Raw genomic sequence first — 144179 nt, forward strand, 5'->3', positions numbered from 1 at the left:
AAAGTGGCTCAGTCAAGCCAGGAACCTCTGTCTTGAGCTTCTACCCCTCTACTAGGTCCCTACCCTCCACTGGGCACCTCTGGGACCTTGCCCTGGAATTCAGAATCAGCGAGGACTGGCGTGCTGCCTGAGTATGCCCACATGTCCCAAAGCTCAGACCTGTGAGTGTTCGTTCTTGTATCTTCCCATAGAGCCCGTAAACCAGTCTCCCAACCAACAGGGTTTCTAAATAATTTATTGGATCATATTTCTTAACACTGTTATTTCAATCTCCTATATTCTTTCCATTATTTTGTCTACTCAATCTAGCAGTTTCTAAAAGAGGCAGGTAACGTTTTACAACATGATTGCAGATTTGTCGATTTCTCCTTGTGAATGTGCAAGTTTTTATTTTGTATATTTAAAGGTTTTGTGGTTAGATAATCAAAATTAATATATAGTCTTGTTAGATTGTTACTTTTATCATTATGTGGTATATTCCTATATGGGACTTATACCTTAAATTTTATTTTGTTTCATATCATTACTGCTGTCCTCACATTCTTTTGGATAGTATTCACATGGTATACTTTTTCCGTCCTTTTATTAACTTTTCTGTATGGACTGTTTAGGTGTATCTTATAAACAACATATAGATTTTTTTTAATATTACTTATTTATTTGACAGATGGAGATCACAAGCAGGCAGAGAGGCAAGCAGAGAAAGAGAAAAGTGGGGGTTCGAGAAGCAGGCTTCCGCTGAGCAGAGAGCCTGATGCGGCACTCGATCCCAGGACCCTGAGATCATGACCTGAGCCGAAGGCAGAGGCTTTAACCCACTGAGCCACCCAGGCACCCCTATAGATAGATTTTTAATCCAATCTGATTATCTCTGCCTTTTAATATGCAAATTTAATCCTTTTCTATATATTAAAATTATTGATACATTTGAACTTGCTTCTACTATCTTAATTTGTGCTTTCCATTTGCCATATTCTTCTTCACTTTCTGTTTGCATTCCTTACTTCTGTATATAGATAAAAATAGAAATATTTTTAAATCCCCATTTTAGGAAGCTCTGGGTATTATTTTTATTCTTTAAAGCAGTTTTCTAAATGTTTAATTTGTAAATATTTAACTAATTAGCTCATATGTCTATCCCTCTTTAAAGATGGTACAAACATGAATACATTTTACCTATTAATATTTTACCCCAATCTTCCTATTATTGTTTAGAATATCAATTTACTCTCCCTTTGTAAACATATATCATCAGTTATTTTTATTTTTATTACAGCCAGGTTCTATATTAAATTTATAAAAGTATATCTTCTCATTCTGTGCTCACAACTTTTTTCTTATATTCCAGGTTTTGCTTTTGTTTCTTTCATTTTTTTCTTCCTCTTCTTCATTTCTTACTTCCTTAAATTAAGAAGTGCAATTATTCCCTTTTAGTGAGGATTTCTGGGTGGTAAATTCTCATATTATGGGTATGTGTCTATATTTTGCTAGCTCTTAAACTGCAGGTTAGCTGGGTATAAAATTCTAGCTTGCCAAATACATTTTTTCACATCCTGAGGTCATTATTCTATTGGTTTTTGGTGTGTATTGTTGCCAATAAGAAGCTGCTCTTAATCTAATTGTCATTTATTTTTAGATGATCTATCTTTTTCTCTAATAATTCTTAAAGACTTTTCCCTTGTTTTTGATGTTCTGCAGTCTTGCTATTAAGTATCTAAGAGTGCATTTAGTTTCATTTTTCTTACTTGGTACTTGGTGCTTTCAAATGAAGGGCATGTAACAACCCTTAATTCTGGTAAATTTTCAGCTACTCCCTCTTCAATTATTGTTTCTTCTTCATTTCCTTTATTCTGTTTATCTGGAACCCTTTTTGGATTTATTGCATAGCTTCTCAATTTATTCTCCATATCTCTAAACTAGCATTTAAAACTTTGTGTTCTGGGTGAATTTTGTGATAACATCATCTAACATACTAAGTTGCTCTTTAAAGTGCCCAGTGGCCTAGTAAGTTTTTAATTACATAATCTACTTTTCTTTCAAAATTTCTGATCAATTTCATTATATAAATCTGTTCTTATTTCTGCCTGTTTGCTTTTTTTTGTCTTTATTTTTATATACCTGGTTTTAGCATACTAAACACACTTACATTTAAGTCTTTTCTTAGAATACCTCTAAAATTTGTATCTAATGGAACAAATTTGTATTTTTAATTTCTGACCATGATGACAGTCTTTCTTAACCTTAGATTTCTTCAAATGCAGTAATTTTAGTTCGTAAATTTATTTGGAGAGGGAGACTTGTTTCTCTCTCTCTGCTCTATTTAGTTCATTTGTGAGAGCTTCTTACTAGTTTTTCTCACCTTTGCCCAGGTATCTAACTCTAGAAGCAGATCTCATATATAGACGGATGGAGGTTCCTGCTCTATGATGATACAGGATGTTTCAGATGCAGTCACCAGGCCAGTCAGCAGCTTGTTCTGGTTTCTGCTTGTGCGACTGTGTTTCTGTCTCCTACCTCCCCAGAATTCCTTTCTGCCTTCATAAAGGCTATAAGCTCACACATTAGCCAACAACAGTTTTCTTTTCCAGGCTTTCTTCACAGACAGGTAGGTATTTCTGGCTTCAATACTTCATCTCATGTGGAGCACACTTGGGCCCCATTATTCTACAGGAACTGAACTCCTAGCCATGGCTATGCCCCTAGACCAGAAGCCCAGGAAGCCATGGCTTCAGCCCTGTTTACTTTTTGATGTTTTCATTTTGTTTCTGGGTCATGGATATTTTTTGTTTTTGTTTTTGAGCCCAGATGCGTTATTTTAGTTTTGTTTTTTACAGTCATCTGTTATGGCTGCATTTTAGAATAAGGGGATATTTCAGATTTGCCATCTCCACTGGAAATTTTAACTCCATCATTTGATAGTGAAGAAGCAAAGGGGTATTTCTCAGGTTGAATACTAGTATGTGTGCTTATTTATGTATACTTTGCTTTATTCCCTAAACGACTTCAGGAATTTTTATATAACATTTGTCATAAAATAATAAAATATAATTAAGTCATAAGGAAAGTACAAGTTAGAATAGAAATTAAGATTAGTAGGATAACATAAAATTCATGTATTCACATAGGCAGATTATATTATACATCATGTGTACAGTCTTTCTGTATTCTTGACTCTGAGCTTCCCGGGGACCAAATAAATACAATTGATTACTTAGTTCTTTCTCTCCAAAAAGAAAACCCTTGCCAGTTCTTTGAGAAAAGTCAAGATTTCTGGCCAAAAACTCTAAAGTAAATTTCTCCTGTGTGCATCATAGCAAAGACACTGAGAGGTGAAGTAGAGATAATGTCTTCAACAACTTGGCTACAACATATATGAGGAAGGTTTACTCTTATGGAGTGTCCCAGTGAAATGCCAAGGCATAATGCCCATTCAGCAAGCAAATGGCTGAGTTAGACAGACTCAAGTACATGTCTTCTTGAGATATTTTTTAAACCTCACAATATTTCCTTCTCTCTAGGCTTGAAAAGATCTCCTTGTGTGAACTTTCTAGTAGATCCCTTTGGCCAGCATGAGGCAAGAGGGGAATTCTCTTATCAGTTATTTTATGGTTTTTACTGTTGTAGCCAGGGGTAGGAACTCAAGTCAAACTAGTGAAATTAAAGATTTTACAAAAATCCTATTGAAATGAAGTGGATAATTATAGAGAAGGCAAGGTAGATCTGACTGTAGAGACAACAGTCTCTAGGGAATCAAACACTGCCAGGATCTTCTCTCCATCTTCTCTCTCCTCTGCTTTTATGTTGCCCTAAGTCCTTCGTCCTCTCCATGGGACTGCTGTGGCCTTCCAACCTTACACCCAAAGAGGAAAGAGAATGCTTCTCTTATGGATTGAGTTCTAACGATCCTCAGAAGGGATTGCTGGTGTGGTTTGGATGATATGCCCACTGCGGACTTCTACTAACATTTATTAAGCACTTACTATGTGCCCAGCTCTGTACGAGCACCTTTGGGTAGATTGCATCATTAAATTTTTGGAATAATGCTCTAGGAGAGGGAGAAGACAAATAAAAAGCAATCATTCTTCTATAGGGGATTTTGCCCTTTCAGGTCCTGATCTCTCACCTGCAATGATCTTACCCTCCACTTCTATAGTCATACACTCCTGTGATCCTACACTAAATGCACCCCCTGGCTGCTGGACCCCTCTTTTCTGGACCCTCTGAGCTACCTTGCTTGTATATGAAGGCAGAATCACTCTGCTCCCAGCTGTCCTCCCCCTCATCCTCCCCGTTCTTCAAGTCCCCTGAACCCCATGATGCAGCCCATGCTGGGGACTCACACAGGCTTCATTGGCAGGGAGGAGCCTAGGCATGCACAGTGGCAGCACACCTTCCCCTGTGCTCCTCCCAGGCACAGAAGGAGAACCAAGGCCTTGCAGAAACACACCCTTATTTCCCTGGTGAGCTTTTGGCCAAGCCTCAGGTTTTTTCATCACTTTCCCCAGAGCTAAAGAGTAGAGATGCAAAGGACCCCCAGAAGGTCAGTTACGAGAGAGCTCAGCCACATCCCTACCAGCTGAACTAGGAGGTTGTCCGCATGTCTGCACTTGGTGTGGATTTCCTGGTTTTTACCTGAATTGGAAATGTCCACTGTACCTTACTAATTTCAGGCAGGTTGTTTCACCTGTCTGGAGACTGTTGTTTATAAGAAAAATTCCTTTTTTCGGGAGTCATTTGAAGATGAAGTGAGATACCATGAGCTTCAGATCCCTTGCACAGTGCTGACACTAACAATGAAGTCTCACTCCCCACTCCCCTGACCTTCACACCACCGTCCACATTCTCAGGTGAAGTTCACTGAGAGAAGGAACCACACCTGCCATTTCTTATGTTCTCACAGCCCACAGAATAGTACTTTGGCTGTAACGTTTAATAGATGCTTAGTTATGATACCCCCAGTGTTCCATCCTGAATTGGATCAGAGGATACAAAGGTTTCCAAAGCAAAAATATTTAAGAGACTCTTAGTTGAAGGTCTCTTGGTACAGAAAAAATTTTATGAATTATAATTGTGCTAAGGAGAAAGATTAGTGCTGATACTTTTTGAATTATAGTGTATTGCTTATTCCTCTAAATAAATTATTCCTTAAATATATATAATCTGTAAAATCTCTTTGTGGGTATTTTTCTTTTCTTTGTGTCTCACTTGGCTGATCACATCACGCCTAGAAGTTAAGAAGCCAGCATTATGAACCATTTTATAGCCTCAGAGATCACAGTGACCTCTTGTACACAGGAGGGTCTAAACACATTTCTTAGAGAATAAAATAAAATAATTTTAAACATCACTATTATTACGCATAGATACCAAACCTGAAAAATCTGATTAAAAGAGAAACCAGTTTGCATCTAATAAGATTAAAAAGTAGTGATCCACGAGTCCTTTTTCACATTGTACGTATTTCAATAAGCTCTTGTGTTTGTTTTTTTAGAGGGCCAAACACTCAGTGAATGTTTAATTTTGCCTAATTTTGAACCCCTCCCCTTCAGGCTGTGGATTTTCTCTTTACTTGGCATTCAAAGCCTTGAATGGGGTTGTTCCTCTGGCCTTGCTCAATTTCATTCCCTGCCACCCCGCCTCCCTGCCGCTGCAGGCCCTCCCTCTCCCATCCACACATACTCCTCTGGTAATTACGTTTTCCTTTGCTTTCTGTTTTCTTCACCTGCCTAACTCCTAGCTGTCCCATCTCAGCTATAGTTGCTTCTTCTTCTGGGACGCCTACCCTGATTACCATGACCAGGTGAGTGCCCCCCGCTCCCGACCCAAGGCTCTCTGACTTCTAACACAATAGAAGATTTTGCAGGGCAAGGATTTCTCTTCCCACGCAGTGCACATTCCCTGACAGACAGTAGACAGATTTTCCAGAACACATAACTCTGTTGAACGAAGGGGAAAGCCTGGCTGCCTGGCCTCTTTGAATAGAAGTCAGAAAATGTCACTGGAGAGATCATCGTTTTATTATTTCATTAAAATATTTTACATATTGGCAGCCAATTCCAACAGCAGCAAAGTTTTGTGTTTGCCAGCCCTTTAATATTCACTAAGAACCCTTTGTGGAAAAGTCTGGCAGAATCTTGTAAGCTGATATAGGCAGCATGCTTAGAGATGGACATCCGCAGAGGGGAGGAAGTTCTAGAATACAGCTGTTATGATCTAGAAGGTCGTAGAGAAACATGCATGTGAATGTTCATGGCAGCATTACTTGTAAGACCCAAAAGCAGAAACAACTCAAATGCCCATCATGACGAGTAGATGAACAGAGAGATAAACAGAGTAGGTAAACATAGCCACACATGGAATATTATTTGGCCATGAAAAGGAATGGAATCTTGAGACATGCTACCACATGGTGGAACCTTGACGACAACCAAAGGGAAAGAAGACAGTCATGCAAGGCCACATGCTGTATGAGTCCATTTACATGAGACGCCCAGAATAGGCAAGTCTATGAAGGCAAAAAAGTAGATGGGTAGTTGTCTAGGGCTGGAGTAAGGGGAAGAATGGGGAGTGAAAACTAACGGTATAGGGTCTACTTCTGGGATGATGAGAGCATTCTAAAGTTAGATTGTGATGATGGTTCTGTAGCCCTATGAATATACTAAAAAACATTGAATTGTAGAGCTTAAATGAGTGAATTATACGACTTATGAATTAATATCTTAATAAAGCTGTTCGTAAAAAATAGTAGGGAACATATGTGGCAAAGTTATACCTCGGGAGGCTGTAAAAAATTATGTCTCTAATCTTTATCTCTAAATAATCTTTATCTGTTCTACCTGATGCATCTTGTTAAGTGGAAAACCAGATCTCTGCAACTTGGGCCTTTGAAACCCTGTGCACAGAGGCCAGGAAGCTGCACTCACTGTTGGCTACGAAATTGGTAAGAAGTCACAATTAAAAGATGCTAAAGGGGACACCTGGGTGGCTCAGTTGGTTAAGCAGCTGCCTTCGGCTCAGGTCATGATCCCAGCGTCCTGGGATCAAGTCCCACATCGGGCTCCTTGCTCGTCAGGGAACCTGCTTCTCCCTCTGCCTCTGCCTGCCATTCTGTCTGCCTGTGCTCGCTCTCTCTCCTCTCTCTCTCTGACAAATAAATAAAATCTTAAAAATATATATATATAAAAAAAATATATATATATAAAAGATGCTAAAGAGGCCAGGGAAGCTGATGCTGCATAATGCACTCAAGGGAGAGGTCTGTGCGGGAAGCAAGTGGAAAGATTATTCAAGGGGTGTGTGTGGAGCTCAGCAGGTTCAGCATCAGACTCGGTTTCAGCTCAGATCATGATCTCAGGGTTGTGAGATCGAGAACCCCCCCAACTTGGGCTCTGTGTGGGGTGCGGAGCCTGCTTGAGATTCTTCCCCCTTCCCTAGCCTTCTGTTCTTCCCAACCAGCTCATGCTTTCTCTTTCTCGCAAAAAAAAAAAAAAAAAAAAAAAAAATTACTCAAAGGACACAGCATAATTAGGAAGGAAACAGCAAAATTATGTTTACAATGTAAAGCATCAACACATACCTGGAAAATGACAGTTCATAGAAAACGTGATTGCTTTTGTGTGGCCTTCTTCCTGGCTAGCTGTCACATTTGGCGGCGGGGGTGGCAGGTGGTTCTTCATCTCAGACACTGATGTGCTTGGTCTATTTGGAAGCAGTGCTGATCTGGGACTCAGGACAGCCACATTCTAGTCCTGGCTCTGTCATTTATTCATCATTCAACAAACAACTATTGTCAGCCTACTGTATGCCAGGCATTGCACTTTAGTCCTGTTGACCTGAAGTTCAAAGTCACAGAATCTCCACCTCAAGCATTTCACTTTTCAGAGAAAGACGATTCAAAAGTATAGTAAGTGCTGTAACAGGAAGGAAAGGACCTATCCCCTCTTGAGGAATGAAGAAGGAAGAGGTAGGGGTGAAGAAGAGGCTTGTCATTAATTGAAGTTGTGTTGTTTCTTCGTTCTTGTTTGCTGTCCAATGAGCTAGTCAGCTCCTTGAGGAAAAGGGAGACTCTTCTATCTTATTTGTTTCTCAAAGCCAGCTTTATTGAGACATAATTCACATACTGCACAAGGCATCCATTTAAAGTATACAATTCAATAACTTTTGGCATATTTACAGATTTATATAATCATCACTCAATCTAATTTGAGAACATTTTTACTACTCCCGGAAAGAAACCCCATACCCATTAACAGTCATTCCCCATCCTGCCCCCCTCCACTCCCGGACCTAGCTAACCCCGAAGCTACTTTTTATAGATTTGCCTATTCTGGGTGTTTCACGTAAATGGGATAATGCAGTACGTGGCCCTTTGTGACTGGGACCCCGAAGCTACTTTTTATAGATTTGCCTATTCTGGGTGTTTCACGTAAATGGGATAATGCAGTACGTGGCCCTTTGTGACTGGCTCCTTTCGCTTTGTCTGACGTTTTCAAATCATCTCTGTGGTAGCTTGTCGGAGAACTTCATTTTCTTTTTGAAGATTTTACCTCTTTAAGTTATCTCTACACCCAACGTGGGGCTCAAACTCACAACCCTGAGATTAAGAACTCCATGCTCTACCAACTGAGCCAGGCAGGTGTCCCCTAGAACTTCGTTCCTTTTCATGGCTGAATAATATTCCCTCACATGGACATGCCACAGTTTGTCTATTTATCATTTAATGGACATTTGAGTTGTTTTCACTTCTAGGCCTTATGGATAATGCTGCTGTGAACATTTGTGTACAAGTGTGACATATGTTGTCATCTCTCCCCTATGTTGTATATCTAGGAATGGAATTGCTGGGTCATATGCTTACTCTATTTAATCTTTTGAAGAACTACTGGACTGTTCTCTGCTGTGACTGCCTATTTTATATTGCTCTCATCAGTTTCTCTAGAGCTTTGCCAATGCTTGTTTTTTTGTCTTTTGGACCACAGGCGTCCTTATGGGTGTGAGGTGGTCACCTGATTCATTTTTGCATGCCTAGTGCCTCCAGAAGAACCTGGCACAGGCAGATGCATGATTTATTTGTTGAGTGAACTTGAGAACATGATGAACATATGCCATTTGGGGGCTCCCTGGCATCTGACCTACTTTTCTTTGTTTGGGATAATCTAATGATTACTGGAGAGAAGCAGATCCCAATTACAATAGAGAAGTTTAAAAAAAAAAAAAAAAAAAGGCAGCTCCTTGCTTGCCCAGCCCTGCCTGTAACTAGAGCAAGAAACATATGCTAATCTTAGTAAACCTAATGGATCTGCCCCAGGCTTCAAAGAGGGAGCTCTCGTAATGCAAAGTAGGGCTGGTGCAGAATCCATTCTGATGGCAAAGAACAGGCAAGGCAGCCAGTGACATCTGACTGAATGGTGGCGGCATCAAGGGTCACCTCCCTCAACACGAGGTGCTGTAATCTTGGCTGTGACCCTAGCTGCTGCCCAGACTTCCTTGTTCTTGCTTATCGCCTGGCCTGCTTCTGCAGCCTTCTCAGCTACTGTGTCAGTTGGCCAATATCCTTTCACCAGTGCCCTTTCTCTTAAGTCTGTTACGACGAATCCCGGGTGGGTGAGTCAAGGGGTGGCTGGAAGCAGCAATGGCTGAACGGCACTTCAGGGAAACAGTGTTGAAGTGTGAGTAGAGGCTCATTGGGCACAGATGTATTCCAGGCAGAACCAAGAGCACAGCATAGGCACTGAGGGGGTGAGACAGCTTGGTGTCCTACTGAGAATTCAGCCTGGTTGAGGTGTAAGGAGCAAGGTAGGGACTGGTGAGATGTCAAGCCAAAGGGACTAGCCTGCCACAGATCATGAGGAATCTTTTAGGATATGCTAAAGTGTCTTGATTCTATCCTGGGGGGGGGGGGGAAGGAAAACTATCAATTTAATCAAGATAGAGACATTATCAGATTTGCATGTGGAAAGTATGCTATAAAGAAAGCAGATTTGGGCATCAGGGGCAATGAACTGAAAGGGAGCGAGACTAGAGACAGGAAGACCAGTTAAGGAGCTATAGCAATAATTCCAACGGAAGATGATGAAGTCTGAATCAGGGCAGTGAGTGTGGAGAGGGGGCATTGATCTGATATATATTAAGGAAGTAGAACCAAGAGGAATTTTGTCCCCATTTTGATGTATGAGAATTAAGCAAGAAGGACAATCACAATTACTCCAAAGTTTCCGTTTAAATAAATCAACAGATGGCGATGCCGTGTATACCTGCATCCATGCCTTCAACCAAAATCTGATTAGCAGTGATTGTGGGAGGTGCTGAGTACGCTGCAGTGAATAAAACAAACCTGGTCCTACCTTTGCTCTTTATCAGGTTCTGTTTATGTGTCTTCACAGATTTTCTGGGCTTCTTCTCTGTCTCAGTTGCCACCATGAGTGACTTAGTTAAGTCCCTGGTGGTTTGACTGAGACCAACCAGCCACATCCCCACAGTCTCCTCATGTCACTCCTGGATTCCAGGGCAGAGGACCTGGCTTTCCGAGTGGCTGTCAAAGCATATGGATAACACAGTGGGAAGTTGGGAAGTATGAGAAAGAGAGTTCTCTGTGGGACAAGCTTTGACCAACAGGAGACAGGAGACATGAAGATAAAATTCCTCCCTTTCTCAGGTTGCTCCAAGACATGACTTTTCCTTATTGTCTGTTTGGAGATGTCCTATATGGGCCAAGTGGCTGCACCTGTGAAGAGACTGGCTGGTATCTTTTCAAGGCTTAGCATGAAGCAGTGTTTAGCATAGTAATGCTTCATGAAGCATGGTTCCCATTTCCTGGTCACTGCCCTGGGATAATATCTCCTAAATAAAACATCAGCACCCTTGCCTCAAGCTCTATTTTCCAGGAAACTGGACTAAAACACTCTCAGAGAGGAAAACAGAAGGAGATGATGACTTTCATTTTCACATGCTGAGTTTGAGTGAACTTGAGTGAAAATTACCCATCTGTTCAAAAATATTTATTGAGTGCCTCCATGTATGCTTATGTTAGGGATAATATGGTGAACAAAATACACGTTTCCTCCTCTTGTAGAGCTTACATTTAGAGGGAAGAAGTGACAAATGATAGATCAGTATAGAAATAAATGGGTATAATTCCAGATAGTGACAAGAGTTTTGAAGAGAAATTTAATAAGGTGATATGACAGTGTGACAGGTGTTGTGTGTTTGGGGTGATGGTGTGCTAACCTAGAGTAGGTGGTCAAGGGAACAGAGGTAGGAAGGGAAAACCTTTTCCAGAAAGAGGAACAGGAATTGGCGGGAAGCATAAATCTGGAGACAGACATATTTTCTAGTGCTAGGGGTTTAGGTGTGGACAGGAAATTTGTCCCTATTTTCACTGTGAAAATGTTGGTCAGGACATGTACACAGAAGGTAATGGGAATAGGGAGATTGAAGAGGGTAGCAAAGGCATGGGTGAGTGTGCAGACCAGGGACAGGGAGAAAAATGAGTGGTGTATCACAGCAGGAAACGTAGATGCCATGTTTAATTTCTGGCACTTAGTGGCCATAGGATTTTGAAGAAGCTTGGGCCTTCGTTTTCTAAGCGTAAGATCAGGCTCCATGACTATATGAAGGCAAGAAGGAGCTGATATGAAACTTCTACGTATCTAAATAATTTACTCCTTGAAATCCACCACTGACGTCTTTAGGACCCAATAGTAGTTGGTTCTTTCCCATCATTCATGATATTCTGGCCACTCATCAGCTAACACAATGGTCAGACTCCTTTAGCAAAATGTCTTTTTCATAGCTGAGGACTGTTTACAGTAAAGACAAACAACTGGGGCTCATTAATTCAATCATTAGGACACTGACTATGCATCTATTGTCTACTCTAGTCAGTTATGTTAAATAAGCTCTTCATTCTTCATCAGAGCAATTATTCTAACATGCTTGAAATTTTCCAAGAGCATTATACCTCCATACACTAATCCTGCCTAGCAGCAGGTCAGTCAATATTGTCACACACAGACAATTATAATCAAGGCATAAGGCCCTATTGTTGACATATGACTACCAAATTATCCCTCTTTACAACTGAACTTTAAATAATTTGTACATTGTTCTTTCAGCATTTAGACATGGGCCTTTGTCTAGTTTTTTCCCAAATGTGTGGATCTCAAATAATATTTAAATCCTTTATGGTTGTGCTCATTGCATTAAAATAGTACTACAATTTACCAAGTAATATCTCAGCAATCATTGGATTAGCTATCCCAAAAATCAATTGATCCAATGATTATTTATGCTTTTAAGTGTACAGATAAGAAATATAATATTAATTATCAGATGCCTGGAGGATGATGATATATATAACTTTAGTTTTCACTACAAATGTTTTTCTCAACCAGAGCCAACTTCTCAATTCCTCTCCCTCTCTTCAAATCTCAAAAATCCTACATGTATGTCTTTTTCTCTTGAGAGATATTGGCCATGAAATGAGAATTTTTCCAGCATACTTTTATGATAGGCACATCACAGATACTAGCTAAATGTCAAATTTAATTCTTTGTTCTTGTACATACTTTATTCTTGTCTCCAGCATTTCCCATCAGATGTTAAATATGTTATCTTTTTATTTTTAGTAAAAACTCGCATGTCAATACGGACCGTGTGTATGCATAGATACAGGTATACACATCTTCAACCTAAGTTCATTTAAAACATGACTTTTCATTATATTGGGATAAAAATGTAGCTGGTGTTGGATTTCATTATCTTCATCATTTGCAACAAAAATAACCCCAAACACCTATTCTTTACAATTTTTACTCAGGTTATCTCATTTAATCAGTCTCCTTTTAGATGCAAATAACCGAATCTTTCTTTAAGATGCTGTAATGCTCCCTGCAATGTGGGTCCATCAGGATGGGCGAATAGAGAGATGGGGTGCTGACAAGATACTTAACAGAGTATCACTGAATGGATGGGGCAAAGCTGTGTAGAACACCCACAGACCCCTGACCCACACAGAGTGTGTTTCTGCTATCCAAATGCTGTATTTCACCTTTCTTCAATTATGAAGAATTTTTTTATCTTAGAGTGTGGGAAGACAGCTGGGAACAAGATGCTGTCCTTGTCCTTCAGGAATTTACAATCTAAACGGGGAGACAAAACATACACATGAGAAGTTAAAAAACGACTCAAGACTAAACTAACAGATCAAGACATTAATCAAAGCGAAGTCATGGTATGTAAGTCATTGCGACCATGAGAGAAAATTCAATCGTAGGTGAGTGATAGATCCTCTGGGCGGGAGGGAACCATGGAGAGCTTTAGAGATTTATCAGAGAGGAGATGGAATAGGATTTATCTTTTGAAAAATCAGTACAACAAGGATATATTTTCTACAGATTCAAACTGCAGAGAAATGAATGATGAAATTTTAAGTTTTTCACTCATGACTCCATGGATCTCTTTCCAGAAGCAACCACCATTACTGTTTTTCCTTTAAGTCTTTCCTGTGAGTTTAACTACTTTTAAATTGATTCTGAATTGATTTTTTAATTGATTTTGAAAGGTCCTGCATAATGGTTAAACTTGTCTATTTACATAAAAATAAGATCCACTCAATATAATTTATGCAATAGGGGCCTGTCTAGGTCTGTCTTGAGGTACCCCAGTGGATTTTCACATAGATTGCCGCCACAGTAATCTCTGCTCCATCTGCCTTTAGTTTCTGTCTTGACCCACTTTGGTTTAGATGCATTTCTAACAGAGGGGGGCAGTAGACATGCTCCCGTTTCTAAGCCCTTTGGGGATATCATTGTAGTCAGGTTGTCCCTCCTCTCCTTTCCTTAATCCAAGATCCTGGAAAGCTTTCTAAATGAAGGGTTAGGAACCCAAATTCTGACACTTTGGAGAGATGCCCTAATGTAGACCTCAAGCATATTGTCCATTGAATTAATCTTCCCCAAAGCACCTAACTCCCATATTGGGAGCAGATCCTTCTGGAATTTGAGCAAGTCCTGCTTTTGTTTCTACTCCTACTCACCCACGCGGACACGAAATGCACATCCTGGTCACAAAGGAGAAAATATTTATGTGATCCAGGGTAGCTTTTTATAAGCTATTTCATATTAAAACTGTTGGCTTGTGTCTGCCGGAAGAAAGACTAAAACCAAAAACAGCCTTCCTACTTCTAAATTGAACAGGCTTTGCCCTAGACTATCCTCCCTGCCGTCTCTGGGAAGTGGAAACAGAAATCTTAGGAGGTGGAACAGCTCCACCAATTGGCTTCCTGGGTCTCCTTCAGAAGCTATTTTTTGGAAGGTGTGAATATATAGCTGACTGCAACCTGACAATGGAAGAAACTACCGCAGAGGTAAACTTCAGAAGGGAGGATTTCAGCTGAATAGGTTCATCTTAGCACAAACCCATGAAAACAACAGAAGGGAAGAAATGATAATGATTATTGACTTTCTTTTAATTTCAAAGCCCTAATGCTATTTATGTTCATTGTTTTATTTAATCACTGTAGAACTATACTTAAACAGCTCGCATTGTAGGTGAGTTCCACCTGTCAAAGTTCACAGATTTGGAACACAGTAGCATCTGAAACTACAATCTGCCTAACCCCAGGGCTTCCATTATTTGAGGACAGAGATAGAAATGAAGATTCTGAAATTAAGTCTGGAAAAGCTGTGAGACACTGAGATTGACCAAATATCTCTCTGGGTCCATCTGAAGGTTCTCTCTTCAGGGAAGTGTTCTTTTCTGAAAAGAAAGAGTATGCTTCAAGAACTCCTGCTGTTTGAAATGATCATCCGATATTACCCGTTAGTAAACAGATTTGTACTGCTGGGTCCACCTTCCTCGTTTATCTTGAGTTCCCAAATGAAACCAGGAAAGATTGATGAGGACGAGTGCTGGCCAGGGAGCCAAGAAAACTGTGTTCTGGTCTTGTCTCTGGCACCAACTACCTGTGTTAAGACCTCGGTTTCTTTTCAACTGTAGTTCTACAGTGCTGGCTGCGGAACATAGTATATGCTTAATAAATACTTGATGGGATTAGCTGGGTCAGCGTTTCTGGCAGAGGCTTGGGTGTCCGTAGGGTAAAAGCCTCAAGATTACTGGAGTGTGTATACCCATCCACCAGCTTTGGGCAGCCAGCAGCTTAGGGCCCTGTATCGCAGACGTGCGAGATTGGAGCCTACGAATATCGACCGAACCCCGCAGAAACTTCGGAGGGGAAAACCAGGCTAGGCGCTTATCTTTTAGACTTCGCAAGGACCTTTCAGAGCACGCATTATTATCACCATTTTTAAAAGAAAACAAAACCAAGATTCTGGTTCTTCAAAAATACCTGGTATCCCCTACCCTGCTCCTAATAATATCCACGAAAGATCCCCGCTTGGGCTTATTTACATCTCGGACCCCGCCCCGTTTACCACCACGAGGGCCCCGCCCACCCATTCGCCTCTGGGCGGGCCCAGGGTGGGTCGGGTCCTCGGGCTTCTGCGGTCCCCTCTTCTGCCCCCGCTCGTCGTGTCGTCGAGGCGCCCCTTGCCCCCCACCCAGGGACGAGCACATGTCCACTCCCAGCTCGAGTACGGAAGGTGGACTAGGCGGCGGCCCCTACAGGCCCCACCCAATGGCGCTGGCAGGAGACCGGGGAGGGGGCCCCGGGCCGAGCCGATGAGAGACGGGTGGTCGGCAGCGCGGCAGGTTACGTGCCTTCCCCTCGCCTGCCACCATCCCTTCCCTTCCCAGAATCTCTCATGGGAGCGCGCCCGAGACGTAGTCAACCGAAACCGTGGGCGTCCCACCCCTCCTCGTCCTCGGCCGCCCCGCCGCCCGGCCGCGCCTCGCCTCACGCTCTACGGGGGAGGCGGGACCAATCAGCGAGCGTCGTCTCCCTTCCGATTCGAGGCCCCCGACGCGCGGCTCACACCCCGAGCACCGCGCGCGCTCATTGGCTGCGCGCGCCGCCGGTCCGGCCGGGAGGGCGGGGCGGCCGAAGGGAAAGGAGGTGGGGAGGTATTGGCCCGCGACTCTCCGAGCCCCGCTTGCGCCCCGGCCCTTCCCGGGCGCTCGGCCTCCTTCCTTCCCTCCTCCGCTCGCCTCGTCTTCCGTGCGCGCCGAGCGCTGCGCTCGGCCGGCGTGCCTCGCGCCGTAACGGGCGGCCGGGGGCGCCAATCAGCGGGCGGCAGGGTGCCAGCCCCGGGGCTGCGCCGGCGAATCGGCGGGGCTCGCGGCCCGGGGTGGGAGGCGGGTCTACTGCGCGGCCGCGGCGGCGGCGGAGCAGCTCCCAGCCAGCAGCCAGCGAGCGCCGAGCGAGCCGCCCGGAGGTGGGTGCGCCGCGCCGCTGCGGCCGGCGGCGGAGGGCGCAGGGCGGAAGCGGAGGTGGGCCGGCGGGCGCGGCGGGGGAGGGCTCGGCCGTCCGGGCGGCCCGGGGGAGGGGGGTGGGATGCGGGCGGGCGCGCGCCTGAGGGGAGGAGGAGGGGCGGTGGCGGCGGCGGGACGCGCGTCCCCACCCCCTCCCTCCCGCGGGCGGTGGCCGAGCTCGTGCCCCCTCCCCGCGCGCGCCGGGCCGCGGGCCGGGCAGTGGCTGGGGGGCGGGGCGGGGCGGGCCGGGCGGCCGCGAGAGTGTTTTCAGTTCCGCCTCCAATCGCCCCTTCCCCTCTCCCCTCCCAGCCCCTCATCCCATTCGGAAGAGGAAGGAACAAAAGGTCCCGGACCCCCGGCTCTGACGGGGCGGGACCCGGAGCCTCTGTGCAGGTAAAGCGGCGGCGCCCGGCGGGCCCTCGGGGCTAGGGGTGTGTTTGCGTCGGGCTCGGGTCGGCGAGGCTCGCCGCGTCACATGGCCACGGGGGCCGGGGGCCGGGGTGTGGCGGGGTCGGGGCTCGGGTGCCGGGCGGGCGGGCGGGCGGGAGGGGAAGGGGCCGGAGCTGCCCGACGCTGAGCGGGGGCCAGCCGTGGCCGGTCCTCTCCCGGGCGAGCACGCTGAGTAGTTTGTGGTTCTGATTTTCAAAAAGCCGGAGGGACCGAGCTCTTGTTTCGGGAGTTGTTGGCAAGCCGTGTTAGGAGCGTGCGATACTTAGCTTCCACTTTTTTTTTTTTTTGTCCTGTAACCTTTGTTAACCATTCTGGTCCCGGGGTCTGAATTGCTCGTGTGTACTCTCACGCAGGCACGCACACGGCTGATAAACTCTGTCGAGAGCCTTCTGCACTCACTTGTGAAAGTTGCTCTGGGAGTGGAGTCTGTTAGTTTTTGTCACACGCCTTTAGAAAGCACGCTAATTGATTTCACGTATTCCAGACTTGGTTTACACATTTGCAACTTTAATTGTTTTGTTCTCTCTTGGGGGATGCCGTCCTTGGGGTTGGGTACTTTGGCCTTTTACTTACTTAACCTTTCTGTGGTTATGGTTTCCTTTTGATCCTAAACAAAAGAAAAACAATATCTAGGTTGGTTTTGTTGTTCCTTCCTCTTGACCCCTTAAAAGCTAAGTACTACCGGTTTGTTGTCAATGAAACCTTTATTTAAAAAAGCATCTCCCAGGTAAGACGAGTTTGAACGCAGCATTTCCCATCAGAATCGTGTCTTGTTTGTTACAGTTGGGAGTGTAGTAAATTTTGTTTTAGGCTTCTAAGGTGCACACGTAAAGTAACTGTTCATGAATAAATAAATGGTCAGGCAAAGCTACTTGGAGTAATTCCATCTTTAAGAAGTGCTCCCAGAAATTTGAATTAATTTCAGAATTCTTAATAATTCTGTAATCTCAGTTTCTTTTCGTTTGTTCTCCTCTGATTTTATATGAATTGAACTGTACTGTACTTGTGATGTAAGGATGTTTTTCCTTGAGCCGAATAAGATAATAAATTTGCTCTTACTCTGAAAGTGCATTTGCTATTCTAGTTTTGACCCCCTTTAAAAAGTTTTCCTTAGAAGTTTAAGTTAAATAGTTAAATGAAGTTTGAGGAGTTTTAATGTGAATAAGGAGATAAGTGAAGCAAATGTAACACAGATGGGTGAAATAATGTAAAATAAAGTTCATAAATGTATTTTAGTTTGAGAATTTTTTCATCTGCCTTAAAAAAAAACCACACAGGATATTGTGGAATTTTTCTCAATCAGAAGGTCATTTAGCAAACATTTATATTAAACTCAGAAAGTAAAACTGATTTTTTATTTTTTATTTTTATTTTTATTTTATATTTTTATTTTATTTAGTAACACTGATTTTATTATTTATTTTTAAAGTTCCTTGATTTTCGCCATAAAGTTAGTTGTGGTAGTAAATAAGGATATTTTGAATCCAAGTGCACACTTAGTATTCTTAAATGTTAAATTGAGTTTAAAGTAGTTTATTGGCAAATTTTTATTAATGTGATTTGAAACATCCATTTCTGGGCTTGTTGAGGGAGAAATGGCTCTTAGAGCTTCGGTTTTGTACTTTGTAGTTATACCTTCTAAAGTGATATCACGTTGTAGGTGTTGAGCAAAAGTTTGGTTTTTCATGGTTGGAACTTACCTGTGCCTAGTCCTAAGTGATCAAATCTCTACACAGTCTGTAAGGTTCATGTAATAATAGTCTTGTAAGAAACCATGCAGGGTAATTTCCTGTTGTTTGTGGCTTGTCAGGCCTGGTATGTGTGTTTTAACTAAGTAGGAATTTGGGGATGGTTTGTGTATTTCGGCAGTCACTCTTTTTAATAGGAACAAAGGTGGTTTCTACTTCAGGATGGCAAAAGGTCCTCTTCTTATTTTCATATCATAAATATTATAATTCTATTGCTGTGATCTTGTTACTTCACGTTTAGGGGAGATACGTGAGTGAAAAAACAGTTGAGCTGCATCATCTGCTGATCAAAGACACATTATATTTTTACATTTAGCAAATATTTTCTGTTTGGGCTTTTATAAATGAAAGATCTCTTTATTCTTATTTGGTTTTTATTCTGTTGGCTTTGTGCTTTAGGACTCCAAAGACCTTGTTTTGTAGCAGCTTTTTATACAGGTGTTTTTGTAATGCATATAAAAGCTGTATTTAGTGCAGTCTGGCAGATGGGGGCTTATTCATGTTCTTGGGACAAGAGTCATTTTTAGAGGATGGAGAGGGGCATGTCTTAGATACTTTGTCTTCTGATGGGAGGAGAAGAATGGTTTTTAAGCTTTTAATTTTTTAAGATGAAAGCTGTTTTCCATCAGGTATTGCAAGGGTATGTCAGAAATGAGAAATCCAAAGATTTCAAAAGCAGTTCAGGAGAGGTTATACATTTATTCAACAAAATAACATGTATTTATTGAACAAGTAGCATTTATTCATTTACTCAACAAATTAAATAGTCTTTGCTGTGTCAGGCCCTGGACTCAGCAATAAAGGATCTAACAAGAAACAAGTATGCCCCTGTTCCTTAATGGAAGTAGAGAAGTGGAAACTCCTCCTATCTCCTGCCTGTCCTCCAGTCTTTCAAGTAAGAAAAATCGTGTTATTGTACAAATTGAGGGAGCTTGTTGTGTATTACTGAGCCAGTTCCTAAAGTATGCTTACATTGCTTTCTGTCAAATGTAGAGGACATCACCAGGGAAGATGTCAAGTGTTAACTCATAGTGTCACTGTATTTGGGGGGGGTGTGAGGGGAACTTGTCACCATCTTTGCACAATCTACAAACTGAGGATATGGCCAGTGTTACAGAAACATACTTGTTGCTGAACAGATGAACACATGTAGAGCTCTAAGCTTAACTTGCCTCAGTTTGATTATCCTTTGCCTTTTACTTCTAGAAACTGGCTGGAGAAGGCAAGCAAATCTGCATCAGACAGGTTCCATTGAAAGGATTGGAAATAAAGTGCAAAGACACTGAGCTACATCGAGGAAAAGGATTGGGCTACAATCTCATATAGTGGAACCGCCTTAGGTTGTGGAGTCAGAACAACCTAGGCTGGTGGTTGGTTTCTCAGTTACAGTGTTGGGCAAATTGCTTAACTCATGAGCCTTGGTTTTCTGACTGAAAACAGAGGTGATGACAACTGCCTCTTCCATTATTATAAGGATTAAATGATTGTGATTGAAATACCTTGAACATTTCCTCAGACCTAGGGTCCTCCCAGATGATCTCTTGCTCTCTTCTCTTTGTAGCTTTCAGTCGTTTTCTTTCTAATCCAGATGATTTGCCTACACTCTTATTCTTGACCTATTATAAGATGCATTTGAGAACCAGACACTAAGCAAAAAGGACTGGGATAGCTGTCAATGGTCCTAAGTCCACACCTGAAGTTCTAGTCACAGGAGACCCATTGAGACCCATCAGTAGAACCTGTTGGTATATATTTCACATGTTTCTAACGAAGTTATCTAGCTTCTAAGCCCACAGTAGATTAAAAAGAAGTAGATTGTGGGTAATGTGGGAGGTTTAGGGGAGTGTAGTGGGGGGTGGGGTAGGAGGATGGGGAACTGTTAGCCTACTGTTGTAAGAAAAAACAGATAACAGCCTGGTGAGGATAATAGAGATAACAAGACACAAAACAAATATTCAGAGCCTAACTAGCATGTCTGGGACCATTCAGTGCAGGACCAGACCTGAAAGCGGAGTAATGAATGTTCATGAATTAACTTAAACCGTGTTTGGGAAAATCTTTTTAAGAGTGCAGTAATCTACATAATATACTTTAGATTGTCATTCAGGATGATTAGCAAATGTTCCTAGAGGGGTAGAACGTTATGCGCTATCAAATGACTTATTTCGTGAAAGATCCACAGTACCTACTATGACCAACATGGTTTTCATTTGTTTTGCCGTTTAGAGCAGCACCATGATTCCAGACTGAGAAGGCCTTCCTTTTAGGCCAGTGGTAAAGAAAGGTGATCTAATGGTATAGCACTCTATGCCCCCCCCTTTTCTTCAGAGTAAGTCATTCTTTGTCAATCTGCAGGGGTGTCCTGTAAAATGTTTTACTCTGGCTTTAAGACAGAGTGTGCTAGAGATTTCAAGGACAGAACACGTGTGGATGGTTGGCTAGTCTGTCTGCTGAGGGCTTCTTGAAGCCTCTTGTGTGACTTTGATCCAGTATTAGCCTTAATAATTTTTTTTGGATTATTCTCCCTCCTACCTCTGAGTTACTTTCTAAATCATCTACTCTATTAAATACTCATTGATGACCTATACATAGTCTTTGCTATTTTTTAAAGTTGGTTTTTTTTTCACGAGTAGTACAAAAGTAATTCAGTCTCACTCATTTAAAATGCAGTTTGAGGCTTATTGCTTGTTTCTGATCAATTTTGATCATTATTCCAGACCGTTAAAATTGTAATATATTCAATTAGGACGTATTTCGGTGCTGATTCTAGATAGACATATATCAAGGATAGCTCTTAGCTTCAATTTCAGTAATTTCATGTGAGGAGAATATAATTTTGCGAAGCTAGTTGAGTTTAGACACTGCCTCTGATTTGGCCACATAGCCAGAGACATTAGGGTAATTCTCTGATTTACATAGTTGTCTTACATTCTAGAGTGGACGGGTTCCTCTTAATGCATCTGAGCCAGCGGTGGAACCCGTGCCTGGTAATTAAGATCTGTCTTGAGTTGGTGCTCACAAGAAAACAGAAATCCTAAAGTCAGTGATTTTAATCATATTAAAATTTGTGTGTTTATTATGAAAAGGTCACTAATTCTCCTGGGTAGTTCTGTACTGTTTCAAAATTTGGAATTACTTTGGCCTCAAGACGAAAGCAATGGAAAGTGAGTGTAGACCTTAGTTGTTATCTCTTCAGTCCACAGGTCCAGTTTGCAGCTGAAGACCTGCAGTTCCTTTAATCTGGTGTCCCTGCTCCTGACTTTTTAGGGGGAGGGCATAGTTTCAGGCTTAATGTATTCAGTTTGTAAGGAAGAATAATCAAGGGCAGGGAGCCACTGGAAGTCCCTCAAGTTCATTATCTTGAGTCTTTTAATTCAAAGAAGACTGGATCTGAGGAAGTAACATGGGAAATTTGTGATCTTGTAATTTGCCCATGTTTAAGGTAAAGTACATTTTCATATGCTGCTTCAGCTCTTCCAACAATTCAATAGAGAGATAATGGCTAAGCTTTTGTAAATATGAGGGAAATGTTCTATCTTAATCCCATCCTTCATAACAAAATGTGAGGCAGTGAATCTTATTTGCAAAGTTCACAGAATAAACTCCTGATAAATGCTACAATGGGAGCTGGGCCCATGAGCTTTCTCCCTTGATTTGAATGAACTATGGAAACTTTTTTGTTGAGTAGAGTTGTTCTATCTGTGGCAGTGAATGCAAATTTTCCGTGTTTAGACCAACCTTTTACTTCCTAGACAGGTGGTTAGGGTGTAGTTCATGTAAACTGGCCAATTAAACTTTTATTTATAAAATGTTTTAAGTATCACGAGGGTCCAAATTTGGCCTGAGGTTTGTACGCTGGTGATTTCTGCTAACCCCGTAGTTTTCAGACTGAAAGCACACAAACACCTATGTACACAACAACCAGAAGGCTTTTGCAAAAAAATCTAAACGACAAAAAAATAAAACATTCTGCAGAATCTCAAAATGTAAGGGGAATGGGCAGTTGCTGAAGCCCTGCCCCCTTTGTTTTCTTCTTCCTGGGGAAGCCTTTGGAACTCCACTGAAGAATAATAGATTGTGAAGAAAAACCTTGGCTGCAGACCCAAACTAACAGGGTAGACACTAGCCACATGTGGCCATTTAGCACATGAATTGGGACTACAGTAACTGAGGAAATAAATGTTAAGCTTAATTTAATAGAAAGTTCTGTGGAACAGCCCTGCTCCAGACTTGGCTTTGACTGCACTTTCACAGCCTGAGGACTGTACCCACTTGATGCGGCTGTGAGTGGCTGCTTCAGCAGAAGGTCAAGACAGACTTTGGGAGTTTGAAGGGCAATTTGAGTACTGAATATTCTTGCTGAGTTAAGTCTGGGCCTGGGCCTTGTGTGGTCTCCTAATAATTGGATGCCCCCCATCTTTTTTTTAAATCTGGGAATGATAAATCAGCATGTAATTTTATGTTTATAAACTGATTATAGACGTACAGATTCCATACAACTCGTTCAAGGTGAAAGGAATAGAACTCCAAGAACAGGTAGTCTCTACACAGCAGTCCCTATGTAATGTGGGCTTTCACTAAACTGATGACCCACTTTCAGGGTTAAATTCAAGCTGTCACGTTGGGTTTTGAAAGTCCATAAAACTGAATATGTGAATGTTTTCTCTTTGCTTTAGTTTAAAGGCACCCATCGTTCTCCATCCTGTGGGGCCACCTTAGGTTTCCAATGGCAATGTCCTTCCTTACTAGCTTGCAACTTTGGAAAAAAGCATAGTAACAGTGAGAATTGAGAAATCTGTTTTTCAGTGTCTTTATTTTTTTTTAATGCTTTCTGTGATCCTCATTTCTTTGACTAAAACCATTGTAAAAATCCACATCATTAGTATTTGCTTTTTTCTCTACCCTTGTGGTATTCGTTTGAACATAGATTGCCAAAAATCTTAAAGTGATTTTATACTACTACTAGAAGGATCTTTATGTGATCTTTGAGATAGTACCATCACATTTCAAGTGTTTTATGTTGAAATATGTAACTTGGTTTTCATTTGAAATAAAAATTGGTATAGGTATTTGGGGAATATTTTGTATTTTCAATTTGAAGACATTTGAAACCTACATTTGCTTTCTATATTTAATCACTTCCTTTGTTCTACACTTGAACCATAGGAAATGTTTTTTTGCCACTCTTTTCATATTCCATTTCCTACCTCCCTTTCAGAAGTCACCAGTGAATTCTGAATAGCCAAGTTTAGCAGTGTTTTCCAGTTATACTGTTTTCAGTGTTTACCATTATTGACTATACTCTTTACCTAGGTTTCTTAAAATCTCAAAAGACCTGCTGAAACAGACCCAGATTAGGTCCATTCCACCTGCTACAAATATTGGATAAAATGAAGGACTTAATTTCTCTTATGTATATAGTTGATCTAGAGAGGGAGGGGGAGAGGAAAGGAAAAGAGGAAAGAGAGAGAAATGTTCCCAGGTACCAGAAACCTGGAAATCAGTCTGTGTTAAGGAAAAACTGGCTTTGGGGGAATTTACTAGATAAGAAACTAGTAGCTAGGGTTGGAGTTGTAATGCTAGAACGCAGGGAACTATATGTTAAGAGAGAGAGAGAGAGAGAGAGAGAGAGAGTGTGTGTGTGTGTGTGTGTGTGTGTGTGTGTAGGTGTAGGAACTATTCCAGTATTGAAACATCTGTGGCCTCTGGGAAAAATAAGACTCAATCAAACCTCTCCATGAAGGAACTAGAAAAACACTAGTCTTTGTAGATGGACCTAAGTATCCCATGAAGGCCAAGCATGATCGGATAAAAAGCAGATACTGGCTACATGTAGAATGATGGGCTTTTAAAATAGGTAATACACAATTGTCAAAATTAAAAAGGTACAAAAGGACATATGGTGAAAATTCTTTGCCAGCCTGTCCCTTGCCCCACCCAGTTGCCTGTCCAAAGGCTAGTAGCATTACTGGGTTTTTGTGTAATACTCCAGAAGCTCTGTGGATATATGAGCAACTTTGTGCATATAGTACCTTTTAGTACAAATGGTCGTATATTTTACGTAACAGTGCATCTTGTAGATTAGTCCACATCAGTACATAATAAGTACCTTTTTACTTTGGTTTATTCTCTGTGTGGGTGCCTGTAATATATTTGACCAGTTGTCCATTGATGGACATTTAGGTTATTTCCAGTCTTGTGGTATTAAAAAGTGTCGCAACAAGTAAACTTTGTTTATTCATCATTCTGTACTTGCATGAGGTAGATTTCTAGAAGTAGGTTAATAAACATATTTATTTTATTTATGTTTTGTTTGTACATTTATTAGTAAATACATGTCTATTTTAGGGAATGTGCTTTTTTTTTTTTTTTTTTTTAGGGAGGTAGTGCATGCACCTGGTGCAAAATTCAAAAGTAACAAAATAGTAAATAATGAAAAGTAAGTCTCCCTTAGGTCTACCTCCTGCTTCCCCATTCCACTTTCCAGAAGTGGAACCACCACTAGTGAGCCTCTTTCCTGTGTCTCTTTCTAGAGCTGCTCTGTGTAATGTGGCCCGTAGCCGCGTGTGGCCATTGAGTACCTGAAATGCAGCCAGTCAGAGCGGAGCTGCCTGTGAGCATGAAATACACAGGCGATTTATAACCGTCCAAAAAATAGAATGTATTTTAATTCTTAACGCTGATTGCACATTGAAAGACTATTTTGGGCATACTGGCATAAATTAAATTATTTAACTGATTAATACTTTTACTTTAGTTTTTTAATGTGGCTAGTAGAAGATTCACAGTTGAGTGTGTGGATGGCATCCTATTTCTGTTGCGCAGCTCTGGCCTAAAGAAATTCCATATGGATGCAAACATGTAGGAATATATGAGGAGTTCTCTTCTCAGGCAGGTGTTTTTTTCTTTTGCATTATAGTCTGTGGAAGCAGAAGTCTCTCGCGAAGATGATAGTTAAGAGAGACATATCAGGCAGCTAGTTCTTCACGGTCTCATTTATTCTTACCCGTTCACCATGATCACTCGTGGGTCTCATCAATGAAACACACGCTTCCATTGACTTTTATGATGTTTGTGCACTTTGGAGAGAAGCCAGACATTATTCTTGGCTCTGTGGTTTTGAACCTACTCTAATTTGCAGTGATTGCCTCTACACCTAGGACACAGCTGTCATCCTGGGATTCTCCTTCATGGTCCTCTTACGGCGTTCTTCACTTTCTTCTTTGTTGGATACCTTATTCTTTTGGCTCTCCCTCCTTTGATAGAACATATCCTTCAAGACCTTTTTTGGGAGGGAATGTGATGGGTAGATATCTGGAGATTTAATTTGACTGAAAATACTTTTATTTTGCCCTGGTTGGTTAATAGAATTCTAGGTTGGAAATATTTTTTTTTTCCTTCAGAATTATGAAGGCATTGGTCTCTTGACCTCGCTTACAGTATTACTCTTAAGAAAACCAAAGCTCTTCTGATTCTTCTCTAAGTAACCAGCTCTTTCTCCCAGAAGACTTTAGGCTTTTCCTTTGTCTTTGGCATTCTGAAGTTTCACCCTCACCAGCCTGGATGTGGGTATGTTTTCTTCTCTTGTCCTGAGATCTTGATCCTTGATTGGCCCTTTAGATCTGGAAACTCCCATCTTTTAGTTCAGGGGTTATTTCTAGATTTCTTTGACTACCCCCCCCCCCCCCCCCCCCCGGCCTCTCAAATCTTTTTGAAGTACTGTTTGGATATTGGATCTTCTGAATTGGTCCTCCAGTTTTCTTCACTTTATCGGCTATTTTCCCTCCTACTGGTTTTTTTTTTTCCCCTGCTATTTTTCCATCCTACTGGAAATTTCCTCTACCTTACTTTCCAACCCTTCTATTGATGCCCCCCACTTCTGCTATCAAAAATCAAAAACTGTCAACCTCTCCAAGAACTCTTCTTTTATTCTGTGAATGTGTCTTTTGTAAAGCAGGTTGTTCTTGCTTCAGGAGTGCTCCCTCGTCTTTCTATAGCTGTGTTGATGATTTTACAGTGTTTTCTTTTTCTGTATGGTCTCAGATTTCTTGAGTTGCGTTTTTCTGTTTTTAGCTATTTTTCCCTTAGGTAATGAGAGTCATCTTTGATTACAAGGGTAGGGGTCCAAAAAGCTGCTTGGAAACTGAGCAGGTGGGTGAGTCTTGTCTCCTTTCAGTTTCATCATAGAGTGGTCTGTGTGGGCTGTTTGTTGGTAAACTCTCAGTATCTGTACGTCTTCCTTCCTGGGTTTGGTCAGGTACCCTGAAAGAGTCTTGATCTGACTAAATGGGTAAAGGTCTGGCTGCTAGTATTTTGGGAGCCAGAACCCAGTGGAGGAAGGGGTTAGGAGTCTGCATTTAGCATACAGTGTACTCCTGTTCCTTTACTCCCCCTCTTTTCCTAGTGGTCCCCGGGCATTCTCCTAGTCCAGTGAGCCTGTTTTCCTCTCTGCTGAGAATAAACATCTAATCTTCCATAGAGGGAGAGGAACAAGTACCCAGTGACCGAGTGGGGGAGCAGGTCTGAGGATGTCATTGCTTCTCAGATATTTCTCACCGAATCCTGTCTATTTCATCTCCTCTTCCCTCAGCCCTCAGTGACTGGTGCTGTCTTTTACTGAACCCTTTGAGAGTTCTGCTGTGAAAATCAGGATGTTTCCCCACACCTCGTATAGAGTTAGTAGTTCTCTGATCTGTTCAACAGTGATGACTCATCCATTCATTTTCCAGTTATCAAAATTTTGCTTATTTTCTTTTTTTACTCTTCTATGATGAGATTGTCTTTTTTCTAATTCTTTTATTATGATTTTAATAGGCTGCTGTTTTCACCTGCAACCTACTGATTAAAGTTTTCCATTAAAAATATTTTTAAGGATAATCTCTGAAAGAATAAGAATTAGAACGTATAACTTCAAATCAGGATGAGGTAGTGGAAATAAATTTGATCATTCCAACAGAACGTAGAGGTCGGGGGGGAAGCAAAGAAGATGCTTAGGAATTAGAAAATACAAAGTAAGATAATAGAAAATTAGCTGAAGTATTTTCATGAATCCAATACTAATTTCAGGAAAAGCTTACTGATTAGAAGAGAATGAAACATTAAAAAAACAAAAAACCTCAACTAAATGCTTTTTATTAGTAGACATACCTAAAACTATGATGACATAGTTTCAAGGTAAAGGAATAAAAAAAATAGACACTGGGTGTAATCTATGTCTTAATCCATCTTGGGCTGCTGTAACAGGATTCCATAGACTCAGGGCACTTAATGGAAAACAGAAATTTATTTCTCATAGTTCTGGAGGCTGGGAAGTCCAAGTTCAGGGCACCAGCAGAGTTGGTATCTGGTGAGGACCTGCTTCCTCCTTCATAGATAGCTGTCTTTTTGCTATCACTGTGTATGTTGGAAGGAGGCAAGGGAATTCCCTAGGGTCTCTTTTATAAGGACACTAATCCCACTCATGAGGAGATATTTGTTAGTAAAGAACTAAAAATTAATGAGCTAACTATACAATGTAATGAATTAGAAAAAGGAGGGAAATAAAGTTGAGGAACGTTAATGAAAAAAGTAATCAGATCAATTAAAATAGAAGGTGCTAAGTTGAAAAGACTACGTTTGCTAAGTTTGATAGAGGAAGAAAAAAGGGCACAAATGTATTAGAAATCAAAAAAGATATGACTACAAATTGAGATTTAAAAAAAACTGAGAACACTGTGAAGAGCTTTTTGCCTTTAATTGGAAAACAGATAGCATGCACAGTTGCTTGTAAAGTACATGACCAAAATTGGTTTAAGAATAAGAAACTTGGGGCGCCTGGGTGGCTCAGTGGGTTAAAGCCTCTGCCTTCGGTTCAGGTCATGATCCCGGGGTTCTGGGATCGAGCCCCGTGTCAGGCTCTCTGCTCAGCGGGGAACCTGCTTCCTCCTCTCTCTCTGCTGGTCTCTCTGCCTACTTGTGATCTCTATCTCTCTGTCAAATAAATAAATAAAATCTTAAAAAAAAAAAAAAGAAAGAATAAGAAACTTGACAGGATTACTTATTTATTTACTTATTTATTTTTAAAAGATTTTATTTCTGAGAGAGAGAGAGAGCGTGCACAAACAGGGGGAGCAGCAGGCAGAGGTGATGAGCAAAGAGCCTGATGCGGAGCTCGATCTCAGGACCCTGGGATCATGACCTGAGCAGAAGGTAGATGTGTAACCGACTAAGCCACCCAGGGGTACTGACAAGATTTATAATTTAAAGAAAATTTAAAGACTTAAGCTAGACATCTACCTGCAGCAAAATAAGATTAAATAAAAACCCAAAGCCCGAGTGAAAACCCCAGATGGACGAATTGTATAAAACATACGAAGAGGGGCACGTGGGTGGCTCAGTTGTTAAGCATCTGCCTTTGGCTTAGGTTGTGAGATTCCAGGGTTCTGGGATTAAGCTCCACTTTGGCCTTCCTGCTCAGCTGGGAGTCTGTTTCTCCCTCTTCCTCTGCCCCTCTGCCTGCTTGTGTGTGCTTTCTCTCTCTCTTTCAAATAAATAAAATAAAAAAAAAAATGAAGAATCAGTAATTCCAGTTTTATACAAAATGTTACAGAATATAACACAAAATTATTTTGTTAGGCTACTGTAATCTTGATACTCTGGGTAGTACAAGTGTAGTATGCAAAGGAGATGGCTAGACCACATCTCAATAATAAATGTGGCAATAGAAATTTTAGGTAAAATGTTAATATTTACTTAAAAAAATACCATGACTGGGACGCCTGGGTGACTCAGTTGGTTGAGCAGCAGCCTTCAGCTCAGGTCATGATCCTGGTGTCCTGGGATCGAGTCCCACATCGGGCTCCTTGCTTGGCAGGGAGCCTGCTTCTCCCTCTGCCTCTGCCTGCCACTCTGTCTGCCTGTGCTCGCTCTAGCTCCTCTCTCTCTGACAAATAAATAAAATCTTAAAAAAAAAAAAATACCATGACTAATAAACGAGTGTGTCTCAGGAACATACAGATCATTAAACATTAGAAAACCCGTAAATGAAATCAACACATCAAAGGGGAAAAGCTATATGATCTTCATGGTTGAAGGGGAAAACGGCGTATGACTAAATTCTGTACTCATTCTTAGAAAACTTAGGAGTATAAGAGAACTTGCTTAATTTGAATGGTGTTGGTTAAAAAAAACAGACCCAGAAGTGTACAGAAGGCATGATTCCAATTATATGAGTTTCTAGAACAGGTAAAATTACTTTGATAGAAATCAGATCAGTAAACTGCCTGGGGTGAGGAAGGTAGATTGAAAAGGGACACAAGGAAGCTTTCTGGGATGATGGTTATGTGGGTGTATGCATTTTTTCGGAACTCATCAAACTATACATTTAACATCTCAGCATTTTATTGTATGTAAACTGTGCCTCAATAAAGTTGATTTTAAAACAGTATGTAAAAACCGTGTATTTCTATATACCAGCAAGACACAAAATTTTCAAAAGCCACTATTTAAAATGACAACACAAACTATCAAGTACCCAGGAAAAAATAAAACAGAAATGTGTGAGACCTTAATGGAGAAAATTTTAACACCCCTGTAATTCAAATTATAAGCAGATATACTGTGTTTATAAATGGAAAAATATATCATTAATGTGTCAGTTTTCCTCCACTTGTTTATATATTTGGTGTCATTCCAGTTAAAATTCCAGGACATGAAAGAGGAGCCCCTCATCAGATGCCAGGACACATTCTTTTACTTTAGTAGTTACAGTGTGGTCATACTCACCTCAGATACAGATTAATGGGAGGAAAAAAGTAGATCCTGGAAAAGCAAGTAGCTTTGTAATTGCTAGGGAAGATTCAGTATATGGTGCTGGTATACTTGGTTATGTTTGTTGGGGAGAAGATCCCTACCTCACAACATACACAAAAGTAAGTTACAAAGATGAAAAGCAAAACTTTAGACTTTATGACTTTTCAAAGATGACAACAGATGGAAGGATTTTTGAAAAGATCCCAATGTATACATAATACAGTATTTAAAATATTGATGAAATATGAGCACATTAAAGTGAAATCTTCAGTATAAAAAACCATCAGAAGTCACTTGCTGGGTAAAGATAATGTGGCATGTGTGATTAACAAAAGATTATCATCCAGAATATGTAAATAAACCATGTGAATTAAGGAAAAGATGGTGAATATGAGCAGATGAGTCAAAGAAGAGGAATCCTGAAAAGTCAATAAACATGAAAATATTCTCAAACTCCTAAGTGAGGCAAGTGCAAAACATCAGCACCCCTCCATGTCACACCCATTCCTTTGACAATGAGGTACCACATAGTGTCAGATGTTGGGCAAAGTAGGAGCTCCTACTTCCGTGGTGGGAATGACTGTTGCTATCACCAGGTTGACCAGATTTGGTAAAGGATATGTGCATGTCCTCCTATGCAGCCTTTCTCCTCCTCCGCGTATGTCCTAAGGCAGTGGCTTTCATCTGTTCTTTATAGACCCAGGTAGAAAATAATATTTTACATGTGACAAAAACAATTAAAAATTTTAAAATAAGTGTACTCTTGCTTTCTACTGTGTTCTGGCTAATTTTCTCTATGAGTTTTATAATTTTTTTGTATGTTTTTTCTTTTGCTTTTTGAAAGATATTTTTCAGAATTAACTAAATTGATTTCATGTTCACCAGTGGTTCACGACCCTGAATTTAGAGAAATAACAGAGAATAACATGGTAAAATGTCTGTCTTAACTGGGAGAGACCAAAAAATTAGGTTGCAGTGTACAATGTATTTCTTATGGTGGCTCTTCTTTTTTGATCAAGTTTGAAAGTTTCTCCCTTGAACCTGTCTCACAACACCTGTAAGAAGATATACATCAGGCCACTCATGGCAGCTTGTAAGAGTGGAGAATTGGAAACAACCTGAACAGGAATCAGAAGGAGAAAGGACAGTGAGCTCTCATGGTCAGACAGTGCAGTGCTATATGACCTGAAATAAATGAGCTAGAGTTCAAGATTACATGTATTATCAGCATGGATAGTAATAGTGAAAAAAACAATGTGACATGAACAGTATTAAAGTTTCATATAGAAATTTATAAAATGCAAAGATTTATGAATACAATATGTAGCAAAACCATTAAGTGACGATGGGGGAAAATCAGGGTGGTGGTGATCTGAGAATCGAGGAGGAGGGGAATGGAAATCGAAACGTATTTATAGGGGCTTGAGCTGTATCCGTCTATCATGTCTTATTTCTTACAAGTACCACAGAATGTTAAGAATTGACAGAGCTAGGTGTGAGGCCCAAGGGTGTTTCCATTTTCTCTTTTTTCTTTTTGGTATGACTGAAATATTTAACTTTGTAGGATAAACACTGTAAGTAAAACCCAAGGTATTTGGAAGAATAAATAAGTTCAACAAGATGTGTGAGACCTTTCCAGAGAAAATTATACAACTTATTGCTGGATAGTAAATCCAAAATAAAAAGAAACATATCATTTTTATAAACGGGGATACTCAGTATTATAAATACGTTGGTTCTTCACAAATTAATGTAAGTTCATTGCACTTGTAATCAAAGTCCTATGGAGTTTTGGTGGAACTTAGACTAAACTTAATATCCCTAACATCGATTTGAAGAATAAGAGAGGGGCTCACCCTGCAGATAATCAGCTTACTAGAAAGCAGGGGTAAGTAAAATCCTGTGATACTGGTGTAGGTTTGAACAGTTACAATGAACAAAGTACAAAGCCCACAATCAGATGTTGGTTTATAGGGATTCGGTATGTGACAGGAGTGGCTTGAATTACCAGAGAAAAGATAACTATGTAGTACAGTGCCCTGACAAAGTGGCTATCCTGCCAGTAGGTGTTTAGGTCACTATCTCAGCCCTTAACCAAAACCACATTCCTCGTATGTTAGAAAAATGTGAAAATGTGAAAAGCAAAACTAAACTGACCCCCAGAATATCTAGGGAGGAGTATCTTTGTACCATCTGGCTCCTTCACGCTTCAGATTCCTCATTTGTAAATAAGGGTATCTACCCCACTGGATGCTTGGGAGAGATGAGTTAATGCTTACCCAGTGGCTGAGCCCAACCTGTTGTGTCATAGCGTTGGCTCACAAGCAGCGTTGCTTACTGTGTTTGCCGGCAGAAAGGGATTTTGTTAGAAGCATAGTGGACCATAAGACTCTAACATGAAATCTGTGTACTCTAAAGGTATAAGAAGATGAGAAGATGTTCTGAGGCTTTTTTTTTTTTTTTAAATACCTAGGCAGTGATAGGGTTTATATCAAAATAAGAACAAGAAGCAAAGAACAGAGTTGAAGACAACAAAAAACATGAGATGTAGTTTAAGGAAATATGTAGAGAATCTAATTTGTAAAACTGTTATACAGTGATTAATAACTTGCAGGCTTTATTTGTGAGTTTAGGATAATCAGACCTCTTACTTAACTGAAACTTTCCAGTGAGTAATCTTTGAATCCCAATTTTACTGATTTATCACTTGATAAGCTTTCTTACTGAGCTGTACAGATAAAGTCTTCCTACTCTAATGAATCCTGCCTTGTATGTCTCATTTATTGCTGAAATTAGTACATAGTTAGTATCTGAGCTTGCTTTCCAGTTCTTGCAGATGTTGAAAAAAAAATCTGACTTCACTGAAGTGCTTGCTGCCACACTGTGGAAGGAAATCCGTATATTCTGCAAGTGACTCATTCATATTTCGTTACTTGATCATAAGTCTAGTTTTTCTTATTTCAATTTGTCTTCAGCTTAGAGCATATTGACATGGATTCCTTGTAAAAACCTAAATTCAGTCTATTAACATTTTAAGACTGTTGGCTAAATATATCTTAGCTATTTAAAATGCTCAACTGGTTGAAATGTATTACCAGCATTACTGAAAAATATTTTACCGAATAACATAATTCTCCAGAGATAATTAGCCAGGTGTCAGCCAGCCATGGCTACAGAGACATGACAAGTTGATGCTGGTAACCTCCAGTGATTACATCGTTCCAGAGTAGTCAGAAGTGCTCTTCTAGGACGTGGGACACTGAGATCATTTGGTTGTACTAGGCCGTGAGGTCACTCAGATGACCCAGAACAGACTTAAACTTTTCATGTGTTCATTTCCATGAAGCAAAAAAAAAAAAAAAAAAACTAAAAAGTTTTCATAGAAAACTTTTAGATCCCCAAGAATACATCTGAACTCCTAGGAAACATTTCTTCTCTAACAAAAGTGTCAGAGAACCTGTTACTCAGATTCTTCCTACTGCTTAGAATCCTTTCAGTGTTGCAAATTTATACAGAAATTTAATTTTTATTCATTTTCTTAAGTTGAGTTCTCATACATGGACTAATTGAACCAAAGGTGTAGATAGATGCATTTGGACAAATTCTCGTTATATTTTGCTTGTTCTGTCAGTGTTTCACGAGGAGCTCAGATCCCGCACGGAGCTCACGCAGAGCTTTGTTCTAAGGCTGAAGTTGGGGCGGGCCCGGAGCTGGACCCGGGGAGTCCTTAGAAGCCAAGCCGGAGACTGGCTGCCTCTGCTCTTCGGCAGGACTGGGTGTCACTGCTGTGCTTGGGCGCACTCTCGCTTGTGGGCTGACTACCCTCTCCCGAGCCTCTGCGGTCTTCTGGTCCAGTGATGAGCACGGGGACTTACATACAGGCCTGTAAAGGCTGACCCTGGGGCAGCCTTCCGATTTGCTTCCGGGTAGTGGTTTGTCCACCACTCCACGCCTTCACTTGTGTGCCTTCGTGGTACTTGTCTCAGCGACTCCTTTTCCCTACCGTGTCCACATCCACTCGGCCAGTGACGCGTGAATCCTCTCAAAAGTAGCTGAAGGAATGCTGCTGGCCTTAGCTCGAACTTCTGGCTTCGGCTCTGTGCTCCCGGCACGCCTTCCCCTCCCCGGGGGCTACCGCGGTGCTTCCTTGGGCGCACACTGTAGCAGTGGAGTTTTTGGTAACTCCTAAAGTGTTGTCGGCCTCTAGAAAACCCGTGCTGAACGTCCTGCCTGATGTTCTGTCCTCTTTTCAGGCTTCTGCTCCGGGGTCCCTTTTGGGGTACCTCTCCCTTCTAAAGGTTGAGTCGTCAGCGTGCTGTGTGTGCTCGGATAGGACTGTCACGCGGCACTGAGGTGTATGCGCTGGCTCCGTTCGGCACACGTGGCGGCAGCGTAGGCATTCCCCAGAAGCCCAAGGGCGCCCGCGCTGCCTTCTGCTGCCCCGTCGTCCCGATCAGCGGCTCCGGTGGATTACTACATGTGTTTGATGGAATTCGGTGTGTTTGCGTTACTTGTCAAGTTGTAGTTTATGGAGTGGAGTGCTTACTTGTGTGTGTTACGGCAGAGTCCACCACCGTAGACAGCTGGACAGTGCTGCTCTCCAGCTCTCTCTGTTCTTTACCTACCCTGCAGATGTCTAGCTCTGCGCGAACTTTTGTATTGCTCTTAGCCTGAGTCACGTAATCCTGCTTATGGACTCCTTTCACATTTGTAGTATCTAAACCACAGCTGGGCTCTCCAGAGTGCCAGGGCGGCATTGTGTTGTGGAGCTCCAGGAGATGTCCCTTAAGAAGTGTATCCGTGGCCAAATACACGAAATTTGGCTGGCTATAGTGCCTCTTCTGGGAGCTCCTCGGGACAGTCTCCTGAATTGAGGCTGGGAACCTTAATCTCATTACTCGTTCTTCCCTTTTGAGGAAATGGATAGGATTGTTTATTAGGTTGTGACCATTTTTTTCCTAGCAAAGTATACCAAGGCCTAAGTATCTTTACCGGGGAGACCATTTTGAGAATGGTCTTTTGAGAATCCAAAGTCTTTTTTTGAGAATTACACTTTGTTTGTTTGTTTGTTTGTTTGTTTCTTTCTTTCTTCTCCTTCTCACCTTACTGTGCTGGCTAGAACATCCAGTGCGTTATTAAATAGAAGGGGCAATAGTGGACATCCTTGGCTTATTTCCAGTTACAAGGAAAGGGGATTTAATGTTTCACCCATTACATAATGTTTCTAGCTCTAGGTTTTTCATAGATGTTCTTTTTCAGAATAAAGAACTTATTCCTCTTTTCTGTTTTTCTATTTCTAGTTTGCTGAGATTTTTAAATCTTATATGGATATCAAATTAACATTGTCAAATGCTTTCTTTTTTTATGCATCAGTTAAGAAAATCATAAAGATTTTTCTCTTCATACTATACATGAGTTGCTTGGGTTTTTTGGCTTTTTTGTTTTGTTTTGTTTTGTTTTTCCCTATGTCAAGACAGTTTTGCTCCCTGGGATAAACCCCCACTGGGTAAGGATACTACCTTTTCTATATACATTACTGAATGTGACTTGCTAATATTTGTTAAGGATTTTTCCATCTAGGAGTAGCAGACCTTTGCTTTGTGTTAGTGCAGGATCTTGGGTCCAAGCCAGTTTCTTGCTCCTGTGCCAGGGTCAGATAGCTTTTTCTTCTACTCGTTCCTCAGCATCAGTGTGTCTTTGTCTGGAACTGGTGGTGGCTGTGTCTCCTCCCCTCCGCTAGCAGAGTAGACTGTGGTTATTGTTACGTGGTGAAAGGCTTGTTGGTGTGTGGTAGGTGGGCAAGTAGGTTTGCCCCACCTCTCTCCACCTCCCCCAACAGTACCATAGCTTTTCCTCTGCTCTTGCCCTTGGGCTTTCCGTGTGGGAGGCTTTCCTATTCTCCCTCCTAGCTAAAGGTTTTTATTTTATAGGACCTGCCTCTAAGGGGGAAGAGTTGTCTCCCATTTCTTGCCCCATGCCAGTCTTTCAAGAGATCTCAGCTGAAGCCCATGGAGAAGAGTTTGTGATGAGTGCAGGTTTCTTCTGTCCGGATCTTACACAAATTCTTAACTGTCATCCTAGCGGACACTCAGCCTTTATCTTTACATCTGTCTTCAACATTGAGCCCATTGACTATGACTGTGCTTCCTTTGTATCTGTGGGTTGATATCTGTCATCATTTTTGATAAGTTCTTGGCTGGTATCTTTTCATGTATTTTTTTTCTGCCAGGTCTCTTTCCTCTCCTTTTGGGACTCCAGTTAAACTCCAGTTAAACCCAGTAGACATTTGCTCTTAGGTATTCAGGGGTCCAGAGTATCTGGGTGGAAGTTTTTCTCATAGCTCTCCTGTCCCACCTCAGCCCTTGATAGCTGAATGTCTGAGGTCTCTAAGGTTGACCTCTTTCACTTGTCCTGCCCATTCTTTCCCTTCCTTGTCAGAGGACAGATTACTTGCATTTGAGGGTCTGAGACCATAAGCTTCTTAGGGCATCCCTCAGCCTTCTAGGCCTGTCTCCCAATCTTTGGCATACTTTGACAAACATGCAGTGGAGCCCTATGCGAATGAGTGGTTGGATAGTATAGGTTTGCTCTGTGAAATCCTCAGAATTAGTATGTTTTGTCAGCAGACATGTTGCTTTTAAAATTTACTAAAGAGTAGGGTGCTTTCTCCTTACCCTCCTCTAGGTTAGGATTCTTCCCCCTTAGCTACTCCACCAGGTAAGAAACCGTTCATGGGCCTCGATTTCCTGTCTCAGCACTGTCTGGAATTTAGTTCCGTTTTGGTTACTTTGCATCCTGAACTCTGATGGGTTCAGAAAACACTTGATTTTGTAGCCTTATCTGTCTTTGTAGCCTTAACTGTCTCTATGTGACTGTGAGGGTGAAATGATGGTCTGTTGTCATTTCTACATCCCAGTTAGAATTGGGAGCTCTTCTACACCTTTTACTTCATAGCCTGGAAATACCTGCTTCATTCTAGTTGATTTTTTAATAGATTTTTTTGTCTTTAAGATTTTATTTATTTGAAAGAAAGTGAGAGAAAGAACAGGAGCAGAGTGGGAGGGGTGAAGGCAGAGGGAGAAGCAGACTCCCCGCTGAGCAGGTAGCCCATCGCAGGGCTTGATCCCAGGAACCTAGGATTATGACCTGAGCCAAAGGCAGACACTTAACTGACTGGGCCACCCAGGCGCCCCTGTAGCTATTTCTTAGAGCTGCATTTCTAAATCTTCACTCTTCTCAAGTCTCAGCTCTCCAGTTCCGTCCTCAAGTGGTAAATGATCTTATCTCTTATTTTGAGATTAAAGTCATCCACATTAAAATTTAATTATGGGGCTTGTGAAGAGTGTGGGGAGAATTTATGGTAGGCACATAGAAAAGTAAGCACATGACAAACTGAGATCATTAACTTGGGAAAAGAAAGAGTTGTACAAAAAGGGAAACATGATTATATAGTACTTTACTAACGATCTCATCAGACACAAAACTACCTTTGGGAGATAATTATTAAGGTTGGAGGAAAGTGAATGGTTGTGGTATAAATCCTCACTTTCCAGAAACAGTAGATGATACCTAAACTTGATGTTTCAAGGGGTACCATCATGAGCTTTTTCCTTGAAGTATAAATAGCCAGAAACTATTAAAAATTTTAAGGAATTGTACCTTGGTGTGAAAAGAGGAAATATATTTGACTTTAGTTATGATGCATACATACTGTTTGTTACTTAGATAAAAATGAAAAAGTTTTTGGAAAGAGGCCTAACTTGAAGCCTTCTCAGGGAATCATAAAAGTGAAGCACACCTTTTCTTCACACACTGTTTTACCTTTATTTTTTAAAATTTTTGTTGTTTACTTCACACATGATGCCTTTTCCTTTCTTACAGCTTTAGATTTTACTTTATGATACTTCGTTATGAAAATTTAAAACTTCAGGGAGAGTAGACTTAATACATTTAAAAAATACTTTCCTTAAGTGTCCTAAAACATTTGGTGAATTGAGAAAAACATTTGGTGAATTGGTTTTCACTATTCAGTGAAAATATCTTCATTATTGACACTATTAAAAGTTAAAAGTGAAGTAGTATTGGTAGTGATAAATTTCACCAGTGCTGGTACAGATCTTACTTGCAAAATTGTTGTATTTTTCCACTTATAACATGGTTTTGTTTTTTAGAATTTGTTTCCACAATTGCTTTAAAGTAGTAAAGACGTTGTTGGAGAAGAAGATGACTTCTGAAAGTCTGCGGTGATCTGAATTTCTGTCTCATTTTCAGATTTGCTTTAGAGACAACGTTGAAGTTATGACTAGATTTTAAAGTTAGCCTCTGAACGATCCCTTCCGTATCTTTTCTAGGTCAGATAGAGGAGTGTCTTCTCTCAGCGCGGGTTGCGGCCTTTGGTGAGAGCATGTCGTCCATCTTGCCATTCACTCCACCAGTTGTGAAAAGGCTGCTGGGATGGAAGAAATCAGCTGGTGGATCTGGAGGAGCAGGCGGAGGAGAGCAGAATGGACAAGAAGAAAAGTGGTGTGAGAAAGCAGTTAAAAGTTTGGTGAAGAAGCTAAAGAAAACAGGACGATTAGATGAGCTTGAGAAAGCCATCACCACTCAAAATTGTAATACTAAATGTGTCACCATACCAAGGTAAGTGTCGTTAGAGCAGAACTTCTGTGGTCATACTGTTGAAAATTGCTTAAAGGAAGCCAAAGGAAGGTCACTGAAATTTTGTTACTGTCAAGTCACCTGTAAATAGTGATTATTAAAACATATACCCACTCTTTTTAACTTGGCGTTTCAATTTTATTTGACCAGTTAAGACTTGTTTTACAAGTCATTTTCTTGACCAATGAAGTTTAATCAAGCAAAATAAAATACTTAGTTGTATTGTTATATCTTCACTGCGTTCATTTACCTTCATTGCCTAAATGCTGCATTGTAGCTTATCCTCATTTCTGTGACTGAATGACATTTGAATAAAGAGTCAAGGCTTTTCCTCTCCTAGTGCAGCCTGACAGTTTGTTCCCGCCTTGGTCAAAAGTCCAGTCAGTAAAAGAGTTAACAGAGGCAGCTGATACTGTGGTGAATTTTATTTATATAATTTTTGGTTTGAGTTGCAGCATTACTTCTTAGAACAGTTTAGGGGGCAGCTTCTTAGATGTCCAGGGAGTCAGAACCTGGCACAGAGGCCTACCTACCTCTTGTCTTGGAAGGACCTGTTACTTAAGAGGTTGAAGTTTTATTAGTATAAATTTAATTATTTGTGGATAAGTACCACTATCAGAAATGCTGTTTTTTTTAACACTTTCTTTAAGTAGCAAGTGGCTTTTCAGTGTTTGACTACTATTGATAGACATTATCGGGGTTTGGGGAGTGGCAGCGTATAGAATTTTCTAAAATGACTTCTGGTGGTGTCAGACGTGGGCTAGCATATAGCACATGAAACCATGCTCCTTGATTGACAGGTTTCCAGTGAGCTTTGGGAAATCCAGTCTGGATGCTGGATTGTTGAACTAGATCCCAGTAACACCAGCCTATCTACTCGCAAATACTAACAGTAGAATGTTTCCTGCCTTATTTGGTGGGTTAATTATCCATTTTTTTTTATTTTACTTGTTTTCACATATATCTTAGAGTCACTTTTTTGGTTTATGCTTTTGTTTTACAAATGCTTATGAGGGCCTGCTGAATGCAGGGCACTATTTCCAGGCCCTTGCGGTATGGTCTGACCAAAACAAAGATCCTCCTCTTCTGAGGCCTAGATCTACACAGTAAGCAAGTGGACAGATTGATAATTTGAGATGGCAATGAGTGCAGAGAAGACCATGACTGAGGGATTAAAAAAGCTGCTTTGGATTGGATTGTGAAACTTAAACTGAGCTTTGAGAAATAGCAGCTAGCTGAAGGGAGAGTCTTCTAGGAGAGGAAGGAGCCAGTATAAAGACACCAGGTGAGAAATAGCTTATCATGTTGGAGGATTTTAAAAGAAGCCTAGTAGAGATGAAGGAATGCAATACAAGTATAAAACTGGGAAGGAGTCAGATAATACAGCATTGTAAGGCACAGTGGGAGTTTGAATTTTAGTCTAAATATAATAGAAAGCAAATAAGGCTTTTTAAACAGATTAAAAAAAATTTAAGTAGTGGTGTGTTTGTGGGTATGTGTGTGTAGCAGACTGGATAGTAGGTCTGGAAGGAGGGCGATCAGGAGGCTAGTCAAGTCATCTAACTGGGAGATGCTGGAGGGTGGACAGGCAGTGGCGGCTGTGTGGACATGTGAGGTGGACAGAGCTGGATGAAGTAGGACTGAAAGGACTTGGTAATGAATTGGCCAAGAATAAGTCAAGCTACATTTGCTGATTTTTCATCGTGTAGTGCCTGGAATTTGAGTTCAGCAAACACTTATTAAACACCCACTACGTGTGGGTGATACGCTCTTCCTCATTGGAGTTAAAGTACGGTCTTTGCTCTTGAGTTGCTTTTTATTTTTTTTTATTTTATTTTTTTTTTTTTAAAGATTTTATTTATTTATTTGACAGAGAGAGATCACAAGTAGACGGAGAGGCAGGCAGAGAGAGAGAGAGAGAGGGAAGCAGGCTCCCCGCTGAGCAGAGAGCCCGATGTGGGGCTCGATTCCAGGACCCTGAGATCATGACCTGAGCTGAAGGCAGCGGCTTAACCCACTGAGCCACCCAGGCGCCCCATTGAGTTGCTTTTTAATAAGGGAGATAAACTTCACAAAATAAAGATCATCTCATAAGTAGTGTAGGTGTTAAGAAAGATGCGTGCTCCCGGAGCTGTGTCTGGAGGAGAAGAATTCTGTTTACCCTGCAGCTTGTGGAGAGTTTCCTTCTTTCCACAAGGATTGGATTGGTGCCAGAGCTGAATCTTGATGGGTGTGAAGGAGGGATTTAGTCAGGAGAGGCTGGGTTCTCCCAGAGTGGCCTTGTGTTGAGAGTGACTCCAGAGGGGCACTGGTGAAGGGCACTGAGCCGGCTGGTGTCCTGGAAGGCTGTGTAGGTGGTTAAGGAACTGCAAGGTGAACCTGAACCTGAGCGGTGATGAAGGTTGAGTCTCTGAAGAGTCTGAGCGCGGCTTCTGGCTGCAGGGAGGAGAATGATTGTGAGACTGGCGAGAGTGGATGCAGGGAGACTGGTTGGTGGGTTCTCTTCCTCCTCAGAAGAACTGTGTGTGCCGGAGACGGGGCGCCACGGCTCTGCGCCTCAAGTTCACGGCTGAGATGGCCTTGCAGGGCGGTTCTGGCCAAGCTGAGAGGGGAGCTGTGCGGGCCCTTCCTTTAGGGAGACCCAGGGACGGTAGGAAGTAGCCAATGAGGAAAATGTGTGCAGGTCATAGTGGTCATCATGCTTTTCCTATTTTCCATTTTTCTACCTATAGCCGATTTTAAAGACTTTTCTGTATTCTAGGGCTTTTCGATTGTTAAAACAAATTTTTTTTGCTCTTTTACCTAACAGTGAAAGTGAAGTGGTGGTTGAGCATTACCATGTTTTACAGTCAGAAGTTCTTTAAAGCTTAGAAACTTGGTGTGTCTAATTTAGTGGGTGGTTTTTTTGGTAAGAAATGCAGATTTCTTAAGACTGGTTGTTGTCGATCAAGAAGTTTAGGCTTCTTTCGCTACGGTTTGTTCACATACGTTTATAGAGTTTGCTTTGTTTTTAGTACAGAGCAGTTACTGTTATGTTAGATTATTAGTTATTTCTTAACTACTAAATGGTCTTAAACGTTCAGTCAACTGTTTAAATATGTCGACTATAATGGTTGGGGAATGGGGGCAGGAAAGGTCCATTATGGATAAATCCGAAACATAGTTTAGGCAAAATTATTTAATATATGATCCAAAATGGATTTACTGTATGAGTTTATGTACTTAAATTTGCAAGAAAGTTGTTTATAAAAAATCTTAAGGTTTTACAAACCTAAAAATACAAATAAGTTCATCGGTTGAAAAACATGAAACGTAAATTACCTAGTATTTAAAAATGGCAAATATTTTCTGTTAAAATATCTGTTGTATCGACTGTTAACTATTTCTCCCCCCCATAACCCCCTTTCTTTTCATCTTAAAGTGGGATTAAATTTAGGGCAGAAATAGTCCTGGCTCCATGCCCCTCATATAATTACTCAGGCTTCATAGTTTTGTCTTTGAAGGGATAGAAGCTATAGTTACACACGTATGTCACTGCTGCTTCTTTGTTGTTGAATGTGGTGACGCAAAGTGGTTCATTGGTAGAACTTCACCTGTCAAGCTGCAGTGAGCTGACTAGTATAGTATAAATAAAGCTTCATGAGGCTTTTATATCTCAAACATTTTTGAGACCAAGGAATGGAACACAACTCAGTCATAAATGAGAATGACATTGATATTTGGGTAATGAATCAATCAGAAGAAGAAAAATGCTTTTAGTGCGTATTATCTACAATAAACCAAAATCCAAATTGCTGTAGGGTTGGAGACTCTAAAGTTAAAAGCGAGGTCTAATATGGCAGTTTTATAATATCCATTATATGTGAATGTGTAGGGATAATGAATTCATTTTCATAAACATAAACATGGGTGGTGCTTTGATCATGAAATCAGATTTTTGATGTTTCATCCTAAGGAAATGGTCAGGAATATGGTCAAAGATTGCTGGTGTTCATTTCTGTTGTTTGTAATAGCGAAGAATTAGAAAAATCCCAATCCTGATCTTTAATTTTCTTAACTCTAATAATAAAGGAAACTTACCAACTCATTTTTTTTTTTTACCAGAATTGAACATGAATAGTAAAAGGAAATGTTTATACTAGTGTTACTTATAAAAATAGATGCAAAGGGGCGCCTGGGTGGCTCAGTGGGTTAAGCCGCTGCCTTCGGCTCAGGTCATGATCTCAGAGTCCTGGGATCGAGCCCCGCATTGGGCTCTCTGCTCAGCGGGGAGCCTGCTTCCTCCCCTCTCTCTGCCTGCCTCTCTGCCTGCTTGTGATCTCTCTGTCAAATAAATAAATAAAATCTTTAAAAAAAAAAAAAAAAGATGCAAAAATTATAAACAGATACCAGAAACTAGAGTTACTAAAAACGAAGTGACAGAACCATGACTAGGAAAAGTTTATTGCAGAAATGCAAGTGTAATTCAACTACAGACATCTATTAATACGAGATACTTCATAGTCCTATTTAAGAAGAACACTGATCATCTTGATGGATCTAGAAAGAGGTTTTTTAAAAAAATTTTAAGATTGTATTTATTTGAGCAAGAGAGAGAGTGCTTGCACATAGGTGGGGTGGGGGAGGGACAGAGGGAGAGACAATCTCCAGCGGACTTTGTGCTGAGCAGGACCCTGAGATCTTGACCTGAGACGAAACCAGGAGTCCAAAGCTTAAATGACAGAGCCATCCACGTGCCCTCTAGAAGATTTTTATAAAATTCCATATTTATTCATGTTAACAAATTAGAAATAGGAATTTTCTTAACTTGATAAAACATACTTCTAAAAATGTTAACACTTAACCATGAATCATGAATCTTTAGAGAGAATACACCAAATTGTTAATAGTTGTTATTTATGGATAATCAGGAATGTCCTATAGGTTTTCTTAAATATATATATATATATATATATATATATATATATATACACACACATGTTTTTTACTTTTATAGCTAGCACATTTAATTTAAATGTTTAAATAGGACTTTTGGGCAATACTTAAACTTCTTTCTTTCGTACTTAAACTATTCTTATTTTACTTTTTTTACCCTTTGAAGTCAATTTTTCTGTTAAAGGACAGTTATATTTTCATTCTGTTAACATTCTTTTAGAAACATATACATTTATATCTGTATATTCCTTCAAAAAGTATGTTCCTTAAAGACAAAAAGTAGTATGTATACATGTTCAGAATTCACCCACATGTGATACAGTGGGAAATGTCTCCCCTACCGTAGGGTGCCCCATTTCCTTGCCCAGTTTCTTTCGTTAGAAATCATTGTGTTATCTGCTTCTTATGTGTCCTTTCAGGATAATATGTTTCTTTTTAATGCTGTTACTGATTTTTGGTTTTGTTCTCCATCTTCTAAAGTTTTAAACATCAGAGTACTTAAAGTAAATGTGGATTGTTAACTTTTATTTCTAAGTTCATATTCTTACCCTTTTACTTTTCTGTATAATGCAGGAAGAATTAAAGAGAAGTCTTTTTAAACTCAAGCAGTGGTATCCTTCAATTCTTCTTAAACTAGTTCCTTTTAATTTTTCAGAAGGTAGTAAGAATAATCCTCTGTCCTCATTCATAGATGGATACATACAATTTACCAGTATCTCTGTGTGTGTGTGTGTGTGTGTGTGTGTGTGTGTGTGTGTGTGTGTGTATGTGTGTGTGTGAGAGAGAGAGAGAGAGAAGAGAGAGAGAGCGCGCTCGCACGAGAGAGAGAATGTGAGAGAGCTCTGAATTTGCAGTTTGGTCACCTGTTTTTAAGTCTGCTTCAGTCCTGGGTGAATGTGGATCCTGAGACATGTGACTGCATTTTATTATTTCTTCATCTGTGAAAAAGGGGTGGTAGGTACCGCCTCAGGATTTCCTCAGTACTACTTTTGGTTCCTTTGAAATAATGTAAATTTGGTGTGTGAATTGTGAAGCACTGTAATCGAGAATGTGATTTATTTGAAATATTCACGGATACTTCGTGTGTTCGTTCCCCTTCCAGTTTTTCTAGGAGGACTTAAATTGTAGGCATTAAATTGTATTGTCTATGCTTGGGAAGAGTTTCTGCCAGGCGACATTGTGTTAGGTAGAACATAGTTTATTCAGATGTGCAACATTTATTCATAAAATCCGAACTGGAAACTTTCTATAGCTGCAAATGAGAACGTTGAAATCGTGGTCACAGCTCCCTTCTCGTGGTCACAGCTCCCTTTTATCAGCCTCAGGCTCCAACTTGTCATTTTCTGTGCGTTCTCTGGGTCAGTTGTGAAAGCACTTCCGGTGCGCTGTAGGGCCCTGTGAAACCAATTTGAAAGGTGCTTTGCCAGACCCTTAACCTTTATCTGGTACCATTTACTGTCAGGTGTTTTGAGGACACTTCTGCTGCAGGATGCTGGGATTGAGAGCCCTTCTGTGTAGAGCACATATTCTTACATAGGACATTTTTAATCATTTACCCTATCAGCAAAGATAGCCTGCTGTAGGACTTCTGTCTCTTCATAGAATTACTGAATTGAACCCAGATTCATTAATCTCTGTAAATGTGATGTTTCACACCTGAAGTGCTAAGCATCCTCTCCACTTCTCTTGCCCCATTAATGTACTGTCTTGGCTTAAAGAATACATTCCTCAACCTAGCTAAAATAATAGGCATTTAAGAAATTACAACCATCTTTTGTTTTGCTAGCATCTTTGGTCTGTTTCCAGTTGTATCTGGAGCTATTCCAGCTTGCCCAGACCATTTCTGTGTTACTAACCACATTCTGGGAGGATTGTAATTATTGGGGACAACATTTAACCATACTGTTTACTCCTTCTCTTTCCTGTCTTGCGGTAGAGTGTTTCTAGGCCTCTGTGGTCCCCACTAGTGATTCACAAGTAAATGTACCACCATCTAAGGGCCTGAAATAGAAAGCACCACACATGGACTGCGGAGATGGAAAGTAATAGTAAAACACCGGGTTAGGCTACCCTGCAGTGTGGTTTTAACTCCTCCCCAGTACTTGGGCTAAAATGACTGGATACCACATGTTTCTTATGTTCTGTTCTTTTCATTCTTTTATTTTTCCTTCCTTGTTCAGTTTGGATATTTTCTTTTGACTTAACTTTGCATTTACGGATCCTGTTTTATGCTGTGTTTAGTCTGCTGTTAAACACATTCAGTGAGTTCTTAATTTAAAATCCTGTGTTTTTCTGTTTTAGCATGTTCCTTTGATATTGTAGGTTCCAGCTCTCATTTGAAATTCTTCCTCCATTTCTGTTTTCCTGAATTTTCTTTAGTATATTTATAATAGTTATTTTAAAGTCCATCTGCCAACTCTAGTATCTGTCGGCCTGCTTCTATCATGGTCTGTTTAGTCTTTTAATGATCACATTTCTCTGCCTTTCCTGTGCTGTGTAATTTTGATGGTATGGCATATATTGTGTATGAGGGAATGAAAGTGCTGCAAATGATGCTTTCCCCCAAAAAGTGTTTGACCCTTCCTATGTCTGGTGGATAGAGGGGCTGATCCTCTTAATCTCAGTGGGGATTGAGCAGAAGTGGGGCTCAGTTGCCATTTCTTGGGCTTCAGTGTACCACTGTCTCATACCTTTTCCTTGAATAGGGCTCCCCTGGGATTGTGAGAGGCCCCCTGGTGGGCCTCTGTCACCTACTGCCACAAACACGGTGGGAGATTCACTTCTTTCCTTCTTTCCCTGGTTTGAATTTGGCTCTTGAGCCTCCTATGGATTGCAGCTTTACAACCTGGCAAACATCGTTGAGGAAGGACACTCCTGTGATTGTTCAAACTTTTGTTATTTTCTTCAGTAGCGTTTCTCTTCCCAGACCAAGCCTGACCCACATCCTGTTCCTAGAATCTGCATATGAGCCCTGGAAAGGGAATGACAGGCGGGCCTCGGTTCACCGAGAATATGTTCCTCGTCCTCCTTGTGAGTGATTTTATTTATTTGAGGGAGAACATAAGCAGCGGGAGGGACAGACATGGGTCTCCATCCTGGGACCCTGGGATCATGCCTGATCCCAAGGCAGAGGCTTAACTGACTGAGTCACCCAGGTGCCCCACTCCTAGTTACAACTTTGATTCATCCTGATCTGGTTACTTCAGCAGCTATTCTGTCATTTGCTTTTTTTGGCGGGGGGTGGGGGTGTATCTTTTTTCCTCTAGTTGTTGCAATAGTAACAGTAGCCTGCTATGACCTTCTTGTATCTTACCTGGAAGTAGAATTCTAACAGAATGTTCAAATGGGAACTTCCGGTATTTATTCAGAGACCCCCCAAACCTGAGATCAGTAGATTGCAAGTAACCTGCATCAGAACTGAGGAGCAGCGGACCGTTCAGATGCAGGACTTGCAGACGGGGTTCCACGAGACCGCTACGGCTGTGATTAACCCATCTTCTAGGCTATATAGAAGAAATGGAGGCGTTTCTTAAGAGGGATCCCATACGAGCGCTTCTTTGCAGAAAACAGCATATGGTCTGGCATTTCCCCTTTCCTTTGTCCACATTGAGGGGCTTCAGGGGAACGTATCCGTTTGACTTGCTGAGGTCTGGGAAATCAGTAGACGGGCTCCTGCCTTCCTCCTGAAAATGGCTTAACAAGTGCAAGGCTGATAGAGCTGCGCCTGCATCGGTGGAATGAAGAGCGGGCATGGTGAGAACGGCCTGCGTGTTGTGGAGTTTGATGAATCAGAGATGCACGAGTTTTCCCAAGGTCCAGACTTCGCTACTGAGGTAGATGCAGTTGTCTTGAAGTGAACCAAAGGCCCAGCCTGAAGTGTTGCAGTGACCCGGACAGACAGCCAGGGAAGTACCTGCACCAGAAACTGACTGCAGGGAAGAGGCAGCACTGGCCTTGTGAGCCTCCCAGGACCTCAGCCCCACGTTCCTGTCCCATCAGATCTCAGTCGGGTCGGCCCTAAGGCTGTTTGGTCCCTTTTCCTCTAAAACTCCCTCTTTCTGATGCTCCTGAACCTGTGGGGCCCTAAAAAATAAGGGCCGCAGAGTCCTGGACGAGGTGGGGTTAGTGAGATGCAGAGAATGCAGTTTTCATGTAGAGCAGGGTGAATGTTCGTTTCTGAAGAGATCTGTGGTTACGCCATCCCCATGAGTAGGACTCATGCAGCCCTGGGATCATTCCAGACTCTGACTGCAGGGAGGAGAGCTATTGCACGAGAGCTTGTTGGAGGGCGAAGGGCCGTGCGAGTGGGCAGAGCTCAGCAAGTCTGCTTGTTGAAGAAGCTATGTTCTTGTTTTGAAAACTTGGGAGTCAAGGTTAGTGGCGTTGGCGATGGATAGGATCTGTGAGAATGGAGAGATGGTGTGCACCATTTTGACAACACATAAAACTCATTTTCATAACACACTGTAATTGGCCATCATACCTGTCATATTATCCAATGAGGCTTAATTCCCCAAGAGACAATTTTATTATAGTTGTGGAGTTTTCTTCTTTTACCACTTTTTCCCCCCCTTTGAACAGTTATATTAGTCTTTCGGAATCCAGCTGTGGCTCTGCTGTTGAGTAATTATGGGAAGCATTGCAGAGTGGTGGTCTTCAGGCCCTTACTAACTGTGATCATGAATTATGTTACGTTAGAACTATGTAAGACTGGGGCGCCTGGGTGGCTCAGTGGGTTAAAGCCTCTGCCTTCGGCTCAGGTCATGATCTCAGGGTCCTGGGATCGAGCCCCATGCCTGGCTCTCTGCTCAGCAGGGAGCCTGCTTCCCTTCCTCTCTCTCTACCTGCCAAATGCATAAATAAAATCTTAATAATTAAAAAAAAGAACTATGTGAGACTTTGGTTAACTCCCTCCTCCCACACTTTTTTCTTTTATGAACTTTGCTTTATTTGTAGGACTTTATATGCTTGTAGGAAGATATAATTTCTCCCTGACTTGGTTTATTTCCAAGTTTGCTAGGCCAGTGCAGGAGAGCAGGTGAAGGAAGGCTATGTTTGTCCTAAGGACACTGTGAAAGTTCAGAGTTTGATACTGAACAAAAATTTATAATGAAAAGTAATTTAAGAAATTGAGGGAATTTTTTCCTCATTGTTTTTATGTAATGCTGTGTATAATTTGCATTAACAGTTATAAAAATACATTTGTCTATGTATATTACCTATACATTATAACTTCTTCATGTAAAAACATTGTCAGCTTTAAAGTGTTACACAAATGTGAGTTGATTTTTATTTTATAGGATGCTAATTTTTAAAATTATCAGATTAAAAATCCTTTCTTTACAACCAAAAACAAGCACCACAAAAATGTATGACTTAGAAAGTTGAGTTTTTACAGAATTCTATTCTGTATTGCTCTTCTTATTTTATCTATTTAATTTAAAAGATTGTAATGATAGATTTTTTTGTCATTTAGGATACACTTTTAATTGTTAAAAACGAAATATAAAAATAAATTTAGAAAATCCATTAGCTACATTATTAAAATATTCTGAGCCTCTTTTATTAATAGGTTTGTTTTTTTTTTGGCAAGTGAAAAGTTTGTTTTTAGGTGGACTTGAAATATTTTGAGCAACTATTTTTAGAATTGATTTTATTTTTTCAAATTTTTTAAGGATTTATTTATATAGTTGAGAGTAGGAGTGAGTGAGTGTGAGGGGCTTGGGGGAGGGGCAGAAGGAGAGGGAGAATCTCAAGCAGACTCCCTACTGATCACAGACCCAGATGCAGGGCTCGATCACACAACCCTGAGATCATGACCTGAGCCAAAAATCAAGAGTCCGACCCTTAACTGACAGAGCCACCCAGGCAACCCTAGAATTGATATTTAAAATCAATTGTAGGGGACTTCAATGGTAGGGACTACTTTATTTGTGTGAGAGATGTTTTTTAAAGGCAGTTGGAACATCTAGCAAGGTCACAAGGTAGTGTTTTCAGTATAAAATAGAGGTAAAGGTGAAATATTTTTTCAATTCTTACTTGGTCATTCTGCTTCTAAGAAAAGCTAAACCAAACCAAGGAAGAATTAAGAGTATCAGTTTTATCCTTACAGGACTCTGACCATAGGGATTCTGTTGTCTCCTCCTATTTTTGTATGGGAGTGGCCGTGCCGGTTTACTTAAGAATTCCACGCCCCCCAGGATACTTGAGTGGCTCTTGGTTAAGCGGCTGTCTTCAGATCGGGTCATGATCCCAGGGTCCTGGGGTCAGTCCCACATTGGGCTCTTTGCTCAGCGGAGAGCCTGCTTCTCCCTCTGCTTGCTGCTCCCCTGCTTGTTCTCTCCCTCTCTCTCTCTGACAAATAAACGAATGAATGAATCTTTTAAAAAAATGTTTTTTCCTGAGAAAAAGAACTACTATCACAAAATCTCTTATTTTTATAATTAAGCACATGCTATGAAGGTTTTACTTATCCGGGATATTATACCAAAGTTATTGTTTTAGTTTTGACTTACTATGTTTTTATTGTTTCTTTTTAATAAATGGGTAAGAGGCAGAATAGCCTTGGTAATTAAGAATGCAGCCTCTCCAGGCCACTTGTTGGCTGCATTTGCCTCTGTGCTTCTACTACCTCATTCGTCTGGTGGGGAGGACAATGCCTGATTTGTGGTTTGTTGGAAGGTTAAGTGATGTAATACGTGTAAGGGCTTAGTGCTGGTACGTACATTGTAAAATTACATCTCTGAAGTGCCGAGATCAAGACGTCATAAACATAAATGTATGTGTACTTGCTTAATAAAAAGGCTTCAAAATAGGTGTAGTAAAACTTGGAAGAATTAATGGATCAAAATCATAAATCCACAGAGTTGAAGAGTTCGGTTAGGCCCAAAAAATCAGTAACAGCATAGAAGATCTAGATTACACTTACCCACTGACTTGATATTTATAGATTACTAAATCTATTATCAGTATAATACAGTCTTTTCAAGTGCTCATGATAAGAACATCAGGAAAGATTATTTGCAGGGGACAAGTCTCAATAAATTTTAAAAGATTGAAATCAACAGAGTATGTTCTCTCCCCCAAAACAGAACAAAATTAGAAGTCAATACCAGTAAAACATCTATTAAAAAATAAAGATTAAACAACACAATTCTTTGACCCATGGGTTACTTAGAAGAAAGCCATGAGAGAAATTAGAATATAATTCAAACTAAGTGATAATGAAATTACAGCTTATCAGATATGTGGGATGTAGCTGAAACAGTGCTTGAAGGGAAATTTATAGCTTTAACTGTATCAGAAAACTTACCTAAGACTTCATGTAGGAAAGTAGAAACAAAAGTCAAAGAAAATGAAAAGTAAGTGGAAGGGAAAAATAATTAAAATAAGAAATCAATGACTAGAAGAGAGACAATAGAGATAATTATCAATGCCAAAAATGCAAGGCTGATAGAGCTGGTTCTTTAGAAAGATCTTAGACTAATGGTGAGAAAGAACATGATAGAGACCATAAGCATAAATTACCTCTGTTAGAAATGAAATATTCGGGGTTCCTGGGTGGCTCAGATAGTTAGGCGTCTGCCTTTGGCCAGGTCCTGGGATTGAGCCCCATGTCGGGCTCCCAGCTCAACGGGGAGTCTGCTTCTCCCTCTCCCTCTTCCCCCTGCTTGTGTGCGTTCTCTTTCCCTCTCTAATGAATAAGTCTTTAAGAAAAGAAAGAAAGAAAGAAATGTAATGTCCTAGGTCCTACAGACATTAAAAGCATCATATGCATATGTTTTAAATAACTTCATGCAATTAAATTTGAAATGGCTTTCTTAAAAAATATGTTATCCTAGCTGATGCTAGAAGTGGAAAATTTGGGTAGCTCTTTATCAGTTAAATAAACTGAATTTAGGGGTGCCTGGGTGACTCGGTTGAGTGTCTGCCTTAGGCTCTGCTCATGATCCCAGGATCTTAGGATCGAGCTGCATGTCCAGCTCCCTGCTCAGCAGAAAGTCTGCTTTTCCCTCAGCCCCCACTTCCCCCCACTCATGCTCGCTCCCTCTCAGAAGAATAAATAAAATCTTCAAAAAAAGGAAACTGAATTCATAATTAAAAGCTTTACCACAAAGAAAACTACTGGTCCAGGTAGCTTTTCTGGTAATTTAAAGCATTTGAGCAAGAAATAACATCAGTCTTACAGAAACTCAGGAAAAACGTTCTTTTATGAGGCCAACATAAACCCAGTGCCCAAACCTGGCAAAGATGGCACACATAATTTAGAGATTAATATTTGTCATGAACATAGATGAAAAAATTGGTTAATAAAATAAACTCCAGCAGTATATTAAAAGAATACATCACAGGTGAGATTTATCTCAAAAATGCAAGGTTAATTTACAAATTTCAAAAATTAGTGTAATTTCATCGGGCTTTCTGCTCAGCAGGGAGCCTGCTTCCTCCTCTCTCTCTGCCTGCCTCTCTGCTTACTTGTGATTTCTCTCTGTCAAATAAATAAATAAAATCTTTAAAAAAAAAAAAAAAAGGGGGTGCCTGGGTGGCTCAGTGGGTTAAGCCGCTGCCTTCGGCTCAGGTCATGATCCCAGGTCCTGGGTTCGAGCCCCACATCGGGCTTTCTGCTCAGCAGGGAGCCTGCTTCCTCCTCTCTCTCTGCCTGCCTCTCTGCTTACTTGTGATCTTTGTCTGTCAAATAAATAAATAAAATCTTTAAAAAAAAATTAGTGTAATTTACTGTACCAACAAAGGAGAAAAACCATAAGATCACCTCATTTGGCCAAAAGTAATTGACAGAATTCATCCATTCATGATAAACACTCCAGCAAACTAGAAATGTAAAGAGATTTTCTCAGTCTAATAAAAGACATTTAAGAAAAACTAACAGCTAAGACTTAATCATAAAATAGTGTTTTTTCCTGAGATCAGTAAGAGCACAAGGATGTCCACTCTTGTGTCTTCATTATTTTAGTGGAGGACCTCATCAGTGGAATCAGAAATGTAAAAGCATAAAGATCTGAAAGATTGGGTCAAAACTCTTGCTTTTTAGATAGCATTGTGTAAGAGACCTTTTAAAAGCAATCTACAAAAACATCTAAAGCAAATGATTTAATTTATTAGCAAGATTGCACTTTATAGGTCCAGTGTCTAAAAATCCTTTTTTTCATAAATAGGGAAGTGATACTAAGAGAAACATGCTGTGAATAGTATCAGACTTAAAAGTAGTGATGGGATCGGGAGGAAGACAAACCACAAGGGACTCAATCTCACAAAACTAACTGAGGGTTGTTGGGGGGATTAGAGGGTGGGGAGAGGATGGTTGGGTTATGGACGTTGGGGAGGGTATGTGCTATGGTGAGTGAAATGTATAAGCCTGATGATTCACAGACCTGTACCCCTGGGGCAAATAATACATTATATGTTAATAAAAATAATTAAATAAACTATAAAAAATTTAAAATACATTTTTTTTTAAAGACACATAAGATTTCTACACTGAAATTTCAAAACACTGATGAGGGAAATTAAAGATGAATGGAGAGAGAATTCTTATATAGACAGATATGCTTTTACCATAATGACACTCCCTCAGATAATAGTTATAAACTGCACAAGATAAAAAGGAAAACAGGGGACTAGAGAATAAAGAAAAATAGACCTCTTTTGGAGGAGATTTGACTCTTAAAAGAAAAGGTGAATTTTCTGTTTTTAATAAACTTCTTTAGCCATGCAGAATGTGCGGGGTAGCTAAAATTTCATTCCCAAACCCACTTTTTCTGTCCTAAAAAACCACAGATTTGAGTTTGGGACAACCATAGTGGCTGAAGAATGAGGGGAAAATCCTAGCAAGGAGGAGCTACAGAACAGAGTACGAGTTCCAGATTCTGCTTAAGAACTTCACCAAAATCACTAGACTGACCCCTGAACCCACACATATGTTGGGTAGGCTTAGTGCAGCCTAGCTAAAGGTAAAATGGATTAGAATTGTTCAAAGACAGAATTAGCAGTTTAAGTGCAAACAAGTTAATTGCCAGCCAAAACAAAAACAGTTAACTCTTACTGGAGAAATACAACAGAATCTAGCATCTCTATCACATACCAATCACAATGTCCAGCATACAGTCCCAAATTACTCAACATGAAGAACAAAGAACATGTGACCCTGTCTGAACAGGAGACCAACGGAGACCAGCCCTGAGATGACCAATGTATTGGAACTACTGTGCAATAAATTGACAGATATGTTTATGAGTTGGGACACCCAGTAATATTAAGTTAGTTTCTTCTAATTTAGTCTGATCCAAATGAATCTTCTTAAAAACTTTATTTTGTGAAAGCGTACAGACTTACCCTAAAATTTACGGGGAAATGCACAGGGCCTAGAATATCTAAATCAATCTTGGGAAGGAAAAACAAAAAGGACTTAAATGATCTGACTTCAAGACTTTCCGTGAAGCCACAGTAATCAATACCATGTGGTTCTGGCATAAAAACAAACCGATAGGGACTCCTGGGTGCCTCGTGACCTGCCTTTGGCTCAGGTCACGATCCCAGAGTTTTGGGATCAAGTCCACATTGGGCTCCTTGCTCAGTGGGGAGCCTGCTTCTCTCTCTGCCTCTGCCTGCCGCTCTGCCTGCTTGTGCACGCACGCTCTCTCTCTGACAAATAAAATATTTTTTAAAAATTATTAAAAAAAAAAAGAATTGCAGTCATTCAGTAAATGCAAAAAGCAGAAACTATAAAAAAACAAACAGATAAATGGGATAGGATAGATAACCCCAGAGATAAGGTTACTTGGTTTTTGACAGCGATGCCAAAGTGATCCAATAGGGACAGGAAAGTCTTCTCAACATAGAATGCTGAAAGAACTGGATATCCATACAGAAGAATGAACTTTGATGCCACCTTCCACCACTCAGAAAAAATCAGTTCCAGATGGATCATAGTTCTCATCTAAAAGCCTGTATAGGAGAATATATTTGTGAGTTGGGGATAGGCAAAGGTTATTGCGGTTTTTATATAGAAAGCAGTAAGAAGAATTTGGTAAGTTAGACTTCATTAATAGTAAAAGGATCTCCTCAAAAAACATTAAGAAATGAATAAGCAAATCACAAAATAGAAGAAAATATTTGCAAAACATTTCTGACAGAAGGATTGTATCCAGAATTTATAAAGAATTTCTGGAGGCGCCGGCGTGGCTCGGTTGAGTGGCTGCCTTCGGCTGTGGTCATGATCCCCGGGGTCCTGGGGTTGAGTCCTGCATTGGACTCTCTGCTCAGTGGAGAGTCTGTTTCTCCCTCTGCCTGCCACTCCCCCTGCTTGTGCTCCCCCTCTCTCTGATGAATAAATAAAATCCTTTTTTTTTTTTTTTTTTTAAGGATTTCTGGAACTCAGTAGTAAAAATCTAGTTTTAAAAATGGGGAAAACATTTAGATACTTCACAAAAGAAGATACACCAAGGGCCAGTAAACAAATGGAAAGTGTGCAATATTGTTAGTCATCATGAAAATGCAAATTGAAACCACTATGAAATACCACTGCACAGCCACCAGAATGGCTGTCATTAAGGAAACTGACCACACCAAATGTTGGGGAGGCTGTGGAACAACCAGAAGCTTTCATATATTGAAGGAGGGAATATAAAATGGGGCTTTCCACTTGGGAGAAAAGGTCTGTCTAAAACTAAACATACATCTATCCAATAACCTCTAAGAATTTCACTTCTAGGTATTTACCCAAGACAACGTGTGTCCACAAAAAGGCACTTACTTGAATGCTCACAGCAGCTTTATTCGTCATACCCCAGATCTGGCAACAGGTCAGGTGTCCACTGGTAAAAAATGACTAAACAAATTGTGGTCTGTTTGTGTAATGGAAAATTTAGCACCAAAAAGAATGGCCCACTGTCACATGGGTGACTCTCAGGATTGTTATGCTGAGTCAAAAAAGCCAGATCCCAAGGAGAATATACTGTATGGTTCTATTTTTTTTTTTTTTAAAGATTTTATTTATGTATTTGACAGAGATCACAAGTCGGCAGAGAGGCAGGCAGAGAGAGAGGGAAGCAGGCCTGCTGCTGAGCAGAGAGCCCGATGCCGGGCTCGATCCCAGGACCCTGAGATCATGACCTGAGTCGAAGGCAGAGGCTTTAACCCACTGAGCCACCCAGGGGCCCCTGTATGGTTCTATTTATATGAAGTTCTTTTTTTTTTTTTTTTTTGTCAGAGAGAGAGGGAGAAAGCAAGCACAGGTAGACAGAGTGGTAGGCAGAGGCAGAGGGAGAAGCAGGCTTCCTGCCGAGCAAGGAGCCCGATGTGGGACTCGATCCCAGGACGCCGGGATCATGACCTGAGCCGAAGGCAGCTGCTTAACCAACTGAGCCACCCAGGCGTCCCTATTTATATGAAGTTCTAAAAGAGATTAAACACAGTGAAAAAAACAGATCCATGATCGCCTCTGAGGATGGGAGAAGGGCTGGCAGGAATTGATTGATAAAAGAGCATGGTGGGTTTTCTGGGTGGATTTCTTGACAGGGTTGGGGGTTGACAACCACATTTATGCAATGTTATCCTAAACAAGATGGCACCATTAAAATTTGCTTCATGTTATGTACATTTTACCTTATAAAAAACCCCACAAGTGAGCAATGAATTCTAGTTAATACATATATGTTTAAGTGCCTATAGATTTGAAGAATCTGTAACTTAAATTTTAATGTATCAAAAATTAAGATGGGTTGATAAATAGAGGGGCAAGACCAAGCATAGCCCAGAACCTTTGTTGGAATTTTCCAGGGAAGGAACGGGCAATGCCAGGTAGATAATGCTGAAAGATTGGATTGGGTAGTTTAATTTCAGCAGGCTCTGGACTAGGGGTCATTGCTAGTTGTTGAGTACCTAGCTCTAGGGTGATTTATGGCAGGGGGAATATTGGCATGATGTTTATTTAAGGGTATGGGTTCTAGAGTGGTTGGTTTTTATGTGAGAAAGGTGCACTCCCCAGGGAGCTTCTTGCTATCTAGGAATTCGCCCTGGGAGGGACAGTCTCCCCATCAGGGCCCCAAATGCCAGAGTATTAAGAAGACAGAAGAGAAAATAAAGTCAGTATGTAATAATATAAAAGTCTGAAATCATTCATTTACACCATCATTCTGAAAAGTATGTATCTTAGGCTCTTAAGCCAGCCAGAAATGGGGTAAGTCCTGGCTCTTACTTCAGTAGCTCTGTGACCTTTTGAGTTATTTAACTGCTCACATTTATTTCTTTATTTGAAAGTACTAGTAATGTTAAGTCACTTTATAGGGTTGGTAAGAGTATAAATCAGGTAGTATATGTGAAGCACTATGAATAGGCCAGGTACATAGCAAATGCTTAAAATAAATGGTGATTTTTTTTTCTTTTTAAGGTTTATTTATTTGAGAGAGAGCACGCTCATGGTGGGGAAGAACACAGGGAGAGAATCTTCAAGCAGACTCTGTCTGCAGTGAGTGTGGACCCAGATGCAGGGCTCAATTTCTCGATCCCTGAGATCATGACCTGAGCTGAAATTAAGAGTCGGATGCTTAGTTAAGGCGCCCCTAAGTGTTGCCAATTTTTAAAGTTTTCTGTAGCCAATGAAAATTTCTTAATTGTTCATTTGGACCCTTTGCTAATTTGTTAAGGAAAAGGTTGTTCCTAAAGCTTCTGCTAGAAGGAAGAAAAAAAACAAACAAGAACAAAAATGAAAAAACTTATCTGGGGGTGGGCATTTTCTTTTTTTTCTACTTCCCATGCCTTAGCTATATAGTGGTGATGAAGTACACAGACCGATACAGTATGTGTAATGATAGAGACACGTGGTCTTTTTTCTTTTTTTTATTGCAATGATCAGTTCTTGATTTCTGAGCTATTTAGAATATAAATGTTAGTCCTTGCTAGTCATATATGAAATGAAAGGGGTGTTGTGTTGTAAGGAGAGAGAATTACAGATGGGTAGTTACAGATTGTTCCGTGGAAGGCCGTGTTTCTTGAGTACATCTGTAATCAAGAGCTGGAGCCTCGAGTGAAGTTTCCTTTGTTGATACCATTCTGCTAATTTGTTAACCCCTTTAATTTTACTCAGTGTTCAGCATGCCTTACAACCTTTTTCACCATGACAAGCTGGATTCTTAACTCCTTTTGACTAGTAGAAGAAATACACTCTTTAGACAAAAGGTATTGAAAAATAATAAATTGGTAAAACAGCGTAAGGTTTATTACTTGACAGTAGTAGTTGAACTGTGGCAAATCATGCAGATATGGCCAGAACAGTAAAACTCATTTAATAGTTTATAGGATTCTGTAGTATGAGCCATCAAAATCTTGAACTTAGTTTCCATCGCTTCTCTTGTGTGTTCTGATACCAAGTATAGGAATACATGTCCTTAATGCAGACAGTGTATTAATTAACAAACATAATGTCATTTTGAAAAAAGTACAAAATGTTAATGTAGGTGCATGTAGAAAATAACCTCTGCGTGTATTGAGTTGGTAAATTGTACACTAGACTTAAAATTTTAACTTCAGTTTTCAAAGGTCAGCTTATTCTTAGATGAAGAAAAGCTTTGAAGCATTAATTTTTATTGATATTAATTATAACAGTGATGACTAGGGAAATTCTGTAAGAATTTCTACCAGGTTTACTAGCTAATCATCTGGCCAGTGCAGTGATCACCAATATATTGTATGCCACATAGACTTTTCGGCACTTTAATGTCCTGATGATTTTAATAGCTGTTTAACCTCTTTCCCCCCATTTTTTAAAAAATTCAATCAGTATAAGCAGGAAGGTTACACAGTTGATAGGGGATAATCTGCCTGTAAGAAATTGTGTTCCCTACAAAGACTTGTAGGACTTGGCACCAGATTCTCGCATGGACATGCTTGCTCATCTGTCCGCGTGTCGATGCAGGGACAGCATTGCAGATGATTTATGGTCTGTTACATTCTGTTTCAACATATGTCTGCAATATTCTGTGCTAATTGCATTAGTGAACACTATCAGGCTTTGATCGGGCAGAATTTATCTGAGACAGGTTCATGTTTTCAACCATTAACATGATATTTTTTAGTACTCAGGAGTTTTTAGAATGTCCTGAAGTCAGATGGTCAAATAAATTGAACTGTGGAGCTTAGTGTTTGGGATAGTGCTGTCCTAATATTAATAATAATAATAAAATTTGGTACTTTCTTTGGGATATATTGTTGATTTCTCCAAATTTAGCCTTCTCAGACCTATCCTCTGTTATTACTACTTGTAAACAGTTGGATGTTGCACAGGTAGATGCTTTTCACATTTAAGTAATGAACAGACATTTCTTGTGGCTTCCCTTAATAGTGTTTAAATATGTAGAAACATAATTTAGTGAGGCATCTGGGTGGTTCAGTCAGTTAAGCATCTGCCTTTGGCTCAGGTCATGATCTCAGGGTCCTGGGATCAAGCCCCTTGTCTGGGTCAGGCTCCCTGCTCAGTGAGGAGCCTGCTTGTCCCTCTCCCTCTGCCACTCCCTCTGCTTGTATTCTCCTGTGCGCGCTCTCTCTCTCTCAGATAAATAAATCCTGAAAAAACAAAGAAACCTAATTTAGTGTAAATTTTAAGCTTATCAAAAAAGGCTAATTTATACTGAGCTCTGTAACCAAGAAAATTCTTTTTTTTTTTTTTTAAAGATTTTATTTATTTATTTGACAGAGAGATCACAAGCAGGCAGAGAGGCAGGCAGAGAGAGAGGAGGAAGCAGGCTCCCCGCTGAGCAGAGAGCCCAATGTGGGGCTCGATCCCAGGACTCTGAGATCATGACCTGAGCCGAAGGCAGCGGCTTAACCCACTGAGCCACCCAGGTGCCCCATGTAACCAAGAAAATTCTAATGTCAATTTAACAAATGCTGTTTTTCTTTATTAATACTGATTTTCTGTTTCCACTGTGATCGTGGTACTGCATGCCCATGACTAAGGCTCTTTTGAGGTCAGCGTACCATCCTGTGTCCTGTCTTGCTAAATTCTCCTACTTCTTTTCTCTACAACTACTATGAAACATAATTTAAATAGCACACACCCTGGGGCGCCTGCGTGGCTCTGTCCATTGAGCATCTGCCTTCAGCTCAGGTCATGATCCCAGGGTTCTGGGATCGAGTCCCACATGAGGCTCCTTGCCCAAAGGGGAACCCGTTTCTCCTTCTGCCTGCCACTCCCCCTGCTTGTGCACTCTCTCTGTCTGACAAAAAAATAAATAAAATCTTAAAAAAATATATCAGGCCTGATATCATTTGGCCTTTCTGGTGTGATGTCATCATTTCCACGTTAAGTCAGTCTCTGCACTTACCCTTGGTGCTGAGGTGTTTGTAACAGACCCAAGCCCAGACACCACTGTGATGAAGCAGAAAAGACTGGCGCTTACCCAGTGACCCAAGGTATGTGGCTATGTAAGTTACTGTTCTCTCACAATAAAAATATAACTTAAAAAGTTATTGTAGGAGCCAACAGACCCTTGAAAGTACTATATTTGAGGTGCCCACAGATCCCTAGGCATTAGTCATAGAAATGCTGGTGTAGTTGGTGTTGAAGTAAAAGCTCAGAAAGCTCTTGGCAGAGTAGAAAGCATTGTTTGATAAGAAATGGATTCGGATCCTGGCCCTGCATTTGTTAGGTGTATGACCTTGGTAAGATTATTTTATTTTCCCTCTGAGACTGAGTTTTCCTAAATTTAAAATGAAATAATAATACATAGCATGCAGGTTATTATAAAGATCCATGATATAAAAAGTCTCACAGTACCTGACATGTAGTAGGTAACACATGAATGTAATTGTTACTGCATATTTCACCGATTCTAAGTTGAGCATATATTCACTTTGGGATGCATCTTGTAAATAAAATTAGAAGTTTTTTCTTTTATATTAACACAAAATAATGTATTTTAAATAGGTGACATTCTAGATTTATTGGACTAGGGAATGTACACAAGATCTTTTATATAGTTGTTAAAATCAGTGCTATTTCTTTAACATTTTTCCTGCATTTGTTTCCTTTAGTATTTTTTAGAAACTCTCCGTACTTGAAATTGTAACTTGCCACTCCTTATTAGCAAACTTGAAAGCTTGAGAGTTCCATTTTCTGCACTGTTACTTGAAATAGATGTTTTAGTGTGACTAGGAGTATTGTGATCCAGTTTTTATGCTCTGAAAATACTTAGTCATCAGTACCTTGTTGCTAGTCAGTAGGTATACAGACATCTTTGGGAGGTCTGGGTCTTATGGGCAAAATAAAATATGGTTATAGAAAATCAATGTTTTAGGAATAAGGGGTGATTAAAATTTCCTGATTCAAGTCCCCTAGATTGCTGGGTCTTAAAAATTGACCTGGTTTGGTAGGCATACCTAAAGAATTAGTAGTGAAGTCAAAAGGTGACTAGGAGGGGACTGTTGACATAAATGCGGGTGGAAGAAAATGGGTTCCGAAGCCCTGTGGTAGAGAGAGAAGACGTGTCAGAAGAGAATGAATAGGAAGGACTCTGGCTGGCACTTTATTGTCTCCTACAGTAATGCCCAAAGTGAGTTGATTGAAATGACACAGAATGGGAAATAACAGTCTGTACTTCTTATGCTTAGTTATCTAAGGTTAGAAGCCTATCTTTTTTTTTTTTTTAAAGATTTTATTTATTTATTTGTCAGAGAGAGAGAGGGAGAGAGAGCAAGCACAGGCAGACAGAATGGCAGGCAGAGGCAGAGGGAGAAGCAGGCTCCCCGATGAGCAAGGAGCCCGATGTGGGACTCGATCCCAGGACGCTGGGATCATGACCTGAGCCGAAGGCAGCTGCTTAACCAACTGAGCCACCCAGGCGTCCCAGAAGCCTATCTTTTTATAGAAATGTCAAGATGACTTGACTTGCATTGAAAAGTCTTCTGTCCCTCCTTCTCCTCACCTCAGATAATAACTTCTGTTCATGGTGTATGTGTATGTGTGTGTGTTTCCTGACGCATACACATATACATAGATATTTCTATTTTTTTTAAGAGAGTAGTTTACTATATATACTGTGCTCACGTTTTTCACTTAATATGATTTTTAGAGATTTTTCCCTATCAGCTCATAGAGAGCTTAATCATATACTAAATTACTATATGAGTATTTTTTTGTTGCTGATTTCCATTCTGAGTTTTAATTGTTTGAGTTCTTTTGTTTTTGTTTTTTTTTTCCCCCTTGGGTTTTGTTGTTGTTGTTTATATTTTTTTTAGGTACAGTTTCCAAGTGGCAAAGTACCTAAATTGTGAGTTCTCAAATATCTTCTTATTCAATGATATTTGAGAAATACATTTACAAGATAATAGAACATTTTCATCATCCAGAACATTCTTTCCTACTCTTTCCCAAAGGTTTTTGAGGCAACCACTGTTTGAATTTTTTTTTTTTGCTTTGAATTTGTTTTTTTTTTTCCCCTTCTAGAACTTCACATGAATGGAATCATTCAGTTCCTAGTCTTTTATGTTCAGCTTCTTTTAGCCAGCTAAGTATTTCTGATAAATACATCTCATCTGTGTTAATTGTTCTTTTTCAAGATTGTTTTGCTATTCAGGATCCTTTGTATTTCTAATCAGCTTATCAGTTGTTACAAAAATACCTTGCTGAAATCATGATTGCAATGGATTTGGAAAAAAAAAATAGACCAAATACTATTACGGAATTAGGGAAGATGGAAATCTTAAGTCGTTTAATCTTTAGATACAGTGTATCTCTTTGTATACTTAGGTTTATTTAATATCTTTCAGCACAGTTTTTAGATGTTAGTGTATACAGACCTTACATATCTTACTTTAAACCTTTTGTCTAAATATTTTGGTTTTTTGACACTACCATAAATGCAGTTTAAAATCTTAATTTTTGAATTGTTTATTATTAGTATATAGAAATATAATGGATTTTTATAAGTTGTTATTATAGCCTGAGGATTGCTAAATTTACTGATGAATTCTAGAAGTTGCTTCAGTGATTTTCTATATAAACAATTATATTATTGTCCAAAAAAGCAGGGCTTTTGTTCCAGCTTTCTTGAGATTATTGCCAATATAATATGTAAATTTAACATGTACAATGTGATGATTTGATATGCGTATACTGCAAAATGATTACCACAGTAAAGTTAGTTAACATCTCCATCCTGTCACATAACCTTTTCTGTGTGGGGAGCGAGAACTTTTTGAGATCTATTCTTTCAACAACTTTCCAGTACATACTATAGTATTGTTAGTTATAGTCACCATGTTATACATTAGATCCCCAGAATTTATTCATTGTATAGTTGAAAGTTTGTATCCTTTGACCAGCATATGCCTGTTTTACCCACCCGCCAGGGTCTGATAAACAACATTCTACTCTCTCTTTCTTTGAGTTTGGCTTTTTTCAAAAAAAGTAACTTCGTTTCTTCCCTTACCAGTATTTTGGTTTTTTTTTTTTTTTTTTTTTGCTTTTTCTTGCCATATTACACTGGCTAGGACCTCCAGTACAATGTTAATAAGAAATCATATCATTGTTAATTAAGTCATTAAAGTCTTTCTTCTAACATAGTTGTTAAGGAACAAATTTCCCTTTAAGCACTGGTTTAGATTTAGCACCCCCTCCCCAACTTCTTACACCGTAGATTCATTATCATGTAAAGTATTTCCTTATTTATTTTGTGATTTCTTCTTTGACCCATGAGTTACTTAGAAATGTGTTGTTAATTTCCAAATATTTGGGATTTTTTTTTTTTTTAAGGAATCTTTCAGTCATTGGTTTCTAATTTAATTGTCTTCTGGCCAAAGAACATAATCTGTAAGAATTCAGAGTTTTAAAATTTATTGACCCTTTTTTTATGGCCCTAGTATATATTCTCTTTTTCTTAATCTTCCCTGTATACTTGAAAAGGATTCTCTTTATGTCAGGTTGAGTGGTTAATAGTATTGTGCAGCTCTTCTGTGATATATGGTTTTGGTTTTGTTTCGTTTTGTTTTGTTTGCAGTGTAACTATTCAACGAGTTACTGAAGTTTCTAATTATTGATGCGTTCATTTCTTCCTTTAGCTCTGTTAGATTTTGTTTAATGTCTTTTGAAGCTGTATTTTTAGATGTATACTGGATGGTTAATATTTTCTGATGAATTGACTTTCTTAGGAAATGTCTCTTTATCTCTGGTAATAGTCTTAAAGCCTTATTGTTTCTGGTATTAGGTTTTATTAAGGTTATTGCTTACATGAACTGTGTATTTCCATTCTTATATTTTCAGCTAATCAATATATTATACTTGAAGTACATCTTTTTTGTAGATATTTTACATCTTGTATTCATTCTGACAAGTCTCTGCCACTTACTGGAATGTGTGGTGTATTTATGTATAATGTTATTATTGACGTGGTTGAACTTACCCTTGTTTTACTCTTTACACTTTATTCTGTTTTCTTTTACCATCTGATCTTTCTTCTTCCTTTTCTTTCCTAGCTTTGGGATTAATTATTTTTTAGTGTTTCATTTTAATTTTCTGTAAGCTTTTTTTGCTGTGTCCCTCCTCCTTTTTTGGGGCAGAGGTTGCTTTCCAGATGACTCTATGAATCCTTAACTTTGCAACAGTGTAGGTGTTTTTAACACATCCTTTTGTTTCTATTGGCTATTGTCATACAAATTGTGTATAAATACTTTTAGAGTTATAATTTTAGCTATAACTGGCCATCTCCTTTTTGTAGAAATTAAGAAAAAGATACCGTCTTTTACATTTACCTGCATACTTAATACTTTCTAGTTCTCTTAATTTTTCTCAGTGACTTTAGAGTTTTCATCTACTGCTGTTTCTTTTTACCCTGAAGAACTTTTCCTTCAGCATTTCTTTGGGCCGAGTTTGCTACAAATGAATTCTCAGTGTTTGTTTTCCTGAACATGGTTTTGTTTTGACTTCTTATATGAAGGATATTTCTGTTGGATATAGATTTTAGGTTGAGTTTTTTTTTTCCCCCCTTAAGCTCTTTAAAGGTGTTCCATTGTCTTCTGGCTTGTACTATTTCTGATGAGAAATTGTTGCTCATGTGTTTATTCCTCTACATATGTGGATTGTTCTATCTTGCTACTGTGAAAGTTAAAGCCAGACATTGATTAAAGTTGGTAAAAACAGGGGCGCCTGGGTGGCTCAGTGGGTTAAAGCCTCTGCTTTCAGCTCAGGTCATGGTCTCAGGGTCCTGGGATGGAGCCCCGCATCAGGCTTTCTGCTCAGCGGGGAACCTGCTTCCTCCTCTCTCTCTCTGCCTGCCTCTCTGACTACTTGTAATCTCTATCAAATAAATAAATAAAATCTTAAAAAAATAAAATAAAGTTGGTAAAAACAGACTTTATTCAGTAATCACGGTGGTAGAAGAGCTGAGCTCAATTTCAGTTTGCATAGAGGTGACTGGGAGAAGGTGAGGGTGGAGCTGGGGGAATGAGTAGAGGCTTGAGCAGAGTCAGGGAAGTGAAAAATTAGCAAAAAAAAGGGGGGGGGTAAGAGGGTTGGTCATTATCAGTGTGATTGGGCCATATGTGTCTGCTAAATGGCATTTCTCCAAGTTAGGCCTCTACCCTCCCTCTGAGGGCAGTCTGGGAGACAGATCTGACCTTTCTGATGACTGATTACATTTCAAAGGAATAGATTTCAGGTTCTTTTTTTTTTTTTTTAAAGATTTTATTTATTTATTTGACATAGAGAGAGGAGTCATAAGTAGGCAGAGCAGCAAGCAGAGATAGAGGGGGAAGCAGGCTCCCCGCTGAGCAGAGAGCCCGATGCGGGGCTCAATCCCAGGACCCTGAGATCATGACCCAAGCCAAAGGCAGATGCTTAACCCACTGAGCCACCCAGGTGCCCCTAGATTTCAGGTTCTTGAGAAAGACTCTTGAACTGAAGGAGACACAGAGTACATTTTAAAGAGACTGGAGAAGGATTTCCAAGTACAAGTTTTTAAAATAAATGCTCTGAGAAAAGGAGGTCAGGGGTCTATATTGACAGGTGTTGGCAGGAACAAATGGTAAATTCTTTGGGCCATGTTGACCTCTCCCCCACTCCCCACAGGAACTCAGAAGGGTCTGGATCCTAACGGGGACTTGACCTTAGGCTCCAAGAAGCCATGCTAGAGCTTATTCAAGTCTCTTAGTGCAGGGGTTTAGATGGAGTCCTTCGTGCTAAGAGTTTTTGTAGTTCTCCCCACTTTGAAGATTTTCTTTTCACCTTTTGTCTTTACTGTTTTGACAATGATGTGCCCAAGTGTGATTTTCTTTGTATTTAAACTGCTTGGTATTAACTGAGTTTCTTTGAAGTATGAGTTTAGTTTCAGCTGAGGTTGACAATGTTTCAGACATTACTATTTCAGACATTTGTTCTGGTTTGTTCTTGCTTCCTCTCCAGCTGCATATTATTGTTACTGAAATTGTTCATTTTGTTATTCACTCTTTTTCACTTTGATTCCTCTGTTTAGGTGATTTCTCTTGACTCATCTTCAGACTGACTTTTCTGTCTTCCCCAACCATTAGGTTAACTTTTTAATTTCTGATTTTATAATTTTCAGTTCTAGAATTTACATTTGATTCATTTTTACAGTTTCCATTAATCAGCTGAGATTGCCATCCGTTCATTAAGTCCATGTGCATATTTACAGTAGTTACTTCACAATCCTTGTCTGTTGGTTCATTTGGGGGATTTGTTTCTACTGGCCGTTCTTTCTGTTGACTAGGAGCTAACATTTTCCTGTTTCTTGATATGTTTAGTGATTCGTGCTTTTGTACTGGATATTTGGGATGAAATATTATAGAGACTCTAAATTCTGTTATCTTCCTCTGAAGAGTTGATTTTTTGCCCAGCAGTTATTTTCCGTTGGCCTCAAACTCCGGTTTGCCTCTGATGTAAGCAACAGCTGGGATTTCAGGACTTTGTTCTTTTAGATGCCCGGGTGCTAGTTTTCAGCAGGAGGTATGTCTCTCCCACATTCGTAGTTGAGAGGTCAGCCAAGGATTTGGGCAGAGTTCATACTCGTATTTTGCTATTTATGCCCCTGTGCTTCCTTCTTTACCAGGCCCCCCCCCCTCTTTCCAGCCGTTCTTGCAGCCCCACATCCGTTCTCTGATTGTTTGTGCCCGTGGGTAGAATTGCGGTTCGTTCTCTGCTTGAGGTCTAGATGTCCTGCCTAGCTCACACTGTGCGCTGTGCTTAGATACAAAGCTACCTAAATGCAGCTCATCCAGTAGAGTTGCCCCCTTACAAAGGTTGACTTCCTTTTGACTTTTGTCCTTTTGGTCTCTCTCCACTGTTTTCACGTGGTTGATTTTATTATATCTCGTTCAGGGGCTGTCATTTTTACCTGAAGGAAGGCTTGCTTAATTGAGGCTGCCCTACAGGTAGGACCTCTGTTTTGTTTGTGTCCTCTTGCTAACTACATACTGTTTCTACTGAGAATTTGCAACGTGTTTCAGAATTTGGTAGGACCATTCTCTACTCTTCTTTGTTGAAGTTTTCCTGGTCATTCCTACTTATTTTGGTATGTTATATTTGGAGTAATCTTGTCTGAGATTTTACTTTGGCAGAATTGACATCACTATGATATCTTCCTGAATAGGAAGATAGATGCTTTTCTCTTTGGTTACTTTGCCTTTATGTCCTTTAGTAACAATTAAAATGTTTCTTTGTGTAGTTTTGACACATTTATACTTACTTTTATTCCAGGTGCTTTGTGTGTTTTGTTATAAATTGATTCTTTAAAAAAAAGTTTTTCTTATATAAACAAGCAAAAACTTTACTAGCTAGAAGCAAATTTAATATTTTGAAGTAAACCTTCTAATTAGCGATGTTACAGTAAACAGTAGGACTAAGGCTTATCTATACCCTATGATGGAAGTTGGAATGTGGCTGATTTGGGGGGGACGGTGCAGTGATCTAGGTCGGCCTGCCTCCAAAGTGACTGCATGTTCTGAACAATGACTGTTTATTATTTTCTGATTTATTTCAGGGCTTGATTCAAGCCCAGGTTAAGCTCTTTGCGCTCTCTTTTAGATTCTGGTTCTGTGTCTGTGTCAGAAACACTTGGGTGAAATCTTCATTAAACTCTCATAAGAGCAGATTAGCTTCTAATCTAATCTTTTGTTAATCATTTCAAGGATGAAGAGTAAGCTGTATACTTTCCCTTCTGAGGTTTAAATTCAGATAACACTCTAGAATGTAGTTGATTTTATTGTGATTTAGACAACTTGGTGCTCTGTGTTTTCTAAGGTAGGTATTTGATAAATATCTTAAATAAAAGAACCAAGTGGGGCGCCTGGGTGGCTCAGTCGGTTAAGCGTCTGCCTTTGGCTCAGGTCATGATCCCAGGACCCTGAGGTCAAGTACCACATCAAGCTCCCTGCTTCTCCCTCCCTGAAGCGGTGGGCCTGCTTCTCCCTCTCCCTCTGCCTGCTGCTCCCCCTGCTCATGCTCTGTCTCTCTCTCTCTGCCAGATGAATAAATTAAATCTTAAAAAAAAAAAAAAAAAAGAACACTATGTCATGGGTTTTTTACAGTACATCTTCGGAGAAAAAAGAAAAAGTTTACATTATCCTCCAGTTTCCTGACTTTTTCCAACTTTGGTTGTTTGGGAATTGAAAGATTTCTACAGCTTAAAAAGCAAGAGAATCTGTACAATACCTTAAAAGGGTGCTGGGTAGTGTCTGCAAATGCATTTGTAAAAACCATCCAGTGTGGCTGCTGTAGCCCCCAGGGCATGGCATGAAATGTGTTTGTGGTCCAGCAGCTCTGCGGGCTCTGCAAGAGACCCGGCAGCCCCGCAGCCCCCTCGAGGCGTGTTGCCAGGCCACAGGAAGACAGCACTTGCCACCAGTGTCCTTTGAAATGTTGTCTCAGTTAGCTCATTAGCAATGTGTACATCACCTTGTTTAAGCAGTTAATACATTATTTGATTTTTATTTCTAAAAATTGTTTTGAAATGGTTCTTCTTCCTCTTTGAAATTTTGGTGATTCTGTAATATGTGAGACATGGAGTTTGAGTTTGTTTCAGAAATTACCTTTTGACTCTAACTATAAGAAGCACAACTTAGGACCTGAGACCCGTCGACAGGCAGAAGTCCAGATGGCCTTTGAAGCCCTTCTTCCCTTTCCCCATAATGAGAAGTGACTGTGAAATAAAGTCATGGCGGGGAAGCAGGGAGAATGTTCTCTGGGCTGCCCATGCTCTGGAATGAGATGTGGAAGAAAAAGCTTGAGGTCTTCCTGGTCTCTGTCCTGTAGGTGTATTGATTTTTGAAAACTAGACCTAGCTGATTTTTCATATACTCCTATCGTCTTTCAAGAATTTGGTGCTTTCACATATCTTTAGTCCTCAATTAAAGGCAATTAATTATGGCAATTAAAGCTTTTAAGGTGTTAGGCTATGTTTGAGTGACTTCAGAAGGCACTTCCTTCTATGTAGTATTTGCAAAACTGAATAAAAAAGTATCTCAAAAAAATAATGTGAAAATCTTAACTGCGGGTATGTATCTAACTTAAATGAAATTTTTCCTGTTTGAAAAGACCAGTTGACATCCATTTTTAGATAAGTTTTTTAAAAAACTAGATTATAAAATGAATCACTCTTAGTAAGGCTAATGGCATAGGTATTAGTCCTTTGTCGTGAGTAGAAGAAATTGGAAAGGGCATTATAGGTATGATTTCATGAAGCTAGAGAGCATTGGTGTTCACATTTTTAAAACATAATCATAACTTACCTGGAGTCACATGTTCCATTTTATTGGCTTCCTTCATATGGAAAATATAGAAACCAGCGCGAAAAGCCCGTGAAAAAGTGAAGCGACATATATATTTTCTGGGTGAAGGAAGTATTCTGTACATTTTCCATGTTTTACATCATGGTATTTTGAATAACCATGCTTCCATGTTCACATCAATTTTTTGTTTTTCAATTTATGCACAGCACTTGCTCTGAAATTTGGGGACTGAGTACACCAAATACGATAGATCAGTGGGATACAACAGGCCTTTACAGCTTCTCTGAACAAACCAGGTGAATATTCTGCCCTCTATGGAATCCTAGCAAACTTGGGGCGGGGGGCTGTTTTGGAAAACCTGTTATGGGTTGCTCAGTATCATTTTGCCTAGGATGTTTCCTTAATGTAAATAAGGCATGGCATTTAAAATACCTGCTTGCCGGTATTAACAATATATTAAATGTGTCAGCTGATGTTTTGATCAATGAAATTTTAGTTTTGAACCTTCTTTAAATTACTGCATCCCCTAAAGAATAGGAACTTTGATACCTATATTCTCATTTGAGTTTGAGATTAGATTATAATCTGTTGTTGGCCTAATTTTCAAGTAGATCTATAACCAGCTTTTGCTAAATTTCTTGCTATCATCTAAGTCTCATCTTCTTTATACTAATAAATACATAGTTATTTACCAACCCCCCTTATATCACAGTTAACGCTAGGCTAACTCATTTTATGTTCTATTTTTTTTTTTTTTTTAAATCACCTTATTCTCTTTTGGAACATATTGGTATTTGTCCATTTCATCTCATTGTATTTCATCACCATCTGCATTACTGTGTGAGCTCTAGAACTACACCTCGGTACTCAGAACAGTCACAACTGGGTAATGAGTTACATTAGTTTGAGTAAGTTACTTTACATCATTGTTGGTACTTACCATTTTTCACACTAGTTCCTTTTTTTGATAATTCAGTCATCTACAGTATTAATGCCCTCCAAAGCATCCCTAATTAAGAGTTTGATTTACTCAAGATGGAAGTTGGCAAAAATTTTTCAAGTATACTAGATGGTCCTTTTTTAAAACTCAGTTTCTTCCCAAGTGGTTAGCCACTCACTGACATCGAGTCATTTATGTAGCATATTTATGAGAAACACCTGCTAGTGCTGCTGTTTACTTTTATAGCAGACCCATTAAACAGTACATTTTTCTTCCTTGTACTCACTAAAACTAACTGAATGTCTGTCATTCCTTTCTTTATGCTCTTACTGTATGAATTTAGCCCAATCGACTATGCCTGTTTTGTTTTTAAAGTTCCCACCTTTCTCTCCCCTTGCTTCTCAACAGGTCTCTGGATGGCCGTCTACAAGTGTCCCATCGGAAAGGATTGCCACACGTGATATATTGCCGATTGTGGCGCTGGCCTGACCTTCACAGTCACCATGAGCTCAAAGCAATCGAAAACTGCGAATATGCTTTTAATCTTAAAAAGGATGAAGTATGTGTAAACCCTTACCACTACCAGAGAGTTGAGACACCAGGTAGAAAAATCGGGGCTTTCTTTCCTTGTTTTAAATTAAATACTTGAACTTAAGTATGTTAGGTACTCCTAGGTAATTGCCCCTGGGAAACTTCGGTGTAAAATTCTGATAAATTACCTCAAATACAGTGCATTATTTGCTACTAATTAAAAGGACTTTTAAAATGTTTTAAATAGGGAAATCCGACCCTTAGAGGGTCGGATATGTCAGTTTCTTGGGAGAGCATGCTATTTGACCTCAGAGTTACAGATCTGGGAAATTCTAATCCCCACATTCATAGACTGCTTGGAACTAAACTGATAGACCTCTTTACTTGTCTGCTGCCTGAGCTGTGTTCAGTCGTTTTGTTCTTTGAGCATCTTTTTGAAGTCCTTTAGTGGCATGGATTACATCTAAGCAGATTAGTGAAGTTCATAGCAAGACTTTTAGTTTACTTTGCTGTGTACTTGAAACTCTTAGAGCGAATACAGCTGTATTTTTAGAAATGGCCTAAATCTGACTTCACAGATCTTTCTGCACCTTTTCCAATGGGAATTTATGAACTGTTACGGTAATATAGTATTACCAGAATGCCCTTGTTCCTCAAAGTACAGAATAATTGGAACTTGGAAATTTAGATTCTGGACTACATGGCAAGTTAAAACCAATCAGATTTGTCGGTTTCTCAGCTATTATAATGCCAAATTGGTGAACCCTAAATTTTAAAAATTAAGCAGGCTACTCTCTTCTTTTTGTGTGTGTGAAGTTTTTCAAAGAAGGTCTGGTGTGTGCCCCTCCCCCAGCGCCAATCCTTTCTTCCTTGCTGTTAACCTGGATCCCTCTGCCTCTTCTAGTTCTGCCTCCTGTACTGGTGCCGCGGCACACTGAGATCCTAACAGAGCTGCCTCCTCTGGACGATTATACCCACTCCATTCCAGAAAACACTAATTTCCCAGCGGGAATTGAGCCACAGAGTAATTACATCCCAGGTATTTTTGCCTTCCGAATCTCCTAAAAAATGGGATAGATACAAATGTTGTTCCTAAACATTCAAGTATTCATGAATTGTGGTTTGCCTTTTAAAAAAGGCTTCTGAATTTTGAATAGACAAATCTGCTTTGCGGGTTGATGATTTTGTGACATGCGTAAGCCTCGTACTTTAAACGCTTTTGTCTGGAGAAAAGTTTTACGTTATATTTCATTTTCTTTTGCAGTGGCTTTAATCAAAGTACTGTGAGAAGCAGAAAAGAAAAGATCTTAGTAAGTTTGTCTTAGTTGTTGAAGCTAAGAGAGATACAGAATGTAAGCAAAATAAGTGGTAGAAGAAAAAAGTGTTCCTGAAACAAGTGACATAATCATTTTCATAAATAGTTTGATAATGTTGGAAAGAAATGTACATTTCTGTAGAAGATACAATATTTGATTTCTAAGATGTAGCAACACTGCGGTACTGAAAATCATAACTCCTCTAATTTAGTTTTTTCGTCTGGGCTTCAGTAACCTCTACTGAAAGAGAAATGAATTTAACCACATGGTTCTCAAATTACTGTATTATATATGGCTCTAATTACTATATTATGTAATCTGGTAATATTCCCTGATGCAGTTTTAGTTTTCACTATTTTTTTAAAAAGAACAACTAATATTTTCTTACTTTCTTTATTTGTATTTCCCTTTTTTGCTTTTTGGGTTTTTCCCTAGCAGAAACTAAAGATTCAATACTAGGATGAGGATTGAGCTATACATTGGATGTTTTAGTGTCTCAGTTTTTTTCTCCTTTTGTAATATTTCTCTACGCCACTCTGACTTTTTTTTTTCCATGCAACAGAAAATATGTAAGGAACTTAGTTTCAAGTACATTTAAACAAGATTTCTTTAATGTGTCTCGTGGAAATAATGCTTGTTCATTGAAGACAAATTTAAAAACCTAAGAAAAGCAAGCATTTTTTAAAAAATAGCTTATTTTAAAGGTAGAAAGTATTTCCTGATTGGTTTAATATGCATTTTTTTAAACTATTATTTTATTCCAAAAGAGAGTTTAAGGCTTCTTTTAAGGTTGATCGGGAACAAACTTTTTGAGAAGTTAGGAGAGGAGGGTGCAGAGCAGATGGAGTATGAAGACTAGTGGGGTCAGGACTGAAAGAGGCCCTTGCTTGGGAGAAGACTTAGCTGGAGGTGGTTATATGTGTATGGTGTAGGGGGTGCATTTTAGTCCTTGATGTGGGAATTTGTATTATTCAACAATACCAGGAAACCGAGGTGTAAGCATACAGTCTTGTAAGACACCTCCCCAATAATTATTTGGAAGGATGTTAATCAAAGTGACTAGTGGCTTTTACTTGTGGAGATGTTTGGGTTTATTTTCCTTTCTTTATTTGTTTAGATTTGGTTTATTTTACAAAGTGGAAAATCAAAAGCTTGGTCACACCTATTTGCTTTTCTGGACAATGGGGCTTTACCCGGTGCCAGCCGACAGTGAAAGCTAAGGGCTCACTTTTTGTTCCACTTCAAAAGAAATTTTAGTATTTTCTCCAAAATGCTTAATAGCCTTATTATTTATTATTTTAAGATAATAATGGAGAAAAGTAAAACAGGATAAACTATTTTAAAATGAAGTTCAGCATTTCTTCCTCTTTAAGACGTAGGTGGTTAAACTGACAAAATGTAGCCCTGTTTAATTTTGTTAGCTTTAACCTGTAAGATAGTACATACTGACACATACTGATCTTGTTTTTGTGTTCTTTGTTGTTTGAGTGTAGAAGGTATTTTATTTTATTCTTAGAATTTCATCGTAACAATCTTGGGGTACTGGCACTAAATGAAGAGTTCTCTGCTTAAGTTCAGATGTGCACTTAGCTTATCGAAGGGGGAGTGTGAGGGTTCAGTGGATGAGCCCTTTCACCCACATTTCTCCCTCTCCCTTTTGGTAATTACAGTACCTCAAATTGCTTCAAACTGCCCAGCCATGAAAATATTAACCATTGATAGTCACTTAAACTTACTTTTCTTCCTTGAAATTATAACTGGTAAAATTATATACATGTAGTTATTTTATATGAAGCTGACTCAGCTGTTCACATGCCTCTTGAATATAAACATTTTGTTCATTAAACGTGTTGGAAATGGCACAGTAGAATCTTCTTTTCAGGGAGTATTTTGCTTCAGGTTTGTGCAGTAGTCTGTGTTTGAATTTAAATTTCGGCCTCAAACACTCACAATTTACTGGTTAGAAATCCATGGAGAAATGTACTTTTTAGGTGGAATTTAAGCCTGTCCTGTCCTGAAACGTGTTACCATATTTTGCCCCATAGAACCTAATGTAAGCCCATATTACCACGTAATCCGAAATATCATGTGTGTTGTGTGTTCTTTAGTCATCTCCTAGATGTACCTATCCACGATGGCCTTTAGTTTTTTTAAAAAAAAGCAAGGAAAGAAAAGTAGGTACTCAACGTCTTTATGTCTTTGAAGCATACTGATTCAGAACTGAGGCATCTTGGAAGTTCTATTTTTGGCTCCTGCCCCGGAAAATATACATACGGGAATGAGCCAGATATGTAAATAATAGCTAAGACAATATGCCTAGAGAGCTTGGTGATGTTACAAGTAGGCTTTAAGGATTCACCTATAAGATTTGGATCAGAACCTGAATCCTACATCCTCAATACCAAGTACTATGTTTTATGATAACGTTATATAATTTTCATATTTATTATTCAGAGTGATTCTTTGGTTATCTTTGGTGGCTAGGAGAAGGGTGGTGAGGTTCCATTTGTAGCTGTGCTTATTTGTTCTAAACTTCCGTAGAAACGCCACCTCCTGGCTATATCAGTGAGGACGGAGAGACAAGCGACCAGCAGTTGAACCAAAGTATGGATACAGGTAAAACTTACGTTTCCAAATTCCTCAGTGATGAGAAACACATTTTTTGCCCTGCTTAAAACCCACGAGAACTATTTGCGACTCTTCAGTGTGGAGAAGTTGAGACATACATCACGGAAAGAACTTTCTGTTTTGACGTAACTGTGCTCGAACTTTCCAAAGGAGGGCCTTGTTGTCAGTGAGAAAGTTAACACATGCTACTCTGCAGAATAATTGGTAATAATTTTCTCTCGTTAGATTAAATGAAAATCCGAGAGCACTCTCGCGGTTTCCTGTTTAAGTCTTCTGTGCTTCTGTTCAAAGTTTTAGTTACCCAATGAATAAATGTCTTTGTGATGAAAAACCAAAATGAGCCCACTAACAGATTTTCTGAGAAATTTGGGGGATGAGGATCCGATTTTCAGTGCTCCTTTAACTAAATCATGAGTTCTGAGTGATAGCAGATTGTTCACACAAAATACCTTGTACCTGACCTAATTCAATTAATTTCTCGTTTTTAGCTATCCACTCCACAGACACAGCGGAGAAAAAGTTTTAGCATGTAATGAGTATTACACATGTCAAAGCTTTAAAACAGTTGCTCCGTGATAAAATGTATAATCCACCAGAACTAATTAGGTTAGCAGTGAAGTAGCCGCGGTGTCGTTGTCATTGTCTGGTTTGCTCTGTTCCACCCTGTCTGTAATCTTAAGGACTGGATACTTGAATGTCACAGCCTGTCGGATTACATTGTCAGCTTTTCTACACGGTTTATACTAAAGCATTCTGTAGTTACGATAATCTAAGTTATTTTTAAATGAATGAACATTGGCGGCAGGGGGTGGACTGGGAACTGGCTTTTGCAATAATTCTGTTGTTTAAATCTTTCTGTTATTAAACTCCCAGATAAAGAAGCTTCTGTTCTAGCTAATCATACGTGTAACTGTTCAGAGTAGTAGATAACCCAGAAATATAGATAATCTAATGATCACTGGAAATAACATGTACCTCTTAATGTAGATGTCTTATTGCAAATGGTATTTGGCTTTCCAAATACACCTACATATATGCCAAAGATCAGTATTCCTGAACCAACCATGTTCCTTTTTGATGGACCACCGCCACTGTGACATGTGAAAGTGAATGCCAAGGAAAAGATGCTCAACATCATTAGCACTCAGGGAAAAAATCAAAACCACAGTGCCCACCTCCCTTGGGGACTGCACACCCACTACAATGTCTGTGATCAGAAAAGGACAGTGGCACGCGTTGGTGAGGATATGGACAAGTTGGAGTCTTCATGTCTTGCCGTCAGGAATGCAGAAACAGTTGAGTTGCTTTGGAAAAGTTGGTTGTTCCTTCAGAAGTTAAACAGAGAGTAACAGCATGACCCAGCAGTTTCACTCCTGGGTTTAGACCCAAGAAAATTGAAAACATGTCCACACAAAACTTGAACACAAGTGTTCACTGAAGTATTATCTATCCTAGTCCAGAATTGAAAGTGACACAATTGTCCATCAGATGATGAATGGACAAATTAAATGAGGTGTTATTCATATGTCAGAATATTACTCAACTGTATGAAAAAGCAATGTACTGATTCATGGTATGATATAGATGAACCTCAGAAGCACTGTATTAGATGAAAGAAGCCGGACGCAGAAGGCCACGAGGCCATTAGTGCTCAGAGCCCAATTTGATCATAGAGCTGATCACTCGGGGAGGAGGAGTCACTCGGAGGTAATCAGTGGGTATGATAAAGAGTCAGATTTGAGAAGAGAGAATAAATGGACTCAACTAAAAATGGATTTGGGGGATTGCTTTGAACCTAACCTCATATTTCTAATTCTGTTACTTTTTCAAAACAATGCATGTAAAATATTTCTTGTAATGATACTGTGCGTATTTGACTCATGAGATGCTAAGAGTTGCTTTGACTACCAGTCTTCTCTCCACTGTCCATTCCTTTCTTGGTGCTACGGCAAGAAAGTTCTAACAGATTTAGGACCCCAATTTAGAACAAAACTGAACTCTCTTTAAACTCTGGTTTTTTAAGAATTGTGGGAATTTTCTAGATACTTCATTGATTTCTAACTGAATTCTGTTATGGTCCAAAATATACTATGCATGATGTCAGTCCTCGGAAATTTACTGAAAGTTATTTTATGCCACAACATGTCTTATTTGTGTTGAGAAGAATTCTGTGTATAATTGAAAAGAATGTTCTGCACTTGCAGAGTTCTCTTCATCATTTAGGGCATGTTTGATGGTGGTGTTTAGATCTTCCTAATCCTCTCATTTTTTTTCTACTTGTCCTCTCAGTAATGGAGAACAGTGTTAGTGTCTCCAGCTCTGATTTTGGTCCTGTCAGTTTTTGCTTCATGGGTTTTGAGTGTCTGTCTTCACTGGCACGCACTTAGAATGATGATGTCCTTCGGATGAACTGACCCTTGTTATAAAGTGTGTCTCCTGTTCATATCACCATAACTTTACTTATTTCAGTGGCTGTGTGGTATAGCTTTTAGCCATTTACTTGCAGTCTGTCTTTATATGTGAAATGTGTTCCTTGTGGACAGCACTGCATGTCTTTGTCCATCTCTTTTAATCGGAATATTTAGTCTAGTTTTATGTAGTGTCTTTGTTGGTATCATTGGGTTTGGGTTACCATTTTACTGTTTTCTTTTCTATTTATCCCATCTGATTTTTGTTCCTCTCTTCTTCGTTTTCCTGAATTCTCTCAGATTAATCACATATATTTCTGTTTGAATCCATTCTGTTTACTCTCTTGACTTTTTAACAGTACCAGTTAGCAGTGCTCTCAGTGAGTGCTATCACGATTACAACGTATATCCCAATTTTATCACCTTCGTAGGTTGTTAATTTGTAGTATTTTACAGGCTCATGTGCCGTGTAAGAATTTTGTAACACTAATTCCATCCGCCTGCCTCTGTGCTGCCCTTGTCATTTGTCTTACGTTACGTGTGTGTATAAACCCCAAAGTACCTCGTTTTTGCTTTAGACTTTGAGGGTTTTGTTTTGTTTTAATTTTAAAGGGTTAAAATTAACTTTTTGTGTTGACCTGCGTATTTACCATTTCTGCTCTTTCTTCCGTTCTTCCAGATATGTGTCCACTTGTTTTGGCACTACTTGTTGAAGAAACGTTTGTTTCTCCATTGATTTACCTTGGCTCCTTTGTGAATATGCGGGTGTAACTTTTGGTCTGCTGTTGAGCCAATTGAAGGAGTTCATTTCAGATGATCTGTTTTTTAGTTTTACAGTTTACATTTGGAAGTCTTTTTGGTAATTCCAGTGCCTGCTTCATACGTAGTCTGCGTCTGTTGACTTTTATCTCTTTAATTAAGGGTTCAGTTTTTCCTACTACTTTGCACGTCTCATGTTTGTTTTTTAATTGCATGCTGGGTATTGTGTCTAAAATAATACTAGAGAGTAATATAGATAATATTCTCCCCTGGAAAGCCTTCCCCTTTTCTCTTTCTGGTTGCTAAGTTGAGAAACTGATCTCTTCCACATGATTAGGAGTTGAGCTGGATGGGTGATGATTTGATGGTTTTTGTTGTTGTTCGTTGTTGTTTTTAAGATTTTATTTATTTATTTGACAGAGATCACAAGCAGGCAGAGAGGTAGGCAAGGGCGCGGGGAGAGCGGGCTCTCTGCTGAGCAGAGAGCCTGATGCAGGGCTGGATCCCAGGCCCTGAGATCATGACATGAGCTGGGGGCAGAGGCTTTAATCCACTGAGCCACCCAGACGCCCCGATTTGATGTTTTAATTAATGTCAGATCACCATAGGCTTGAAGGTAGGGGTAGCCTCCTACCTCAGCAGGTTTTTAGATATGAGTATGACGAGACTGCAGATCTCTCCCTGCTTTCCAGCCTTTCCCAATATTTCCTGTGCTACCCCATACTCAGCTCAAGATGTGTAGGTTAGAATTGGCTGACCAAGAGGAGGACTATGTCCAGGCTTGGGCTTCTCAAATTCCATTTGCCTGCACTTGGCTGTTAAAATGTTAGTTTATTTTTCCTTTGACAAGCCGAGTCCTGTGTGTCTGTGTCCTGACTTGGCAGGCACTGTCAGTGATGAAGATGGTCCCCCCTCTCTGCTTCCATAGAAAGACTTCACTCCCTACCCCAAACCCCACAAACTAGCTCACTTAGACTTAAATAGATCTATAGCTTTTTGGTTACCCTAAAGAATAATAAAATTGTTTTAGTGTTTCCAGTATTTTCTTATGGTTATTTTGGGAGCCAGGGTTTTTCTTAGTCTTCTGCATTCTAATTATAAGGGGAACCCTGTAGAAGTTATTAATAAGAACAAAAGAAAAGCACCTTTATTCTTATACATAGATTTCTTGTTCACTGAAAATTTGAAAATGCATAGCACACAATAAAGAAACATGAGGAAAATGTATATTTTTTGAGCTGGAATTGACATACTACATATAACATGGCTTTCTTTTTTTCATTTTCTTTTTGCTTTGTCTAATATCTCTACCATTCCATGTCAAAGAAAAGAGTATTTTACAGATGAAGTTATGCTGCAACATTTTGAATTCTATACCAAGTCGATGTCATTATAAAAAATTCAAGTTAGATAAAACAAGAAAATATAAGCATTCTGTGTAATTCCCATCCTCTGGCAGTAAATATACTCTTAATTTTTAAAGGTTCAGTGTTTACAAAAACTAAAAATAAAAATACAACACTGCAGTGGACATCATAGGAAAAGAGCTAAAAAGTGACAGAAGTCTGCACCTAGGATGTGAGATTCTGGATGCCCTATTCCTGACTATCGCAGTAGACATCCTCTGGCTGGTTTCTGGATGTAGGGAGAAATGCATTCTTTTGAGATGCATTGCTTGGTGATTAGGTAGGGCAAAGGTTGGTGGAGTACCCCAGCATGATTCCCAGTTTTCTGAAGGGTCTGTGAAAGTGATTGGTCTGTACTCAGTAAATTAGATTTTTAAAATCTTGCTTTTTAAGCCTTTTTGGTCTAAAAATGAAATAGTGGATAATTTCAGTTTTTCAGGATTTTCTCTGTGATACGAAAACAAAGGAATGAATTTAAGACCTGTAAGTCCTTTTGAAAGAATTACTCTTTTTATTGTTGCACTTGTGTGCTATTAATTTATGGTTGGGTAATTTACTCAAACTTATTAATACATTTTTAGCCATTAATTTTACTCAAGAAATTCAAATTAATTTTACTATTCTTCAAAAAAATATTAAATACTAAACATGTAATTCATCTCAAACTAAAATGAATTCCATTTGGAGCAAACACTTAAAAGTAAAAAATGAAACTATAATTTTCAGTACATGACAATGAGGAATTCTTAAAATAATCTTAAGTGAGAAATATGTAAAGTGTAAAACCATCAGAGAAAATATTGGCAAATTTGAATACATAAAATGTTAACTACCACACACCTATTAGAATGGCGAGAATCCAAACACTGGCAATGCCCAAATGTTTGTGAGGAAGTGGAGCAACAGGACCTCACATTCCTTGCTGGTGGGGATGCAGAATGGTACAGCTCCTCTGGAAGACTCACTGGCAGCTTCTTACAAAACTAAACATACTCTTACCGTATGAGCCAGCAATCTTGCCCCATAGTGTTTCCCCAAAAGAGCTGAAAATGTATGGACACACAGAATCGTGCATATGGACATGTACAGCAGCTTTATTCATAATTGGCAAAACTTGGAAGCACTCAGTAGGCGAGTAGATAAGTAAACAGTGGTACTTACAGAGAATGGAATATTATTCAGCACTGAAAAGGAATGAGCTACCAAGTCATGAAGAGACATGGAGGAAACTTAAATGCATATTGCAAGTGAAAGAAGCCAGTTTCTAAAGGCTGCATACTTTATGATTCCAACTATATGACGTGCTGGAAAAGGGGAAACTCTAGACACGGTAAAAAGATCTGTGCTATCCAGGGGTCAGAGAGGAGGAAGAGATGGATAGAGAGAGCACAGGGGATTTTTAGGGTAGTGAAACTATTTTGTAAGATACTACATGGTGAATATATATTATTGTGTGTTTGTCAAAGCCCATAGAATGTACAATACCAAGAATGAGCCGTCACGTTAACTATGGGCTTAGGGTGATAATGACGTGTCAGTGTGAGTTCCTTGACAGCAACAAATGAACCCTTGCAGTGCTAGCTACTCATTGCAAGGGAGATTGTACATGTATGTGTACGTGGCTGTCTGGGAGCTCTTGGTACTTTTTGCTCATTTTGCTGTGAACCTAAAAACTGCTCTAAAAAGTAATGTCTGATTTAAAAAATTAATGTCACCTTGAAAGCTGTATCAAAAGAAACAAAAAACTTGGGGAAATGTTTGCAAATGAATGACCAGTCTAATAGATTCCAAAATTGAAGACCACTTATAGGTTAAGAAGTAAAAGAAAATAAGTCAAAGAAAAATGGACAAAAAGTATATGAATGTACTATTTACAACAACAACAAAAAATTTAAAAAATGTAATCTCTTTCACCCTGTCAGTCAAATAGGCAAATATCAAAAGGTAGTGACACAGGGTGAAGAAACTCTAGCTCATAAATTGTGGGTTGGGACTAAGCATTTTGGGGAGGTACTTTGGCACTTAGAAAAACTTAATACACATATCTTTTGATCTAAAGTTTCCTTGTTGAAAAACTTATCCTAGAACTCTCTGCAAACTTGTATACAAATATATACAAGGGTTCTTCTGAATGTTTTAGCCACCAGGACTACTAGTAACCACTGCCCAATATACTTCTTATAACTGGAAGTTGCAGACTTTAGTAGCAGCATGAATATATGAGTAACTAATAGGTTAATTTATCAATTAATTTGCCTCTTTACAAAATTTCTAATAGATTGTTCAACTTCTTAAAACTTTATGTATGATTATAATGAACCATTCTTCTAAATCTGTAATTCTAACTGGTCACTTTGATAAGTGATAAGCATTTAGTAGAGGAATCAATACTTGGGCAGTTTCCTCCATTTCTCGTGGTAGCTTTGTTTATTTTATATCTGCTTCAGGAAATGGTGAGTTTTAGTTCATTGTTCTAAATATATTTTGACCTTTCTTAGTAGGACCCGTTGGGATTGCCAACAGATTTTTCAAACTGAGGAACAAAAAAAGAGCTTAATTTTCTTATGGATGTTTGTTCTAATTATCACCTGTTCTCTAGTTTTGATTCATCTGTTTATCTGGGGGTGTCACCAGCTGTTTTATGTTGTGGTTGTCACAGTGGGGGGCTCAGGGGTCCAACCTGTCTTAGCCTACAGCTTGCTATGATATTTGAGGTGTGGAAGCTGTAGGTCATGCTTTTTTATATAACTTTCTGAAAAATGTATAGGAAAAAAGATTAGAAAACAAAATGTATTCTGTAATTACATTAATTAACAACATTCACAACATATGTGTCTTAAAATTTAATTACATGGAATTGGCTGAAGTAGTCTCTAAATAATTGCATTTTTTTCTGTCTGCGTTTGTGGTGCTTCTTATTTTATGTATTTCTGCCCCCTCCCCTTATTTTCTTGATTAGGTTTAACCTGTTTACCTAAAACTGGAAGAAATGGATAATTTTCTAAGAATATAATTTACTAAAACTGACTACAGAAAATAGAGCTATCTTAACAATGAACTTTCATAGAAGAAATAGAGAAATGTCCTAGGGTAAACCCTAGGAAATTATTAACTGCAAACAATTTTGCACAGGAATTCCACCAAACTATTAAAAAATGCTTTATTACAGTGCCATTTAAGCTATCATAGAACATAAAAAAGACATAAAGCTTCTAGATTGTCTTCCTCAGGCAATGTAACATTGCACTTAGAGGGTGAATCTGTAGACCAGTATTGTTTGAGATCCTTTTTTTTTTTTTAGGATTTTGTTTATTTATTTGAGAGAGCGTGAGCAGGGAGAGGGGCAGAGGGAGAAGCAGACTCTCTCCTGAGCAGGGAATCCAATCCAGGTCTCGTTCCCAAGTCCCTGAGATCATCCCCTCAGCCAAAAGCAGATGCTTAACCCACTGAGCCACCCAGGTACCCCTGGGTGAGATTATTGATGCAAAAATGCTAAATAAGAAATTTTATCTCTCATCTCCAAATCCGTGTCCTACTTAATGGTGAGATACTATAAGTATTTCCTTAAAGTTAAGAGTAAATCAAGAATATCTAGCTGTCATGACTGTTTTGATAAAACACAGGAAAGGTTTTTTTAACTTTGTTTAATCAAAATTATGAAGAGTCATAAGACAGATGACCAAATATTTACAACCCATAACATAAAAGGACTAATATCCCAGTACATAAATAACCTATTAGAAATCAGTGAAAGGCGTGATCCCCATCATTATAGAAATGTGAGCACAAGAAGAAACTGTTCACACAAAGGCAGTACAGTACAAAGAAGTATAAAACTGCTTGCTCCATGTCATTTATAAGCGAAATACAGATCAAAGCTATACTTGTGAAATCATGTTTTCGGTGATCAATGCTAACACATGAGCTAACACCATTCATCCTTATAACACCACTTGCTACTGGGACTGTAAACTGGTACAACCCCTATAGACGACAGTTTGGGCGAAATCTACCAAAATCATGCTTGTATAGCTCTTGGACCTGGCGGTTTCTCTGAGAGAACGATATGATTGAAAGTATGCAAAATGTGCAAGATTACTCATTGCAGTCTTGGTTCATAAAGCAGAAGATTGCAAATAGTCTGAGTATCTACCAATATAGGATCATTATATAGCATAATATAAGCTTATGTGGCTAGTAGAGAGAGGGAGAGAGTAATAAGGACACATCAGCATTCCTCAGTCGTAAGTAGTATAAAAGCAAAGTTCAGAACTGTTACCATTTGTATATAAAAAGCAAGGTGGGGAGTACAGAACAATATATTTGCTTGTGAGGTTCACAGAGTATTTCTGGAAGAGTACACCAAGAACTGGCAACATGGGTGCCTTTGGGAAGGAGAACTGGGTGGCTAGAAGCCAGGGCTGTTTATATTCTTTTGTACCTTTTATATACTGAAGCCTTCAAAATTAAATTCCCATATAGCACTTGTGTATTTTGAATTCTTAGGGGGGTAAACTTATCTGTATTATCTATGATCATTAATTACAACCAGATGCATCCTAATTTTATTTATTTATTTATTTATTTATTATTTGGTCAAAAATTCTAGAAATACTTGCATATCTATTATAAGATTGAATCCTTTTGTTTCAGGATCTCCAGCAGAACTATCTCCTACTACTCTTTCCCCCGTTAATCATAGTTTGGGTAAGTTGCAGACACTATCCCCCTGCCCCCAACACTGTTTTACACTATGTCAGTAAATTGTATGTCTTCTCTGATAATTATTTTTCATGTATTTGAGAAATGGATCCCAACGAATAATGAAATGATTATTTCAATTCATGCTTTTTAAAAATGATAATTTGCCTTAATACGACTAAAACTTTTCTACTGGCACATATGAGCATAAAAACCTAATAAGTCTGTTGATGGAAATTATATTCTTTATGGAAAGTTTAATGACCTATTATGGCTAGATTTAAATGGGTATGTTTATTTTCAGATATATTTTGTGATAGCAGTTATTAATATGAGGTGCATATCCATATATATGTATGTATGTATGTATACGCATGAACCTATGTCTACGGGGTACGGAGGGTGTGTGTGCATGCGTTGTATAGTTAAATCTTGGCCTTCAGTTTACCTCGGTATTTCACAATGTCTCTTCAGTTTCTACACATTAGGAATTCAGTCTACAAAATTTTTCTTTTTTTTTTTTATGATATTCCTTGTGTCTTCTTTTAAAGATTTTATTTATTTGAGAGAGAGCGCATACACAAGCACCGGGAGGGGCAGAGGGAGTAGCAGACTTCCCTCTGAGAAGGCAGATACTTAACCGACTGAGCCACCCAGGCGCCCCTCCTTATGTCTTTTAATTAAAATTATAGAAGTTAAATCCATGGGTTCCTAGTTTTCCCATAAAATATGTAAATTCTTTTGAGTCCATATTCTGTTTTTACTTGCATGCTTTTTGTGTTTTATTACTTTCTGTTTCTTGTGTATGCGTGGGTTTTCTCTTTTTGTAACTAGGGTAACTCGTGGAGGATCTCCTGTTAAAATAGACAATGTCAGAAATATGTCGTATTTTGTATCCTGTTATTATGATAGATTTTTTTCTTCTTGTGGCTTTTGACTCCATCCTTGCTCCAGCTTTATTCCACTTTATCCTACCCCAAAATTAGTTTTATTATACAAGTTGATTTACTTTGCCTGCGATGATTTTATATTCAAACATGAACTTGAATAAAACTACCGGCAGAACATGACCCACCATAAAGTCTGAGAAAGATGTTTGAAGATTAGATGGCTTCAGGAGATGGGGGAAATTTGAGACACTGAAAATCTGGTATGATCTAATGGAAACTGGAATTTGTGTTGTAGATGTTAAGTCAGCTTCCTGAGCGGTAGCCAGTGGAAGCCGGCCTAGGGCATGTGCAGATAGCTGCTGATACTCGATCTCTTCTTGGCTTGAACTGTTCACACAACATTTCTTGCTTTTATGGGTTTGGTTTTTTTCCCCAGATTTGCAGCCAGTTACTTACTCAGAACCTGCATTTTGGTGTTCAATAGCCTATTATGAATTAAACCAGAGGGTTGGTGAGACCTTCCACGCATCACAGCCCTCACTCACTGTCGACGGTTTCACAGATCCATCCAATTCAGAGAGGTTCTGCCTAGGGTTGCTCTCCAACGTCAACCGAAACGCGACTGTAGAAATGACAAGAAGACATATAGGTACGTGTTTTTCCCTTGTGTGAGGATCCGCCACCATGTACTCACAGTGGGGCCGCCGCGTGGCTTATTGTGTCCGGAGCTCGTGTGCAGCCGCTTGGCTTGTCTGGCCGTGTCCGACCCGCATGCCCTTGACTTCGGCTTCTCCTCTGTTGGGCACCCTTGATACTGGGCAGTCCATCAGTAAATAGGCATTAAAATTACGTTGCAGAGTCTCTGCTAGTCCTAAGATTGTCACGTTCAGATTTCAGAATTTTAATTTTAACAAATCATGACTTTTTTCAGTTTGTTGATGTCTCCGAGGATTCCCCCTTTCAGGGGTTCATATATTAAGTAATGAAATCTGCTCACCCTTAACCTGAAGGAAGAGATTTTCAACAAAAACTGTTCTTTAATACCTAGTTCAAAATATAATTCAGAGGATCTCAAAATGTAGTAGTCCCGATATCCTTTTAGCATGTTTATGAGGTCAAAACTCTTTTCATAATGGTACTAAGATCCTGTTTTCCTTTTTTACTCTCGTTCACTCGTGAATGTACAGTGAAATATTCCAGAAACTACAAGGCATATGATTTTGCAGGCGACTACATGTAGGATCTGACGAGAATCCAACTTTCTTCCGTGAAGCCAGTCAGTAGAGGGAGTTACAAAAACGTGAAGCATTGCTATTCTCACTAATTTTGGGGGGGTGGGGAAATTGTTATTTTTCATAACGATGTTATTTATGTGAATACGTAATGGCTTTATTATTTAGATTTCTAAATGAACTAGTACACTTTTTTGAATCTCCGTTTTAATATCGAACGTCGTAAGTTTCCATAGGTGGCAGTCCACATTAATAGTGACTCTTTGGGGTGTCCAGTATTTTTTTGGCAGTGAGGTAAGGAAAAAAAAAAGGTGGAGTGCCACGAATATAACTGAACATAGTTCTCATTACCTTAAAGGAACTTCTTTTAACAATGGTTTGCTTCTGTTTCTGATGAATTAACCATCACTTCTTGTGAGAAATGCTGGTCACTGAACAGGCGTGATTCTGCACTGTGCTGTGACTTGGCTCTGTGTGGAATTTCTGAGGTCTTGCTTGGTGTGTAAATTTTGTATAATTGTAGATGTCTTGGGGATAACGAGGGCTTCCAAATACCCGGCCCTTAACTAAAGCAGTTCTGTTTCTGCCTGTGTTTTAATTAGGGTTCTGCATACAGATAACAGAAGGTTTTCTCTACTATACATACTTCTCTCCACAGTCTTAGATTGCTCTAATTCTTGGATTGTCTTTTTACTTTGGATTTCTAACTTATCGGGTGGTTTTGATCAGAGACTGTAGCCTGGGAAATCTCTCCTTTTGGGATTTAATCTTTTCCTGATGGTCAGGTACACGTTTGGTGGTTTTACCACATTCTCTGGTTGTGAAAGCAGGGTGTCTTAAAGCTGGCCTGTAGGTGGTTTTGTTAGTTTTCTTGTGTCACGGAACACGTTACCACACACCTAACCAGCCTGAAACTACACACATTTGTGAGGTCACAGTTGCTGCAGGTCAGGAGTCCAGGCAAGGGTTAGGAGTATCCACCGAGTCTCAGAATGGGAGACTGTGGTGTTGACTGGGCCGTGTTCTCGTCTGGAGCTTGAGGTCCCTTTCTGAGCTCACATGATTGTTGCAGAGTCCACATTCCTGAAGTTGTATCCGCGAGGTCCTCTTTTCCTACAGATGGTCACCTCGGAGCTGCTTTCAGCAGCTAGAGGCCACCAGCATTCCTTCCCCGTGGACCCTCTGTCTTCACAATGAGGCACAGAGAATCTCTGCTATTGAACCCTCTCTCACATTTTGAACCCACTATCACCAGGGACAGCCCAGTCCTTTCTAAGGGATATCACCTGATTAAGTCAGGCCCACCAAAAGAGAATCTCCTTTCCTTGAGGTCAGCTGATTGGAGATCTTAATTACATTTGAAAAACTCCTTAACAGCAGCACCTGGATTCATGCCTGACTGAATAATAGAGATACATACACACCAGGGGTGAGAACCTTCGGTACTGTCTGGATTGCTGCCTTTCACAGTTGGCTTGTTAAAATCTCCCAGCATATTTTTTCCTTCCCTAATTCTGCTTATCTGTCTAGGGATTTGGTTGTTAGCTTCATATGTAATTTTAAAAAGGGCAAATGACTCTAATGTCTTGATTTTTTTTTTCTTTTTTCTTAACTTTAGTGTGGTTGTTAAGGAAAGACTATTTATTATAGTGAAGGCTTATTTTTTTTTTTTTAAAGATTTTATTTATTTATTTGACACAGAGAGAGATCAGAAGCAGGCAGAGAGGCAGGCAGAGAGAGGAGGAAGCAGGCTTCCTGCTGAGCAGAGAGCCCGATGCGGGGCTCGATCCCAGGACCCTGAGATCATGACCTGAGCCGAAGGCAGCGGCTTAACCCACTGAGCCACCCAGGCGCCCCTAGTGAAGGCTTATTTATCCAAAGCGTTAGTTCCTTTAAACTTACCTCAATTTCTTTTACTTTAGTATATGTGCTGCCGAAGCAAGCACTCTTTTACTTATTTTAAAATAATATGTAATTTGTATGAAATTCTTTATTATACTAGCCATGTACTTTTCTACATTGCCTCAATACTTTTGATAAGCATTGTCTTATTTTTTGAAGTCAGTAAGATAATGTTAAAAAAAATACTTGGAAAAATACAGAGTGGTATGTTTCAAAGTTAGGCTTCAGAAAAGCATCGCTGTGGAAGGGGTTATCAAAATAGCTTCCATCATTTTAATACTCGTCCAAGAAGAGACTCCTCCAAAGTTATGCTGAAAACAGGAAATGTTATAAAACTAATCCCATATGTATTTTGTTTTAGGAAGAGGAGTGCGCTTATATTACATCGGTGGAGAGGTTTTTGCCGAGTGCCTAAGCGATAGTGCAATCTTTGTGCAGAGCCCCAACTGTAATCAGAGATACGGCTGGCACCCTGCAACCGTGTGTAAGATCCCACCAGGTATGGCTGCACCAGTGTCAGTCAGCTTGTCCCATCGACTTGCTGAGCTGCCACAGTTACTGTTAATTTTAGGACTCGGGGAAGAATTTGCATGCTCGTTTTTTAAGATCTGTAGCCCTTTTGAAATTATTGTCTTACAATGATACTCGTTTTACATGGTTTTTACTTTTTTCAATCATAGGCTGTAATCTGAAGATCTTCAACAACCAGGAATTTGCTGCTCTTCTGGCTCAGTCCGTTAATCAGGGTTTTGAAGCCGTGTATCAGCTAACTAGAATGTGCACCATAAGAATGAGTTTTGTGAAAGGGTGGGGAGCGGAATACCGGTATGAAATACATATTCAGCTCTTAAATTTCCACAATGTAATTCTTCTTTCTTCCGTTCTTTGCATCTCCTAGAGTTCCCATGTATCGATTTTCCTTAAGGTTATGCAGTCAGCAGAGCACATGCCAAGTAACAAAAGGGCTTTGGAGGTCTGGGCCTTCACAAGTTCTCCAAATGCCTGTGCTGGCATTAACGGAAGACAGATTGAAAACCTGGTTGGATGCTGGCAGAAGTGTGATGCAGGGTGGCAGATGCCATTAAAGGAGTGTATTTGAAGGCGTCTGTCTATTCACGCAAGGAGAAACATTTTCACTGGGGCTCTGGGAAGGCTTCTGGTAGAGGGGTCACCCGCTTTAGGTTCTGAAAGAGGCATGACATTTGAGGTAGGCAGGAGAGGTTGGGAAACTACTGTCTTGACCCTAGCATGCAGTTCGGTTTGACTGGAGTACAGAAGGTCAAGAGGAGTATGGCTGGACGGCTGAGTTGAGACCAGCTGAATGTAAGATTAAGAGGTAGCTAGAAGGGCGTACTTGTTCCGTGTCAGGCCGGCCCTGGGCGGTGTTTTCCGTGTGGTATGTTAAATGGTTCAGACTAATACTTATTTGGAAGTAGGCTTAGAAAAGATTTGATAATTTGCCCAAGGACACTTTGTGAGTGGTAGAGTTGGGACTTGAAGAAAGCTCTCCTTGACTCTTAACACCCTCTCCAAGGATAGTAGTAACAATTACATAATTGAGTTATACAGAAGCTAATGTCATCAGGGGATAAGATAGACTAGGTTCTTGCCAAACTAAACAATGCATGGGATTCCACATCAGAAAGGGAAGACTTCCTTAGCATCTTTAAGGTTAGAACTGTAAGTAAAATACTTAGTCCTTCTCTGGTTCATACTGCTACTCTCTGAGTGCCTGCCTCTGAAGATACTAATACAGCATAGCTGTAGTATTTCTCTTTCTCTGGCAGTTTGGGCCCTTTGAAATAAATTTCATCTCATTTGGACTTGATTCTCTATCTTCAACAAATTTTGGGAGTTGTATGCCTCTTGAGACGGTGAAACTTGAGGTCTTCTGGTTGAGTACTTCTATAAAAATATATATTGTTTTACATATTTATATCCTAGAATGAAGACTTGTCATTATTTTGTCCCAGTTATATTAGTAGAATAATTCATTTAATCATTTCCCTTTTGAGATGTGATGCCTTTAAAGGCTTTTTGCCTTGGACTTGAGTTGATACTAAAAATTAGATTCAAATGGTACCATCTGATAACCAGGCGTTTAGGTCACACTTTCTTTTTCTTCACGAGATGAGAATATTACAGGATGTGGTAGTAGAAATTTCGTGCAACTAAACATGAACTGCAGAGGGTGGGGAGAATTCCATGTCTGTCTGCGGCTCTCCTACTAAGGACAGTTGTAATTGGCGGAGAGAGGTGCTGCCCTTTGTGCACTGTGGACTCTGCCGTTCTTTTTTTTTTTTTTTTTTTTTTTAAAGATTTTATTTATTTATTTGACAGAGAGAAATCACAAGTAGGCAGAGAGGCAGGCAGAGAGAGAGGAGGAAGCAGGCTCCCTGCTGAGCAGAAAGCCCGATGTGGGGCTCGAACCCAGGACCTGGGATCATGACCTGAGCCGAAGGCAGCGGCTTAACCCACTGAGCCACCCAGGCGCCCCGGACTCTGCCATTCTTAAACCCAGAGAGAACTTAAAACCTGTGATTATGAGAAGCAGTAATATACAGTATGTTTTTATTGGTATAGAGTTAGAGACACATCTACTTCAGTTAATAAACTAGTTGCCTTTGACACTTACAGATCTGAAAAACGTCAGGTACTTCTGTATCTGTGAACTCTAGTGGGTTGCCAGGAACCTTTTGTCCTTAATGACACTGGAGCTGAGGAGGTAGAGCCAATGGCTAGATTTCGAAAACTATTTTTATTTTTCATTTTCTGTAAGACCAGCGTGTTTGCCAGTATAATGATCAGAAAGCGTAGTAAATAGGAAATACAGATGTGCAAAGAATTTATATGTAAGTGAGAAAAATAATCTGAGTTAAATGAATTGGTATTGGAGTAAACGGAATAAATAATGTCTTGGGTGCATTTCTGTGGCCACATAAGAAGAGTGACAGCCTTCTGAAACCTACTCCCCCGTTCAGTGGCCTGGATCAAGAATTATCCCGGAAGGTTCAGCTAATTAGTAATAAATGATCTGATTGAAAACAAACTAAGAAGTATGCAGAATTCAGCAAATGGGAGAATCAGAATTAAAAGAGATCTTGGCAAAAGCCCGCAGAAGGCCTGATCTGAGGGAGAGCTAGAAGGCAGAGGGAACTTTCTCTGAGGAACAACAGGAAGAACAGAGGGGAAGATGGAGAAAGGGAATCTTGCCTCTGCCTCCTGGATAATGTGAGTTAACTTGTGAAGTGTGCCAGTGCAGTTTTAAGCTGCATAAACCAAAGTATGCTTTTAAATCAAAATAAGATAGTGAGTTTGTGTGGGTCAGATTTGAGACTGTGGTATTATGTTCTCTGTGTCATGTTTTAGGAACAATCGCATATCAGCATGTCTCTGCGTATGTCTCAGACCCTGAGGCACAGATTCAAATGCAAGGAGTTTATTCAGGAAATGGGGGAAGCACTGGTAAGGAAGGAGGAAGTAGGGAAGTGAGGTAGGGGAGGGAAGGCAGCCAAAACCATTATTAAACCATATGCCAAATCGGGTGGTCATTAGAGCTATTCCCATAGGAAAATGTGGGAAACAGTAACGAACATAGAGAATTCTCCTGCCCAGAAGGAAAGGAAACTGGCATTTAAATGGCAGTTTCCATCTCATTGGTTGAGGGCTGCTCCCAGGGAGGTGAATTTCCTAACACTTGTAGTCTGCTGCACACGTGGCCGGAGCAGAGGCGTTCTCAGGCACAGAAAGTCAAATACACGCCGTTGGAAGTTGGCTAGAGAACACTGGAAACTTCGAAGAGTATAGTGGGGCACTGACACCATCTGCTATAGGAAACCACATCCTCTGAAATACAGTTTTAAATTTTATTGAGCATGTGTCACTTGGAGATGAAGAGTTGATAATGGCCTTTGTCGTGTTTGAAGGGCTGTCACTCTGAAGAACCAAGCAGACTCAACAACTTATTGTATATAATAAATAAGACAGAACTCAGATCAGTACATGCAAGGGATAGGATGTCATTGAACAATTTGTAGTTCCCACAGTCCCATTATGTCAAAATACCAGAGGTGTTTCTTATTAAAAGCCTGCCCGATGTTTCTCACAGGGATGTTGCTCATTGGCTTAGTCAGGGAAAGCTGAACTCCGTTCAGAGTTCTCAACATTCTGTGAGAAGCTTTGGTCAGAATCCTGTTTTGTTTTGGTATGCTTGAAATTTCAACCCTGTTCCATTTATTTAGACTTTACTTGGTATTTGAGTATTGTCTGCTCTGTGGTTGATTAATAAGTTAGGATGACTGTGTCTTTGGTTTGCTTGGGACGGTCCTGGTTTGCATCTCTTGTCCTGGCCTGATTATTACTAGTGACACTCTTCACTCTTAAAGGTGTCTCAGTTTGGATGGTAAATAGGTCACCCTCCTAATTTTAATTTGAGGAGAAAAGAATGTTTTTGTTAATCTCTTTAGAAGCAAAGAAGTATATATATATATATATATATCTCATTAGAAGTATTTTGTTAGACTTTGAGGATTAAATAGTTTTCAAAGTTCTAGCTATCCTGACTTAATACTTGCTCAAAAGAATGTAGGTTTTCATATATACAACCTTTTAATTTATCTAAATTCTTAATGCATGTCGCTAAACACCGCCATGTTGTTCTTTTAATTTCGTAATTCTTTTCTTGTATTCTTTTGAATAGAAGGCAGACGGTAACGAGCACTCCTTGCTGGATTGAGCTTCATCTGAATGGACCTCTACAGTGGTTGGACAAAGTATTAACTCAGATGGGATCCCCTTCAGTGCGTTGCTCGAGCATGTCATAAGGCTTCGTCACCACTCAAGTCCCATCAAAAGACTCAATGTACCAACTCTTCTGTCATAGTATTTGTGTGTGGTCCCCATGGACTGGTCACTGTCCAAAAATTCAAGAGAGAAAACAGCACTTGAGGTCTCACCCATTAAAGCACCTTGTGGAATCGGTTTCCTGTATTCGAATATTAGATGGGAAATTAGTGTCTAGAAATACCCTCCCATATAGGAGAAAGAGAAGATTTTAAAGACTTAACTGATGTCTCGTTGGGCATAAAACCGAGTGTCCCACAGGTTTGTTAATACCAGTAGTAGCTCTGTGTACAGGTAATGTGTCATGATCCAGCATCACAGTACTGTGCTGTTCATATACACGTTTAGTTTGCATAAATTAGGTGTGTGTGTGCTGCTTCTTGAATTAGGCAAGCCTTTATAAAGTTACAGTACCTAATCTGTTATTCCCACTTCTCCGTTATTTTTGTGTGTCTTTTTTAATATATAATATATATCAAGATTTTCAGATTATCATTTAGAAGCAGATTTCCCTTGTAGAAAAACTAATTTTTCTGCCTTTTACCAAAAATAAACCCTTGGGGGAAGAAAAGTGGATTAACTTTTGAAATCCTTGACCTTAATGTGTTCAGTGGGTCTTAAACATTCATTTTGTGTTATTTACTGCTAAATCTCACTATACGGAAACTGCAGAAAATCTTTCCAGACCTCTCTTCCATTCCCACTTTTGCCCTGATACCAAAACCATGTAGCAAGACATCCATCACTAGTAATGGTGGCTCCAATACTGCCAGCACCAGTTAGTTCTCGGGCACAGTACGAGTTCATACGGCTAAGTCCCTTTGTCTTAAAACAGATTTCCACAGATAGTAATAGACTCGTGTAACCAAGCAGTCTGTTGATTTATCCTGACACCTCATCAGAACAAATGGCAGTAGAATCATTTTCAGGGATATGCTACAATTACTTCAGTATATTTATCCTTTTTTTAAAGCCAGTCTATAGATATAAACACTCTTTTTTAAAAGCTCTTTTAAAATATTTCAATAGCAGACCTAGTGCTCTCTGAGTTTCTTTTGAGTTCGTTACCAGGTTGTATTATGAAATGGACCTTTTGTAAATGTAATTGCTTCCGCAAAATACCTACAAAAGTGATGCTGAGGTATGATCAGCAGATAAGGGCCATCTGTTTTTTAAAGTATGTTGTATTAAATTTATAAAAATCTGTTATTTTACATAATTATGAATTCAGAATTTTAAACATTGGGGAGAAGCAGTTTAGCGAGTTTTTTAGCTTATAATTACCTACAGTCTGGGCTCTTCTGAACTAATCCTAAATGTGTGGTTGATATTACAACCAAGGACATTTTAGGCTGTGTGGCGAGAGGAGATTCCAGAAGCTGCACTATGTTGGTAGTCCATTCGGTGGCAAATAATCCTTAGATGGAATGTTGACTCTGCAGTTTAAACAGTTCTTGTTTGCATCTCTTTACAAGAGAGAAATTGCCACTCCTGACCCCCTGCTAGTAAATTTTCAGATTTTTGGAGATAGACACTTTTGGTACTTGTTCTTTGAAACCATATTCAGCTGTCTCTACTGGTATCATTTTCAATACTCTCAGCATTTGATTGTTTTCTACTGGGTATTCCCCCATTTTCCTGTATTTGTGTATACATGTATGTGTTCATGCAGACTTGGTATAGTAATTTTTTATTCTTTCAGCAAGTAGTTCCTCTTCACCTGTTATGTGTGCCGGGAACTTTCTTTGCTTTGGGTAAAAGTGAACAAGTCAGATCCGGTCCTGGCCATGGCTGAGATGTCAGTTACTCTAACCCTTAATTAGCTCACTTGTCTACGAAGGAGGTAAACAGGGGACTGTGGTAGAGCATAGCAGGGAAGGCTTTTCTCAGGAAGTGATGCTTGAGCTGACATTTGTCATGAGAAGGGAGCAGGCCATGGGGAGAGCCCAGGAGACTGGCATTCCTGGCAAGGAGAAGCATCAAATGCCAAGGTTCATTGTGAAGGCAGCACATCATTAGTTATTAATGCTTGCCCAGAAGTCTCTTCACAGATCCAAACTTGGGGACCAGAAGGGTTCTTTAATTTACAATAGTTTATATAGTGGCCTTACTTGATAGACGGCTTCCCTTGTCCCAGGTATGACCACTGTCAGGCCGGCTGGAGAGAGCCAGTGCAGCCTCTGACCTTTGGAAGGTTTTAGCTTCCTTGAGAGCTTGTGGTGATGTCAGGGAACAGTTCTGGGAGCAGAGAACAGGTTTGAAAGAGGCAGAAGGGCCTGGCGATGAGTCTTGGATGGAGGTGTTCCGTGAAGCCGTTCCAGTGACAGCATTCCAGCTGTGATTCTATCTACAGCTGTGTTGGGGCTCTTCCTTAGAATATTCAACTGGGACTCAGCTCTTTGGCGATGCCTGTTACACTGAGCGCCCAACACCCATCGAGCCGTTGACTCCACTCGTGTTCAGTATCTTACATGCCTTTTTAGAAGATGCTATTTCTTGAATTCTGTTTTGTCTGCTGTGGCTTAAATCTTGTTGAATTTTCCCCCCCTTTATTGGGGTTGTTTTCATTCTTCTGAATGATAAGTTCTCAATGTTGAATTTTGTCTCTGTTTAAATGAGCAACATTATTTAGAACTGCCCCTCCACAGGGCTGATAACTTTCTTGGTCTCACGTGAGAACTGAGTGAACGCGTTTTCCATCACATTCCTAAGATGGATGGTGATTTGCAGTCAAGTCCAGCCAGAGCCACCGTAGGGAATTGGAGGCTGGTGACGTCCCCATTGACTTTGGTTTAACCAGTGGCAGCTTTGTTTCCATCCTGTAATGGAGTTCTATATAGATTTCTTTTTAAAAAAGAGTTTTACAGCTTTAAAAAAAAAAAAAAAACTTTGAAAAGTTTGTGTAAGCACTGTTTAGGATTAAAACACATGAGTGGACTTCGGCCCACATTTGGAAACAAGTCTGCTTGTGTTCTTTTCTCCTACTTCAGGGAACCTTCCTAATGAGGTTCAAACTACACCAGTTACACTAATTATACATTATGTCAGCCATTCATTCAGTCAACATTTATTGATGTCTGCCCTTTACCCAGCCATGGTGCTAGGTGCTGAGTAATAAAAAGAGGCTAGGATTTAGTCCTGGCCCTCAAGCTGTGGGTTTACACCTCTCTCAGGACCTGCCACTTTGCCAGAAGGAAATCTCCCTAATTTTTCTTGAAAGCTAAATATTCTTATTCAGTACTCTTATTCTGTATTCTAATTACATAGTTGCAAATTATTTAATATCTAGCATTTTTCTTAACCTTAAACCATATCGGTTTTGCTTGATTCATCTGCCTTTAAATTTAACGAATTTTCTCCTTTGTCAAAATTATTTTAATTTCAATTTATTTGTGCCTTCTAGGTCGGTTTCAGTCAAGACTAAGACTTTGAAGGTGAAAAACAATCAGTCTGGTCTCTTGTTAATTGAAATCAAGTAAAAGATTATACATGCCCAGTTGGTTTCTCTACCTCTTCCAAAAGCTGTCCAAATATACCTTTAAGATCTTTCTGTCTTTCTTTTTTTTTGTTGTTTTTTAATAATTAAACACTTGGAGCATTTATTCAGAACTCAGTACTCAACTGGTCTGGTTGATGGTGAATGATAAAGTAACACAGAAGATGTTCACCTTACTCAAAATCTGTCTTTATGTTCAGTTACTTTAGTAGCTGCCTATTAGAACTACACAGACTGTGCCCTTCCACACCATCTCCCCTGTATCTCTTGAGATAACTAAGTAGTCTGTGGCCATAAGCAACACGTGATCTTTTCTCTTACTTTGATCTAACTCATCGATGTTGCGACATGGCAAATTATCCCCCAGCTCCTTTGCTTCATGAGCTTTGCTAAATTCTTGATACTCATCAACTGAATTGTATTCTCCCCCGCAGCCCCCAACAGAATGTACCTCTGTGGTCTTGCTGGTCGCCCTCTTCCTTGCCAACCATGTTTTATCTGCAGACATCAGAATGTTTCCCTCCATTGAACTTTACGGAAGACCAAAAAGGATGGTGCTTTTCCTACCCAGGGTCCTAATTTCTTCACCGGGAAGGCTCATGTTGTTCCTACTTGGTCCGTCACTTCACATCTTACAAATGGCTCAGAACTTCTCTCCAGTTAAATGTCTTTGTGACGAACAAATAGCATGAATTCTATTTCAAGTTATGTTTAGAATTAGGAATTTTTCCAGCAGTTGCAGCCAGTGATTTTCCTGTAATACTAGCCCATTTCCACCGCGGAGCATATTGGATTGTTGTATTGAGTACAATCAGGAGTAACGATGGTGGTTTATGGTCTCTAGAGGTAGTCAGAACCCTACTGTTGAGTTCCTTTAATATCTTCAAGTTCTCACAAACATTTTTTATCTGTTCAGACTACCTTTTATGAGTGGGGACTGCAGGACAAATCATCTCTTGGAGTGGAATTCCTGTGTTTGGAGCCTCAACCAGGAAATGTCAGCTATGCTAGATGTAGACAGCTTCATAATAGCCTTTATGATAAGAACTTGTCTAATGTGTTCATGTAATTTCTTGAGTAGGAACTGTTTTTTCTTGGATATTTTAGGTAACTTTATATATAGCATAACTGCCTTAAATCTTTTTAGTAGGAAATAAATTATATAACGTGTATGTATGGATTTATGTATATATACACACTCCTCGAGATACCTGAACAGTGGGGGTCATTTATCTGCTCACATTTTAACACCGTTGAATGAATCTGTTGTTTAAATCTCAGATCTCAGTAAAAGTTCCCTAATTGGCTAACAGACATTTTCCTTTCAGATCTTCAGAGTAATTTATTTATTCAGCCAGAGTCGTGATTTGGTGGTTCAGTTAGAATGCCATTTTTAGACAGCTTGATAACTAAGAATCATAACTGGAACTCATGAACATCAGAACTGCAGTAGACACCCATTCATTAAATCATTATCTAGCCAATGGTCTCTGGAAGGTACTAGTTTAGGATTTTTTTTTTTTTTTTTCAATGTTAGATTGCCTCTCCCCATTCTTTTCCTCTTGGTTAAAGCTGCTTAAGATACCATGGGAAGTAGCACCACCAAGTCAAGTTCTCATGTAGTTATGGGCAGCCGAAGGTGGTTCAGACCTAACTTTCTTGGTTGTGCTCAACAGAAATGGATTTCCCAAAGTTCTTTGGGTCATCTCTGATTCACAGAGGATCTGACCAGAGTGTGTTAGCCCAAGTTAACTTCAGTATCGATTGGTTTCCTGCTGTGGGATCCATAATAGACCCCAAATTTCAGCCACTGGTTGAAATATAAGGGCCCTTGGAAGAAGAATGCCGCTGCTGATGGCAGTGAGAAGGATCCATGCATGCTAGACAAAGGACTTTTAGATTTCTCTTCGGAACAGTTCCTGGAAAGTGATGTTCTCCTACCCTCCAAAAAAAGAGAGAGAGAGGAAAAAAAAAAGCTCTTAGTTTCTCTGGAATTTTCAGTTTGCTCTTTTGGGTGAGGGGTTAGGCATTTACTTTCCATTTCTAATTAAGGATGATAATTTATTGAACCATGAAATCCATAATATATTGATAAAAGGATGAAAGTGAAGTTTTAGAATTCTAAAAATACTTCATTATGTATTTTCTATCTCACACTCCACTTTTCTTCTTTCTCTCTGTGGCTTTAAAGCTTTTGGCTATTTTACACTGTTAGTCACTAAATAACTTGCCATATTTCTGGTTCTATATTAAGTTCTACCCTTTACAATGCCGTAGCAGAAAGTTGATTCTTAGCATCTGTCTGTAGGGATAGAAGTCTTACTAAAGTCTCTTCTCCCAAAGAGATTTTCCTTTTTTCATAAGTCCCTTGAGAAGTATGTTTGTCAATCTCATTATTCACATTCTTGGATTGTTCAAACAAAAAAATACATTGGTGAATAAGAGTAGGGAGCTTTTCCGGTGAATATATGTACCAGCTTTAAGAATGTAGTCATTTGTTGGTTCGTGTAACTAATAAACATACAGATTGATGAAAATTGGGGGAAATAATCACATGTAGCAAGTAGGTAACCTGCATGGGTATGATTTTTTTTTTCCCCCAAATCCTATTTCTTGGCAAAACGCAGAGCCCAAATTGGTCCCTTTTTAGACCAACTTTACCTCAGGCTTCATTTTTGCTTTTCTGACCCTGACCGTTAAGGCATAAACATTTGTATCTTTTTATTAGTGATAGTGAAGCTGTGACACTAACCGTTTTTGTTTTTATACAAGAGGGCAGAACAAGCAGAACTACAGAGTAAGATGAAAGCAGTGCTGAACTAGATCACAGCGTTGTAGGCAAAATAAAAATGTTCATATCTGAGAATACTCTGCCATCTCTTCCCAAGGCCAGACCTTCTGGCAGAATGCTGTTAGAAGTAACGATTCAGGGCCTTTGTAATCTGAGGGGAGTATCTCCGGTTGGCAATCTCTTCAATATATGAAGCAAGAATGTGGGAAATACTTGGCAGAGAGTGTTTTCACCTAAAAAGAAGATGAAAAGACATATAAAACTGCATTATTGGGCACCTGGGTGGCCCAGTTGGTTAAGCAACTGCCTTCGGCTCAGGTCATGATCCTGGAGTCCCAGGATCGAACCCCTCATTGGGCTCCCTGCCTGGTGGGGAGTCTGCTGCTCCCTCTGAGCCTCCTCCCTCTCATGCTCACACTCTCTCTCATTCTCTCTCAATTAAATAAAATCTTAAAAAAAAATTCATTTAGCTCTGAAAAATCTCAAAAAAGATTCAGTGAAATACTGTATAACTGGACAAAACCAGAAGGACCTTTAGAGGACTTGACTGAAAACAGGTTTCAAGAATGATCTTTTATATACACTGATCACCAATTTGCTTAGGGTACTAACGACTATTAAAATCGACACCATTAAATAAGGTATGTGTGGACTTCCTAGGAGCTAGCCATTAGCAAGTGTCCTCAAAAATTTTTTTGAGCTGATGCCCTCATAGGTAGCTTTCTGCTCTTGAAAATTCTTATCTTTTCCCTAGTGATCCTAAGGGAAGAGTGAGTGGTGTGCTCAGGGTGACCCAACGGCCCCCAGGGGGCTTGGGACTGAGGCATTCCCTGGCTGCAGGACTTAACATTCCAAACCAGGAGGCCACACTGGGAGGAGGGGGTCACCCTAGGTGTTCTTGTGACTGACCCTCACTCCCTTAAACGTTGTAATCGTTGCCGTTACATTCACGGTCTTCGGGCTGCCAACATTTGGGATACTTTAGGTGTCCTCCGGTCCCTTATTACTATGGGTGGAATGTGAGATTCGTAACCAGCAAGACCCAGCACGGTGGTGAGACGAACACTTAGGAATCCAGGGAAGGTAACCGGAGGGGTTTAACGAAACAGAGAAGACACAACTAGATAGCAAAGTTCTTCAGAACCTGTGTGTGTATGGAAGTACAAATCCTGTCTTGATGGGGTTCAAGCTGATCTGAAGTTTACCTTTTAAGCAGTAAGAGAAAACTGTGGTATTGTGGATTTCTTTTTGCTTGAGGGAAAATCTGGCCTTTGATGCTCTGTCCTCTGCTACATTCCCCAGACTGTCCTGCTCAGGAAGCCAGAATGTAGTGTTTATTCTCAGCGAATGTTCTGTTGAGGCTACCGAATGCATCAGCCAATGGCAGGTGAAGGCATTGGGTGTCCTGATCCAGACTGAGCTGTGCCCTCAGTGTGGCTGACCCCCGACCCCTCAGGTGCTTACCAGCTAGAACACCAACCCCGGGAGGTGAGATTTTTCTAATACAGCATTAATTTTGTAATGCAACATGCCGGATGCAGAGCCTGTTGTCATTTGCCTGTGGTGGTCCTCAGAGGCTGCATCCTCTGTGCACTGTGACGTAGACGGTAGATGCGTTCTTTGTCAGCTTTAATCCTATGGTTGTCAGAAGTACGATGTGGTTCCACATTTTTTTCCTTTTTTTTAAACGATGAGCTGAGGCTTTATTGCAGCTGGTTTTCAAGTTAAAATTGTGAAATACTGATTTCCTTCCCCCGCCCACACCAAATATTTTAGTCTATTTAAAGTACAAAAAAAAAAATAGTTCTACTTAAGAGAAAACATTGCTTAAATGTCCTGTGATTTCTGGTCAATTTTTATATATATTTGTGTGTGTCTGTATGTGCTTTCACTTTTTACCTTGTTTGCTCTCTACCTGTGTTAACAGTACTTTCACCATTGAAAGGTGAACATTTTTCCTAGCATTAAAAAGAAAAAGCCATTTGAGTTGTTTACCATGTTATTATGGGACTAAGTTTTCATTGTTTTTAATTGATTTTAATTTAAACGGATCTTTTTTAAGAGGGGGTTCTATTTTGCTGTCTGTGCCCTAAATGATATGAAAACAAAGACGTGTATGTATTTCACATCCTGGCAGTATGATGTCGTTAAGAGTTCATCTTTTTTAAGTTTTGTTTTATATAAAAAGTTACTCCCCTCCCCTAGCAGACGGATAGCACTGCTTGATATTACCCCCCCCAACACACACACATGCCTACCCCGCATGCTGGTAAATTACATGTTTTAGTCTGTTCCAGAGCCTGCTTGTCCCAAATTAATGGTCTCTGATACACATCATCTGTGCTGCAAACAAAAACACACTAGAAGGTGAAATTCACATTTACTCTCCAAATAGACTCTTAGCAAACAAAACAAAACAAACTTTTTAAAGATTCCATTGAAAAACCTCGAGTAAGGCACAGCTTACTCATAATTAGTTATATTGTCATGAAGTAATTGAAAACTCTAAAATAACTTTTTAGATCAGCCTGTTCCTTTGTGCCTTGTAAGAGCTCAGCTCCTGGGATGAATCAGTACTTCTCTGGTTAGCAGAGTGCTTTCTTCAAAGCACTGAAAACAGACACACTTTAGGATGCAACACAAGGGGCCTCAGAAGCTGAAATCCATGCCCCTACTTGGCCTCAAACGGCCCAGGGACTGGCATGGCTTCAGCAACCATGGTGCGTTGGTAGAAACTTACGTAAACAAATCCAACTTAATTGCCACCCCATAGAACTCTATGAACAGTCTAGAAGGAACCTTCCAGCGTTGACTGCAGCATCCCTGCACTTGACAGATGGCTGGAGGAGATCCTCTCCCACTGTCACCTCACCCTGGGAACATGCCTGCTCATTAACCTGTTTAGTGACGCTGGTTTTCTGCCCTGGGAGATTCTCATCTAGAACCAGTGTCCGTAATTGTATATGGTCATCAAGGGGCTGAAGGCTAGGGGAGAAGTATGTGGTATGTTTGGGTTTTTATCCCCATTCGGCAAACCCTTTCTTCCCCCTTGCTTCAAAACAGATTGAAAGCCCTTTGGTTTGGAAGCAGGTCTATTACCATCAAACTGATGCATTCCAGCGTGGTCATCTTAAGCACCCGACATGTCCAGGGTGAAACAATGTTCATTTGCTCCTCAAGAGCCTATTTGCACCATGCAGCTGTCTAGCTTCCTTTTTAACAAACTCCTCCTTTCCATCCAAATGTAAAGATGAGCCCAAAGTGGAAATTTAAAGTTCACAACTGTAGGAATCCGAAAGAAATCAAAGGCCTATCTAAAAGCTATTTTCTGCCATGATGAATAGATAGGGAAGTATTTGTAGAAATGGCTTAACTAACGGTTATTTTGTAAAAAAGCAAATGTCATGCTGGTTTGCACAGAGGAGGACAATTACATTTTTAAAATCAACCACATTGCTAGAAGGCAAGAACATTGAATCACGTATGGGTAACAAGTTCAGGGATAAGCCACAACAGACTAAGCCTGCCTTGCAGAAGCCCTAAGCCACAGAACGTGGTCCTGTGCTTGGGGCAAGCTATGTGACCTTACAATTGGTTATGGAGTAAATGGGGTGTGAGATAGGGACTGACCACTGTTTTACCTTCTGTCTTCAGTAGTTTTTTTTTTTTTTTTTAAAGATTTTATTTATTTATTTGACAGAGAGAGATCACAAGTAGGCAGAGAGGCAGGCAGAGAGAGAGAGGGAAGCAGACTCCCTGCTGAGCAGAGAGCCCGATGCGGGGCTCGATCCCAGGACCCTGAGATCGTGACCTGAGCCGAAGGCAGCGGCTTAACCCACTGAGCCACCCAGGTGCCCCTGTCTTCAGTAGTTTTGTCGGCTGCCTCTGCACTTACCTTATTGCTAAGACGTAGTAAGATTGCTTGAAAGTGTTTCAAGTAGTTTAGGAAAGATGATGATCCCTGAGAAAGGAGAAGTTGCTTCTGGATAATGTGCAGTAAGAGGATGGACAAAATACCATCGAAGCACGGCATTCAAGAATGCATTGAACGTGGATGGATGGAGAGGACTCGAGAAGCTGTCCAAAATGAGGTATTGGAGCCACACTCGCTCGGTCAACACCACTGAGCTACTGCCATGTACGGTGAGCAGACAATGGACCACCACAAGCTAGGTAGATGCTAGCCCACACCTACTGATAGAGCCTGGGTCTCCAGGAGGTAAAAACCAGAGGAAGCTGTGCAGGATCTTGAGTTTCCTCAGTGACAATGAGATTGTGCCACCTTGCAAGCAGTCTGAAGCAAAGGATAGGAGAGTCCCGGCCATGGCCACAGCCAAGGAGGAGCCGCTTATTGGGCGTGGGGAGTTGAAACACATACATGTGTATGTGTGTGTATTGACTGAAACAACTTTCCGCTCACTTTGAGCTGGAGATTATTAATCTAGAGAACTCTTGGGATTTTATGCAGGATTTTGTGTATATGTAGATTTTTCTGATTATAAGTAGCAAACATCAGAGGCCTTATCCACTGCCTGACTGATACTCCATTGAGACCATGTATCTTGAACTTCAGCTAGAACTGACTCAGATTTTAAACCTTGATCAAGTTTTACTCATGAGATATACCTTACCTCTAAACCATTCTTGATCCCACTTTTATGCCATATAAAGATTTTAATGCTAATAATGACTCCCTTTGCAATGACTGAAGCTTTTATGTTTGGGCTGCAGCAGGAAAAAGTAAGATTTAAACGAACCTAGCTTAACATCTGGAATAAAAGCATTCTAGGTTGCCATTTTATATTGAAAATATTTCTGTCTTGAAAAAAAACAGATTTGTTGTCTTTGTTTTACCCAAGAACCACAAGCTACATCATTCCAACTTTTAAATCAAGATCTTGAATAATAGTGTGTGGTAGCACCACATTTTAGAAACGTATTTAATCAATCACAAACACATTTTCTAAGGAATTGAATTTTATAGAGCTAATTGAATGCTTTCATCTGTAACAGAATTAGTGGCCTGCAAACTGCTCTGGTTTCTTCCTGTGCTCTGAAGTTGTCAAAGGGGACTTTTCCACTGCAGCTAACTTGTATAAAGGAAGTATGAGGCAGAGGAAATTCAGTTTTTAAACTCTCAAATGACAACCACTGACAAACTGTTATATTCTAAAAGCTTGACTATTTTATTAACTAAAGCATTATTTTCTTGTCTTATTTCAGTATCCAGGTGCTTAAATTTTACATAAGTATAAAAATCAAATATGTTAATAAAATCAAGTGAGATTTGGCGAACTCAATTTGGAGTTTCTAGCAATGTCTGTATAACCTCTGATGGTGTGATCTTTATCTGCCAAATGTCAGCTTCATTCTCTCCTCTGTGTCCTGTTTCCCCCTTTTCTGCCCTACCCTATGACCCCCTGCACATAAACCCTGAGAAAACGGCCTTCTCTTAGAATATTTCATTGATTTGTTTCTGTATCTTTTAAGAACTCAAGTCATTACGGGAGAGATGTCTAAGAATCTGGTTGTTAAAATGACCTGTGAAAATCAGTCCACATTTTGTGCCCACTGTTCCCTCATTTATATTTGCCTGGGTGTGCTTTTTTCCTAGTCAGTACTATCCCCAAGGAACAACTGATCTTCAGATTTATAATTTACAGATGTAGTGATTGGCTGAAGAGGGGTGTTGAATATAAAATCCTTAAAGGTAACACTGGGAAATAGAAGATCTGTACAAGGCAGGCGGTCTCAGTGTTTCTCAGCTGGGAATTGCAGTATTCTTAGGGCCATTAAACCACAGGAATGCTCAGGAAGGGTGGAATGCTTGAAGGAGACCGCCCTGTCTTGGTCAAATACTTCCGTTATCTCGGATGATGGAATAAAAACTCCGTTGTTCTTTAAACAAACTTTTTCTGTCTTTAATGACTTTGGACAGAATACCATTCTGCTGGTCTGAAGCCTTGGTTATCATTTCTGACGTCATGGAAAATGCAACTCCACTAGGAATCCGAGGTCTCAGGTTCAGGCCCCGATTCTGCCCACGGATGGTGACTAGATAAACCATGCCATCAGACTGCCTCCGGTTCCTCATTTCCTCAGGTGCCCCGAAATGAGGAAGTGACTTTTGAGGTTTGGCTGTGAGGACTGAACGGGAGCCCTCAGCACAAGGCCGGTGCTCGGGAGCAGATGCCGGAATGTGCAGGGAACCACGTGCGGCCTTCCCCGCCAGCTCCTCACCCTCGCAGAAAAGTGGTGACAGATGTCACCCTCCAAGGTGTCCAAGGAAAACCTATTGTAGCAAATTCTCTGTTGCCCCGAAAGTAACGTGGGGCAGGCCCGAAGACAAGTGGTGTACAGCTGTAGAAGTTCATGTCGTTCAGGAGTCCGGTCCAGGGTTTGGACCACGTGGCTCAGGGCAGACCTTCTAGTCTCACCAGGCTCACCGCGGCGCTGACCTGGCCTGGTGTGACTCAGTCCTCTCCCACATCCCCCTCGCCCTCCCCCGGCTAGCCCACGGCCCCCGTCCCATCCGCCTGCCGCCTGCTGCCTGCTGACGGGCGCTCCCTGGAGCCAAGCCACAGGCGCAGGTGGAGAGGCCCTGTCGAGCCGAGTGGCCAAGGGCTGGCCACACAGAACAAGGAGGAATGGGGGCTCTCCATGCCCTCCACCCACCATCCCCGGGCCTGGGGTTGTCCAGAGTGGGGAGTGTGGAGACGCTGAACAGATGCCAAGCCAGGGGCTCTGGTTCAAGTGCTTTTTTTAATTCCGGGAGCCTTCAGTAGAAGCCTAGTTCGACATATGCCATGAAGGTGAGTTAGAACCGAAGAGCGTGTTTGCGGCCTGCTCAGGAAGTTCTTCACCGGGGTTGCCCCTGCCACTGTCCCGTGACTAGAACCAGCCTGGCTTGTACAAGCTAGAAGAGTTCTTCACTTCAGAGAAACCTTTAATGATAAGCACTTACATTTCATTAGTACCACTTCCAAAACATTTCTGGGGCTTCTTAGTTGCAACGATGTTACCTATAGCCTGTTGCACTCCGTGGTGGCCATTTTTTGAAGCGCAGAGGGCTTCCGGGAAGATTCCAGCAATGATCCTGCTCTAGCCATGATTACAGTATGTTGTAACTCCGACACAGATTTTTAGGAAGGAAACACCACAGTTATCTGTGTCCCGTTTCTAACTTACATTTCTATATTAGAATCAAAACTTGTCCGGAGAGTCAGTGTCTGCTGTGGAGGAAGTTAGGAGGCCAGCATCTCCGGTGGTTTGGCTGTAGTGGTAGCCCTAGACAACGGAGTTGACCTCAGCCTTCAGCATTCACATCCAGCATTTGTTTGCCCCATTTTTCAGAGCACTGAGTATTTCTCCGTGAATATATGTTTAAAGGGGCTCCCCTTCTCCTCACTCCTCTTTAATGGTCACACAAATCCTTTTTGATGATCATATTCATGTAAAGACACAAAGGTATTTTGTAGTCTGACTGGCAAGGCAGCAAATGGGCCTTTTTGAACTTTTTTTTTCCTAATAGACCCACTATTTTTGTGAAATACAAAAACACCACCAAAATAATAATGATAATCCAGATCATAACAATCAGAGAAAAACGCTGATGTATGTTTTTCCCACTCTTTGGCTGTACATAAATACTTAATCAGAAACGTTTGAAGCTTCTCTAACAGCACATTCAGTTAGAGAAAGCTATTAGAAATCATAAGAAAAGATTTCTGAAACATATTAATCCATTCAGCAAGACATAATGGACATGTAATATAATTTCTTTTTACTGGCTTTGAGGAACACAAAAGATCCGTGTGGTCCACTTAAAATTCAGAGTTAGTGGGATGCCTGGGTGTCTCAGTAGAGTAAGCATCCGCCTCATGGTTTTGACTCAGGTCATGATCTCATGGACTGTGAGATGGAGCTCTGCATGGGGCTCTGAGCTCAGCGAGGAGTCTGCTTGAAGATTCCCTCCTCCTGCCCCACAAGCACACATGCTTGCTCTCTCCAATGAATAAACCTTTAAAAATAATTGGAACTTGTTTTTTTGTTGGCTTTTTGTTGTTGTTTTAAAGATTTATTTATCCATTAGAGAAAGCGAGCATGTGGGGAGGGGTAGAGGGAGAGGGAGAGAAAGTCTTAAGCAGACTCCCCAACCCGACTCGCAGCTTGAGGATGGGCTTGGTCTCACGACCCTGAGATCCTGACCTGAGCCTAAGTCAAGAGTCAGATGCCCACCTGACTGAGCCGCCCAGGTGCCCTGAAAAAAAGTTTGGAGTTTGAAATTAAGTATGAAAATTTAAGACATCCTTTTCATGCATGCTTTTTTTTTTTAATGCACCTCAGTGGAGTGTGTACTTTAATCAGTGTATTTGGAAGCAAACATTCCTTTGTCTTGCCTAAGTATTCTAAAATAAAAGTGTGCAATAGAACCAAAGAATTTATTGATCAGCTAGCATTAGATGTTCACTTATAGTGAGTATAGAAAGTATATGGACTTATGGAGTATTCAAGATGCCAAGATGGTCAGTTAGTAATACTACATTAAAACATTTGTGATTACTTCCTTGTAATGTTTTGATAAATTACTAGCCACTTAGTAAGTCAAGATCTGGTTTTTTTTTCCAACTTATAAACTGTATTACCAAGAAGTATTATACATTTCACATATAATCCAAAAATGTGATCATATGCTTTGGGTATTTTTTTTTAAGCCACATGATTACATAAGAACATTTTTTCATAAAACCCAAAACTTCTGAATAATCCATAGGTACAGCTAAAGAAGAAATTACATTTCCTTTCATTCTAGCCCATCACTACTGCTCTCCCTGAAGAATACCTTTTGGTATTTTTGTCTTGTTACTAAATGTGGAACGGAAGCTAACATTTTCCAAGGAAGCTGAACTTGTCTCCAGGTTCAGAGAAGCCCCCATGACCTGGGTCTTTACTATCCCCTTGGTGGACTCCCTGCTTTCCCCAGAGTGACTCTCCAAACCCATTCTGCTCACCACCATTTCCTGCTCACCTCCCTACTCAGCCTGGTGGCAGAGAAAAAGGGTGTCTTAGGTGGGCACTAAGCCAGGTGCTCAGAGCCCTAGTTAGTTCTGCAAGGCTTCTCTAGAGCACTGCCAATCAGACATTCCCTCTCAGATTTTCATTCTCCGCGACACCTGCCTGTCCCCACAGCCTACAGCCTCCCCGAATCTCACTTCAAAAAAAAAAAAAAAAAAAACCAGGAAAATGAAGACAAAGTTCCTTTGCAACCTGCATAACTACTTCCTGTCTCTTCTCTTCAACCCACCCAGTGCAGTGGGTTGAGACTAGTTTATTCCAACAGGCTCCCTTCCCTGCCCCCTCCCCCACCCCACCACCCCACTCACCTCTGCTTGCTGTGGTTGCCCTTGGGCACTGCCCTTATTTTTCCCTCAGAGTCGGAGGAAGGGATGCTCTGTCCCAAGCTGGTTCCTGCCCCCTGGCTTCACTGTGCTTTCCATATTGGAGTCACAAGGTCACAAGGAAAGCTGTTCAAATGCAGCCTCTCTGGCCTCCCCTCCAGGGTTCTGACTGTGCAGGTCTGGAATTGAGACACTGGGATCTGCATTTTTAGAAAGCCCCAAGCGATTGTCAGCCAGCAAACCACCACATGAGACTGTGTTTCCTGTGCGTTTGCAGACCTTGCTCCTCTTCCCACCTCCCACACTTTAAGACTCAGACTGTGCAAACAAAGTTGCAGTTTCTTCGTTTCATACCGCTAACTTAGAATCCCTCATGAGCGCCATCAAGCTTTGGGAGGGGGTGGGAAGAGGTGGATGGCCTTAAACTTGCAAAGGAAAGATAACTCTTTCTCTTAGTCTGTCTTAGGCTTTGGACTGCCTCTTTGGAAGAAACGCTCAGCTTCTCAGAGCCTCTTCCTCTTCTCCTCCCTGAGATGGCGTCTGACAGATGGGAGGTAGGGCTTATGGGAAATCAGTTCTCCAATGCTTGGCCTCGAGAGAGACCTTGGACCTTGGGGGCAGAGATGGGGAAGAAAGCTGGAACTTCGGAACGCCCTGAACATCTAGCTCAAGCTTGGGGAAGCCAACAGTATTTTCTCAGGCTTAATTAGACAATTCCCTCTACCAGTGGTGAGCCAGTGCCTCTGTGCCATGCTGGCTGTGCCTAGGAAAGCCGTCCATGATCCCATCATGCAGCTTCTGTCTTATTCTCCATCTCTACCCATGCCCCCCCACCCCCGCCCCCACCCATACCCGAGGTTTGGCCTCAAGAAAGCAGGAGTAGTCACAGGTGGCTTAACTTCTTTACAACCTACTCTCCTTGAGCCCCTCTCCCTGTCTTGGGAGTCATTCGACTCTCCCCCTCACAAAGGGGCTCTACTAAGTTCGTTCTGTCTACGGCTTAGAGACAAACTACACATTCAGCCATCCAAGCTTACTTCTAATATGTGAATGGGGCTCTTAAAAATGTAAAACTCCCTTTGCATTCTCAGTAAAACCTGACTTTCAAGACTCTTTATCGTCTTCCTAGAGAGGCCAAAGAAAAATAAAATAATAAACGACTCTTGAGGGTCACAGCTTAATAGTGACTGTCGTTACCCTACTGTACCTCCTTTCCTTTTGTGCCATTATTAATCTCCATGGCCTAGCTGGAGGGCACAGACTGGGGTGGGGAGTAGAGACATTGACAAGGAACACGGGGGGCTCTTTAATATTATCAAAATATTGGCCCCACATAGATACTCTTGCACCAGACTTGCTCTTTCCAGCCTCTGTCTTTGCCTGTTCCGCTCTTAGTACCTTGAATGTCCTTCCCTTGACAGCTTGCTGTGACACTGCCACCCCCACCTCTGGCCTTTGGCCATTCTTCCCTCATTTCGAGGCCCCTTCTCAGGACTCCCTTCAGAATCTGTTTTTCCCAGTGAGAGAGCATCCATCACATTTGAATTAGATCCATCTGCACCTAACATTTAATGACATGGTGAGCTCCTTTCTGCCTTGGAAAGCTCTCGGCCTTCCAAATTTATCCATTCTTCAAGACCCAGTTTAAATTTGACCTCCTCTGTGAAGTCTTCCCTAACCACTGCCCCCAGAGCCATCACTGGTGGTGCACTTGGAGGCTCACAAGACGCATGGGTGGAAACTCGCATGGGAGCACTGGAAGACCGGGGGCACTGGGAGACTAGGAGGGCTGGGAGACTGGGGGTGCTAGGAGACCCTGACGTGGGCATCTGAGAAAGGAACCTGGACAGCGCATGGGTAAGCACAGGGGCCTTCAGGAAGAGAGGTTTAGATTAGATTTGTTTGCTCCGCTTGCGTTAAACCTCCCAAAGGGCAGAGGCTAAAACCAGTTTTTCCCAAACATTTCTTTTTTATATATGCTACATCTCTGTGTCCACTTCAGCATTTCCGGCGGGCCTCATGCTTAGCAGGCAGCCAGTGAATGTTTTTGATCGACTGACAGGTGCTCAGAAAACCTAGCCCAATTGATTATCTTGTGATGCCTTCCTTTCCTGAGAGCCCATTAATTTTTAAGTTGTTTTCCTTGAAATGTTCGATGTGCTTCCCCCAAACCACCTTCTTTTTATTTTCCACAGGCTCCTGTCTTGACAAGATGCTCTCATCCTCTCCTTTGGGATCTTTCAGCAAGCCTTAGTATGTGCATTTGAGGTGGGAGCTGTGGGGAGAGGCAGGCTTGGGGACCAACCTACGTTAGTGCCCAGAAGGGAAATGGCCCCTGCAGGGAGCAGAAGCATCCCTGTGGATTTCAGAGTCAGCTCCTCTCAGAGCAGTATAGGCTTTCCGACGTGGGAGGCCATAAACTCTGTGGTTCTCACCCTGTTCTTACTTTCTTTATCGTACATCCGGGTCTGGGGATGGGAGGTTAGATTGGTCTCTGTTGAGCTGTAGGCACTGCAGGGGGGTCCTAACGAGCACCCCTTGGTGCTCCGATCCTTGGGGACTTGTAGAGCTCATCCTGACAGAAAAACCCGTCAGTCAAGAGTTACTGTGTTTAGAGAACAAGGCAGGCACAGAAGTTGTTTTGGTGTAGGGAAACCCCGGTTTGCCTCCCCCAAATCACGTGCAAGGAAGAGGATGCTGAGCACAGACGACTGTGAGCATCTCAAGGTCTAGCCCACGGCTGCTCCTGCTGTTGTGTGCGGTTACATTATTTCCATTTCTCTTTTTTGCTTTCTAGATTTTATTTATTATTTATTTATTTATTTATTTATTTATTTATTCTAGCGGGGGTGGAGACAACGTGCATGTGAGTGGGAGGAGGGTCAGAGGAAGAGGGAGAGGCAGAGAATCTCAAGCAGATTCCATGCTGAGCACGTACCCGATGTGGGGCTCCAGCTCACGACCCTGAGATCATGACCTGAGCCGAAACCAAGAGTCGGACGCTCAACTGACTGAGCCAGCCGGGTGCCCCTGTGATTTGCACTTCTGAATCAAATTTATTCGAGGATCAACCACTCTTTTTAAACACTGCTTTTGTGTCTAGCTCTCTGGGTGCCGTGAGAGAACGGCATTACCTGCTTGGGAAGACCTTGATATGCTCTCATGGGTATAACCACTTGGGTTATAAAGCTGTGTGGAATCAGAAGATCGAAAGCAGAGTCTGTGGCACAAAGTGCCAGGGGTCCCAGCAGGAGCAATGAAATCGGTTGACTCTGCCACTTGACTCTGAAAACAGCGTGAGCAGAGGCATGGTGGGATTGTGAGCATGGAGGAAGGTGGGTGCAGGGGTGAGTGGTAGAGAAGAGTGAAGAGGGGAAAAGGAGAAAGCCCAAGAGCTTCTGGAATGAACAGGGCCGGGTCTTGAATGGTGACCACTTGGTTTCTTTTCATGTGTATGCAGTTTGGAATATGCTTGGTTCCCGATGTTCCCAGGTCAGGTAACTTCTTCTAGGATGAGAGGCCATCCCACAGGCCCTGTTTACCTGGCCTGGATATTTTCCAGTGGCTCCTCTGCAACTCTGCTCAGAAGAACTGGTCTAGGGAGGCCAGGATGGCAGGAGCCCTCTGGCTTCAAGTCTGCAAGGGTACGTGTTTCTACTATATAATTAGCAGCATTTAACAGACTGTATCAGCCCTTTTAGGATGGCTTTTGGCAAGTGGGATAGAAATCTGTTATCCATTTAAATTATACTTGGTCTTCTCTTTAAAAGGTTTTCTGTAGCAAGGCCGTTCTACTCCATGTCCAAGTATGTCTCAGACCATGAGTCAAAGGAAGTAGGTAGCTTGTTCTCTTGGGCTAAAGAATTAAGAAGACATCTCCACCCAAATAACAGGTGGGTGGTGGGAAAAAACCTAACATCTCCCTCCACGTTTAATCATCAGGCAAGGAGAGAGCCAGGAAAGTGCTCAGTAATGGGGAAACCTCAGAAGACTTAAAGAGAATTACAGCCGGACAAGGCTGAACATTGGACACCTTCCAACAAAGCTCTTAAAAGATTGGAGTCACTGCCCTGTTCTTGAGCTCTGACCTGGATGGAAGAGGAGTCTGGGAGACCTGGCACAGAGGCAAGAGTGCTTAATTGTCTTTCTGGTTCTGGGTCCTCTTTAGCAACCTGGGAAGGGGGAGCCAGGGGTGGGCTGTTCTTCATGAGCGCACAAAACTAGACGGGCTAGGCTCACTTACAGTCCCCTGTGGCTTTCCTCACCTTCTGCCTGGCTCGGTTTCCGGGCCGGAGGGATAATGCAGGGCCCCCCAACCCCCACTGACCCTGCTGGCCTCCGGCCTGGAACACCGCAACATCCCTTTACCACCAAACTGACACCTGTCATACGCTTCAGGGGACGGTGGGGGTCAGGGGGGTCAGACAACTATCGAAACCAGATCGTGAGCCCACAGTGTAGACACTGCCGACTTCCGTAACTGCGCAGAGCCTTTCCACCCCGCTGACCACCATCTGCCACAGAGAGGCCAGAGCATGGTACTTGCTCCCGTGATGTGACGCTAGCATTGAGGACATTATTGAGAACTTTCCCTTGAGCCTTGTCGTTGATATCTTTAGTTGTTGTTTACAAGGCCTGGGCCAGCGGCAGACTGCTGGAAGCAGCCATAAATGACTGGGTTGATGACTGTATAAGGTGCTGTTTGGGGTTAGCAGAAAAGGTGGAAGGAACTGAGGCAATGAAATTGTTTTCCTGTGGTTTGTAAATTGATTCTCGTATCCATTCTGTAAAGAGAAGTCCTGAGAGCAAGGCTCACTGAGATATGTAGATAGTCTTAACATGTACCCAGGGTACCAGGCACTGTACTAAGGGCTTGGCATACATGATTTCCCTTAATCCTTACAACACTCCTAGTAATGGCCCCATTAGGGGAAACTGAGTCACACACCAATCAAGCATCTTGCCCAAAGCCACTGAGCTGCTAAATGGTAGAGGGGAGATTTGAATCCAGGACTTTTTGATGTCAGAGCTTGATCTCTCGATCCTGACACTGCCTCACCTGTCTCTATGTTGAAGGGCATCTCTCATTGAAAAATAATGGATCTATTGATTTAAGAACTTTTACTCAAGTCACAATTCCTGTGCTTCACAAGGGCAGAGGCAGTCCTCTAATTTGTATCTCTACAGGGCTATGTGGAAACAGATGCTCAGCCAGGCCAAGTAGCTCCCCCAAAGTCACCTGGTCTTAAGTGGAAGACCTAGGATTTGAACTAGAAACTTCCTGGCTCTGCACAGCTCCTTTACCACCATCTCGGGGATCTGGCTCCTGTTTGCTTGGGAAGGAAGGAGGATCAAAAGGTGTGTTTTCCCAGCTGTCCGCCTGTAGCAACCCCTTCCCCATCTCCTTAATCCATCCCACTGCTCTACTAGGCTCCCCTACTCTACAGTTTCATCTCCCTCAGGGAGGTGGGGCTAGCTGGTGATCAGAACAGCCTCAAGTTCAGGGTGGAGCATAGACAAGGCCTTGTAGAGAGGAGGAAGAGGCAACATCTGCATGGTTTCTACTCTTTTTGGACAGAACAGCTCTTTGGGCTGTTGTATTTGGGGCACTCTCTATGGTAAGTCTTGGGTTCTCTTCTCGGGCTATATAGCTGGTGGAAGAAGAACACCAAGAATGACAAATAATATTGCATAAGTGCGTTAGAGACTAGAAAGGGGCCATCAAGTTTGAAAATGTAGATAATGTAATTTATTTATTTGTTTATTCATTCATTCATTTTTCCAAATTGAGCCCTCTTGAGACTACCTCTTTTGGGGTATGCTATAACCACAGATCCAGAAAAATCAGAGATACAATTTATTGGAGGCAATACGTCATGAACACATTGGGACGGATGGATGGAAATGTTGCTTTAGAGCAATGTGTTGGTCGTGATTTTGCACAGCACATTGAACTACGCATGGCTAGTGAAGGACAGCACATTAGACATGTCATGGAATGTCATTGAACACATCATGTGTTGAAGGATCAATAAGGCCTTTAGTTTGGTATAGTTACCTGTGTTACTCTGTGGCCACCCCATATAACAGACTGAACAAAGGAAGGTGGCTTTAGAGCTCAGAGCCCAATCCCCTGTGAGCCCACAGGAGAGTTATTTCCACCTTGAGGTCTGTGGCTTCCTATTTGCCTGCCCTGAGGTCTGTTCATAACTACTTTTCTTCCCGGTGTCATGAGGTCAAAATACATGGTGTCATGGGATCAAAAGGTGGTCCATACATGAGCAAGATGGAGTCTATACAAGATGGTTCCCAGAGTACAAAATCTTACCTAAGCCCCACGACCCCTCTAGCCACCAACATTCCAGAAGAAGAGTAGAGAGGGATGTATTTGATATCCTTGGAAATAGGTGAAAGCCTGTCCCAGAAAAACACTCCTGTCTGCCTGCCAAGTGACTGTCATCCCCATAATTAGTCATTCTTGTTAGTGGTTCCCAAAATCTCTGGATCACATGCAGAAATTTAAGGGTCAGGATGGGATTCAGCCACTGACTTCTTAGTTTAATATTAGAGAAAGAATGAGTAGAATAAGGAGCATCAAACTAGCCTAGGTTCTGGAGACCTGGGTCCCATTCTGGGAGTCTTAGAGACCAGTGGTGATGGGGTAGGGAGTGCATTAGCACCTGTGCTCAGGGGGTCTGAAAGGAACAAATTGAAAATCCTGCCCCTAATGCTTCTCACCCAGGACAGTGATGAAACAAACACCCTATTCCCAAGGCAATCTGGAGTTGTTTTTGATTAGATCCCTTAGCAAAAAGGACTCAAAGTAATGGGGATATAGGATGGGCAACTTTTGAGTCTGATGGGTGGAAAAAGGATGTAGGTGAGTTTATGAGAGAGACTAGGAGTCTAACAGGTCACCCTGGGAGGTCCTACGGATGGAGACACTGTGGTGGTGGTCCTTTAGAGAGCTTAGTGATGCATGTGTGTGTGCACATGTGTGTGTGCATATGTGTAGGGGAACCTCAGAGAAGGAGGGGTGAGATAATTGAGTTTCACAGCAGGGGTGGGAAGCAGAAAAGAAGGAAGGCTAAAGAGAGAAAAGACCCTAGAGTTCATGGAACCTGTGTTGCCACCACCTGTGGGTGAACAGGTGGGGCCTGTGGGAAGGTGAAGTCCTGGAGACTGGGATAAGAGGTCGGATCGGTTTTAAGACCCTAATAACAAGAAATGAGTCAGTGCTGGGTTGGAACCCAGGATATCTAAGGTCTTACACCCACTTGTCACCAATAGCTATTTGGTCTTGACAAGACCCTTGTCCTCTCTGGGCCTGACAAAGGCATTTTTATTGGGATGGTTTCATGGTTTCTTCTTCAGACACATTCTTGAGAGAAAGCAGGACACAGAGGTTCTGGAGTACAAGGGGTTCAAATGGCCATGGAGGACACATGACTTTTCACATTGCCACCCAGGCTCAGCCACCACCATGGAGTAATTTCATGAGGGAAATGATCAGGGGATTACTTATGTTCATGTATAGTTTGAAATTCCTATTTGACATTATAGAAGCTGTTGAATATACAGGTCTGGATATCAAGGAGACATTGGGGTGTAGATATGAATTTGAGAGTTGTCAGATAATAGCTGGTATCTAAAGCCAAAAGTTTGAACCTCCAGTCTCTGGTTATCACAGAGCAGCCTGTAGCAGACTAACTCTTGTGCTGATAATAATGATAACTCTGGAGGCGTGGGAGAATGACCTAACGCAAACACCTACTGGAAGAGATTCAATCCTTGAGAGAAGGGAAACACACTGAATGGGACCCACATTTATACAAGTGTTTTGCTGAGGGTACTCACTGGCCCGCACAATGCACAGTGGAAGAACTCAAGCAGAGTTCTTACTGAGCTAAGGCTTTTAGAGAAGCTGGAAATTGAGGATAAAAGTGGGAGTCGTAGGGCAGAGAGCCTCTTTTTATAATCTGTATATAAACTCTTTTCAAATCCTTGCCCGACTCCTTAACTGTCCTTGTGGGCTCAAAACTCCAAGGTGCCTCAGTGAAATCAACAACTGGAAGACTGAAAGAACTGAGCAGAAATTTCAGCTTCCTATCACACTCAAGTTAGTGGGGCTTTGGTTTCAGACTTTCCATAGAAACTCCAGGAAGCCCACATTTTGGAAGTAAAGATATATCCAATGACTAAGGGATTCACTCCATAACTAAGGAAAAAAACAGAAATAAACCTACCAAAACAGATCCTAAAATTAAGCCATTTTAGGATTAAGATGATCTGCTGGTAATTTAACAGCTTGTTAGAATAGCACACAACACTCTTCAAAGGAAGATAACCAAATCTAGAGCTTAACAACAAATCATTCATAATGTCCAACATACAATCCAGGATTACAAGGAATTTTTAAAAATAGAAAGATGTAACCCATAGTCAAAGAAAAATCAATCAACACAAGCAGACACAGATATAACATAGATGCTGGAAATGAGGACAAGGACTTTAAAATAAATGTGGTAAGTTTTTTTTGAAGAACCAATAGGAATAATGGACTAATTGGTAACGAGATGGGAAATTTCAGGAGAAATATGAAAACTCTAAAAAAGAACCAAATGGAAACCCTGGAACTGGATTATACAATCCATGCAAGAAAAAATTTAGAAAATTGGATTCAACCATGTCCTTGAAGACCAGTCAATAGCTAAATGAAGCACCCAGAGAAAAAGATATTGGGGGAAAAAAAAAAATAGAGCTTCAACAACCTGTATCAAAAAGTGTGCCTTTCAAGTAGCTGGAATTCCAGAAGGAGAAGAGACAATAGGACAGAAAAATACTTGAAGAAATAGTAGCCAACATTTTCTAAGTTTCCTCAAAAGCAGCAACCCACAAATCCATGAAGAGCAGTGAATCCTAAGCAAGAATTTTGGAACACTGAAAAAAAAATTGAACTATATTTCAAAAAAAGATTAAAAAGTACTAGAGATACACATGTTAAACTACTAAACCAGTGTACCAAAGATGGGGGGGGATCCTAAAAATAGTATGAGAAAAAAAGATGCACCACAATAGGAATGATGGCTGACTCCTCATCAGAAAAATAATTACTAGACGATGAATGAATCTTGAATGTCTTGAAAGGAAAAACCCTGTCAACCTAAAATTCTATATCCTGCAAAAATATATCTCAAAAATGAATATGAAATAAAGGCATTTTCCAATAAGCAAAGGCTGAGAGAATTTCTTGCCAGCAAGACCTACACAAGGAAAGACAGTCAAGGAAGTCCTTCAGGCTGAGAGGAAATGATACCAGAATGGAAATGATATCATGTAGAAAGGGAGGAAGAACACTGGGTGGGTAAGTATGTGGGTGCCAGTAACCGAGACAACCGTTAAGTCAACAACAGGGGTGGGAACAGAGGATTTAGGGTTAAAAGTCAAGAGTTGGGTTTTGGCCTTGTTTCACTGTGTCTAAATAGAGCTGTTGATCAGGCAGCTGCACAGATGAATCTGAAGGTCAGGGGCAAGTGGATGGGGCCAGGGTGTCCATGGAGACATGATCAGGATGCAGGTGGTGCTCCACACCTTGTCTGTGAGCCCACTGAGGATGAAAGGAGGTATGAGAATTAAGCCCTGGATTCTCTGAAGTTTAAGGGTCAGAAAGATGAGATGAGTGGCAACTAGTAAGTGTTGGATCGAGTGGAAGTGACCAGTGGAATAGGACAACCAAGGGATAGCATTGCCCCTGAGACCAGGGTTCCGGGAGGACAGAAGGACTGTCTGTGTCAAATGCTGCTGGTGACTGAGAAAAGGGAGGATAGACTGACCGACCATGGGATGAATGATGTGGAGTGAGCTGGGGGCCCAGGGAGACCCGTTTCTGTGGGTGGTAGAGTGGGCCTAGAGAGAAGGGCCACTGAGGAAGTGGAGACAGAGCAGAGTAGCATTTTGTGGGAATTTTGCCATACAAAGGAGCAGCTGCGAGGTGGAAGCTGGAGTGGGGGGTGGGGTCAAGAGAATGTTTTTAGATGGGGCTGAAGCAGCAGGTTGAAGTCTGAGAAGAAGGATGCAGCCAAGAAGGGAACAGGGGGGTGTCAGGGAGACAGAGGGGTGTTCAGGAGGAGATGGAGGGATGAAGGAGGGGATGAAGGCTGGGGCCCAGAAGGAAAAGTTTCCGGAGAGAGGCACAGAGAGCTCAGGACTACGGAAGGGAGAGAGGGCGGGGAGCAACGTGATTGGGCCTTGAAGTTGGTCGCTTTGGTGCTGACAGCAGTGAAAGGTTTCTTCTGGTTGCCTCTGTCTCTCCTGTGATTGAAGGACAGTCATCAGCTAGAGTGGAAGTGGGGGGGGGGGGGTTGGCCCGGGCATTGGAGAAGGGTGTGAAAGGCATCAAATAGAGATTTGGGGGTGTGGGAGAAGAATGGACAGGCCAGATGGAGGCCTGTTGGAGGCCCCAGTAGTGCAAGTGAGACTGTACTCCCACATTGGCTAGCCTGTATTATTTTGTAAAAAGAGTCACAAGCGCTTCCTGGGGGAGAACTCTTATTTCTGCCCTAATGACATCAGGCTTGGCCAGGACACTTGCACTCATCAGGGAACTGGGAGGGGAAGCAGGAGCTCTGTGCCATCAGGTGCCTCCACTATGTTCTCTTTTCTCTCTGCCTCCAGCCTGGCCCCATCCCAGACAGAGGCCGCCCGGATAATCCGGATGCCGGAGCGGGGGCAACGGGGGAGAGCCGCCCGTGGTGCACCTGTTCTCTCCTAGTGAAGAACGAGCCTTTGTGGCCTGAGTCCCCTGAGGTCTGAGGGTTGTTTGTTACCAGAGTGTGGCCAATGCTGACTGATACAGTTGGTCGTGGGCTTCTCTCCAACTCCGTTCCCTGTCTGAGGGTGGGAGCAGAGAGGATGGACACTGGATTTACCCAGCCCTGGGACTTCTCTAGAGAGGCATGAGAGAAGGGGCAGGGGATAAGGACAACATGCAGTGGCTGTGTTTCATGAGGCTGAGGCTGGGTGAGAAGGGAAGGAAGGGAGATGCCAGATTCAGCCCAAGGTTCCTTACTCTACTTATAGTTGCCGGAGGGCTGGCAGAGACAATCGGGAGGAAATCTTTCCTTCTCATGTCCCTGAGGAGAATTGTCCCTGTGCCCAGTTGGAACTTCTGGCAACATGGACAGTCATCGAGCCTTCTCTTCGCAAGGGCTCATTTTAATTTTCCTTCCAGCAGAGCCTCTGCTGCAGCCATTTCTGTCACTCACTTTTGTTTTGTCCTTTTCAGCTTGAAGATTAGAGATGGAGAGAAAGAGAGAGAGAGGGAGAGAGAGCACATGCTCCCTCTCCATTTTCCCTGTGTTTGCTACCTGCCCCTAAGCCGTAGGGCTTTCTGCTTGGGTGAGGAGGGCCCTGTGTGGTCTGCTCATCCCCTCCGCGACCTGAGCCTGGCTCTTCAGGCACACATGTTGGAAGGTGGGCAGCTGGGAACCCAGTCTGGCTGACCCCAAGCCCATTTCCCTGCTCTGGACCTAGTAGTAGCAAGGGGCTTGAAGGTTCCCCAGACTCGTGACCCCTTCCCCTTGTTAGAGAAGTCAGGGGAGCCTGCAGCCCTGACTCTGCCCGCAGACACATCTGGAAGTCCAGGTACCAGCCCCCAGGCCCTCTGCCCTGCCCGCCCCGGGGAGCAGAGTTCGTCTTCCTGGATGATTCTCCCAGCCACCCACCCTTCTGGCCAAGGACACTGGACAAGAGCCCACACGTTCCATGCTCCTCCTCAGCCTCCGCTTGGGCACCAGTGCTTAAAAGAGGCCACAGGACGAAGGATAGGAATGTCCAGACAGGCCCCATTTCCCAGGATCGCAGGGTGCGTGCCCCGGCAAGGCCAAGCAACCCCCTTGGCCAGGCATTTCTTCCACAGGAATCCAGTCTCCCTCCAGGCAGACTCTATGGACTTGCCTGGCACCTTCATCCGCCCTTAGCCAAGCTCCCACTGAAGGCAGGGGCCTGGAGGGGCGACCCCGCAGCAGGGCGGGAGGGAAGGGCAGGCAGGAAGAGCAAGGTTGTGTGTTCCAGAGGGAAAGCTGGCTCTCGGGGAGGGAACCCATGCCCAAGGTCGCACGACTGGTTGGGGACAAACCAGCCCATGGCCTCATGACGACAGGTCCGGTGCCCCCTTTGCTATCTCTCAGTCCCGGGCGAGGGTCACTGTGCACCCAGGGTGGTGCTGGCTAGCCGCCTCAGCCAGGCCGCCCTGGATCTGCAAGCCCTTCCCTGGGATGCTGGGCTGGTGTGTGTGCCCCAGGCTCCAGGCTCCCAGAAAGGAGGGAGCCTCCTTTTATTGTATAAAAGGCAAGTGGGTTATTTGCTTAAGGGCCCCAAACTTCATCTCAGGTCCCTTTGAACAAACTGTGTGTTCGTGGGTGAATTGCTTCTCTTTGCCTTAGCGCCCTCATGGCTTCTGCATTCAGGGGTCAGCCACAGTAATGCTGAGCGGACAGGCCCCCCTGCTTCCCAGGGGCCCCCTGCTGCCGCAGGAGGAGCGCCTGGGGCCGCTTGGCTGGGTGGAGAGTGTCGGTGGTTGGAGCTGACAGCAGAGCCTACCAGAGGCACTGACTCACTGCCCTGGGGCTCCAGGCCAGTTGGGCAAGCCAGCCTCAGTTTTCCCAGGTATAAAATGGGTATCAGGCCATTTTCTTCCGTGGGAGGGCCTGCAAGGCTGTAATTACGGTGGGGTGTGGAAAGCCCTGGGAGGCCAGGACGGGCGTCCTAAGGAGGCTGGCAGGAGGGCCACGGGCTTTAACTGGCTGGGGGAATTGAGAAATTCCTTTAGAAGCAAGGCCTATGGGTGTGTGTGTGGGGGGAGGGGGAATGACAACCCAGGGAGACCTGTCTAGTGCCCTTGGGAAGCCATCTTAGCGCACACCAAAACCCTCTCTCTGAATGCAATCAAGTTGTTGCTTCTGTTCATAGCAAAAGGGTCTTTTTAAAATACAATTAGGCTCTGTTTTATTATGTGTGACAGACGAGGCCATTAACCATTCCGACTATTAAATCAGACTTCATTAAAAAAAATGGAAGTAACTGTAAATTGCCTTGGGTCACGATCGTTTAGAGCCGAGACATTGCAAAGAAAAACATTAGGGAGCTCTCTACCATCAAGAAGTTAATCAATCTGACACCCGTCCGTGGGGCGTGTGCGCCCGAGGAAGAGCTGCTCGCTCGCCTCTCCCTGGAGCCGGGCCCCTGGGTCTGGGAGTGGGGGGCCCCGACCCTTTGGCTTGCCAGAGGAGAGCCTGGAAGGCACCGAAAATAACCTGGAAATTTTGGGGAAAAGGGAATTTCTTTTTCCCAGAGAGGTTTTGTTGGTTTTCTTTTCTGAAAAATTACCTAAATATATCAAATGTGATATCAAGTCATACATAATACATTTTTTATGTTTTTGCACCAAAAAGTGACTTTAGAGCTATAAGGAGCGGTGCTAAATATAAGATAATGTGTCTCCCCTTCTTCCCAAAGCTGGGTGGGGTGACGGCTGTGGACTTGCTAATTGTCAGTGTTTGTGTCGTTCTGCGAGGCTTCCAGAGCCTGATGTGGGCTGTGGGTGGGTCTTGAGGGCGAGGTGTCTGTGTTGGGGAGCATCTTGCCCCCTTCTCCTGTGTGGGGGTGAGAAGGAGGGGATGGAGAAGCAACACAGCCAAGGGGGCTAAGGAGACAAGAGGAGACCCCGTCCCTGGCCTCCTCTTCCCCAGCCTCTGCTTAGGCCGGGGACACCCAGAGATCAGCCCCCTCCAAATAGCCAGGGAGCAGGGCCTGGCCTGGGACAGAGCCAAGGAGGGCCCAGGAGCAGGGTGGGTGGCTGAGTTGTGTCTGGGGCAAGTCTCCAGCCTTGAGATGGCACCAGGCAAGGGCCGGGCAGAGGCTACTCAAGGCCAGCCCGGGCCGAGGGAGGGGGAGGCTTGCTGGGGATGTGGGCCAGTCTACACAGGGGTTTTCTGGCAAGAGTTAGCCCTCGTGGCAGGGCGGAGTAAGAGTGCCCAGCTGGGAGGCTGCTGAGAGCTTCCCTGGTGCCTTCCTTCTAGCCCTTTCGTCCTTCCTCTCACCCTGCTGATCAAGTGGCCCTGAGACCCCCCCGAGCCAGAGCTCACCTTCCTTCTGGTGTGGGCTCAGGGTCTCCAGAAGCCTGCACAGAGCATATCTCCTCCAGGAAGCCTCCCCAGCTCTGCCTGGGCTACACCTCTGTGCTTGGGACCCTCCGGCGCCCTGAATTTCCTCCCGCTCTGCTGGCATGGTCTGACGGCTGCTAAATCAAGAAGTTCTTTGCCAACAAGCCCTGCTCCCGGGCTCCATCTCTCTCACCCCGCCCTTCCTCGTCTTCTGCTTAACTGCCTTAGACAATTCCTTACAGCCCAAGCCCACGGCCCTGCCACTCAGGCCTTCAGGAGCTGTCCCTTCTAGTCTGGGGCTTCCTCTCCTGCTGCTCTGCTCCAAGCTCTTAGCGCTTGGCCTATGGCTCCTTCCAGTCTCCCTAACTGCAGGTGCCGCTCCCTTTGCCTAATGGCCCATCCTCTCTTCTCCACCCAGGGAAATCTTATTCCTGCTCTAGGACCCGGCCCTAAGCCACCTCCTCCTGGAAGCCCTTCCTAGATCTGCCAGGGTTGAAGAGTCCCGGCACCTGCCCACCTTCCCTGCCCCCCATCCTCCCTCCCTCCCTTCCTTCCTTCTTTCAAACAAATGGGCCCCGAGCAGCTTCTGTGCTAAGCCCAGCCACAGGAGCCATGAGCTCCAAGGTGAGCAGGACTTGTCTCTTCCCTCATGGAACTGGCATTCTGGGCCAGATGATCCATCAGCGGGAGCCCAGGAGGGGGTAATATATGCCTTGAAGGAACATAAAGCGGGCTCAGGGAACAAGACCGGGCTGACTGGGTGTGGCTAGGGAGGGCACCCAGCACGGACGAGTCGGAGCAGCCCCTTGAGGGAAGTGGGGGAGCCGATACCCCAGCAGCATGGAAGACTCGGGCTGCTTCTGCCTCATGGCCCAGGGACTGCGACAGCTCTGAGGCCTGTAATGCATCGTGTTGCCAGAGCGGTATTCAAGCTTCTGCTCCCTCTGGCCTCCAGAGCCCCTCTTGGGCAAGGACCGTCTCCTTGCCCTCTGGATCTAGCCCAGAGCCCAGCCCGGCGTTGGGCATCAGAGGGCAACCATCACCTGTCCGCAGGTGGCCGCAGGAACGGTTGTGTGAACACAGGAAGAGGCGAGTGCCTTTCTGGACACGTGCCGGGCACTGTAGAGTCGGTCTCCCCACGTCCACTCACATTCTCATGCCCCAGGAAAGGTGACGGAGTGCTTTCCTGCCAGGAGCTCCGTCTTGGAACTTTCCTCTCTCAGATGAGAAGCTGACCACCCAGAGCGTCTCGGGAGCCCCACGCAGCCGGCTGGCACTCTTCTGTCCTGTCCGGTCAACACCGAGAGCCAACACTGCTGTGTCTCCGAGGGTCTGGGACGGAGACTCCTGGGTCTCTGGCAATAAGGGAGCACAACTTTGAATGTCTGCACTGTTTCCTTGCTTGTATTTTTACTTTCTGCGTTATTTTCAGCAGAGATGGGGTTTGAGACAGAGGAGAATCGGGAGTCAGACTTTTCTTTTAGTAAGAAGTTCAAAATGAAAGTCCTTAGAAATGTTAGCCTTGGGGCAAGAGAAATCTCAGTGATTCTGTCCACAGGTGGTGACACAGATGTGATCAGCGAATCAACCCTGACTGGGTGGTCGGTCCCATGATCTTGTGCTGGGAGAAGCAGGCAGGCCCCTTGGGGTCTGTCCTTATCCCCACCACCAAGCTAGGGGAGGAGTCCTGGCGCGGCCAGGAAAGCTGGCTCCCAGGGCAACTGAGCCCCTCACCGTCCTTCCGCTCACCAGGCAGCAGCACCCCATGAGGATAGCACTGTTGCCAACTATGGTGACTTCAGTCCTTCTGTTTTTCCTTCCTGGAGACCAGGACCTTCCTGAGATCCGTCCATATGGAGCTCCTCCCATGCACTCCCGGGGCCATTTCCTCCACAGGCTGCTCCTTGGGGAGGAGTGAGTCACTAGGTCCGTCACTGTCCCTCTGTAGAGGGGTAGGCAGCGGTGAGGGGCTGGGGGCAGGGGCCTTGCTTCCGGAGGCTGGGGGGGTCCCACTAGTATTTTCTTTGGCCCTTTCCTCGTGGCTCAAGAAAAGCAGAGTTCTGTTCTAACTTGGAGCACGTCTAAGTGATGGCCCAGGCCTGGCAGGCCGCTAGTTTTTTCTGGCAGGGAAGGAGCTTTTCACAGCTTTCCGCCCTGGGAGGGCCGCTGTCTTTGAGGACAAGACTTCCTGCTCAAACCCGCTGTGGCAGGTTAACCATGCGACACCAGGAGAGGGCGCCCGAGGACCGGCCAGAGCTCTCATCTTGGGTCCCTGCAGTCACCCAGCCCTCAGCCCCCCAACCCTTCGGTCCCTCGGAACCCAACCCCTGACTCCTGGAGCCCTGACTAGGGAGCCCGATGATGGGCTTTAGTGGACACTGCCTTTAACAAGCCAGGGAGTCTTGGCAAATCTCGTCCCCTCCTGGACCTGCATATTCTTCAACTGGCAAGTGGAGATTTAAGAGAAAAATGAAAAGAAGCACCACCCTGTCTCGCCAACCGCATGGAGCAGGAGCCTGCCTGAAGCCCCAGACAGCTGGGGCTGAAGGCATAGCTTAGGAAGTTCTAAGCACTATGCACGGTACAGGTTTGTGGTTTCTTTTATTGTTTAATAAATGCACCGCCAGCATTGGGGAGACAGCTAGCTGGGGGACCCGTCAGCCTTTGAAAGGGGGTGGCACTGAAAAATATTTAAGTCAAGACCAATTTTCTGCATTGGGGAGGGTATGTGCTATGGTGAGTGCTGTGAAGTGTGTAAACCTGGCAATTCACAGACCTGTACCCCTGGGGCTAATAATACATTATATGCTAATAAAAAAGAAAAAGATTTCCAAAAGCAAAAAAAAAAAAAAAAAAAAAAATCAATTTTCTGAAGCAGTAAAGAAAAAGCAAGAAATAAGTGCTAGTAGTTAACCAGAAACTGTACCCATCTCTTTTCCTTCTGCCAGATTATATAAATACACAGTTTATGGAAAAAAGAGAAAAAGTAAAATGTTTATTTGTGAAATAAACAGAAGAAGGCAAGTTGTGAAAAGAGGGAATCAAGCCAATCATGGTGGCTACTTTGCTCTTTGAGATGTCCCGTTTGGAGTTACAGTGTTTTCACACAGCATTGCCAAGTGTGGGGGCCATCTGTCACTCCTGGAGCCCTGTCTTGAGTCAGTTCTGACCCTATCTCTTGTTCAGAGGTGGCCTCCAGCTCTCAGGGCACGGGTCCCCTCTCTTGGGCGTCGCCGTGACTTCCCACCCGAGTGCGATGATGCTCCCACGTCCTGGTCCTCCAGCAGCACCAGTGAGCAGGCCCTCTGAGTTTGAAACAAGAATTAAAAGCTGCATTCCCAAAGCGGTGACTGGGCGGGGGGACGGTCTGGCAGGATTCTTTTAAGAGGCCCACCCCCCATCCTGCACGACCGTTTCAAGCACACCTCACTCTCCCCAACTGTCCTATGCGCCCTTCCATCCCAGGCATCCCAGGACCACGTGTCCTGCTCCTGGAAGAGGGAAGAGCAGCCACCAGCTGGACACCGGCCTGCGAGCCTTCCAGCCGGGCTCATCCACACCGGCTTCTCCCCTGCCCTCTTGCAGCAAAAGGCGAGGGGTCCCTTGGAAGCTCAGTCCATGGGTTCGCTGACCCTGCCCTGTGTCTTGATTTCCCCTTTTCTCTTGGATCAAAACGCTCTGTCTCTCCCGTTGCAGAAGAAACCTTACTCCCAGCTGCCTGCCTTCTGCTCTCATTCCCAATCAGGCTTCCCAGTCAGAGCTTTCCACACATCTTCCTGCCCTGCCTCACGCCTCCCAACCCTCAGTTCACTGCGGGTGGAGTCCTGACCCTGAACCTGCTTTCTTGGCACGGGGGTCACCAGTGGCTTTCACGTTGTTGAACCCAGCAGGCACAACCAAACATCTGACCGACTTGTCCTCTGTGTCCCTCCTAGGCCAGCTGCCATCTTGTTCCTTCTTCGGTGCCTCCCTCTTACTAACTTCAGGGACCCCGTTCTACTGGTTGGCTTTCCTCTGTTTCCTTTCCCACGTTCCCTCAACGGGCTGCCAAATGCTGGAGGATGTCAGGATTCTATGTTGCACCCTTGTTTTTCCTCCAATCTTTTCTGCATAGAAAACTTCGAACAAAGATAAAAACAGAAAGAATAGCATAGCAAACCCTCATGGACTCATCACCCATCTCCGACAATTATCAGCTGAAGGCCTACATATTCATAATAGTCCTTCTCCCTCTGGTTTACTTTGAGGTAAATCCCATAATACCTACTATTTTACATGCAAACGTTTGGTATGTTTCTAAAAGACAAGGACTCTTAAAAACATAGCCTTCGTATCATTAACACACTTCAAGGCTATTTAACAGTAACTGGTTAGGTCCTTGGCTTCTTTCCTTAGGAATCTCATAGACATCCATGGTTTTAAGCAACCTTCATGAGCCAGTAACTCCCAGGCTTTAATCTTCAATCCAGATCTTTCTTTCGGCTCCCAAACCCTATTTCACATTTGCTATCTGACATTTCCACAGGCTGGGCTTGGAGGCACCTCAGATGTAATGTGTCCCAGACAGCGCCCACGATTTTCACCTTCACTCTGCTCCTCCTCTGGGCCCCAACCCTGTCTTGGCAAATGTACCAGGACCCTGGATGCCGTCCTTCACACCTTCCTTCACCTTTACCCCGCCTCCAGTCCATCAGCAGGTCCTGTGAATTCTTCCACCAACATATATCCTGACGAGCTGTTCATTTCTCTCTCCCTCTCCACAGTCACGCCAAGCCACTGCCCTCCCTCACCTGCACTGCGGAGGCTCTAAATGGCTTGGTTTCTCTCACTTGTACCCTCTGCGGAGCCTCTGCTACACACACAGCGAGTCCGTGCTGGATACTAACACGTCAGAAGAATGAACTGTCCTGCCAGTTAGTAAATTATCGCTGCCCCGAGCCACTTCCCAGCCCAGGACTCCATCTCCGCCCTAACCACCAACCTCCCTCCCTCCCTCTCGTAGGCCCCAGCAAGGGACCCCAGACACCTGGCTGTCCTTGGAGGCTATGCGCTCAAATACTTTAGAATTCATATGTTTTATGATGACCTTAGACTTTCAGTACCTTCCCTAGTGCGATTCAAGGGAAGATCCAGAAAACTTGTGTTCTCCTACCCTACAGCAGCCAGAAATTTTTAATCTATCTATCTATCTCCCTACCTTGGAGGGAGAGGGAGTTGTGATGGGAGGGGAGATGAGAGGAACTTTTGGGGTGCTGGTGGTATTCTCTTCTAGATCATAGTGGTGATTACACAAATACATTCACTTTATGCAAGTCGATAGGGCCGAGTACCTACAATTGTGTACTTTTCTATCATCTGTTATATTTCCTTAGAGTTTATTTAGAACACATCACCCAGAATTTCCCTGTGGTTTCTGCTCAAGGGGGGAGCAGTCTCTTGATCTGACTGCTTCTCTTGTTTACATTCTCTCCAGAAGGTTCCTGTGCTGTCATGGTGTTCCCGGGCCATCACTGAGAAGCCTTGCTGTGGTCTGCCCTCCCACGCCGTGGGACAACACCACGGGTGCCATACTGGAGCCCCAGCCTCCGTGAAGGGATGGGCTGGAACAGGCCTCTCCTCTCTCATTCCCCCAGTTCAGCCTCTGCAAGATCAGGGACTCCAGGCTATCCGGGCAATAGGGAATATCTTACCTGGGGGCTGGGAGACTTTCTGGAGTTAATAAGAGCCCAGACAAAGATTTAAGTTCAGGCTCTTCTGCACTTCCCCTTGAACCTCACAGGGGGAGATACCTAAAGATTCAGGCCCTTAAAGTAAAACCGTGAAAAGCCACTCAATCTCACTGCTAATAAGGGGAAATGCAAATTGAAATCCCAGTGAGTCGATGCTTCATGCCCATGAGCTTGGCAAAAACGTTCAAGTCTGATAATACTAAGTGTAGACAAGGATGTGGTGAGTTCAAACGTTTGCGAGTGGGAAGCTAAATTGAAGAAACACTTTTCCGAGCACTTGGCAATAGTCAGAAGAACTGAAGGTGCCCCTGCCTCGTTCCCCTGGGCGTCCCCAATTCTCGGTCTCCGCCACAGGGGAGCACGGGAGCTGTGTCAGAAGGACAATCTTCTTCTAAGATCATGTGTAACAGAAAAAAAAAAAAAAAAAAAAGGAAAACAACCAGAAAATAAAATTTGGGCATTGTGGCCTATTTATATGACAGTGACAACGAATGAACCACAGCCCTAGGTATCAACATGGTTACAAACAAAGACATAAGGCAGAGAGGAAAAACAAGTCACACACGGAATGTCCGGTATGGTACCATGGGGACCAGGCTTGAGGACCTATGAAACGCATATGGATGCATAAGCGTGCACAAACATTCCTGGGAATGGTGAAGCATGATAGTGGCTTCTTCCGGGAGGAGAAGGATGGCCAGAGGGGTCCACAGGGCCCCTGCGCTCTGCTCTTGTGCTATTTCTTAGAAAGAGAATATGATGTAAATACAGTTTAGTGTTAAATTTGATAAAGCCAGGTGGTGGGAGGGATTTAATGTCTGTCCTTGTCCGTATGCTTGATGATTCCAAAAAAAATCAATCGATTAATGAAAAAAGCTCCTCCCACTCCAAACGGCTCACCTGTCCCAAGGTCAGTCCTTGCTCCGTGGGACTTGCCCTGACTTCTTCGAGGAGCTTAGTTGGAAAAATCCAAAGCGCAGAGTAGGAACCTCCACACTTCTCCCAGGCTAAGCCCCTCCGTGAGGACCTTTCTTTAATCGTCCACCAAGCCCTTTGGTCTGCGGAGGGGCGCCGTGTCAGCCTGATGGAGGCAGGCCGTTTAGGAACCACACTGGCTGGGTCCGAATGAGGGCTCCGCCTCTTGTCTGCGGGGCCTGGGACAAGTTCCTTCGACTCTTTGTGTCCCAGGAGGGAGTGGAGCACAGGCAGAGAGGGTGGCCCAGGCAGCCGGACAGGGGAGCAGGGGCAGCTCAGGGGGCAGGTGACCCTCATCCCTCCCGAACTGGGCTATGTGTTACAGACGGACCAGATTGTATTTCTCTATGGTGACGGGAAAGGGCATCCCTCTCTCCACATGGGGGGTGAGTTATTTAAGCGGCAGTCCCTTCCGTTTCAGTCCTAGTGTGTGTGCACACTCCCTGGGGACGCTAAGACGTCTAGGTAAGGTGAATTTGCTGGAGCTTGCCGCAGACCCTGGGCTGGGGCAGGAGAGAAAGCAAAGTCTCTCCAGCCAGTTGGAGACCACCCGACAGGCCTTGCTTCTGAAAACACTTTCACGGGTTTCCCTTTTTACACCAAGAGTTTCAGGTAAGCAAGGATATGCTGCCCCCCAACCCCCTTTCCCCGGGCCCCCTGTGGAGCGTTCCAGAATGACCACGAACCTCTGGCACCTCCAGGTTCCTGCCTCTTGGGGGTGCTACGGCCACATCCCTGTGGCGCCCACGGTTTGAAGAGACCCCATGGACTCTTCCGTCCTGTCTGCTTCATCTACCCTTACATGCTGTCACATGCACGGCCTTCTGTGATGCTGGTGGGCCTTGCTGAGATGGGAAAGAGGACAGTTATGGGTTGGAGTGGGTACCCCCATTCATATGTTAAAGTCCTAACCCCCAGAACCTCTGAATATGACCCAATTTGGGAATGGAGTCCTTGTGGATGGAACAGGTTAAAGACAGGTGGGACCTTCTCCGAGGTGACCGGAGTCCTTATGAAAAGGGGAGACGCGGAGACAGGTGCACACGCAGAGAGCACCATGTGAAGATGAAGTCAGAGGTGGGAGTGATGCGTTCGCAAGCCAAGGAAGACCCAGGACTGCGCTGGAAGCTTCGGCAGGGTTGTGGAACAGACGTCCCCACCGCCCCTGGGGAGGAACCCGCCCGTGGACCCCTGGATCTTGGTCTTCCGCCCTGAGAGGCAGCACACGTCTGCCGCCAACACTGTCCCAGCTCTGGGCCTTCTTTCTGGCAGCCGCAGCAAACTAATCCGGGGGTGAGTACTCCCCCTTTATGACGGAGGACCTGGGGACCCTTGAGAACCGTCGCCTGCTCAAGGTCACACAGCGGCTCAGAAAACCGAACTAACGCTTGATTTCCCTGACACTGTCATAGGATGTTTGACGCTTTACATGAGGAAGTCAGGGAGTTCTTCAGGGGCTGGGAGGAACAACATACTGCAATCCATTCTTCCATTAACCATGGTCGGTGACAACTGCCTTCTGGGTGGTCTGGTCTGAGCTTGATCTAGATGGTATTTGGGGAAAACAATACTTTCCCTTATCACCTGTACAAGATCATGTAACAAGCCAGATTAATGTCATGGGACTCGTCATAAAGACGGCAGCCTTCAGACACGCTGTCAGTGTGCTGGGTAATTAGAACGAGTCTGGCACGTTTGGCGACTTAATTTACGGCACCTTTGGCATTTTGGTGCAGCCTTGGCCTTCTGATCCAGGCGTCCTCTCTGCTTTATATCCTTGGGTGTGGATGAGTCTCAACCTCTTGCCTTGGGAGCAAGGCCCCTCCTCCCGTGACTCTGCCGAGCTGGTTCCCACGCTGTGTGCTGTCGGGCTGTCGGCTGGAGATCTGGAGCATGTCGAGGTGGGAAGGACAGAGCCGCTGGCAGGTCTGCAATGCATGTTCCAAGGCCAGCTGTCCATCCAGAGCTGTGTGGCCTTGGCCAAGCCATTTCCCCTTCCGGGTCCTCATTTTCCCAGCAGTAACTTGAGGGGCTTGGATAGGAAGATTAGCTCTTTCCAAACTGGGAGGAGGTGGGAGATCCACAAAGAAGGTAAAAAAGGCCAAGAGTGGGGCTGGGTGAGAAGCTAGTTTCAGTGTTTAAAACTTCCTTATAAAATGGTGAGTTTTCTCCAGCATGAGCCCCAGTAGGATACCCACCTGTCAGGCATCCTTCAGCCCAGCTTGGTCTTGCAATTTGGCCCATGACCACCAGACCGTCTTTGGTAAAAAAGCCAGGAAACATGAATTAATTCTGATTTGTACTATTTAATTGACAAGCATCTCTTCAAATAGAAGTCTTTTGGGGTGGCCTTAGTAAAAGGCATATTTGATTCTAAAAAGGTGGAGAACAACTGAGTTGAGACCCCCAACCTCCTCCCGCCCCACCATGGCTGCCCTGCTCTAAAAGCCCATGATCCCAGCCCTACCCTGGATTCGTGCCCAGCATCGGTGACCCATCTTCGACAACTGCTGTGTCCCATAGCTTCCCTCCCTCCCCTGGTCTTCCCTCTTCTGGTTGTAATTGAAGGTCATCTGCTACGAGAGGGTTTCCATCTCCTGTTTGTTGCCAAGTGCTAAGATCATCCTTGGTAACTTCTGTTTATATCTTCATGTTGAGAATGACTTCTGAATAGGTGTTTGTGTCACACGTGGCACACCTTCTGCGTAAGAAGGGCAACTCCTTGAGCATGGGGGCAGAATTACTGACAGTCTGCAACTGGACCTGGGGCCATGGATTCTTACGGCCCGTGGCCAGGACCTCTGCCTTTGGCACTGCAGTGTCACCTGCAGTGAGGGCGAGTTTGTGAGAGTCGGTGATGCCTGGCACAGCTAGTGAGGGGCACGGTCAGAGAGCAGACCCGTGTCTGACTGATGTTGTAAGCAGTGCTCCCTTCTCTGTGAGGGCACCATGCCACACCTGGAGGAGATGGACTCCGAGGGCAGGGCCGGCTTGAAGGGGCCTAGTAAGAAAATACAAGCTTTGTGGGGAGAGAGAAGTGCTTTCCCAAGCTTGGGAGGGGCTTGGGCTAGGCTGACCGGTACAGCATGGAAAACCATGAAATTACAGATGTTGCTATTGTCCATCCATTTTCCTCTTTTTCTCTAATGATAGAATTCCCTCCCTTTTTTTCAAGTTAGGCCCTTAACTGCCCCTCACAAAACCTACTTTTCCCTGGCTCCCTGCCTCTATGACCGAGTCCTAGCCAACAGGATACACGCAGCCGTGAGGAGGTTTTCTTAAAGAGAAGTGTTCCTTTTTCTTCCTCTTTACTTCTCGCTGCTCTCTGGAAGGCAGACGCGATGGCTGGTGTTGGAGCAACAACCTTGGCCTTGAAGTGACCTTGTAAGCCACACCTGATGGGACCACAAAATAGAAGCGTCTCTTTACAACACTGTGGGGGTGTCACACCAGTCCCAGTCCAACTACCTCTGGACTTCTCTGTGAGACAGAAATAAGTTTCCATTTTGCTTAAGCCACCGTTCCTTTGGGGTTTCTTTCTTTCTTTCTTTTTTTTTTTAAACTTTTTAAAAAGATTTTATTTATTTATTTGACAGAGAGAGCACAAGTAGGCAGAGAGGCAGGCAGAGAGAGAGGGGGAAGCAGGCTCCCCGCTGAGCGGAGAGCCCGATGCGGGGCTCGATCCCAGGACCCTGAGATCAGGACCTGAGGTAAAGGCAGAGGCTTAACCCCCTGAGCCACCCAGGGTCTCCTCCTTTGGGGTTTCTGTCACCTTATCCCAAATTACAGAGGAAACTATGCTTTTTTTTTTCCCAGTTTTTTGGTAATTCTTCTGATTACTTCTGATGCTGATCTGTCCTGACCACCTCTCTAACACTTAAATCTCCCCTGTTTCAGCCAAGAGAACATGGCTCATTGAGGCTCAGAGCCTTTGGCAGGCGCTACATTCTAACTGTAATTTATCGACATTGTTTTGTTTCTATGGTCTTTATTTTTAGGTTACCATTTACTTAAGGTAAATGATACTCTTCCACTTACAATAGTGACATGAGGTCACTTTCCTTTTAAAATAATTTACTTAAGCAAAACAATTGAACTGATTTAAAAGATATTAAGTGACTAAGAGCACAGGTTATGGCAGTGAGGGCGGAATCAAGGAGGTGGCGGGAGACTGACTACAGCCAGGGAAATTAGGGTATAGATTGTGCCACTTTGGAAAGAATTATCTAACTATTTCTTCCTTCAGTATTTTGTGGTTCTTGTTTTTGATGATTCAAAGTATTCTTGTGGCAGAGCTAAGCTACCTAATTCCCGAAGGCAATAATTTGATAAACTCTCCCCCAGACCAGGCATGGTAGTTAAGAAGCCTGAACACTGAAGCTGAACTTTCTGTGTTCAATTCTTGGCTCCTGCAATGACTAAGCTGTGTGACTTTGGGAAATTACTGTTGGTCTCTGTGCTCCACATCTCACTATGGTGGAGTTGATGATGTTGTGGAGAGGATTAAATGGACAATCATTTGTAAGACACTGAACAGAGTATCTGACATGCATTAAAAATATGCAATAAATGGCTGATGTTATTACTACGGTGATGTCTGGCTTGAAAGCATCCAGAAGCCAGGGTTGAAAGCTTTATACTAAGCCCTTGCGTGTAGAATAACTCTGCTCGATGCTCAAGAAGTTTTACATCTTAAAGGCAGATTTTTCTCAGTTTTTCTACCAAATTTCCTTTTCTGTTCCAGTTCTAATCCAGGATACCACATTGCATTAATCTTCACATTTACCTTAGTTACCTTTAATCTGTGACAGTTTCCCAAGTCTGTCCTTCTCTTTAATGACCTTGCCACTTTTAGGACTATGGTCTGGTATTTTGTAGAATTTCCTGAAGTTGGTTTAGCAAAATGCCTTCACACAAGCAGGCTGCTACTATAGATTTGGGGGAAGAATAATCACAGGTGATATTCTTCTCACTGCCTCATATCATAAGGTCTTATTACTGGTGACATCATATCATAAGTAGGTCTTATTACTGGTGACATTAATCTTTTTTTTTAAAGATTTTATTTATTTATTTGACAGAGAGATCACAAGTGGGCAGAGAGGCAGGCAGAGACAGAGAGAGGGGGAGGCAGGCTCCTTGCTGAGCAGAGAACCCAATGTGGGGCTCGATCCCAGGACCCTAGGATCATGACCTGAGCTGAAGGCAGAGGCTTTAACCCACTGAGCCACCCAGGTGTCCCCTGGTGATGTTAATCTTGAGTCCTTGGTTAAGGTGGTATCTGCCAGGTTTCTCTACTACAGAATTAGTATTTATTCTGTTGGTTAAAGGAGAACCTGAACTCCTGGGGAGAGAAATTAAGGTCCACCTCCTGAAGGGAGAAGTATCAAAGAATTTGTGAATATCGTCCAGCACTGTAATTAAGAAATATTTTGAAGAAGATATTTTGAAGCTATATCCTGGTTTTTCCTTAAATTTTCACCCACTAATTTGAACATTCATTGGTGGCTCTTGCCTGTAGCCATTGTTACTTGGATGTTCTAATGGTTATTTTCTATTTCTCCATTTCATTCTCCATTTATTAGTTGGAATTTTTAAGAAGGAGAAGGTGTCTCATTCATACCCCCACTCATTTACTTGTTCAATTATTTGTTTATATCACTATGGACCAAAAGATATTTATTTTATTTTGGGGGGATATAATCAAATACTAATATACTGGGAGCCTTTTCAGAATGGCCAGTGTCTTTTGACATGTTCCCATAATTTTTTTGAGGACTTCCTTACATTCAGGTACTCCAGGATGCTCAGAGTTCATCTTGACTGTCCCTACCCCAGCCCTAAAACCAAACATTTCTCCAAGGAATACTGGTTCTTTTCCTTGGAGAAAGGTATTTAGAAACCAAGATCTGAGCACTAGGTGTTCTCATTGCTCTTGGGGTATTATTGTTTCTAAATCCTTTCAGTGAGTAGATTTAGGAATGTATGTATATATACTAACTAATGAGAACCCATCTCTCTCTCTCTCATCATCATCATCACAAATGAGTTTCTACTGATATCTCCAACACTAATCTAACACAACGGAGTTTATTCTAGCCTTCCCTCCTCTCTCTTGCTTATTTGTAACTTCTTTCTCCAGTAGTGAAAAACCTTACTCTCAGGACTAATAGCAGAAAAGAGATGACAGAAAAAAGAATCAGTGACTGTAAAGGTACATCAGTAGAAATCATCCAATCTGAAGAAGAAAGAGAAATATGGGGAAAAATGAACAAAACCTCCAGGATCTGTAGGACACTATCACAGTTCTCATATCCACATAACTGAAGTCTCAGAAGGAGAGGAGAAAAAGAATGAGGCAGAAAAGATATTTGAAGAAATAATGACTGAAAATTGCCCAAATCTGGTGAAAGATATAAATTTATAGATACAAGAATTCTAGGGAATCCCAAGAAGGATAAATGTAAAGAAAACCATATCTGGTTGCATTATAGTGAGAATACTGGAAACTAGAGAGAAAGAGAATATTTGAAAACAGCTAGAGAAAAATAACACATAAGATAGCGGGCAACAGTAATTTTGATACCCACTGACTTCTTATGAAATCACATGGAAGCCAGAAAATAGTAGAATGACATCTTTAAAGTGCCAAAGGGAAAAATTGTCAACCTAGAATTCTATATCCAGCAAGTATATCCCTCAAAAAAGAAAGCAAAGCAGACATTCTTTTACAATGCCAGCAGATCCTCACTGGAAGAAAGGCAAAGCAAGCTCTTCAAGATGAAGGGAAATTATACCAGAGGGAGGCTTGGGACCTCCAGGAAGGGATAAAGAATATCAGTAAAGGTAAATATCTGGGTAAATGTATAAAATTATTTTTTCCTTTCTACTTCTTTAAAATACATAGGATTATTTTAAAAAGAAATTAGAATAGTGTATACATAGATGTAATACACATGACAAGTACAGCATAAACAATGCTGGGGATGGGCTAGTTTAAGGGATAAATGATGGAACTATGCAGTTGTAAAGTTTCTACATCTTATGTGATATAGTGTAATAGTCACTGAAAAACCAAGGGTGTATGCTGTAATCCCTAGTGTGGCCTTTAAAAAATGTAAATATTTATATTTAAAAGGCCACTAGATATATTAAAATGGAATTCTAAAATATATTTCTATGACCTAACGTGGGAAGGAAAGGGGGAAAAAACAAAAACAGAGGAGACAAAGAGATAGCAAATAATAAAATGGCAGACCTAATTCCAATAATGTCAATAACTAAATATTAATGGACTAAGCACTCCAATTAATATATAGTAATTCACATTAGGATTACCATTTATCACTGTGGATTGCAGAAGAGTGAGGTCATCCTTTTGATCAGTTAATCTTTTGGAATATCATACAATCTTGAGCATCAAGGTTTGGCTTTGGGTTATCTGCTGCTTCTGGAAAAACCTTCCTTGTCTTCACACCAGGCAGGGTGCTCCTGAACGGACCATCACTCTGCTCCTTAAGGCCCTGCTGAGTTCCCAGGCCTGAGGAAGGAACTGGTCCTGACCTCATGCAGGGCATCCCAGAATCAGCATCCACGAGGATACAACCATTATGGAATCCAACCTGGCAAATGTCTCAGTTTCCCTTTATAGAAATCTCAAATCTGAGATTAGTTTTTAAACAGATTTTTTTCAAGGTAATCAACATGCACATTATAGGTTTAAAAGCAATGCAAAAAGTTTTGCAGTTAAAAGTCAGCTTCCCTCCTATTCTGGAACTATGAATCACCAAACACAGAGTTTGTTATGGGTTCAGCCTGAACCCTTTCCTGAGGGACTCCTGGCAGGGGGTGGGGAGGGGCTGGTCACACCAGCAACAGGAGCAACTGAGTTTTACATTCTTCTCTACTCAAGCAGATGTCTGCCTCATGTTCTTTTTTTAGCCTTTGAAACCAGCTTCCTGGAATCTATGTCCTCACCATGGGTAACCAATAATAGTATGCCAGAGAGCTTGTTTTTATGGAGGAAAATCCAGCTAAGCATAGTGGGCTGGTTCTGCCAGCTTTATAAAATATAGAATTTGCCTTAAGAGGGAAGTCCTTCATAACTGAGAGTTGAACAAGTATGGATGGGAGTGAAGTTCGAAATAATCTCAGCTGGTTACATTCAGGGATTAAAAATATCATTGGTAAAATGCTATTTGATATTCAGATGGCTTGGAATTGTTTCTCTTCAGAGGATAGGAAAGAGAGGAAAAGTGAAAAAGTCATGGGCTATGGCATCCAGTAGAACTGTTTTTTTTTTTCCCCCATTCTGCCATGAATAGCAGTGGCAAGTTACTAAACTCTAAGCCTCAGTTTTCCCATCTGTAAAATGATCCTGGCACCTAGTAACTATCCAACTTATACAGTTTTCCTGCTCAGGTCTTCCATCTCTCTGTGTTTTGGTGTTTTCTAGTTACTTAATAACAAACCGTCCCCAAGCCTAGTTGATTAAATGGACGAGACATTGATTTTGCAAAGTGCTAAAGAAGCTTCTGATTATGGCTCCTGGTATTCTCACTCTTGTCTGACCCTCTGCCCTTTGTGTGGCTGGACAGAGCAACTTTCTCCCAATGAATGGATATGGCAAAAATGATGGGGGTGTCACTTGCATGAGGGTTTCCATCTTGCTACTGTTTTTGCTCTAATTGTGTGGCTTGCAGGAAGTAATCTGCCATGTGATTTGAGGCCCACGTGACAGAACCAAAGATTATCCTGCCAGCAACCACAGGAGTGAGCGGAGCCTTCCCCAGTGGCTCCTGGAGATGATTAAAGCCCCAGCCAACACCCTGATTGCAGCCCTTGAAAGACCCTGATGCAGAGGACCCAGCAAAGCCACGTCCAGTTGCTGGGTCTACAGAAGCTGTGGGAACATAAATGTTGTTTCAAGCCACAAAGTTATGGGGTGATTTGTTATGTAGTAATAGGTAACTAATATCTCAGGAATCTGCAATTCGGAGAGGACTCAGCAGGGACAGTGTGTCTCTTTTACTTGTCAGCTGGGTGCATGGGGAAGCTGCAAACCGAGATCATGTGAAAGCTCCCTCCTTCCTTCCTTCTTTCCTGCCCTCTTTTCTGCCCTCCTTCCCTCCTGCACTTGTCTGGAGGTTAATTCTGGCTGTGGGATGAGACCTTAGGTCATTGTTGGCTGGAATGCATGAGTGTGGTTTCTCCATAGGTCTTGGGTTTCCTCATAACAAGGAGGCTGGATCTCTAGGGAGAGAGGGAGGGAGAGAGATCACCAGATCATATATAAGAAAGGAAGAGAGGGAGAGAGAGAGAGGAAGAGAGAGGGATAGAGAGATGGAGGGAGAGAAGGAAAGATAGAGAGAGAAAGAAAGAGAAAGAGAGAGAGTGGGAGAGATAGCAAGAGCACCAAATGGAAGCCATATCACCTTTTCTAATCTAGCATCAGGAAGTACAACATCCCTTCTGCTGCATTCTCTTCATTAGAAGAAAGACCCCAAGGCTGAGCTGTCCTCAAAGGGAGGGGAATTAGATTCTACTTTTTAAAGAAGATTATCCAAGAATTTGGAAGAGCATGTGGGATCAGAAATATTAGTGTCCCCCCTTTGGGAAATGCTATCTGCTACATTTGGGTCACTCAGTCTTCCTGCTTTCATCCAGTGCCCTCTCAGTCATCATTGCCTTACTTGAGTTGGCCTCTTTTAGAGGATAGGGTACCCAAGTAAGAGAAGATTTCAGAAAAGTCTTTTTCCTAAGTGGTTCCATCTGCCAAGGAATCAACTTGGCCATATGCTCTATCAGTCTTAGGAGTATCCCCACTTTGTTCTTCTTTAAAGACACAATCGATGTGATGTGCCAAATATACTTGGGTAACCTGTAACTGTGACAAGGGGGAAGCTCTGAAGGTCACTGACTCACTGAAAATCCACTTGCTTGATGACTTACCAGCTCTCTATGTGAACAAATCTGCAAAGGCAGCACTTCTTGGAGAGAGAAAGAAATGAAGTAAGGGGGGGCTAAGAGATGAAAGAGAGAAAGGAAAAGAGAAAGACAGAGACAGAGATCACCAGATCAGACATAAAAAAACAAATCCAGGTAGATGAGTGGGATTACAAATATGGAAAGAGGAAAAGCATGGAAAGCACAAAATGTAAGAAAGCAACGACCTAATCCTACGCAGAATAAGGAAGTGGGTATAACACTGTTTTTTAGAAACAGCTTTATTGAAATATAACTCACATACTACACAATTCACTCACTTAAATTGTGCAATTCAGTGGCTTTAATACGTTCACAGAGTTGTGCAAGTATCATCACAATCAATTTCAGAACATTTTATCACCCCAAAAGAAATCGCGTACCACTTGCACTCACTCCCCATCTCCCTCCATCCTCCCAGCCCCAGGCAACCACTAATCTACTTTCTGTAGCTTTGCCTGTTGTCGACATTTCATATAGATAAAATGATACAATATGTGGTCTTCTGTGACTGGCTTCTTCCAATTAGAAGAATGATTCCAAGATTCATTCATGTTGTAGCGTGTATCAATACTTCATTCCTTTCTATCACTGAATAGTGTTGCATTGTGTTCAGAGGCCACATTTTATTTACCCATTCATCAACTGATGGGCATTGGGGTTGTTCCCCTTGTCTGGCCATTCTGACCAATGGTGATGCGAATAGTTCACGCACAGGGGGTGGGCACGGGTCTTCTTCTCTCCTATCTATACACCTTGGAGCAGAACTGTTACAACACACGATAACTCTATGTTTGACATTTTGAGGAGCTGATTATTTGTCTTCCAAAGTGACACCAGCACGGTATAAAAGTTCCATCTTCTCCACATCTTTGCCACATCCTCTGTCTTTTGGGAGACAGCCGATCTAGGGGGTGTGAAGTGGCATTTCATTGTGTTTTTTTTTTTTTTAAAGATTTTATTTATTTATTTGACAGGCAGAGATCACAAGTAGGCAGAGAGGCAGGCAGAGAGAGAGGGGGAAGCAGGCTCCCTGCTGAGCAGAGAGCCCGATGTGGGGCTGATCCCAGGACCCTGGGATCATGACCTGAGCTGAAGGCAGAGGCTTTAACCCACTGAACCACCCAGGCGCCCCCTTCATTGTGGTTTTGATTTGCATGTCCCTGTTGGCTGATGATGTTCTGTTTCACAGAAGCTTGTAACTGTGATGAAGTCCATTTGTTTTATTTTTTCCTTTGGTTACTTCTGCTTCTGGTTTCCTATCTAAGAAAATTCTGCTTAACCCAACGGCATGAGGGACATGTTTTCCTTTACGATTTTTATTATTTTAGCTCTTGTATTTAGGAATCTAATCCATTTTGAATCAACTTTTGTGCTTGGGTAAGGAAGGGGTCCAACTTCATTCTTTTGCATGCGGCTCTCCGTAACACTTAGACACCCACCTTATAAATACTGCTTTTCTGGATGAAGCAAGAGAAAGTGAGATCCACTTTCCCCTAAGCTCAACCATATTATATATTTTTTAAAGATTTTATTTATTTATTCATAAGAGACAGAGAGAAAGAGAGAGGCAGAGGGAGAAGCAGGCTCCCCGCTGAGCTGGGAGCCTGATGCAGTACTTGATCCCATGACTTTGGAATCATGACCTGAGCCGAAGGCAGGCATTTAACTGACTGAGCCACTCAGGTACCCTCAACTGTATTTTAAACACCGAGATGTCTATGACTTTCTCTTTCTTCACTTTCATAATTCTTGTATAATGTGAATATGGGTACATTTCTAAGATAACTTAGAAATGTTATTTTATTAATTTATTAATTAGCAATTCATTTATTATTATTTCTATTTTTCATTCATTCATTAAACTGTTGTTTAATTAATTGGGCCTCAGTCATTCCAGCTATTAAAAAAAAAAAAGATAGTGATTCTCTTCCCTGGATGCTCAATGGGATCCTCTAGGAGTTTTACAAAGTACCCACGACAGAGTCTTGTGCTCAGGTACTCTGATTTAGTTGGCCTGGAATAGGTAGGGTCTGATCATAAATATTTTTCCAAGTGTCTTGGGTGATTTCCTCATGCATCAGGATCATAAGGCTGCTGTAGATGGCCTCTTTGGGGGTTTCCAGGTCTATGAATCTATGGTTCGACCAGCAGGACCCAATAGAGTTTAGTCACAAATACCCACAAAAGACATCAGCCCCCAAGTAGCTGGTGTTTCTCTGTGGTTCGACAGGGGAGATCCGCCCATCTCTTCTGAGAGCAGATGGCAGTGATTCCGCCTGGTCCCTGACGCCAGCAGCAGCCTCGAGGGTCCCTCTGAAAACTTGCAGACCCCTGACAGTGTTCCTGGGGCTGCTGCTCCAGCCACACTGGTTTCCACCAGCTACACTGCTTCACCCTGGCTGTTCCCTCTGCCTGAATGCTGTCCCTCCTTTTTTCCACCTGACTTCCTCCTATCCAACTCCCATCTCAGCTTGCATACCACTTCCTCAGAGAAGCTTTTCTTCCTTCCTCTCCTTTGGATCCCCCCCGCCGCCGCCTTATATATTCCCATAGCATGGTATTTTTTGATCCCTGTGTCCCAACTGTGATTAATTATGAGAGCAATTATTTCCTAGAGTGTCTTTCTCACTAGGTTGTAAGACAGGGACCCTGCCCATCTTGATAGTCACTATTGTATCCCCAGTGCCTAGAACAGTGCCTGACATATACATGGCCATGACCTAGTAATGTGATCCAGTAATGTGGAGAAAAGTCTTATCTCTGCTCAGTGCCCTCCCTTTAGAAGACAGAGTGGCCCCCAGGGTACCAACAAGGGGGAAGTCTTTCCTATGTCCTAAGCTGAGTATATGGGCTGGGGCATTTTTCGAGGGAGAGGATCAGTAGTTTTCATCTGATTCTTCAAGAGGTCTGTGGCCTCCACATAGGAAAGGAAGCTGGCCTGGATTTTCTCTATGGAGGTCCCTCTGCTTTAGGCTTCTGTTCTTTTAAAATCATGTGTTGTCTCAGGAGCCCCTAGAGTGGAGATCCAAGCAGTGGCTGGTTCCTTGGGGCCACCTGGTGGTGCTGGGGTGCATAGCATCCTTTGGGCAATAGGAGAACTCCCCCACTCCCACCCCCCAGCCAACTTCCTGTCTGGACAAGTTGTAGGAAAAGGTCTGATCTCCTCCTCTCCATCACTCTGCACTCGGCTTCATCTAAGCCCCCTGGGAGCCCACATGGGAGTCCAGAGGAGGGAGCCCAGAGAGCCTGAGCCTGATCTGGGTGGAGGTTGTGCCAAAAGTGTCCTTGGGTGGAGAGGGAGGAGTCTCTGACCTATGGAGTCTCATGTCTCTGGCCAGACTTGAGAACGAAGACTGAGCTTTGTGTATCTCAGTGGGCTTCCTTGGGTCAGCTCCTTCCCCCGTTTCCAACCCGAGAGGCTGGCATAGTTTATGTCCAATTCACAGAGGAGGAAACCGAGGCCAGAGATGCCATGTGACTTGCCCAAGCTATACGGCTAGACAGTTGTGGAACCGGTCTCCCCACTACAGATGAACACCTCCAGCTTTCCCAGCCTCCTTGCCTCCTCTCGGGGCACACATCAGAAAGGATATTATACACATGAGCTTATGAAAGATATTAAAATACAAATAAGAGGAATATGTATCTATTGTGCATTAAGCTTACATTGTTTTCATGTACTGTTGTATTATTATCCAATTCAAAGTATTACCAAGTTTCCATTGCAATCACTTCACAACCTCCTTGTAACCTTTCCAAATGTCTTCCCCATGTCTGGAGAAAATTCTGTGTATTTCTTTTTTCTTTATAATTTATCACATAAGCATGTATTACAAACAATATATTCTTTAGTTTTGAATGCTTTTGAAATTTATTTGAGTGGAATCATATGGCATGCATTCTTTTATGACTTGCTTTTTAAATTATTTAATTAACCAATTTGTAGTTATTTATTTGCTTTTAAAAAATAATCAACATTCTTGTAGTTTTTGTCCACATGGGTCAGTATTGCTGTGAGTTACTCATTTTCATTGCTGGACAATATTCTACTTGACCAAATCACAGTGTGTTTATCCAGTCTCCTTTCTTTTGGACACTATATTTACTTTTTCCATTCTCTTACTTTCTGCATCTTTGTGTTTTCAGAATGTCTCTTGCAGATAGCTTGTAGCTAGATGACTTAAAAATTGAGTAATATGAACTTTAGCTTTTCACTGGAGAGTTAATTAACCACTTACACTTGTGACTACTGATAAAATGCAGATTTATTTCTATTAATTTGCATTTTCTACTTGCTCAGTTTTCTTCATTTCTTTTTCCTCCCCTCCCCTTTTTGTTTTCTTTTGTACTGAGGACTCTCATGCACTCCCCTCTCCATTAGTTTGGAG

At 41.9% G+C, this 144179-nt stretch overlaps 2 protein-coding genes across 7 annotated transcripts; both read left to right on the plus strand.

Moving 5' to 3' along the window:
• The first annotated feature begins 13251 nt into the window (after positions 1-13251).
• On the plus strand, positions 13252-16797 carry LOC125081735 (translation initiation factor IF-2-like). Its single transcript, XM_047696485.1, has 3 exons — positions 13252-13269; positions 15754-16386; positions 16678-16797. The coding sequence occupies exons 1-3, from the start codon at positions 13252-13254 to the stop codon at positions 16795-16797; spliced, it is 771 nt and encodes a 256-aa protein (XP_047552441.1).
• SMAD2 (SMAD family member 2) lies at positions 16010-98708 on the plus strand. 6 transcript variants are annotated; one of them, XM_047696458.1, is made up of 12 exons: positions 16190-16331; positions 16678-16761; positions 38708-38996; positions 69905-69994; positions 71047-71240; positions 72074-72208; positions 75027-75101; positions 84340-84393; positions 85714-85926; positions 88773-88910; positions 89092-89236; positions 93111-98708. In XM_047696458.1, the coding sequence occupies exons 3-12, from the start codon at positions 38761-38763 to the stop codon at positions 93232-93234; spliced, it is 1404 nt and encodes a 467-aa protein (XP_047552414.1). In that variant the 5' UTR covers positions 16190-16331; positions 16678-16761; positions 38708-38760; the 3' UTR covers positions 93235-98708. The 6 variants fall into 6 exon arrangements, with proteins under 6 accessions (XP_047552415.1, XP_047552419.1, XP_047552414.1 ...); XM_047696459.1 differs by lacking the exon at positions 16678-16761 and having other exon boundaries at positions 16010-16386; XM_047696463.1 differs by lacking the exon at positions 16678-16761 and having other exon boundaries at positions 16165-16331.
• Positions 98709-144179: the final 45471 nt, after the last annotated feature.

Source organism: Lutra lutra, chromosome 12 (genome assembly GCF_902655055.1).
Source record: "Lutra lutra chromosome 12, mLutLut1.2, whole genome shotgun sequence".
In the NCBI taxonomy this organism is placed as follows: Eukaryota; Metazoa; Chordata; class Mammalia; order Carnivora; family Mustelidae; genus Lutra; species Lutra lutra.

Coding starts and splice junctions, on each gene's coding strand:
- LOC125081735 (XM_047696485.1), top strand. Junction 16,387..16,677: donor GGCGCAGGGCGGAAGCGGAG/GTGGGCCGGCGG, acceptor CTCCCCTCCCAG/CCCCTCATCCCATTCGGAAG.
- SMAD2 (XM_047696459.1), top strand. CDS start 38,761: ATGTCGTCCATCTTGCCATTCACTCCACCAGTTGTGAAAAGGCTGCTG. Junction 38,997..69,904: donor AAATGTGTCACCATACCAAG/GTAAGTGTCGTT, acceptor ATTTATGCACAG/CACTTGCTCTGAAATTTGGG. Junction 72,209..75,026: donor ACAGAGTAATTACATCCCAG/GTATTTTTGCCT, acceptor AAACTTCCGTAG/AAACGCCACCTCCTGGCTAT.